At 43.6% G+C, this 144,179-nt stretch overlaps 2 protein-coding genes across 2 annotated transcripts in view; one reads left to right on the top strand and one right to left on the bottom strand.

Annotated features, from left to right (window-relative positions):
• Positions 1 to 945, top strand: part of CBY2 (chibby family member 2) — a 976-nt gene extending 31 nt beyond the window's left edge. The window contains exon 1 of the mRNA XM_048850646.2: positions 1 to 945. This exon is cut by the window's left edge and continues 31 nt beyond it. Within this exon, the coding sequence (XP_048706603.2) occupies positions 1 to 935 (935 nt within the window). The 3' untranslated portion in view covers positions 936 to 945.
• Positions 946 to 51,483: 50,538 nt separating this feature from the next.
• On the bottom strand, positions 51,484 to 131,476 carry SIAH3 (siah E3 ubiquitin protein ligase family member 3). The gene is made up of 2 exons (XM_048850680.2): positions 131,145 to 131,476; positions 51,484 to 52,260 (listed from the first exon to the last, which is right to left on the bottom strand). Exons 1-2 carry the CDS (start codon positions 131,277 to 131,279, stop codon positions 51,667 to 51,669), a joined length of 729 nt encoding a protein of 242 aa, XP_048706637.1. The 5' UTR covers positions 131,280 to 131,476; the 3' UTR covers positions 51,484 to 51,666.
• Positions 131,477 to 144,179: the final 12,703 nt, after the last annotated feature.

The raw sequence follows: 144,179 nt of genomic DNA, 5'->3' as shown, positions 1-144,179 counted from the left end.
ATATGGATTACATTCCCCCTCGGGTCAAGCTAAGTGATGAGACATTTGTCTTTATAGATGGCAAATGGGTGAGTGAGACCTATAATCAGCCACCTTTTGCTTCCCAACAGAAACATTACAACAAGAAGATGCAGAATGACTGGACTCTCTGGGAGGAGAACAAAGCACTCTGGGAAGAGATCAAGGCCCTCCGGATTGAAAACAAGGCCCTCCGGGAGGAGAACAAAACTCTCCAGTGCCTCCGGACGCAGAATAAAGCCATCCAGGTTATTTATGATGAGACCCTCCAGCAGGTTCTCCAGAAGGAGAACAAGTCCTTCCCAATCTTCCGAGAAAGGAATATAGGCTTCCAGGTCAGCCAAGAGAACAAGGCCCTTCAGGTTGTTCGGGAAAATAATATGGCTTTACAGGTACTCCGGGAGGAGACCCAGGCTGTCCCAGTCTTCCAGAAGGAGACCAAAGCCACACCAATCGAGGAAGAGAGCAAGGATGATGTCCCTGCCATCCAGGAGGACAGCAAAGCCAACCCAATCCAAAATGAGATCAAGGCTGTCTCAGCCCTCCAGAAAAAGAGTAATTCTGTCCAGGACATCTGGGAGGAAAGCAAAGCTGTCCCAGTTCAGGAGGAGAACAAGGCTGCCCCAGGTATCCAGGAGGAAAATGTGGCTCTCCAGGCTGTCAAGAAACTAAATCAAACCCTCCAGGCCCTGCTAAAAGAGAACCAGACCCTTCTGGAAGAGAAAAAGGCAATCCAGGTTCTTCAGGAAGAGAACAAAGTCTTCTGGGAAGAGAACAATAAGTTGAAGCTGCAGCTAACTGTAGTGAAAGGCACAGTGTTGGAGATTATGGCCCGGATGGAAATACTGCAAAAGGAGCTCAATACCCTTTCTCCTGTTCAGTGTAATGAGATGAGGAAGCCAGACAGGTGCTGGTAAATGAATATCAGCAAGGAGAAATGTGCTGCTTGGCACTAAAGACCTGCTAGATCACATTTGATGGAAAAAGCTCTCTCCTTGTTTCTAATAAAATCCTGGTGGAGACTCAGAAAAAAACAGATGGGGGAATATTGCTTTATTCTGAAACTTGCATGTATTGCTTTATCTTTATTTTCTTGTTTCCTCCTCTGATAACATGCATATTGGTGTGTGTCATGAAGTTGCTGTGTCGGCCATATTTCCTAGCCTCACATGAGCAAAAATGTCATCTGCTAGGGATTGATAGATTTTTACTCCTAGGGGCTCATGGGATTACCAACCAAGTGATTTTTTTAAACTGTAACTCTAAGGATAATAAGGCCTAAACGTTCAAATGCGGCTTGTGATTCTGGGTGTCTAACATGAGATACCTTAAAGGGTCTTGTTTGCCAGAGGATGACTGCTCAACATTTTCTGAAAATCAGGGCCCTTCCAAGAATTTCTATATATTATAGATGATAATTTCCTAACTCAAGTGTTTCATCCAGCACAAGGGAATTCTATCTCAGACCTCGTCTTGATCGATGAAGAATGGATCACAGAACTAAAAATTAATGGTAACATAGGTACAAGTGATCATGACTTGATCACATTTATAATGTTCTAACAGAATAAAGTTAAAAGAGACAGTAAAAAAAAAAAATATATATATATATATAATACACACAAACACACTGAGTGCTTTAAAGGGGCCATTTTCACAAAGCTGAAAACAATTATGAGCCAAATCAGCTGTGAGGAAAAAATTAATCAGGAAAATGTGAATTATAAATGAGAATTGTTTAACACTTTACTAGATACCCCAAAAGCCACAATCTCATAATCAAGGAAGTAGGTTGTACTGGTAAAAAAAAAAAAAAAGATCTGGTTTAGAGGGGAAGTAAAGACAGCTATAAAAAATGAAGAAAAAAAAAAGAAATGGAAGTTGATAGTAATGAATATATATCAGAATCTAGGAATTATAAAATAATTCTATAAAAAATAATAAGGGAAGAAAAGGGACACTAGGAGAAATCAATGGCAAGCAGATTTACGGACAATCGAAGATTTAAGGACAATCAGAAGGCATTTTTAAAGTGTATTAGGAACAAAAAGAATCCCGACAATGATATTGGTTCATTACTTAATGGAAATGACAGAATTATCAATAATAATGCAGAAAAGGCACAAGTATTCAATAAATATTTCTGTTCTGTTTTTAGGAAAAAACAGATGTTATAGTCTTAATATATGATGATGATAACACTCTTTTCCGTCCATTAGTATCTTGGGAGGATGTTAAACTGCAGCTACTAAAGTTAGACATTTTTAAATTAGCAGGTACAGATAATGGATAATTCTGTTCCTGAATGACTAACAGTGCTATATCCCAAGTATATCAGGATGTTATGATTCTTTAGAGGAAAAAGTTTTATAAGAATTGACATGGTAAATGAACCTTGTCTCTGATGCAATCTTCTGTGAGGAGCTAGAGGAGAAGGGTTCTCAAACTACCCTAACCGTTCAGGACAAGAAGTGAAGAAGATCTATATCAAAAGCTGATTGAGCTGTTCATTGTGTATAAGCTAGCCGTCACATTTAAGCAAATTATGCAACAACAATAACTATCAAAAAACTCACACATGTTTGTGGAAAAGTGAAGAAAAGGCTGGCAAATGCATAAAGTCAAAAAGTATTCAGAATTCAATTAAATGTTTGCAGAAAAGTTTCAGTCATTTTCCCTGTCTCTTCCCATATATAAATAAAGAGCCAAGAGAGATCTAGGTATTCAGAATACAATCGTCCTTCACACCTAATATTCTTTTCTTGTGAAAAGTGCCATGACAATTGTAATGACAAGGATGCCATTTCTACCTCTTATCATTAAGGCTAAGAGTTAGTCATGGGTATTTTTAGTAACAGTGGTGGACAAGTCACAAACAATAAACAAAAATTCATGGCCCTGTGACCTGCCCATGACTTATACTATATACCCCTGGACTAAATCTTTGGTGTTCTGAGGGGTTTCGGGGGTGCAGCTGCTGCTCTGGAGGGGAAGCTCTGGGGCACCTGCTGGTGCTGGGGGGAGGTGAGGAGAGGACTCTGGGACACTCGCTGGTACTGAGGGAGGCCTCCAGGGTGCCCGCTGGTGCTCAGGATGGGGGCTTCAGGATGCCCACTGGCGCTTGGGGTGGAGGCTCTGTGGCACCTGCTGGTGCTCGGGAGGGGGAGGTGCGGGGGTGGCATGAGACTGCCACCATCGCTGCTGACAGGGGATGGTCCTGCCAGCCCAGGACCGTAGCAGCCGTAGCTTCTACTGGAAGGAGAGCAGCCCCGCCAGCCTGGGGTCACAGCAGCCACTGCTGTCAGGGGGCAGCCTGGGACTGCCACGCTGCTGCTGGTGGGGGCAGCCCGGAACTCCCACCACAGCTGGGGTGTAGTGTGTGGCCCAGGTCCACCGCTGTTGTGGGAGAGGGGGTACAGCTGGCCCCAGGGCCACCCGAGCTCTTGCAGCCCTAGGGTCAGTCGCACCAGCCAGCTGCAGAAGTCCCCGAGGTCCCAGAAGGTCACGGAATCCGTGACCTCCGTGACAGACTCGCAGCCTTACTCATCGTCACCCTCCTCTACAATCCCAGGTGGAAGTATTTGTTCTAACTTGGGGATACGAGTGCTACTCACTGAATCGCCAGCACCTGGGTTTTACTTGGGAGATCTAAGTACTTACACAGTCTAAATCAGCGTATCATCTAAGATCTAATCAGATCACCGCATGAGATAGGCACTGACTAATTTTGCAACTGGAGCTGGTCAGACAATGGATTTTTTTTTCCTTGCAGGAAGTTTTCATAAACATGCAAATAAATAAATAAGTAAAATTGAAAAATAAACATAAAATCATAATTTGTCTACATTCTCCATGGAAAATGTCAATTTTTCAGCAGAAACTTTAAAACAAAAATATTTTGGCTAACCTCCCACCCCAAACGTTTCAGGTCAGGAAATGCTGCCCCCATGCCTGATAGGAGTTGTAGTTCAGCTGCCTCATGCCTCCCATTCTCTTCTACAGACCAGGGTCCCCGGTTGGTCTACATCTCCCATGGTGCACCAGAGTCTACCCCTCTTGAAGAAGAAAGATGGTGCAGCATGTGAGTTCCTGGCTATGGCACATCATGAGACATGTAGTCTAGAAAGGGCAGGGCTGTCCCTAGCTATTCTGGGGCCCCACACAGCCCTGCCATGGGGGGGTGTATGGGGGGGGCCCAGGCCTCTGCGGGTGGGGTGGGGGCAGGGGCTGGCTCCAGGCCTCTGCAGGGGGGGGGGCAGGGCTGGCTTGAGGGATAGGGGGGAAACCCCCCCCAGCACTCACTGGCGGTGTGTTTGGGGCTGGGTCGCTGCATTTCCTGCCTCCGGTGAATGCAGGCCCAGCCCTGCTGCTCTCCTCAGGGGAGTGGGAGCGGGGCTCGGGAGGTGCAGGGGTGGAAAGAGCCTGGGCTGGAGCCGGGAAGGGGTGGGAAGAGGCAAGGTGGGGGCGGAGCAGGGGCGGGGGCCCTGGGGAAGAGCCGGAGCAGGGGCTGGAGCAGCACGCAGCTGCACAGGGCCCCAGGAAATTTGGTGCCCTATGCAGCTGCGTACTTTGCATATGGGTAAGGACGGCCCTGAGCCAGGGAGCCTGAGCCAGAGAGGAGAATGGGGATGTGAGACAACCAAACTATGAGGCACCGAAGCAGAATATCTAAATCAAAGTGGTTTGGTTTTCAGTTTTTGGATGAAAACTCAAGAATTTCGGCAGCAAGTGGACACTTCACGAAAAATGACACTTTGTCGAAAACCCAGTTTTCTGCTGAAAAACAATTTAGACAGAAAATGTGCAAACAGGCTTACAGTGGCCAAGAATATGGGATCTTCCCTACTGAAAATGGAGCTGCTAGAACACCCTCTTTGCTCTCTTCTCCTCTCACATATTCCTGCCTTTTCCCATTGCCTCTAGCCCCTGCTTAAAACACTTCCTCAAAGAGGTCTATAAACCCATTTCTTCCCATAGAGCAACAGTATCGTAAAATGTTACTGAACTCGCAAAGATGTATATTACATCATGTCTCTTCCTGCCCCAATATTTATTAACATCTCTCATCATATTGCATTGGGCTTTATCCTGCACATACTACTGAGTGCAGTGTTCATTAGCATGAGAAGTCCCATTGATTCCAAGGGAGACTACTACCCTATAGTTAACTGTACATCCAATTAAATGAGTACAGGGCTGGACTCTTAGGGATTGCTCTGAAGCCCATTGGAGCCACCTAGAAAGACTCCTATTGACTTCACTGGGGTTTGGATCAGGGCCTCATCAGAACACCTTTGACACAAGTACATTATCTTTTACTTGTCTGTAAAGGACCATGCATATTTATAGAACTATATAAATATTCACAATGGGCTAGATCCTGAAGTCCGTTGGGCTATTGGTTTGGGGCTAGATTGTGGTGTATAAGATGTGACTCTCCGGGAGTAGCCTATGAGAGTCAGAGAGAGACCCACCTGAGTGCAGGGGGACACACATTGTGCTCACTCTATCCTATGTGCCTAGACATAAGGTCCAGATAGCCTCCTTAGGGCATTAAGGGAGCTTTTGCCACCTCTAGCTACCTTGCATGGGCAAGTAGTCCAAGTGACTAGCTAGCCCATAGTAAGTATACAGCATACTACAAATAAGCTTGCTGATTAATAAACTGTTTCTTTCAAAGAAGTAAACAAGTAACCAAATGTAATGGGATGTGTAATTGGGCCTGAGGGGGGAATCAGGGTACCTGGCTGCACATGGAGGGAGAGCCTAACTGAACAAGAAGCCCAGCTGGGCAGGAGTAGGCTGGATTATAAAACGAGGAAGTTTGCTGCAGAAAAGGGCTGCAGGGAGAGTGTCAGCAGTCATGCTTTGAGACCAGAGAGTAGGGGAGGAGAAAACCTAAGAGGGAGAATAAACCCTGAGATTCTAGCCCTGGAAGAAGGGTCAACCCCAGAGGAGTTGTGGGGAAAGGAAGCCTGAAAGGGCTAGGTAGGAAGAAGCCCAAGGAAACAGCAGCAAGGGGTAGGACTGTGCAGACCTTGGCTGCTTGTTATAGGGTCCCTGGGCTAGAACCTAATGTAGAGGACAGGCCTGGGTTTCCCTACCAGCCACGGGGAAACAGCACAGGAGCATTGGAGATGTCTACCAGACAGCTGGTCTGGAGAGACTTTGTAAACCCTGAAGGGGAAAACTACAGAGTGAACTGACATTAGTGTTGAGTCACAAAGAGGGAACACCCTGAATTATGAAGAAAGAGAGAGAGAGGAGTCACACCTTGAGTAACTGATGGACGAGGGTGCCAGATCTGGTGAGAGCTGATCCCTAGAACAGCCACAAGGAGTGTGAACTCCTTCACCTCAAGTCTCCAGAAGATGTTTTGCTGGATGTTCAAATCCCACATCTCATTGCTCAAACTAGCACTTAGGTGTGTAAATGCCCATTTTATGTATCCAATTGCCAATTTGAGTTATCCACATACAGAATTTGGGCAGCCTAACAAAACCTCCATGTTTGAAAACTGGACCTAGTCTCACAACTGGTATAACTAGAAAACCTGGAAATGTATTTCTCTCTCTCTCTCTCTCTCTCTGTCTTGGACTACTGTGATGCAGAGCAATTTGGCAAAATCTTTCAGACAGAACATTGAAACCTTTAGATAATCTAACAAGACAGCACCAAGAAGGTTTCTGCAATGTATTTGAAGGTAGTGTCATTATAGAGAAAAGGAAAGGTCACAGTGAGAGTTACATCTTGCAGGGTGGCCTGAGAAACATCTTGTCACTACAGTTTATAAGTCTCTAAATGATTAAGCATCAAATTACTGAAAGGATGAATTATCTTTCACCTTGTATTTCGCTCAGATAACATCTGGCCAAATACCAGTAATAACTGTTTATTTCAAAGTACTAAGGATAGAACATCAGCTTTTGCTTTTAGGACATCTAAATGTTGAGAGGAAAATTACCTCATGGTTGAAGATACAGGATTTGGCTCTGCAGAATGCAGGTATACAGTATTACGTATATAATTGCAAGGTAAAAAGTGAGGGGAGGAACTGGGAAATCATCCTACTTTAATGAGAGCACTCAGAGCCACCAGGATGCTCCTGCCTAGTGACAGTAGCATAGCTAAAGAGGGGAGCATGTAGCTAAATACCTCATTTGAATGCTGAGGATCATGTTTATGTCTATGTCTCCTCAGAGACACTCACTCTCTGCTTGCTCGTTCTTTCTCTCATTATTTATTTATTTAGTATTTATATTTTGGTGGCTCTGAGTATGAATAGTGTTTCTTAAAACTCTAGCAGGAAGCCAGGCCTCAGATGGGGCTGGGGAAGGTTGAAGGCAGAAGCTCTAGAGTGAAGCAGAGACAGAGAAGTTTTAAAGTTAGTATTGTTTTTCCTATTTTAATAAAGTTCTTTGTTCAGTGTTAGAAAAAAAATTGACTCTTTCTGTGATTCTTTACCAGTTTCTCATGACATGTGTCTCACACCAGGGTGTCAGAAGCTGCGAAGAAGGGAAGTGCTAACCTCATTTTACAGATGGGGAATTGATTAGGCCAGAGCCCTCCCCACTAGATCATCCTTCTCACTCTAGTAGATAACCTACCAGAACTTCAAACATTCAGTGTGCCTCAGACAGGCTGATGATTCTGATATCAGATATTCTAGTGCAAATTCAGAATAACCGTACTGTAGCTAATGACACCTTAGAGACTAACAAATTTATTCGAGCTTTATAAGCTTTCCTGGGCTACAGCCCACTTCATCGGATGCATAAAATGGAACATATATATATATATATATATATATATACACATACAGATAAGTAGGAAGTTACCATACAAACTGTGAGAGGCTAATTAGTTAAGATGAGCTATTATCAGCAGGAGAAAAAAACTTTTGTAGTGATAATCAAGGTGGCCCAATTAGACAGTTGACAAGAAGGTGTGAGGATACTTAACTTAAGGAAATAGATTCAATATGTGTAAGGACCCAGCCACTCCCAGTCTCTATTCAAACCCAAGTTAATGGTAACTAGTTTGCATATTAATTCAAGCTCAGCAGTGTCTCGTTGGAGTCTGTTTTTGAAGCTTTTCTGTTGCAAAATTGCCACCCTTGAATCTTTTACTGAGTGGCTAGAGAGGTTGAAGTGTTCTCCTACTGGTTTTTAAATGTTATGATTCCTGATGTCAGATTTGTGTCCATTTATTCTTTTGCGTAGAGGCTGTCCGGTTTGGCCAATGTACATGGCAGAGGGGCATTGCTGGCACATGATGGCATATAGCACATTGGTAGATGTGCAGGTGATCTATCTATCTATCTATCTGTTCCATTCTATGCATCCGATGAAGTGAGCTGTAGCCCACGAAAGCTCATGCTCTAATAAATTTGTTAGTCTCTAAGGTGCCACAGGTACTCCTGTTCTTTTTGCGGATACAGACTAACACGGCTGCTACTCTGAAACCTGTAGCTAATGAAGTTACCACACGTTTAGATCAGAATCTGATTCCAAATGTTTATAGAATTTGCACATACTCATTCCCTCCCACCCCTCCATACCTGTGGGCTTATAGATATGCCTTGTTGAAACCCATTCCATATTCAGATCTATTGGTCTGATCCTGTTCCCATTGAAAGCAATCACAAAATTCACTCTGACTTCAATGGGGACAGGATTGGGCTGCATGTTTGTATGTGCCTAAATATCGTAACCAAATCTGTCAAAATAATTGCACACATATTCATGTTAGCTCTTTTAAAGCTTCTGTGCCTCTGGGTTAATAGGGGGTGGAGGTGTTGGTGTTGGGGCAAAGGTGTTATAATGAAAACACTCAGAACTATCCATTTTTAGAAAATTATAAATGACAGAAATGTTTTCAAAATGCAAATTGAACATCTCTTTCTTTTGATCCTTGGCTATGCCAGAGCTCTAACACACATCTTTGATCCTGTGGCAGTGTCTGGAGAAATTATGGGATTCTAATATGGAATAATAGATTCTCATCAAGACTTCTAGCTTTAGGAAATTGTTTAATCTCCATTCGCAGTGGCTGTTTCTTTGATGCAGCTGCGACTGAAGGGTCCCAAGTGTTGGGGAAAACAGCTCATCAGCTCAGAACAAAGCTGATTATGTAAATTACACATTAAGATTCAGCTTTGATTTAATTTTATTCTGTAAATAAATATCCCATTAACATCCATCTGTTAAAAGTCAGGTAAGACATTTTCAAAAACTACATTGTTGTGGCAGATGTGAATGTACCACAAATAGTGAAAGGGAGGTGGTATTAGATTGTCAAAGTACAAAGCGTGGAGCAAATTCTTAAAATAGCAAGAAGGCTATAACGTTTATTTGAACAAAAAGCTTTCTGATTGTTTAAGACAGGCAGTGACTCCATTTGTGGCCTTGCTGTTTGTATAGCACAAAATGCTTTCTCTGATTGCTGTCACAGATCAATAATTATAGGTCATGAATTCACTTAAAAATAAAAAAAAAAAAAAAACTTCAGCTGATGAGGAGGTCAGGACTAAATTATCTGCAAGCTTTTTTTGTTTAATGGCATTTTATTTCAACAGCTTATTTCTGAATAGTAATCTTTTTCTGGTCTATTTGGCTTTCTGCTGCCAAAATTGTGAAGGATTACAGAGATCAGGAATAAAATGATGAAAACATGTCGTATTTCTTAAACTACTCTTGGAGAAGAAAAAAGGTTCAAGAACTCATACCCAAAGCTATTCTTGTCTTAATTTTAAATAACAAAGGAGCTCTTGGGCACCACAAATGCACATTTGACAAAGGAGCTCATCTGGGCTAGACTGTATTTCATTTATGCTGATTTAGTGGAGTTACTTCTGAATTTACATCAATTGAGATCAGAAACAGGCTCTTGAAATTTACTTGACTGTCAAGAGGGAAGATCTAGTGGTACTATTTTAGTTCCCTATACAATGTAGAAGGGATATTACCAAGAGCTACATCCCTACATTGGGACATTCCTCTCAGCCCACAGTAAGGCCTTGTCTACACTACAGAGTTTTGTGGACAAAAGTTATGTTGACACTCAAAAAGCGCTGTAATAAAAATCAGTATTGCATATTCACACTCACTCTGTCGGCAGAGCGCATCCACAGTTGGGCCACTATCATTGACTGTGAGCAATGCACTGCGGGTACCTATCCCACAGTGCAGCTTGACACCTTCTGCCGCTAGGTGTTGTGGGAAGGTGGAGCGGATTGCAGCGCATCTTGGGACCAGGCTCAATGACCCATGATGCATTGTTTTCCGTCCCAGCATTCCATGGGCTTCTGTTTTTCTTTCACAGCATTTTTCAGTGGCCCTTGTTTGCTGTGCATTCCGGCATCTGAAGGGATGGATCCCGCAGTGTTCTCCTATGCTCTGAGAATTATCATTAACACATCGCGAATGGCAGTGCAGTTAATCACAAAGTTCCTAAATGAACAAGACTCCCAGTTGCCTGACATGGTGTGTGATATGGATAGGAGCAACTTTAGATTGCTTTTGGCATTCACGGAACAGCTGCACACGGTGGATCGTCGCGTTTGGGCTCAGGAAACAAGCACTGAATGGTGGGATTGCATTGTCATGCAGGTCTGGGATGACTAGGAGTGGCTACAGAACTTTCAGATGCAGAAAGCCACCTTCCTGGAACAGTGTGCGGAGCTCACCCCAGCACTCTGGCTCAAGGACAACAGAATGAGAGCTGCTGTATCAGTAGAGAAGTGCGTGGCAATTGCAGTGTGGAAGCTTGCGACTCCAGACTGCTACTGGTCAATCGCAAATCATTTTCGAGTTGGGAAATTGACCATTGGGGCTGGATTAGTACAAGTGTGGACGGCAATTAATCACATCCTGCGACGAAGGACCGTGACTGGGAAATGTGCGTGAAATAGTGGATGGTTTTGCAGAATTGGGTTTCCTGAATTGTGGAGGGGTGATAGATGGCACACATATTCCGATTTTGGCACCAGAACACCTTGCAACTGAGTACATCAATAGGAAGGGGTACTTCTCCATTTATGTTGCAGGCGTTTATGGATTACTGTTGGTGTTTCACTGACATCAACGCGGAGTGGTCCGGGAAGGTGCAGGATGCATGTATCTTCAGGAACACCGGCCTGTATAGAAAGCTGCAAGCTGGGACTTTTTTTCCAGACAAGAAGATTACAGTGGGGGGGGATGTTGAAATGCCCATAGTGATCCTGGGAGACCCGGCATGACCCTTACAACCATGGTTCATGAAACCTTACACGGGACACCTGGACAGCAATAAGGTGTGGTTCAACATCCATGGAATGTGCCTTTGGCAGATTAAAGGGGCACTGGTGATGCCTTTATGGCAGGTTAGATCTCAATGAGGGTAATATACCCATGGCCATAGCCGCGTGTTGTACGTTGCATAATCTTTGTGAAGCTAAAGGTGAAAGGTTTGCTCAGGGGTGGAGTGCTGAGGTAGACCACCTGGCTGCTGATTTTAAGCAGCCAGATACCAGGACTATCAGAGGAGCCCAGAGGGGAGGCAGTTTGAATCAGGGAAGCTTTGAGGCAACACTTTGAAAATGAGAACCAGGAATGTAATTGGTGCTGCAATGTTATATTACATGTAGTTTTCCTAGGAAGTAATGGTGACATTTGGGGCCTTAAATTCCAGTTAGTAAATGATCAAACTGCCTGTGTGTGTCTTGGTTGTGCCTGCTATCTCAGTTTGTAGGACACAAATAAAGATTAGTTATCGTTCAAAAACTTTGCTTTTATTTCAGAAAAAACAACACACACACACACATGCTTGGTGGGAAAGGAGGTACCAGGGAAAAGCAGACTTTCTTAGCTGTGTGTAGGTCCAGCTATCATTTTGAACATTGTGTGAGGGGGGTGGAGTGAATGGGAAACTGAGAACTTCTGGAAAGTGGAAAGGACGGTGTATTTGGAGTTGGGGGGCCATGGAAAAGAGTTCTGAATGGGCTTCAGGGGAGGGCGAGCACCAATCCGCTCAGTCTGCAGCATTATTAAGGACTTCAGCATCTGTGTTTGCTCCTCCATGACTTTAATTATCCAGAAAGTAGCATCCTTAATGAACTCCTGATTTTCTTTTCTGTCCTGCCTTTCAGCTTCTCTCCACTCCCTGCGTTCCCTTTTCTCTGCATTGGAGAACTCCAGTACCTCCTGGAACATGTCTTCTTTGCTTGGGTGCTTTTTTTATCTGGCAGAGACACTCTGCTGGAGTGTGGGGGGTGTCCCTCAAGATCACATCTGCAGAAGCACAAGAAACAATGCTCAGAAGCATGATTGTTAAGTTCATGCATAGCATTGAAACATTTCAGTAAAATACACCTCTGGTAACATAACATCACTTTCTCACTGACCCTTGACAAGCGCACATCTTGGTGAACACCCAAAGCATAGTGAGTATTGGCTTGGGGTGGGAAGGCACTCTACATGGGGAAAAGAGCATGCTGCAAGGGTTGCAGTACAGCTGACTAGGGAAAAAATTCTAAATTCTCCCACACTTTTCCACAGCTGTGGGTCATTGCAGCAGATATCTCACTGCTGAGGGCAAGCAGGGAAGCAAGGGCACATCTACTACACACTTGTGCATTCTGCCCTGGTCCCTATGCTGCTCGCCTGTGTGCTGCTTTGGTCCTTGCACAAATGATTGCCTAATGGCGTGGGAAAGTTTCCTACAATGGTGGGAGGAGCAAAGCAGCTCTGCCAAGGAACCTTCGGTGGAGAATTGCCAAGTACCTCTAGGAACATTTCCTAGAGATCTCTCTGGAGGATTCCTGGGCGATCTCAGCGTGCATCAACACCTTGTTCTGCCATACTGATTAGCTGCACAGAGAAATGTCTGGCACACAGAAACACAGCCAGCCCTATACATTTCTATACCCTGAACCCACCTCCACATTACACAAGCCACAGCCACTTACCAGGCATCCCCTCTACTGCTTCTTGCTCACTGGAGAGCAACTGCTGAGACTGGCTAGACACCGCTGTAGTAGTGAACAGTTCCTGGCTGCCTGTCCCACTGGGTGACCCAGCTGTGTGCTCCGCATCGTCGTCTAACTCCACCTCTTCATCAATTACTTCATCCTCCGGGGTAGGTCCTCTTTCTGCTGCTTCCAGGACCGCCAAAGTATCCATGGGGCTCTTGGCAGTGGAAGTGGGGTTGCCGCTAAGGATAGCGTCCAGCTCCTTACCGAACCGGCAGGTCTTGGCTGCAGCACCAGAGTGACGGTTTGCCTCTCTTGCCTTATGGTACGTCTTCTTCAGCTCCTTTATCTTTGCACTGCAGTGTGTCCTGATCATAGCCCTTTCGCACAAGCCTTGAAAAGTCTGCCTGTAGATATCAAAATTCCTATGGCTCAAGCGCAGCTGGACTGCACAGCTTCCTCTCCCCAGTACTAAGCAGATCCAGCAGCTCTGCACTGGTCCAAGTGGGAGAGCATTTGCTGAAAGCCGCCATGATCACCTGGTACGATGCGATGAGACCTCTCCATGCTGAGCAAACAGGAAATGGAATTTCTAAAATTTCCAGGGCTTTAAAAGGAGAGGGGTTGATGGTTGTTTACCTGGTTACAGGGCAGTAGAATTCAAACTGCTGACAAGAGTGGTCAGGATGGGCATTGTGGGACAACTCTGGGAGGCCAATTAAAGCAATAAAATCAAGTGCGGTGTCTACACTGGTACTTTGTCAACCAAAGTTTTGCTCAAAATGCCTTATGTTTCTTGTGGGGGTGGTTTTATTTTGTCACCAAAAGTCGCATCGTAGTCTGTACACATCCATCCTTTTGTTGACAAAAGCTGCCTTTTGTGACAAAACTCTGTATTATAGACAAGGCTTGAGAGGCAATGCATAGCTGTGGTGGAGCAATCCAGGAAAGGAATTTTGACTCTTTCAGCTGTCAGCTCTATCAACTACCTTCAGATTTTCTTACAACTTTGCCATGCTCTGCTATTCAACATAAACCTCTTAAATCACAGTGAACATGCCAGAGCTACCCTTTTTGAAATCTGTGCTCTTTGTGCAAACCAGCACCACCTGAAATAGGCCAATTTCAGGACTAAAAGTGTGTGCATTATAAGGTACAATTGTTGGTCCAATAAGAGTGTATGTCATACTGTGTTTTAGATTCAGATCCCCAGTAATTATAGAGTAAATCTAGATGGTGTATTTAGCCCCTAATGTTTGTACATTGCTTTGAAAATATTAACTAACTAATCCTAACAAATATTGTCCCCATTTTGCTGATGAGGAAACTGAGGCATAAAGAGATTAAATGATTTGCCCCAGGACACACAAAATTCATTTTCATAATTGGGTTAGAATTCAGGATTAGAGCTGAGGAAATAATTGAGTTTTTGGTTCAGAGGTTGAACTGAAAAAAAAATTTTGGGGGGTCAAACCAAAACCGTTGCTTTTCAGTTTGCACACACACACTATTTAAGAAAAATAATTTTGAACAAAACAATTTATTTGATTTGAAATATATTTGTTTCTTTTATGGTTTTGGGTGGGTTTTTTTTACCCCGTTAATTTTTTTTTGGCAAACATATCTAGCTACATTTCAAAATGAAATATTGCTTTGAAATGAAAAGTCAAATAGTCTTTTTGACATTTTCTAAACAAAAAACAGTTTTGACTGCATAAAAACTCTCCACTGGCCTCTCCTGAACCCTGAGCATCACCTGGGATGTGAGACTTTGATTTCTGTCATCATCATCTCCATGTGTCCCCTTATCTTTCCCCACTTATCACTTCTCTTTTTTCTCCTTTTGCCTTTTGTCTAATCATACTCTGGTCTTGCCAGCCAAGACTATATATTTTGCAATGCTGCTGTAAGTCTGTGACCAGAAAGATAGCACAAAGCAATGCCCTAAACAGCCTGATGCTGGTACAAGTCTGACCGGCCTCGGCATGGCTGATAAGACTGTGTGCTGTGCCTGCATTTCTCCAGCGGGGAGGCTACAAGTAAGGGCTTGTCTACACCACAAAATTGAGTCAACCTAAGTTAGGTCAACCTGCAGCCACTGTTCATGTCCACACGACCCTCTTTCTGCTGGTAGTGCGTGTCCACACCAGGAGCGCTTGCACTGACTTAAGTAGGGCGGGGGTGGGGGCAGTGCTGACAGCATGAGCTGTCAGCCGCACACAGGGCTCACAGCTGAGACCCACCCCCACCCTGCGGCTGACAGCCGGAACTGTCAGCTGTGCGGGGGGGGGGGGGGCGAGGCTCACATCTGGAGCCCCCCCACCCTGAACTGTCAGCCCCACACAGGGCTCAAATCTGGAGTCCCTGCCCCAAGCTGTCAGCCACACACAGGGCTCACAGCGGGAGCCCACCCCCACCCTGAGCAGTCAGCCACACACAGCTCACAGCTGGAGCCCCTTGCCCTGAGCTGTCAGCCCCGCCATGTGCGGGGGCTGATAGCCAACAGGCAGTGTGAGTAACACAGCGTCTACACAGACACTGCATCGCTCTAACTACATCGATTTAATTGCTATGCCTCTTGCGAAGGTGGAGTTATTAGGTCGCTGTAGTGGGCGACTTACATTGGCGAGAGCAACGTTGTAATATAGACACTTACAGAGTTAGGCCAATGTAAGCTGCCTTATATCGACCAACTCTGCAGTTTAGACCAAGTCAACACCAGAGACAGGAGCTGGATTTTCTCTCTTTGCTGTTCTTTTTGTCTTCACTTTTGTGTGTGTGTTGTTCTGTCTTTAAGGAAAGCGGGCTCAGACTTTAACAACAACGGCTCCAGCACAGCTCAGCTAACTCTTTCTCTTCTGCCCCCACCACAAAAGGAGAATTATTTCCATCTTTAATACCATCTAAACGCCTGTCAAAGGGGCTTTTAGCTTCTAAAAACGCTGTACAGCTAAAGGCAAGAGATATTGTTAAAATGGAAGCCTTAGTTAATACTTTACATTTCAAATGTTTTAACTGGTTTTCCTTCTCTTTCTGTATCTTTAAGAAAAGCTTAAAAGGATTTTTAAAGGTGTTTGCTATTGTACTGAGCAGGCTGAGTCTCTGCACTTGGAACCCCAAATCTTGTTTAAAACCGTTAGTGTTGTGCAGTGACAAGGTCATGTTAATGCCTTTGATTCTCTGGGCCCATTTAGTCCATTCAAATTAATACAACACAACTGTAAAGAAGACTGTGCTCAGCAGTTGTCATCAGCTGGAGTGCCTGAGCTGACTGTCCCTAGATTTGCATGTCTGGAGCTGTGGGCAGGGTCTGTTCAATGGTGGGCCCTAGACTCCAGCACTCACTTTCTCCAGTAGACTGAAAGGACCTGAGTTTCTTGGCCTTTCTAGCAGCATGACACACCATATGTAAAATACAAGACATGAGCAAAACCCCTATCCTGGATTCCACTCACCTCATTTGCCCCATTATTGGAGTTGATGAGCCATGGTGAAACAGAGCAAAGGACTGAGCCACTCACACAATCTTGCCAGACAGCTTCTGCAATTTTAGCTTTGCCCAAGCTGTAAATACAGAATATTGCCCATTGACACAGACACTAGCTACTAAAGTCAGTAAGAAATCCAGGTTCTTCTTGGAAATAAACAAAATTTAACACCTGAAGTCAGTGGTTCACACTTACTCAGGCAAACAGCCTTGTTGAGGCAAGTAGAACTACTTGTGTGAATAAGGATTACACACTGGAGTATGTGTTGCAGGAGTTGGACCTTCTTTACACCATATCATTGAAGTTTCACAGTCAAAGATTGCTTCCAAAATGTCTCAAAAATAAAACAAAATAAAGGAATTATCAGGTTTTTTATTTTTTTGGCCTGTGCCACTTCGGTAAGTTTTCTAGACTGATAGATTATTTTCTGAGACTCCCCCCACCCCCTTTGAGTGGCTGTGAGGCCAGTGACATCCCATGTCACCTTTCAGAAGCCATAACATGATCCTAGTTGCTTAGAATGAACATCTTTCTAAAATAGACTTTCAGGAGATGCATATTATTCTAATCAGATGCTGCTGTGGTCTTTCAGCACCAAGGACAGGGATCATTGGCAAGCTTTATTGAGTATGACTTAAATGCATTAGATTAGAAAGCACTCAATTTAGCAGGTTGCTTTTCCTGATTTGGTTGGCTACTCCACTCATCTCTCCCTTCCTCTCCTTGTATTTTGATGGAGATGCCATTACATTGGAATGCAGAAAGACTACACATCAGCTCATTCAGAGATCTAAAGGGGTGAGTTATCCATGATTATATATTATAGTAATGAGCAGAGTTCCATATCTATTTTATCATAAATCTGAAATTAAATGCAAGAGAAGCTGGGAGTAATTTAGGGCCTAATATTCAGAAGGTCAGCCTCTCATTTTGCACGTACACTTTGCATCTGGAATTGAATTGCAGGTACAAATCAGAGCAATGAAGCCTCTAACTAGTTGCAAGAGTAAATCACATAGTTCGAGGTGCAAACATTGACATATATTGCCCACATTTCATTTTGCAAATGCAAATTTTGCAGGCAAAAATTACACTTGCAAAAAGAGAGGCCAGAGGTCAGCCCTTTAGAAATTTTAACCCGTGATTTTTGCTATTGTAACATGTAGTAGACTTACTTTTCCATTTAAGGAAGAATTTCATATAGGAAAACCCTTGAAATATATCACACTTAAACATAAATCCTTTATATAACATAGAGTGCCTTTCATTCTGAATGTTAAGAATGCCATAACTCTGATCCTACACCTTTTGAGTTCTATACGAGATTACCTGTTGACCTCAAGGAAAGCAAGATTGGGAACCACTGGCCTGCAGCTATCTCTCAAGTGAAAAGCAACAACCAAGTCACAGGATGCTGCAGGGAGGAAAAGTGTTGGTCAAGGACATGGCGGGAGCCCCTGTTGTTGAGATCACACATTGTGCAGACAGGCCCTTATTAAGGTCACATACAGAAGGCTCATACACAGTACCCACGTTATCTATTTCTTCAGAGGGAACTTCTGAGTTAATCCAATCATGATGAGAAGCTATGGTTGCAAGGATGTGAATGACACCATTATAGGGCTAGCTGTCTCTTTGTCCCCTCTTAAGAACATAAGAATAGCCATAATGGACCTTCCGACAGTGGCCACTGCCAGATGGTTCAGAGGGAAATAAGAGAACAGGGCAATTGTCAAGTGATCCATCCCCTATTGTCCACTCCCAGATTCTTGCAGTCAGAGTTTTAGGACACCCAGAGTATGGGGTTGTGTCCATGACCATCTTGGCTAATAGCCAGTGATGGACCTATCCTCCATGAACTTATCTAACTCTTTTTTGAACCCTGTTATACTCTTGGCCTTCACAACATCCCCTGGCAATCAGTTCCACAGGTTAACTGCACTCTGTGAAGAAGTACTTCCTTATGTTTGCTTTTAACCCTGCTGCCTATTAATTTCATTGCGTGACCTCTGGTTCATGTGTTTTGTGAAAGGGTAAATGACACTTCCTCATTCACTTTCTGCACACCATTTATGATTGACTGCTATCATATTCTGCCTTATTTGTTTCTTTTCCAAGATGAACCCAGTCTTTTTAATCTCTCCTCATACTGAAGCTGTAGTCTTTTTAATCTCTCCTCATACTGAAGCTGTTCCATACCCCCCCTAATCATTTTTTTGCCTTTCTCTGTACTTTTTCCAATTCTAATATATCTTTTTTGAGAGCAGGCAACCAGAACTGCACGCAATGTTCATGGACCAGGGCCCCACTCTAGTAGGTGCCATACAAACACAGAATAAAAAGATGGTCCCTGCCAAAAGAACTTACATTTGAAGTATATGACAAGGGACAACAGATGCTTTTAGACAGACTGGCGGTGTCTGTCTCCCTGTCAGACTGTTCTCTGCAAACAGCTCCCTGGTGACGGCTTCTCCCCACTCTCTCTAGAGAGTAGCTTTTTCACTGATTAGTATCCTTTTAAGCATCTGGCTCACAGCCGTGGTAAAATAAGTCCTGTAACTTAGGCTGGAGCCTGGAAGTATCATCCTCCCAGTTAATAGTTCAGGATCTATGTGACCCTCTCCCCTTGCCATGTTTACCAGGAGGTTGCTTATCTGGAATTGTTGTGTTGCCTTCCTCCTAGTTTCCTAACAGTCCTGCTAATAACTAAATCAACATGTGTATGCAGTAAACATTCCAATAACGCAATATAACCATACAGTAACTAGCCCAATAACCAGGTCACATACAGTATTGATACAATACAGATCAGCCACCTGATGCTTAGGCCACTAACATATCCCTTCCAAGATCACCATATGATGACGATACACATATATTTGATTAAAATCAGGGGTTGTCCCTTTCCTCCCGGCCCTGACAATGACCTTAATGCTAACTTTCTGACATCAAAATCACTTACATGGTAACAGATTGTAATTCCACAAACATGGGTTTATGACTTCACTGTTGGATCAGGGTGGAGAAATTGTACATGAAAATGTTTTTATTCAAGCACAGATATCTGAAGTAATAGGAAGGGGAAGAGAGACAATTAATACTCAAGTTAATTGCTTTTGTTTAACTTTCCCCAAATTTATTCCAGCGTGAAATTCCTTGTTTAAGGTCTCTTGGAGTGATCAATGTATGCCTTTCTAAAGAGCAATTTTCATGGAGGTTACACAGGACAGAAATATACCATGACTCATTTATGTGATTGCTTTTATCAAAGTGCAGCCATTAGGCTTCTGATGAAGAATAGTCTTTTAAAAATTGTGCTTAATAATACTGACACCGAACTTTTCATCTGCACAGCATGTTACAAACAATAATGAATCCTGTGAAATAGCCAAGTTAATATTATTATCCTCTTTTTTCAGGTGAGTACAGAAGCAACGAGGTTGCATATACAGCTGGTCAGAAAATGATTTGTTTATTTTTTTAATCTGAAGAAAATTTTGACTTTTAATTATAAAAAATGAAAACATTTTGGGTTTTGGATGAAAATTTTCAGTTTTTCAAAAACTGAAAATGTTTGAGGGGAGCAGACCCTTCCTGGGCTTTTTTGTTCAGATGAAAACCCCGATCTTCTGTTTCAAAATTGTCAGAAAATTTCCAGTCATCACTAGTTCTGTGCCTTGCAGAAGGCTGCAGAAAGAGTAATTGCCTTTACATCAGCGAAATGTGCCCTATCTTGAAAATATCTTAAAATAATGTTGAAAACTGTTACAGGTAACTTCTGATATAAATACGTACATCTTCCTGGCTCCATGTTTTCTGCTCAGCCCTTTGTACTTTTCCAAATCTAAGGATCCAATATTTGAGTGCTTTGCTGAATCGGGGCCCAAAACAAACCAGTCTAAGCACCACAGAGAACTCAGCTAGGGAAATGTAATGTAATGTAATGAGGATTTAAATGAATCCATTTCATCTGTGTTACCTAAGAGAATGATATGATTTGGCTAAAATGAAATCCTATGAGATTTAGTAAAAACCAAAACTCTAGCAGGAAAACAGCATGAACATCACTGTGTTTCAATGATATGTGTTTAATCAGCTTTTGATTCTGCATGCATTGAAAAGTAGGGGCCTGTCAGGACCCCACAATTTTAATCGACAGGCTAAAGCTGACAAGGAAAATATTTTCTTTGTGATCCATGTCTGCAGTGTTATTTCCTAATATGCTAGAAGTTCGCTGGTGAAATTCAGCTGCAAGCAACCAAGCCTGAAGCAATGCTACAAATGGCAGTAGAGGTTACTTACAATACTGTACACCTTTTGGAATAATATAGTCTAGCTTAAAGGGCAGATGCCAAACAATATGCTTGCTATGGGTTTCCCTGCTGCCCCAGCAGCTTGGCTACATTATAGCATCTCTCCCTTTCCCGTCAGAATGGAACTTTAATTTTAAATTTCACAGTATGTTGGAAAACAAACAAAAACAAGTGACTAAAGTAATCAGGGGTGGGGAAATAAAATGACAGACAGTCACTGTCCCGACTTCCACATGTCAGAGGTGTCCACTTGTTTTCGTGTGTGTTACAGTCTCAGTGTGGCCAGACCTACCTTGGTGTATTATACTCATTGCAGTTGAGGCATGAAGGCTGGCTTCCAGTTTTCACATTAACCTTTTGAAATCCCAAATGGAAAAACATAAAAAAGAAAAAGTCAAGTAATAACATATGTAAAATGTAAGCATATTGTCTGGGCTCTGGCCCGCCAAGTACACAAACAAAATATACCTAAACCTGTATCATTTCTCTGAATAAACAGTAACAATGTGGGAGAATACTGAGCATGAAATTAACACATTAAAGTTTGACAGCGCTTATGAATACTAGCAAGAATGACCTATGCCGAAAGCAGATCCCCATAGCAACACTACACCTGAGTACTTCATCACCTCGCCGGCAAAACTCTGAGTGATTGAATATCTTTCTGAAAGATATGCTCCAGCTCAGCAACGAATTTGGGGCCTGATGCAAGAATTACTGGGTGAAATTGCATGGCCCTTCCCACCTTCCTCCTCCCCCCGAAGCTCAGACTAGATGATTATTCGGTCCCTTCTGGCCTTAAACGCTACTAATCTATTAATCCAATACAGGGGTGACAGGGTGGCTGGTGCAGGAGGCTTTATGTCAGCAGAGAGTTCTCCTCTCCAGGGGGAATTCTCCACGGGCCTTCTCCAGTGGTGCAAAGTACCATTAGCAGACCAGAGAACCTGGCCCTTATTGACTTCAGTAGAAATTACATTGGTATAAGGGCTGCAGGACTGGGGCCGTGTGGGAAGATCTTCTGGGCATTGTGCTCAAAGAATATCTAGAAATCTGTCTCTTTTCAAGCTGACTCTTATAAGATTTCCATTGATTTCAGTACTGTAAACTATTGTAATGCAGTTTTTTGACCAATGCATTATCAATTAAAAAAGTAGTATAGTGGGCTAGAGGGAGGTCTGGTCTGACAGAGGACTGGCAGACTAGAACTTTTGAACTGAAATTCCACACAGTGACACTGGCTCCCTCTTTGGCCTTGGGTCAGTGAAACCTCTCTGCCTCAGTTTCCCCCAGTATAACATGGGGGTGATAATATGATAGCAAATCTTTTAGCTTTTCATTACGCTGTACGGCCTGGACACTGAGACCTTCACAGCAGCTGTAGGGATAGAACTCAGATCGTTCTATTCTAAAACCATACCCCTTTATCAGTCGAGTTAAAGGAGAGCTTGACAGCACAGGACCTCTGTCCAGTTGAGAGAAGTGATATGTACACACAGAGAGCTGGTTCATTACAATACTTGCCTACCTCACAGGGATGTTGTGAGAATTCATTAGTTAGTGTCTGTAAAGCACTTTGAAAAACTCCAGGTAAGTTTTATCATTATAGTTCAACTCCTTACTTTTTAAAAGCTATGAAAATGCCCCTTGCTTGTGTCAGCATGCCAGAGATTTAATAGAAAAGGCATAGATCATTTCATAGCAAGCGAGAAACCTTCTGAATGTGTGTACGGGTATCTGTGTGCCCATGCATGCATGCGTGTGTAATATCTTAGTCAAGAGCCCACAATTTTTGTTTCTCTTTCAGAAAAATCACCCTCCAGCCTCTAGTGTATTGTTCTCGTGCCTCTAGTTCATCCGATTAATAAACACCTGGCAAACACAAGACACTAGTGACAAAGTTATTCAGACTGGATATGGAATGAGAATAATCATTACTTGTAAGATTCCTGCAAGCTGACTTTCTCATTAAAATTTCATTCATGCCTTTTTCTGACTCTGTGAAATCTGGTATTTTTAAAAGCATCTCACTCTATTATATTTCCATTAACACTACCCATCATATTAATAGCTTTGAAATATGCACTAGTGTGTCTGTGCTCTTAATGAGGAAAAAAAAAATCCAGAAACACAGCTATGCTGTGCAAAATAAATAATCGTTATTATGCTTTGTATTCTTCCCAGGAATGTACTGTAAAGACATCAGCAGGGTTCCGGCCTGTTTTCAAAGTTCTCACTTGTTTAGAAACAAAATGGCACTGAATATTATTACTGAGCACAATCAGTATCTGGCTGACAAAAAAATGTGTTAAGTGGATGCAGTCAAGTGGCCATTTCTTTCTCTATTCTTTGTTTTCTTTTCTCTTCTTCTCTCAGTTCCACTGGGAGCTGCCCCATTGCAGTACCCTTTCATCAGCTGGTAGGACAGGCATTCATGCGAATGACTCTCTTTGGAACTTGCTTGGTAGACCTGTCGGAAGAGGTTTCTACAAGGGCAATGCAGCAAAGACCCTTTGCCCCTAGACATTGATTACATCAACTCTGTGACATGCAATCCTCTGCTTGATGAGCAGGCTCCCTCCCAAATCCCAGTTTACTCCTCTGAAACTCAGTCTCTCTCTTCATAATAACAGCCCCTTCCTCCGGCACTGCAGAGCGAATGAAACAGTTTGAAATGTTAAACAGGGGGAATGTACCCTCAGTACACGTCTGAAAGGATATGATCCAACTCCTGTTAAAGTCAATGGGAAAACTCTTTTTTTGGTTTGTTTTTTGTTAATTTAATTATTTAATTACATTGTTGGTTGCCTAAAGAAACCTAACAGACAGGCCTGATTCTGATCTCAGTCCAGTGCAAACCAGGAGTAATTTCATTAGGGGTTAATGGAGTTACACCAGTGGAAAACCACTGTAAGACTCCACTCAAGCAAAGAATTTAAGCATGTACTGAACTTTAAGCATGGCAGTACTCACTCTGAAATCAATGGAGCTTCTCACATGCTTAAGTGTCTTGCTACATCAGGGCTGGAACAGCATCAGAATCAGGCCCAACGCATTTAGCTCATGAAAGAAGCAATTCCACTTTAAAGATGCTCCCAATTATCAAAGATTGGTGGGAGGGTGGAGAAATGTTGCAAAATGCAGGGAGTTATTGTGCCAAAGTCCATTTGCACCAACACAGATGTAAATCTGGAGCTAATCTAGTGTGGTCAGTGGAATTACATGGAGACTTACATTGGTATAAATGAAAGCAGGATTTCACCCACTGCCTTAACATAATGAAAAATATAGTGACCCTGAGGACTTGAAATAGCCTCATTCATCCATCATTTCAGGATGTGTAGGTGCATCCAGTAAACTAATACAGTAATCCAGGAACACAAAGGAAGCCTGCTCTATTATTCAAATTATTATGCGATCAGTAATGTTTACTTTCCTATACCTTTCTAAATAGTGTGAGGGAAAAAGAAATATCCATGTCTTCTGTCTCCTGGGAGGAGACGGAAATTTAACATGTAACCTAAGAGGAAGACAGAGTTATCTATGCCGAGACCCCATCTAATCTTCACTTTGCACAGAGGAATTAGGGTTAGAGTTATGAATTTGCAGTTTTAATCAGAGGAGCCAAAGGAAATTTCATCATCTATTTTGGATTATTCTGGCCACTCCATGTACCCCTATCCCTCAGAATAATGATGAGCATTTGATTGAATCCCATCTCACTGATACCTCCAGGCTTTTATGACTTTATGAAAATTTGCAGTAATTTCAGCTGCTGTCTCTCAGCTCAGAAAATAATAAAGTTTCCCCTCACAATTTTCCAGAAGATTTGGGGATTTAATTAAGGAACATTTTCTGTAGACCATTGGGATGACTTGTTCCAGTCTAATCTGCTCCAAATAATAAAGATTGAACTCCTGGTTCAATTCCTGTTCTGAGTGACCAGCAAGCGGCATGGAATGGTCTTGTCCTAGACACTACAGTATCAAAGAAATTTCAGTCCATCTGGTCCAAGGATGAAAGTCTTGTTGGGATTTCCTCTGAGACCTCTTTTCATTCAGCTTTCCAAGAACTCAGTTCGACTCCAGACTTTGTCACTTAGGTATCTTTATTTGGCATATGGCAGTGCTACGCCAAGTTGATCAGACTCAAATGCAGTGGAGATGGCTGCAGGGTACATCATGGCTCCAAAGTTACACAGAAGCCCTCTCCCTTTATATACATTAAACATCTCATTGCTTTTACTGTACATTTGTAACCCCTTGGGGTTTAGAGAGTGTGGCCCCTTTAAATCTTTTTCCTAAGCGGGAAGGGGGAGAGTGAGAGAAAGGAGGGAAACTCCAGGTGGGGTGCTGGAGCGACAGAGGAGGGCTGCAGCAAGCAGGCCCTCCCAAAGTGAAGCAGCAGAGAACCTGCCTGAAGCCTGGGAAGGACAGGGTGGCCAATTGGGGACACGCCAGGACCGGAGCCAGGAGGAGCACTGTGCCGGGGGGAATTGCCCGAGAAGGACAGGCCGGAGCTGGACCCAATATCACTGCTGCCCAGAGCTGCATGGGGTTGTGAGTACTGGGGCTTGTGACTCTGCACTGGGAATAAGGAGGGAGGCTGCTAGCTAGTTAAGTGGGGAGGTGGTCGCTCTCTGTGGCTTTGCAGAGAGCGGTGGAAGAGGGCACCGGAGGGGTTTATTGGAGAAAGTTTACTGGTGGTGAAGATGACGAGGAGCATCCAAGACTCAGCACTAGACTGGAACTTTGCTCAGGCCTTCTGAACTCTGTGTGCAGACACATTGCTCAGTGTCTGCCCTTTCAGAGTGTGCTACCACTGGGCCTGCAGGGCCTTGGTTTGGATGCAGCCCTGTTCTACTGCTCCCCCTATATTTCCCCTTGTTGTTTTTCTCCTCTCATCCCTTTGTAAATAAATATTTCCCTTTCTTATATCCATTGTACTTTTCCGGTGTGTGTGTGTGTGTGTGTGTTCACTCTGGGTATTTGGAACAGGTGCCCCTGGGGTGGAAGGGATTTTTCCTGCTGTATTCCTGCACGCCCCTTCTCTTGGCCAGAGCTGCCTGCAGGAGCAGACTCCATCTTGGCCACAAGGGCGCTAAAGTTACACATTGCATCACACATTTTTGGATTGGTTTGGTTACTTTGCAGGAACCAGTCCCTATGCAGCGTGCCCTGTCCATGGTTTGACTTCCTCTTTACCTCAGCTCTACATTCCTAACATATTTTGTTCCTTGTTATCTATTTCATAGTAAATAGTTCCCTGTGTGTTCTGCCTCTTGTCTTAGTTGGCTCAGACATTCTGTCTTCTTAGCCTACTGACCTATTTACTTATCTTATTTAGCACAAACATTCTGTTCTCAACCCTGATGATTCATTTACATCCCTAATTCTATCTTCCAAAAAATGAGGCCTCCCTCCATGCGTTAATTACTCATGTCGGGCCAAGCCTCAGCTCCAAGCCTGAACAAGTTTCCGCTGAAACCAGATGTCCTCATGTAACAGCAGAAGCCAATTTCTAGCTATAAAACCCCCATAAGACTGGAGCATCATAAAATATGTGCTGCTTCAATCCTGCCTCACTCTGATTAAAGAGGAAAAGGGGGTAGATCAGAAGGTAGAAATGCATTTCTAGTAATTTTTCTTGCCCCTTTATTTTGCTTCATAACAGAGTACTCCCAGTCACCTCAGTGAGAATTGTGCATGCTCACCACTTGGCAGGATCAAACCCCAAAAGGTGGACTTGCCATTCATTTCTTAGGTCCTAATCCTGCAATTTACAATGTGTGGTCAGCCCCCATGTCGATGAGGCTCTGTGCACGTGCAGGCTGTACCCAAATGTTGTACATTTGAGAATCAGGGCCTCTGATTATAAGCTGTTTGGAACATTATCATCATCAACCATGCATGGTCTACTGGGGACTGTTGCACCAGCAAGAGTGACTATGGTTAATGGTGTTGCCACAGGCATTGTGCAGTTAAGGTCCCAGATCTGGCTCAATCCCCCAACTCCACGAATCTCTGGGGTGACCTTGTGGGAGGTAGGGGTCAAGGCTTGCACCCCTTCACGCATTGATGGAGGGTTTGAGAGCACAATGTACTGGCGTGTCTTGTCCATCCTGGCAACATGGCTGAAGAGCCTGCAATGCTGATTTTGAATACAGTGAGCAACTGAAAGAAAGCCACATCTCTCTAAGACTGTGACATATCTTACAAAGTCAAACCACTTTGTGCTCAGGATTTGGTGCTGACAGCACATATGGAATGACTCTAGCTGCTCCAAGCCTGCCTATCAGAGAGTCCAGGTTTCTGATCCTTATCGCAATGCAGGTGGTATGGAGGTTTGATAGAGCCTGAACTTTGTCTCAGCACAAAGACATTTTTGCATCCCTTAGCAAGACATGGACTTCATGCAGGAGGTGGTGAGACCTGTTCATTGAAAAGTGTCCAGTTTGCTGTGACCACTTGAACTGTGCTTGCAGCCTAGGTAGATGAACTTGTCACTGCTCTTCACGGTACATGACCCCACCTGCAGTGAGAGTTCTGGTGGCCCAGCTCTGAGGTTCTGGACCTTGGACTTCTGCCATGAGACATTCAACCCCAGTGTCTTGGAGACCTTGGAGAGGGGGGCTGAATTTCTCTGACTTCTCTGCAAACAGGGCATCATCATCAGTGTAGTCTTGTTTGGTAAACACTTGTTCACCAACCTTGATTCCAATGTGTGGAGCGACAAATCCTATTATACAGTTAATAGCTTGACAGAATAGTGCCAGGGCAAGAACGCATCCCTGCTACACACCTGAGGTTATGTAGAAATGCATTGAAAGCTGTGACCTAACCTGAAGGGACTGTGTTTTCCTGTGTGTTTGTACTGCACCTAACGCTGTGGGACATTTAGCCCGAGGATAGCCCCGGGAGCTACTGTAGTCTATGCATTGTTGCCCCTTTGCCGAGCAGTAGCAGATTTTGGAACCAGGCAGGTTCCTATTAGGATGGTTTGACATGATTTGTTCTTGACAAATCCATGTTGACTGTTCTTATCACCTTATTATCTTCTAGGTTAATGCCAACTGATTGCTTGATTATTTGCTCCATTATTTTTCCAGGGACTGAAGTTAAGCTGACTGGTCTGCAATTCCCCGGGTTGTCCTTATTTTCCTTTTTCTAGATTAGCCCTACATTTGCCATTTTCCAGTCCTCTGGAATATCTCCTATCTTCCATGACTTTTCAAAGATAATCTAGGATGCATTTCATCAGGTGACTTGATGTGCAATCCATTAGCACCTTTTGCTTAAACAATAATAAGTAATGAGATTGCAAAATCAAAAAGGGCTAAAGCTATACAGAGAAGCAAACTCTCAGCCCCCTGGATCCTGACCAGCAGCCCAGATTTCAGTCCCTCCACACTCCATACACAGAATGGACATAGGAGACTAAACTAGTCTTTCACCCCTGGTGGGCCTGCTAGTCTGTCAGTGCAATCCCTAGTTTCCATGGAAAAAATTCTTGTGCCAGATCTCTGGAAGGCGAAGGTAGGGGTGGGCACAGCATCCACATTTAGGGATTCCAAGTGAAGAGGGAGTAAAGACCTCTGGATTTGGTTGTTTATATTGATTGTACACATTGAATACTGCATAACCCCAGCCCGTGGATGTCAGGGACCCGATTCATTGGCTGCTTTGCAGCACTAGAACAATTCACAGCGGCCTGAGAGCAGTGGGTGTCTGTGGGCCCTAAGATGTTAGCATTATACTCTCTCAAGGAAAACAGAATTCACTAGACAGCCTTGCAACTGTGCAATTGCTTTTGCTTAATCTCACTCATGTTTGTGACGTGGATGAAAGGTGATAACTCACCTTTTTCCAATTTCTCTGCCATTGTTTGGTATAGGACTGAATCACATTCAGTTAAAGCTGTTTTTATAATAAATCTTGAATCAAATTCAGTTTAAATTCAGTCTCTTTGCCTGTAATTTAGTTTTCATTGATGCAGTAAGTTGGTAGAATGGATGTATTCTGAAGGCCTTTACAGTATTTGTTAATGAGAACAAGGAAATGCCACTGGAGGAGCATTTCCACCATTGTATTTTAAAGCCAGAGACATTTTAATTTCTTACTACTTTTCATTAGCCTGACAGCTTCAGAAGTCAGAGACCAAATGGACAGACACAGGGATTTATCATTCCTTTTAAAAGAAACCCACTCATTTCCTTCTGAATACATTTTATTTTTGTCTGTAGCTACGGAAAAAACACTTCTTCCCTCTTTTACAGATGTCTGAAGCCTCCCCTATTACCTTGTCACTACCAGAAAATAGGATTTCTCACCTACAGATGGCGAGGAGGGAGGAGGGTGGCCGTGAACATTAGGTTGAAATTACTTGTCAAGTTTGATCAATTTGTAGAAAGACAAAATCCCTTTTGAAAAGGCACGGTTGATTTTTGAAGATTAGCAGTGTTGTCCTTCCAGCTCCATTGTTTGGCTAAATTATACAAGGATGCAGTTTATTACATAAATGAAAAATGCATTTGCATGTAGATGGTACATAAATTATTTCATTCTGCTCAGGACAGCTCAATAAACACTTTCCCCCTCCACACATCCACTCCAATCTGGACTTATGAGATATTTGGGTTGTTTTTTTCTCTTTTCCCTTTTATTGCTTTGTATGTATTATTATTTGACAAGGCACTAGGGAAGGACTACATGAATCTATTAAAGATAACAAAGCTCCATTATGATCTGAAACTCAGGAAAGGAGGCAAATCAATCTTTCGTAATGTGGAATAGTTGGTCTCCAGTTCTTAGGGCAACAAAAAACAAAACAAAAAAAGTTGATCTCAAAGTGAACACAAATCTGATTCCTGCTACTGTTTTAGTGCTTTCTTTTTACAAGTTAGTCATGGCATGATCTGATGAATTAATTACCATTTTTGTGGCTCTGTTTATGGGAGCATTAGGAGACAATACCTGATTCATTACATCCTTGAGCAGTATTTCCAGGACACAAGTATGTGTGTGAGAACTGATTTGTTGTATACTTTAAGGTCCATAGCTAGAGGCTGCTAATAGGTAGGTTAGCTGGCTTAAAGGAGAAACGCTATTTTTTATATATGCCAAAATGTAGCCTTTTTGTTTAGAGTGGAGAGAAAAATCTTGATTGCAGACACTGACATCTATAATTTATAGCTAAGGTTGTGCCAGTCCTATTCCAGTAGAACCCACCCATTTCATCATTGTCACTGGAAAGGCCTCATCCTGTACCACTGAAGCCAATGGGAGTTTTGCCACTGACTTCTATGTAAATGGGATCCGGAGCAAACTTCTCTCCTGGCTGAAATATGCCTTACAAGACCTCAGCCAAGAAGACCATTTTTATTTTAATTTATTTTTTACATAGCTGTTAAAACAGTGGGCCAGAACCTGATCCCGGTTGCACAAGCCCCTAACTTTAGTAATCCTAGCTTGCAAATATCAGCCCGTAACATCTCAGGGCTTGTCTACACTGAAAACTTACATCGGCCTACCTACATCTCTCACGGGTGTGAAAAAACCCACATCCTTGACAGACATAGCTATACTGACCTAACCCCCAGTATAGGCAGTGCTAGGTCAAAGGGTGGATTAGCCTAAAGAAACGGGAGAACCCCCATAATGTACACATAGCCTCAGTATCCACATCTGTAAAACAGAGATAACAAAACCTACCTCACAGGTTTTTGGGGATAAGTTGGGTGGGAAAACTCATCCCATTCATTCTGAATGAGAAATGGCTGTCCAGAGCTCTAGTCTTTGGCAGTGTCGAAATCTCACCCTTAATATTTATAATGTGCTATCCCAGTATCATTAGCAAACAAACTAGGCCCAGATTCTACTAATCTCATTAAAGTAGTAATAATAAAAAACCTTCCTGTTTGTAGATACTTTCCTCCCTCCATTAACATTTTTTTTTCCTAAAAAACCCTATCAAGTTGCTGGACACGTTAAACAGTAGAAAAAATAAAATGAAACAACCTTTTAAACCATCACATTTTTTTAAAAAAGATGGTTCTAAAAGTGGCCCACACAGCGCCTTTGTAGCTACTTTCATTAGCTTCCGTGGTTATTTTTAGCCCATGGTCTCACCGTGCATGCGGAGAGACTGTATTATAGTAAGTGCATGCTGCCTTTTAGTCCCCTGGCAGCGTTTCAATCCACAAAGTACATTTTTAGTACTGCCTCAGCGTTCTATGGCACTACATTTTCATTTGCAAACTGACAATTGCTCCGCAGCCATCTGTGTATTAATTAGAGGGGGAAGTGGGGGAAAACCAGCCAACCAACCAACGAAAATCAATTCATTCCTCCCACTTGCCATTACTTGATCAATCCTGCAAGGTGCAACCTTGCTGGACTGGGCCTAAGGTTATGCTAGAAAACCTAAAGCAAGGGCCTTCATGTGAAATCCTCCACCCAGTGTTTCATGGGAGGGTTACACTAACTCCCCCCAATGCTGCACAGGGAGTTCACATGGTAACTCCTCCATCAATGTCAGCTGTTACAGGCATGAATCCCCTTGTTCACTGAGAGGTTAGTCCCCTTAGCATGAAACTTACCTGAAACTTGTAGACACAAGGAGATAGCAACTTCATGGTTGATATGTTGCGGTTCAAGTTTTATGCTCTGTTTTTCCTTGAGATTTGCATCCCTATCAGAGAAGTGAGGTTCATCACATTTCTTTACACACCCCACGTTAGCCTCCATTCCAGTTATGATGCTCCCATTCATCTACCAGGACAGCTCATGAGTTTAACTCTTAACTCCCCGCATTATGGAACAGCGACCAAAAGGTTCATGGCATCCACTAATGCAACCGACAACCATCCTCTATCATGCTGTATCTTAGATAGTATGGGCAGAAACTGTCTAGTGTGTATGTACACCACTGCCCTCTGTTGGACAGAAGCAGACCTGCTCAACTGTGCATCATATACCTTGTACTATTAATCATAGAAATCACAGAAATGTAGGGCTGGAAGGTACCTCAAGAGGTCACCAACTCCAGCCCCCTGCACTGGGTCAAGGCCAAGTAAACCTAGACCATCCCTAACAGGTGTTTGTCTGACCTGTTCTTAAAAACCTCCAATGATGGGGGTTCCACAACTAACAGAGCATCTGAAGTGACAGAAGACTGTGCTATATAAGTGGGAGGTTCTCAGTTCCCTCCCTGTTATCACTCTGAAGTCTGGGTAGCCATGCTGTGTAGCATAGTGACACCTATGAAGTTCTTGGCAGCCACTACTTAGTTAAAATATAGAGAGGGCTTTTGTCTTTCAGGGTTTATTAATGTTATGGGGGGAGGTGTTTTTAGCAATTTTTGACTTTTATGTAGATGTCGAAAAATCTTTTTTTTTCAGGGCTGTCTCTTTGTATATACTGTAATGAATTATATCTATAATATATATATATATATATATATATATATATTACTCATTACAGTAGTATATGCTGTAATGAGTAATCTCTTTTTAACATTCCCTAGTGCCTATTAATGTGGTACTGCTTGAACCAGCACTCTGTTAAAGCGCACTAGGGAACCTTTAGTGCATGCCAGCAGGAGCTACATGGAACAATTATTTTACAACACGTTAGTGAGCTTCAGAAATCACACTCACATAGTCTGCATTACTGCTCCATGTAGACAAGCCCTGAGATATAAGTAACCTTTTCTGGTGTTTTGCTGATGTTTATTGGGTAAACAACCAAAATGTTTATTGGTTACAACAAAAATCGGAAGCCCTGCATATAGAGGTATGGCCTATGAAGTCTAAGGATTCTAACCGGCCACAGCCCAAGTCAGCTAATAGTCTGTAATAGCTTTGTTTCATTTGGTTTTGTTTAATTATGGAATAATTGAACCAACAGACAATTGCTATTTGTCTACCAAAGAAGATATAAGTGCAAAGCAAACATTATGGTTGTGCATGTGTTTATTTTTGATTAAAACCTGTATGTAAATATATATATGTACAAATTAGATCTGGCCATCAAACGCTCAGCATGTTGCCTAAGTAACCCTCAGTATCTTAAAGATTGGCACCTGTTTTATTGTGTTCTATGGCAATCAATAAGTTCCATCCTCAGTTACTCACACGAGTGTGTGTGCTTCATGTAAATGTTCAAGGAGAGAATTTGGCCCTTCATGCTCTTTTAGTGCCATTTTCATGAGTATGTGTGTGAGTGAATTAAAGGTGTCTCGAGTCCAGAACAAATACATTTTCTTTCTTTGTTTTATGTAAAACAGAGCATCTCCAAGATAGGTTCTATTAGGATTAAGTAGTGATGACCTGGTAATTCATGTGGTGGATGGGACTATAGCATGGATCCTGCATTAAAGAGTAAGCCGATGCTGCGCCACTAAATCATGAATATTCACTCTGCACATCCGGTCAGTTTTGATCATTCAGGGCTACTCAAGGCAATTTTCTATCAGGCATCATGAAAGCAGGAAACAGGTTCTGGGAATAAGAAAGTAAAGAAAAAGATTGAGGTTAAAGTGAATTGACAGGCAATAGGATTAGAACTCCTGATCTTGCAAATAACTAACAGTAGCCTGGAATTAAAGAATTAAACCAAGAAGTTTTTCTTGACGACTGGTCTGATTGCTCCAGAAGGTCTGTTCTGGGGGCATTCTCCTGTCAGTCCCGGGGAGACAGAACGAACACCAAGCAAGCTGTGGTGACCAGCTCCCTTTTCTTTCCTCATAATCAAATGTGGAAAAGCTCCGTAATATTACGAAATTGTATTGCCTTGCTCTTGGTTTCCACACATGGAGCCATAATTAGCCTCTGGCTACCAAAGGGCCCAAGCTGCAAAACTGAGGTCCCTATCTGGAATTTGAAATCCCCTCCACCAAAAGTGGAGAATGTAGTGTTGGATCAGAGGCTTTGGTTCAGCCTGAGAGAGAGCGCGACAGGGATCAGCCAAAGTTCGGGGGTGTGTGGACCTGGGGTTTGGTTGTATCTATTGTGGTGGTGATGGTGACCTTTTTCTCTTAGATCCAATTGTGATCGTAAATGAGGGGAAGGTTAAAGGTGGGGGACAATGAACAATAAGTCAAGCTCTGCAGCCAGTGAGTGCACTGTTGCAATTGTTCTTTCTGTCGTAGTATTTCATTCCCACCATCTCATGATGCATGCCCTGGTCATAAAAATAACCCTCCAATGCAAGCTGGTGTTACAAGGAAAGAGTACCAAATAGGGTTTAATGCCATTTTTCATGGCAGATATTATGAAATGTTTTACAGATACAGATAGAAAGGCTTATTACTGCTCTTACATGTAATACATCATCATGAGGATTTCTAGAAAATTATATACACCAGTTCAGATTAAGCAAGTCTCTCTCTGAAATATCATAGCATCCTAAAAAAAAGTGTTTTTCACAATACAATACATTAGGATAATACAAAATATTTTAAGATGATTGTAGAAAATTTGAACAAATACAAGCATATTCCAGACATTGCTTGAGAGAAAACAGTACGTAAGAACATAAGAATGGCCATACTGGGTCAGACCAAAGGTCCATCTAGCCCAGTATCCTGTCTTCCGACAATGGCCAATGCCAGGTGTCCCAGAGGGAATGAACGGAACAGGCAATCATCAAGTGATCCATCCCCTGTCGCCCATTCCCAGGTTCTGGCAAACAGAGGCTAGGGACACCATCCCTGCCCATCCTAGCTAATAGCCATTGATGGACCTATCCTCCATGAATTTATTGAGTTCTGTTTTGAACCCTGTTATAGTTTTGGCCTTCACAACGTCCTCTAGCAAGTAGTTCCACAGGTTGACTGTGTGTTGTGTGAAAAAAGACTTCCTTTTGTTTGTTTTAAACCTGCTACCTATTAGGACTCATGTAGATACAATAAAAAGAAAAGGAGGACTTGTGGCACCTTAGAGACTAAAAAATTTATTTGCGCATAAGCTTTTGTGAGCTACAGCTCACTTCATCGGATGCATGCAGTGGAAAATACAGTGGGGCGGTTTTATATACACAGAGAACATGAAACAATGGGTGTTACCATACACACTGTAAAAAGAGTGATCAGGTAAGGTGAGCTATTACCAGCAGGAGAGGTAAAAAAAAAACCTTTTGTAGTGATAATCTAGGTGGGCCATTTCCAGCAGTTGACAAGAACATGTCAGGAACAGTAGGGCAGGGGGGAAATAAACATGGGAAAATAGTTTCACTTTGTGTAATGACACATCCACTCCCAGTCTTTATTCAAGCCTAATGTAATGGTGTCCAGTTTGCAAATTAATTCCAATTCAGCAGTCTCTCGTTGGAGTCTGTTTCTGAAGTTTTTTTGTTGAAGAATTGCCACTTTTAGGTCTGTAGTCGAGTGACCAGAGAGATTGAAGTGTTCTCCGACTGGTTTTTGAATGTTATAATTCTCGATGTCTGATTTGTGTCCATTTATTCTTTTATGTAGAGACTGTCTGGTTTGGCCAATGTACATGGCAGAGGGGCATTGCTGGTACATGCTGGCATATATCACACTGGTATATGTACAGGTGAACGAGCCTCTGATAGTGTGGCTGATGTGATTAGGCCCTATGATGGTGTCCCCTGAATAGATATGTGGACGCAGTTGGCAACGGGCTTTGTTGCAAGGATAGGTTCCTCGGTTAGTGTTTTTGTTGTGTGGTGTGTGGTTGCTGGTAAGTATTTGCTTCAGGTTGGGGGGCTGTCTGTAAGCAAGGATTGGCCTGTTTCCCAAGATCTGTGAGAGTGATGGGTTGTCCTTCAGGATTGGTTGTAGATCCTTGATAAGCATGTGCTTAAGTCTGTATCTATTTAGCAAAGTGCTTAAGCACCTGCTTAAATCCCATTAAAATGCCACTGAAATCAATAACTATTAAGCATATCTTAAGGTGCTTAAGTGCTTTGCTGTATAAGGGCCTTTGTCAACATGCCCGTTTATAGGCAGCGTAAAGGATTACGGTCCTTAACTGACTATTTTCCTATGCCATAGCAATAAAGGCATCACCTGAGTTAAGTTTAGAAGCAAGAGCTACAAGGCTAATGTCATGGTGGGCATCTGCTATAGATCACCAGACCAGGAGGATGTAGTAGATGAGGCTTTCTTTGGATATCTAACAGAAGTTTCCAGATCACAGTCCCTGGTTCTCATAGGGGACTTCAATCAAGCTGACATCTGCTGGGAGAGCAATACAGCAGTGCACAGACAATCCAGGAAGTTTTTGGACAGTATTGGGGACAACTTCCTGGTGCAAGTGGTGGAGGAACCAACTAGGGGCCATGTTCTTCTTGACCTGCTGCTCACAACCAGGGAAGAATTGGTAGGGGAAGTAATTTCATAATTTCAGTAGAAGTGGGTGGCAACCTGGGCAGCAGTGACCATGAGATGGTCGAGTTCAGGATCCTGACAAAAGGAAGAAAGAAGAACAGCATAATATGTACCCTGGACTTTAGAAAAGCAGACTTTGACTCCCTCAGGGAACTGATGGGCAGGATCCCCTCAGAGGCTAATAAGAGGGGTAAGGGAGTCCAGGAAAGCTGGCTGTATTTTAAAGAAGCCTTATTGAGGGCGCAGGAACAAACCATCCTGATGTGCAGAAAGAATAACAAATATGGCAAGCAACCAGCTTGGCTTAACAGAGAAATCTTCAGTGAGCTTAAAGACAAAAAGGAAACTTACAGGAAATGGAAACTTGGACAGATGACTAGGGAGGCATATAAAAATATTGCTCAAGCATGCAGGGGTGTAATCAGGAAGGCCAAAGCACAATTGGAGTTGCGGCTAGCAAAGGATGTGAAGGGTAACAAGAAGGGTTTCTACAGGTATGTTAGCAACAAGAAGAAGGTCAGGGAAAGTGTGGGACCCTTACTGAATGGGGGAGGCAGCCTAGTGACCGATGATGTGCAAAAAGCTGAAACACTCAATGCTTTTTTTGTCTCGGTCTTCACAGCAAGGTCAGCTCCCAGACTGCTGCACTGGGCAGAACAGTATGGGGAGGAGCTGAGCAGCCCTCAGTGGTGAAAGAACAGGTTAAGGACTATTTAGAAAAGCTGGATATGCACATGGGTCCAGATCTAATGCATCCGAGGGTGCTGAGGGAATTGGCTGATGTGATTGCAGAGCCATTGGCCATTATCTTTGAAAACTCGTGGCGATTGGGGGAAGTCCAAGATGATTGGAAAAAGGCAAATATAATGCCCATCTTTAAAAAAGGGAAGAAGGAGAATATGGGGAACTACAGACTGGTCAGCCCCACCTCAGTCCCCGGAAAAATCATGGAGCAGGTCCTCAAGGAATCCATTTTGAAGCACTTGAAGGAGAGGAAGATGATCAGGAACAGTTAACATGGGTTCACCAAGGACAAGTCATGCCTGACCAACCTGATTTCCTTCTATGATGAGATAACTGACTCTGTGGATATGGGGAAAGCAGTGGATGTGATATACATTCACTTTAGCAAAGCTTTTGATATGGTCTCCCACAGTATTCTTGCCAAAAAGTTAAAAAAGTATGGATTGGATGAATGGACCACAAGGTGGATTGAAAGTAGGCTACATCGTCTGGCTCAATGGGTAGTGATCAACAGTTCTATGTCTAGCTGGCAGCTGGTATTAAGCGGAATACGCGGGGTCAATCCTGGAGCTGGTTTTGTTCAACATCTTCATTAATGATCTGGATGATGGGATGGATTGCACCCTCAGCAAGTTCACGGATGACATTAAGCTGGAGGGAGAGGTAGATACGCTGGAAGGTAGGGATAGGGTCCAGAGTGACCTACACAAATTGGAGGATTGGGCCAAAAGATATCTGATGAGTTTCAACAAGGACAAGTGCAGAGTCCTGCACTTAGGAAGGAAGAATCCCATGCACTGCTACATGCTGGGGACTGACTGGCTAAGTGGAAGTTCTTCAGAAAAGGACCTGGGGATTACAGTGGACGAGAAGCTGGATATGAGTCAACAGTGTGCCCTTGTTGCCAACAAGGCTAACGGCATATTGGGCTGCATTAGTAGGAGCATTACCAGCAGATCGAGGGAAGTGATTATTCCCCTCTATTTGACAGTGGTGAGGCCACATCTGGAGTATTGCATCCCCCCCAGTTTTGGGCCCCCCACTACAGAAAGGATATGGTCACATTGGAGAGAGTCCAGCAGAAGACAACAAAAATGATTAGGGGGCTGGGGCACATGACTTATGAGGAGAGGCTGAAGGAACTGGGCTTATTTAGTCTGCAGAAGAGAAGAGTGAAGGGGGATTTGATACCAGCCTTCAACTACCTCAAGGAGGTTCCAAAGAGGATGGCGTTAGGCTGTTGTCAGTGGTGGCAGATGACAGAACAAGGAGCAATGGTCTCAAGTTGCAGTGAGGGAGGTCTAGGTTGGATATTAGGAATAAGTATTTCACCAGAAGGGTGGTGAAGCACTGGAATGGGTTACCTAGGGAGGTGGTGGAACCTCCATCCTTAGAGGTTTTTAAGGCCCGGCTTGACAAATCCCTGGCTGGAATGATTTAGTTGGGGTTGGTCCAGCTTTGAGCAGGGGGTTGGACTAGATGACCTCCTGAGATCTCTTCCAACCCTAATCGTCTATGATTTTATGATTCTTGGAAAGGAAAAAAAATGTGGAGTGCAGAACATATCTTCATTATGTTTAGCAATGGATAAACTTCAAAAGATCTGGAGGTCAAACGAAGCATTTGAATTATTATCTGAACCATAAGCAAATTGCAGAATCCTTTGTTCCTGTTCTACAAACCATTCCCCTTCAATCCATTACTGCCAATGCCCTTTGGAGATCCAGGCCCAAACACCCTTTGTTACTGTTATTAATACTCTTTTCTTTCTACCTTTGAAGAATTAGGAGAAGATCCTAGCATACCTCACGGCCACTTTGCAGATTTTCAGATTGCCACATGCTTTCAAATTCCCTGCACTAGTGTTTCCAGTGGGAAATGAGATTATGTTAAATATATATTAGCACTCAATGTAGACAAGGGTTGTTTCTAAATCGGAGCCTAGGGTTAACCATGACCAGCTGATTATAAATTCATCAGTCCTTGTCTACAGCAGGTGGTAACATGTGTTTAATATCATGTTAGTTACCATGTGTTACAACACAATGTCATTTCCCATGGTAGACAAAAGCCCTTTGAGGCTTCCTCATTACTGGAGACTCATTGCGCACTCACCTTGACATGAAAAGGGCTTTGGCAGCTGAGAGGACACCAGACTGTCCATTTTTTAGAGCAATTGAATCAAGTGGGTTTCAGCCACTGGGAGAAGAAAGGAGGCTGGGAGTGCTTGTCAGGGAGGACCAGTCGGGTGCTTTTCATAGAGAAATTAGAAAAGTTTGGGTTGGCAACTGGGAGAGACTTGGGCTGGGGGCCAGAGTTGCTTGTCATGAAACAATGAGGAGATTGTTGACACCTGGTAAGGGGTTGTACTAGGGCATGCTGGTATTTTAAGGATGAGATCCAAAGAGGGTCTTGACAGCTGGGGAGTGGGCCAGGGATTGGATGCTAAGGACTGGACATAGGAGTCAAGGTCACAGAGAGGCGCTAAAGAGGGAACACCTATGCTCAGATTTGAACATGAGCCAGATGTTGAGGGAAAGGGGAACATTTGGTGCTGGTTCTTCAATAGACTTAATCCATCTGTGATTATAATATAGAAAAGGAAACCTGTTCTGAGCTAGGATTGGGGACCTAATAATCAGAAGGTACTTAAAATAAAACTGCTCTGGGATAGGTTAGAACGGCTGAAGCACCAGGACACTTTTCAGATCCCAACCTGCCACAATAAAAATAGAAACAAAATTGATGCCTCAATGAAGGACTAATAACACAGTCCTAACTATATCAACACACAGTAGGGCAACAAGTAATAGACATGTTAGTGGCAATGAAAATGATCACATGCTTCGTTCACCACTATGAATTCTGTCTTTTCTGAGAGGAGTTTTGGACAAATGTTTGTGCAGTTGAGTATTTATCTACAGGCCAGCTGTGATGTAAATGGAAGCCTACAAGATGTTTTTAGGAAGCATTCCTGCTTCAGAACAATTAAATATCAGAGCTGGCTCAGTCTGTGAGTCTCTCATCAGACACTATCATGCTGTATCATTTAAAGTGAAAGGTGACACTTAAAAATGACTCTGTGGGGTTCCATGTTTATTGACGTTCTTCATTAGTCAATTTGCTCAGTTGACGAATAGTAAAAAGATAATTTGCCAGCTGCCAGCCCTGCAAACTCAAACTGGGATCTGAAAGTCAGGCTGTGTCTGTTCCTGTTTGTGCATTATCACCAGTAATGAAGAATTTGCTTGAAGATGTTGCCTTTCCTGATCCCCACTATAGGAGTCTATCGTCCTGCTGTGTGACCACAGAACACATTGAAAGTTGTAAATAGATCATGGTGTGTGTGCACGCATCTCCTTGGGATACCACATTCTGGAAATGAGGGCGTAAGGAGCCTCTTGCATCTCAATATCTTCATTTCCTCTCTTTCTGCTAGCCTGTGCAGCCACACAACCAAATCTCTCCCTGCATCAGTTAAGGTTAGGTGAGTTGGTTTTTTAGCCTTTTCTGCTAAAATATGTTGCCTTTTGCAATGTGTTGTATAGTCCTTAATGTCATTATTAAGGTGTACAGTGTTTGTGTTTTTAGAGTTTATTATTTTATTTATTTTGGAGGACGTGGAGAAGAAAACAGGGTTTATGTAGTTTTAGTTTCATAGATTTCAAGGCAAGACGGGACCATTATGTTTATCTCGTCTGACTTTGTGCATAACATAGGCCACAGAATTTCACCAAGCGATTCAAGCATCAAACCCATAACATGGTTGAGAAAGAGCATAAATTTAAGAGGTTTAATAAGTGTTCCTCTTATCCCACTCTAATGTGCATTTCAGACTAACATCCCCAGTGCTTAAAGTGCTTGGTTAAAGGGCACTTACTTCATCAGTGGTTGTGCTTTTATATCCAGGACCAAAGAAAGGAGTCTGAGACTCACACCCATTAATAAAGAAGAGGTTTGGAGAATCCAAGATGCAAATGGAGCATTCCCCTGGCATATATCCAGGATTCAAGTTACTTAGAACCAGTGCTTAAATTTTTCTATGAATATGTCTTCACTGCATCAAGTTATCCATGCTCAAGTTAATTCTTTCGAGTTAGCCTAGTTTAATCGAGATTGGCACACCCGAGCTGCTATGTTCACACTGGCACTGCACTCACTTGTGAGTTGCACTATGACATTTGGGGGCACATTCCAGGATTTTTTGCACTGCAGTAAGCTGAGCCACTCAATGAATTCTTCCTCAGTGAATTGTGAGATAATTTGTCTGTCCCTTCTGGACATACAACGGGAATGGTGAGAAGGCACTGGCTGACTAGTGGCACTAGTCTGCATCCACACTCCAGAGTGGTCACATTAGTTGACGAATTGTACTAACTAAATTGAGTTAAAAGGACCATCACACACAATTTAAGGATTTTTATGTATGAACAGGACTCAAGATAGGGGTAACATCAAAGTTATAACTCAAGTTAACTTGGCAGTGAAGAGAAGCCCTTTGTCTGTAAACAAGTAATTTGATCTGTCAGGGAAGGAAGGAAGGATCATGGAGGCATGGGTTCAAGGGCTCCTAAGTCTGAGGTTCTGAGTTTTTCAATCATTCTCCTTTGAGGTAAGCTCTAGAGTAGAGGTCCCCAAACTGTTCTCTGTGGAGTCTGGATCACTCATGGTGAGCTGGGTGCTTACTGGTGATGCTTGCAGAACTGGTCACATGGTGCTGGCTCCCTCGAGTATGTCTACTCCACAATTAGACACCTGCGGTGGGCCCGAGCCCACTGACTTGTGCTTACTGGGCTCAGGCTAGGTGCTGTTCAATAGTGGTGTAGACTTAGACCCCAGCCCAAGCTCAAATGTCTATAACGCAGTTAAACAGCCCCTTAACTGGAGCCCTACCAGCTCAAGTCCACTGGCATGGGCCACCATGGGTGTCTAATTACAGTGTAGACATACCTCTCCTTGCCTCCATCTGAGAGACACAGAACAAGAAGGAGGGGAAGATGACATGTAATACAAAAGTGAGCACTGAGATCAACTGTTTGCACTTACTACACTAAAGACAGTTAATGCATAAATGGTCAGTGTGTGTTATGCATCTTCCTCTGCATCCAACTGACAGAGGATATGAGTCTGCCTGATACAATCCTTTTATTAAGACATGGTTCCCAGTATTGTGAATGAATTGGAGAAGACCTGCTCTAGAGGGTTGGAATGTTCCTCACATCTATTTAAATGTTCCATTGAAAAGAAAAAGAATTGGCAATATGGGAATGATGATGGCTCCGCTAAGTGTCTTGCTCAAGGAAGAATTTTTCATCTGCCCCTGCCCCAAAAGGACCAGATTCACAAATACACTCCAGCCCTTTTGTGCCCCATGAGCCAGATTCCAGCTGTACATGGCCTGCTGAAAATTTCCCCTGTGGAAAGGGAGCTAAGAATTCCCCCTGTGGAGGGCAAAGTTGGCAGAAACAGCTCATGTGCCAGCCATCCTGTATGCATAGGGAGTGAGTTGGGAAGAGCATGTGAGGGATGCCTCAGCTGGCATAAGTTAGAGCAGCTATGGCTGCTCTAATTCACTCCATAGCTTCCCATTCTGTGTGAAGTGGAGCTTGGATGTAGGGTATAATTTGTCCAAATATGTCCAGAAAACTTTGGCATATTTGGGAGGAAGACATATTGCTCAATGGCTTTTACTACGAGTATGGAAGACTAACAACTTGTTCTGAGACACAATAGTTCTTTATGGACTGAGGATTCTTCTTGGCTTAGGTATAAAAAGTCAGGAAAAAAAGAGGTCAGCGGTCCCGAGGCGGAACATAGCAAGATCCTTCTTAAGGGCTTCCCATGATATACTGGACCTAGCTCCTTGGCTACAGCTGTCACCAGTTACATGTACTTTTGGCTGTGAAATTCTGGTCTTCTGGACAAGGTATACGTGAAACACATTGAGGAGACTGAGCATTTCCACTCAAACACTAATTGACCCGTAGAAGAGTTACAGGCAGCCAGATGAACAGTTTGGTCTCTGGGGCAGAGTCAGACTTCACTTAGGAAAAGACAGTCTTCTTTCTGGTATCAAAGGAGCCAGTCCCATCATCCTTTTTCATCTTTAGAAGGATCAGTCTGGGAATTCAGATCTGTCAATTACTATCTAATTGTACAGCAGCACAATGGGGCCCCAATGGGGTTGACTTCTAGATGACAAACCAATATTCCTGTTGTTAAATAATATAATTTAAAGATGGTCAGAAATCTACATAATCTTCCTCAGCCCTGAGGACATCATCCTGTACTCTAGATCCAGGAGAGAAGCAACTTTGAGGATTTGCCAAACTATGTTGGATCAGGCTCGTCAGCAGCCCCAATTCTTGTTACTCCTTTTGGAGACTATTTAGCCTAATTTTTATTGGCCTGACTAAATATCTCTGGGGACAAATAGGTTCTAGTGATGACTGAATAGTTGGTACACCCTCAAGTTTGAGGACATTCCAAAGCTTAACCCCCATTCCATGTTTTTTAAGGACATGTGTCTGAAGATACTATGGTAGAAAGCATTTATTTCAAGGTATGATCTATAGAATTTATGCCAGAGCCATAATTAGGCCATTTTAAAAAGTCCATGAATTCTTAGTCCAATGAAAAAAGGAGGTCTGTGTCCAATTTTAAGTTTTCATAAGATGAACAAGTATTTTAGAAAAAATACAGTGTGTCTGGCTTGTCAGGGGAACATCAGTGCTTCCCTATATATTCAGAATAGGTCTGAGACCCTCAATCTTCAGGATTTCTCTTCCACATCTCAAAAAGGCAAAGTCATGGGCAATAATTTGGGTTCAGAGCTGAGCAATGATCACTACCAGTGCAAGGTTCTACTTTTTGGGATGGCTGCAGCATTGAAAGTATACTTTATTATTATTATTAATTATTATTAATTATTGTTGTTATTTTATTTACTTCTGTTGCACTAGTGTCCAGAGACCTCATTCCTGGCTCAGGGCCCCATTAAGTTAAGTGCTGTACAAATAATTGGCAAGGGTGGCAGCCCACCTTCATCATCAGAGCTCACAAGCACAACCATATCTAGGCAACTGGCTCACATGAAGGGTGGCTAATGCTCTAGAACTCTTGAGTCTGTGGGGAATGGTGAATAACGATGGTAGTTTTGAGACCCTGCTGGAGACCTTGTGGTCCTACCATGCCAGAAAAGAGCAGTAAAGAAGTCCTTCAGGCTGCCTGGAGTGGCTGCGGGGGGAAGCAGCCAATCAGAGAGGCTGAAGGGAGACATATACAAGGAGCTGCAGAGCTAGAGACAGTCAGTTTCTGCCTGGAGCTGAAGGAGCGTGAATGGTGTTCCTGGCTGGCTGAGGGAGCTACAGGACCACGGACAGAGCAGGTGCTGGCAGGGACCACGGGAGCAAGAAGGAGCTCTTGGCTGGCTGCTGGGACTGAATACAAGACTTCAGCCCTACGGTAAGGATGAAGCATTTGTGAAGGTGCTAGAGCTACGGGGAAGTGACAAAGGGAACTGAAGCAGCGTAGTGAAGAGTTAAAGGGGACACAGCAGCATGTGGCTGCTATTCACAGAGTCCCTGGGCTGGGACCCAGAGTAGTGGATGGACCTGAGTCGTCCTACCCCATTAGCCACAGGGGCAGTGGCCTGACTGTTGAAATGTTACGTACCCTGGAAGGGGAACTGAACTGCTTAGTGGCTGAGCTGGGATGAGACAGGCTCAGAGACAGAGGAAGGGAGGGAGCCCTGGGGGCACAACCCCTCACCAGGGTTGGGACTGTTTAAAGACTGCAGACTGAGACTTTACCTTTGAACTATTTATCCTGGAAGGGGTTTTGTTTTGTTGAAAGCACACAGCCTGTGTGTGTGACTTGGCCGGAGCGCTGAGTCACTGAAACTGCCTGAGAAACCACCGACAGGGGTCACCACAGACTGAGAGAGGTGCAGATGCACACCTGGGCAGCGGGTGATTGCGAGAGGTGGATTTTACCCTTTTACAGTCAGCCGTTCCAGACACCTCATTCTGAAGGGAATGACCCTTTGACCCCATCTCCCCCCCCATTCCATGCATGGTGAAAGCCACAGTTGCTTTACATTTCAGGTGGATCTCTTTTGGATTAGCTGGGGGTTCTTGAGAAGACCAGGGTACTTTGACTTCACATAAAGCTCTTAGGGTACTTTGAGCTGGAGGTGTAAATTCCAGCTGAAGAAGACAGACCCATGCTAGCTCTAATCGAGCTAGCGTGCTAAAAATAGAGTATAGCCACAGCAGCATGAATGGCAGGAGACTCTAGCCTCTCCAAGTATGTACCATCTCAGACTCTAGAGTTTGCATGGGTAGGTATCCTCGAGCTGGAATTTACACCTCCATCTTGAAATGTAGTCATACCCCTAGTAGTAAGAGCAATAGGGATTGGTCAGCCAGTGCAATGCAAGTGTATTATTTGAACAGAAATCAGTGTCTCCTGCCATAACTAGAAGCATGGGAATGGTGCATAACGATGGTGGTTTTGAGACCACAGGCAAAATTTTTGACTAGGTTAGTCTTGCATTTTCATTTGAATCAATTTCTTTGTCAGTATATTTCCCCCCTGAAAGCCTTTGTATTTACCAAGCTGCATTACATGGATGTTAAAGGAGCTGTTCATTATTCCCTTGATAGGAAAAAGCAGTTTTGGAAGTCCACAAGGTTTTTTTGATAAAATAAATAAATATCTAAAAGCCAGGATACCCAAATTCTGGGGCTATCTAAATGGATTAAATTATGTATTCAGATATGCTATATTTTAGGAGGAATTCAGTACCTGAAGGACTTAAAGCTCATTCTTGGAGAGGGATAGCAGCTACTGCAACTTGTATTTCATATGTGTCTATTGCTAAGATTTGTAAGGCTGCTGTCTGGAGCCTTAAAACTTTCACATAGCACTATTCTCTCAGTATTGAGTCCTTGTTGGATGCCCAGTTGGAGAGAACAGTGAGTGGCAGGACTCAGCCCTCTTCCTGAAGATTGTCACTGTTTGTGCTAGTCTCTTAGGCCTGGTCTACACTACCATGGTAACTCGATCTAATTTTCGCATCTTCAGTTACATGAATAACATAATTGAAGTTGATGTAGTTAGATCCACTTACCGCAGTGGCTACACTGTGCTGTGTCGATGGGAGAGCGTCTCCTGTTGACTTCCCTTATGCTTCTCAGGGACGTGGAGTACGCAAATCGATGGGAGAGTGCTCTCCCATCGATTTAGTGTGTCTTCACCAGACCCACTAAATCAACACTCGCTTCATCGATTGCAGCAGTGTCGATCTACCGGTAAGTGTAGACATGCCCTTACACTGAGGTTCTGGAGAGACAATGCCATAAAGGAGAAAGAAAAGTACTTATCAGTAACTTTGTACTCTTAATGTATAAGCTTTGCAAAGACCCAAAGGGTGGACTAATGGTTAGCATGCTAACCTGGGACTTGGGAGACATGAGTTTAATTTCCTGCTCTGCCACAGACTTCCTGTGTGACCTTAGGCAAATACTTCCCTACCTCACAGGAGTATTGTGAGGCTACATATATTAAAGATAGTGAGACATTTCATATGGTAATGGACACCACATAAAAACCTTAGATAGGAATCCACTGACCATTCCTCTGCCTCAGAGAGTTAAAAGAAATGTTTGGAGTAGAGAGGAAGGGCGAGACAGGGGCAGGGCTTTCATACCCTCAGTGCAATAATATTGAATCCAAAGGATATCCATGCAGAATCTCAGTATTTGTGCCAAGACTACTCCTCTTAATACTCATATCATTAGAGGGACCCTGATAGCACATATTAAAATGCAGTCTTACTCCGAAAAGTATTTATATAAAAATTACATGTCCTTACACCAAAGATCTGCTCCCTAAAGGTTCACTACATTCAAAGCTTTCAATGACTTGTATTGCAAGGTGCTGTTGTAGTAACTGAACCTAAAAATTTACCCTACTTGTAAGCTCTCAAGCAGGACAAGTCAGTGAAAGTTATAAAATGTTACAATAACCTTTAACAATAAATGTTGATGGGAAAATGTGCAAAAGGGAGACAGACTGAATTAGTTCATATTCTCTCCTCGTTTTGTTGGTTTATTTATTGCTCTGTGTGTGTTTATATTGGAGGGGATGTAATGTTATGAAGTAATGTTCCAACACGAAGAAAACTACCCTCCATCTTGCCACCCAGAGCAGGCTTCCCCATTATTCTGAAAGCAAGATGAGTGGCTGATGAGATCTAATTGACTTATAAACAGTCATACATATATATATATGGTGTGGGTTTAATTCTGGATAGGGGGTGGGCTAAAAGGACTAGTGTTCTCTTACTGAAGACCCTAAGGTAGAATTCTGTTGGTTAGAGCAGGGAAAGAAAGTCAGATTTTCTAATCTGACTGTGGGCAATTCACATGGCCCAGCATTACAGGAGTTTTATGAAAATTTATTAGCCTAGGTCCAAAATCTACTCATGTACCCTTCGAATCATAGAATCATAGCATATCAGGGTTGGAAGGGACCTCAGGAGATCATCTAGTCCAACCCCCTGCTCAAAGCAGGACCAATCCCCAATTTTTGCCCCCAATCCCTAAATGGCCCCCTCACTATGAAGGCTGATGATAATGGGGAAAAAACTAATGCTGTTTTTCTCATCTGTCAGAAAAATATTCTCACCCTAGGCAACTGGGGAAATATAATTTTATAAGGCTGATTTAGCTCAGCCTCAATAGTTATCTACCTTGCAGATATGTAAGGCTTAATTCATCAATGCTTCCAAAGGGCTTTGAGATCCTTGGATGGAATGTATGCTAGGAGCACTGAGTGTTCTAGTCGAACATTAGTTCCAGGAGTGAAAAATCCAGGTTCTCATTTGTTAATCCAAGGCCTGCTTGCCTTTCAGCCGTGACAGGAGAGGTATAAAAACCTACAGTAAGGCCATTTCAAGGATGCATGCAAACCAAATTTCACTGATTCTATTTGCCAACATTTTCTGAATTCTGTAGCATTGTTTCCCCACTGAAATAGTCCACTTCACCTTCATTTTATGGCAGCAAAGAGTTGGCCATGCATTTTGAACAAGGAATCAATTATAATGCCTTCTATGTCAGGAGATACACATTGGGGTGCTTAGAGGGGTTGCTGAGCTATCCCTGCAAGAGCAGCAGAATATTTTCTATTTTGCAGGATACTCCAAAAGAAGCCACGTGAAGGGAGCCACTTAGCTTGACCATGATTCATTTGGGGAGCAGCCTGCGTTCTGTCATCTCCAGAGTAGAAAATTATTTCACTATCAGTTTCATATGCTTTTACCTTAGCATACAAAGGCCTGGGCTGCTTTAAGCTAGTGGAGCTGTATTTTTTTTTTTAAGTTCAGTAAAAGAACATTTGCCTGAGGAGCTGAGAGACTCCGGTTTAAGTCCACAATATGCCAGTGATTTATTTATTACTGCTATGTAAGAAAATGTGCAGCAGTTTCCAGTTCTGAATATTTAACTGTGCATAGGAAAAATTAGCTGCCCTGAAATCCCTTTCATTTTAGTGCATTAATATAACCAGCACATTCCAACCAGAATTCACTTAGAGCAGAGAACCACGCTACAGCTTACACGGTAGCACTGTGATCCCATTATTGAGACTGACACTTCCTTTTTAGAAGTCATACTTCATTTCTGTCCACTTATGAATGGCAGGCCCGAGCTTGTTGAGGAAATCTTGGCTTCTCTTTGATTTTCAGTGCCACCAGCTGGGATGAAATGCTAGGTAAAGAGTCAATGAATGTCTGGAGCTCAGTATTATCTTCCTGGTATTCACCTCAGAATCAGGAAAATATTAAAGGCAGGGTTCCACCACCGATTTTTACTGATGAGTAGAGTGGAGCCTGAGCCACAGTGTTCAGATCCAGACTTTTCCATTGGTAGAGGGGCACTTGGACCTGGAGATTGTTTTTACTAGGAAACAAGGTGTGTTCTTAACTTGAGTTAGCTGACACAGGGTAATTAACATGGGTAAACAGCTAGTGATGACAAGGCAGTTTGTAGTTTTCATGTGACTTAGTAGGTCAAAGTGAACCCTAGGTTCTCCCACTCAACCTGCTAATACATGTGAAAATTACAAACTACCATATATACTCGATCATAAGCCAGTTTGTTTATAAGCCGATCCCCCCCAAGATTGATAAGTAAAAATGGAAAATTTTTATGACCCATTCATAAGCCGACCCTATAATTCAGGGGTTGGCAAACTTTGGCTCCGGGGCCATCAGGATAAGCCGCTGGTGGGCCAAGACTGTTTCTTTACCTTGAGGGTCCGCAGGCACGGAGGTAAACCTAAGTAAACAAAGTGTCCCGGCGTGCCAGCTGCTTACCCTGATGGGCCGGGACAGCAACTGGTGGGGAAATTTTGGGGGGAGGGGGAGAAGCTGGGGGTCAGGAGAGTAACCTATGTGCCCATCCCCCCATGTGACCCCACCCCTAGCCCAGGACCCCCACACTCTCCCCATCCCATCCCTTCCCACCTTAGCTGGGGAGAGCCAGGGGAGGATGTCTCTGGCCTGGCCGGAGCTGCTCCAGCAGGCTAGGCGGCGCAGCTGCAGCCTGCTCCAGTGGGCCAGACGGAGCAGCATGGCCACAGTGTGGTCCAGCGGGCCAGGCGGCGCGGCCACAGCCTGCCAGCCCTGGAGCTGCAGCTGCTTTGGAGGCTGGGGGGAGAGGAGCGTGGCCAGAAATGGAGAGACTCTGGCCCCACCTCTTCCCTTCGGGCTCTGCTGGCTGTGCTGCCTCTCCTTGCCCCCTCTGTTGGGGGAGAGGCTGTGTCCCACCTCTCCCTCTATACCCGTTCATAAGCCGACCCCCTTCTCTGGTGCTTCCCTTTTTTACTAAAAAAATTCGGCTTATGAACGAGTATATACGGTACCTTGTCTTAACTAACATGAGGTAAAATCTTAGTGAACTCAAGCTAAGAACACACCTTTTTTCCAAGTGAAGCTGCACCTTTAGTTTATCCTTCTATAAACAGTGGTCAGACACAAAGTTCAACTCCACATCTGGATCTGAACTTACCTTAAATTTGGGGATATTCAGATCCAGGGTATTGGAGCTGATTCAATACCAGAAATCGGTTAGAATCAAAAGCTATCACAGAAGAATAGCTCGTATGAAAAACCCACAAATTTTCATGACACTACTCTCACTTGGTGTCCTGTGAACACTTTTGAGCAGGGGGATGTATAGAAAAAGAGGGGGAAATGTAAAGTTGGAGGAAAAAAGAGTCATATTGCAGGTAGATATTCCAGCTGTCACTTTAAAATCTGTATTAATGAGTGAAAGCTAAGAGGCTGAGGGCCAGGAATACAACAGCACAATCAAGCTGCAACACTTATCCTGGAAACCTTTGCGGGCTTTAGATTTCTTTTCTGAAAAATGCCCTTTGAATATTTGAGAAAATAAATGTTAAACAATGAAAACCCTCATGATAGATTATGGATACCTTGATTTTAGAGACAGATTGGTTTTCCCCTAGCAAGCCAGTCCCTCTCAAGAGCGATACGAGAATATAACTTAATTTGGTTCAAAATGACGTCAGCTGGGTGGTGGGATCTGATTTAAAGCGTTAGGATTTCCAGGCCCTAGATCAGTGAGGAGTGAATACTCTTTAGAGGTAGTGGGTTCTTCTTCCGTGGACGGAGTAATCTAAGGGATGAATGGATCATCTGTGCCTGTTCTATATAATGAGAGGCCAAAGCGTGTCCTCTAGGGTATGTCTAGAAATAGCAGTGTGGAGCTGCCCTAGTCTAAGCCCACCCAACCCACTGGGTCTGTACTCAGGTGGCTAACACACATCACCACCTTTGCCACAATGTCCACACTGCTATTTTTAGTGTGCTAGCTTGAGCTATCATAGCGTGTGTCTGTTTATCCAGGCTGGGGGGCAACCTCCCAACTGCAGTGTCGACATGCCTTAGACTATGGGCTTTTGGGGGAAAGGGCTACCATTTATTATATGTCTGTATAGTGCCTAGCACAATGTGGCCCAGCTTGTTTGTGGGCTTTAGTCTCCACCTCATTATCCGTGGTAAATGATAATGGCTGGTATTGTTGTTAATAAACAGTAACTGTGGGATAGATATGATCTGCCATGTGATATTGGGTCTATGATTTCCCCTTGCCTTTAAATAGTGATAGTGGCTCCTAGAGGTGGTGGGTCATATGATGCAATGTTCTATGCAGACCGTCTGCTGAGGTCTGATGGAGTATTGCCATCTTCTTGCATAGTGCCTTAAAGCTTTGGACAGCTGCAACTTGCTCCATTTTAAGCAAACTAATTGCAGTCCCCCCAGTTCCTACGGAGTTGCTAATGAGTGACACGCACAAATGGGCCAAGCAGGAGCCTCTGTCCCATAGGAAATATTTCACCTTACTACCAGGAACAGAGAGCTTCATTCGTACTTGGTTTTTAGGCAGACACTGAAGGAAAAGTATCTGTATAGTGTATCCAAACCAAGGATTCTACAAGTCACCCTGCTGGTTCTTTCCATGCTGGCAGTCTCTGCTCAAGAGATTCAGTGGCTATTTTGATGGAGACAACAACTTGATTATCACCGTTGAAATGTGTCGTAAAATTGTATTAACAAAACAGCGAATACATTACACAAAGGCCTTAATCACTGGATGTTTACATAATGCCCACTGTGGACAAGTACGAAAGACCACAAAAGACCTGAGACCCCCCAAAAAGTCCATGAGTTCTGGCTTTCTCAAGCTGCTGAAGCACAGTGTCTTCTTCTTTACATTTCTGCTTCAGCAGCGTGAACTTTGCTCGCAGTTATTGCAATTCCTATAGCCAGGCTTCCATTATCAGAGAAGAGCTGGGCCAGTGAGGTGTTAAGGACAAGGCAATCGCCGTCTGATATGACAGAGTCCACGCACTCCAGTACCGATCTCGGGGTAGCTTCCCACTTCAGGCGCCTCTGATTCCTGTTGAGCTCAAGCCTGTAGGTGAAGTTATCGGCTTGTGTGGGGGTGCCAATCAGCATCATGGTGGCAAAGAACTGGGGATGGCCTTCGTATTTCTCCTGCTTCCTGAGCACAAGCAAAAAATGGTGGCCCAGGCAAGAATGCATTATTATCCAATCTGTTGGTGCAGGGAGGTGCATGTCTGTGGCCAGGAAAACAATCTCTGCCCCATGAAGGATGTTGATCCGGTGCGTCTGTCTCAGATGTGATACCACCACTTCTACATGGCCTTCCCATTGACAAGAAAACAGAGGGCACATGCAAGGAATCAGTTGTGGGTCGTGCACTGTCTCGAGGGGATGGTGGGAATGAAGGCTGCCTTGCTCCGTGGAGGTCTGACCGACTGCATGCCTGTTTGATACATACTGCAAGAAGAAGAGAAAAAAACAAGATGAAAGCTGAGGATACCATACCAGGCACTGACTTGGAACATACTTATAGGTCCTGGTCCTGAGAGGTGCTGAGCACCTGCAAATCCTGTTGACATCAATGGAAGCTGAAGGAACTCAGCACCTTTGAGATCAGACAGACCCACTGTGAGCAAGATGTGGACTTGTACAGACAGCAAAAGGTGCCAATAGCTGTCTCGTTCTGCAGGGGAAAAGATAAACCAGCAGGACTGCAATAAATCGTCTTAAATGAAAGTGATGCATGTGTTTTAAAAAGCAATTGCATTAGTTCAAGGGAAACAAATCTGTATTTTGTAAAAAACAAGGAGAGCATGGGGCATTTTATGCACTTATGGCTCTTAGAGCTCCTAACAGGGAAATGCAATATTTATAGCTTTATTACCCTTTAAGGAGACACTCTGGCAAACTTTTTTTTATCTGAAATAACATGTTGTATAACACATCATTTGTGAACCAAAATCAATTTTTATTGTGTAGGGTGGCCTCAGTATTTTTCTTTATGAATAAAAATACTTTGTGCCTAAATCTTGCTTTTTTAATCCATGTATATTAAAGGTGGACACATGACAGATTAAGGCAGTGGCACAATAGCCCATGCACAGAGACACCAGGTCTTGGAGTCCTGTGATTGTGTCAACATTTCAGCTTGCATTACAAAAAAATACAAATTTCTATCCTCATGGTTGTGAAGAAACACTCAGTTTATGTTTTTGAGTTTAATTGATGCAGTGACCTCTGCCTCAGTCTGTGGGCGTCCTGAAACAATAGCTCTGAGTGATGGGAACTGTCTCATACATCTCAATGGGGAGCTAATTCCAAGCTCCACTGCTCTGAGGGGCCCTGCCAACACCTCCTCAGCACAGGATTTTGTGAGTGACAGAGGGAGAAGAATGCAGGGGATATTCAACCCTTCAAAGTTCACTCGACACTAGTGGCAGTTTACTACTAGAAACCCAAGTCTCTTTCCCCCATTTTCAGCCATGGGAGGTGCTCATGCACCAGCAAAAGCAATGAGAGACAATGAACATGCTGCTGCAGAACAAGCCATGTGCTGAAATGAATGTGTTGATATAATGTTTTGACACTTTGTCCAGCAATCCTATTCATTTTAACACATTTCACCTGAAGTAGGAAACAACAGTATGTATCAGAACATCTATCATCCGTTCTTCTCCTGATTATGTCTCTAGTAGAACTGGGAATTTATCAGGTCATTTGGCGTTCGCTTGTGAATGTCAAGTTGCTGAGGCCTAACTATCCCACCCTGTCCCACGTTCTGGACTGAAGTCTCCTTCCATTATTATTTCCACAGCACTTGGACTTTGTCACCCCAGACATCCTGGGGGGTATCCACTCGTAAATTGCCCCACTATGTAAATGGTCAATATTCACTCGAAAGGCATGATTGTAGACTCCAGGCTTTTCAGGCAGTTGAATTTTGATATGTAACCTCTAAAGCTACAGTGGCCAGAGGGCAATGTTAAATGTGCTGCTGCATAATAGGTGGTTCTCACTGAGACCCTGTACATCTACTTTCTTCGATATTTGATGCAAAGAGTAATGGATCATTTAAACATGTACTGAACCATCTAGTACTTGCTTTGGAGAATTATTACTCCAAATTATTATGCTGTGTTCTTTTTTCATTCTTTTTTTATGTACTTTGTTGTGTTAAAATCCAAGAATTTAAAATTTCCAACAAGATTCTGGACTAAAGACTGATAAATAACCAGCATTGCCTGGAAAATAAAGTAGGTCATTATAAACTAATCGAGGTGTCTGCCTTTAGTGGCTTGCTTATCATAGAGGGACCGTCGGAGATGACAGGTTCACACTTTATCCTGCATTTCTTCCTTCTTCCTGTTTGGATGAAAGTTATAGTTAATTTAAATCATCTCTTGGTGAAGGAGGTTATTGCGACAGCAGATCATAAAAGGCCCTTTTTTAAATTGCTGAAATGCTAATTGCTTCATAAAATGAATTCTGATCTCCCCATCTAATACAATGGGTGTGAGCAATTACTTTCACTCAGCAAACTGTTAATGCAACATTAGTGATTATACTAATTAAAACTAATGAACTCTTACTCACATGCTGATAAACCTCTCAACCACTCAACAAACTCCAACCGTCTATCAGTTTTATTTAACTTCCCTTTTGGAAGAGGGATCTTAAATTAACCTTTGGAATAACATTCAAAATTAGGTTTTGAAATGTAAAGCTTTATTAACTGTGTATAATTCCTCTCCAAAGATTACCAGAGTCAGAGAAACCATTTCCATTGAGGGTGTAATTGAATTTAAAAATGTATTCTCCTAATTTGATAAGTTACACTAGCATGGTGTATAATGGTAGCTCAGCCATCTGAATCGTAGTAAAAAAAAGACATGTCTCTGCAAATATCATGCTATGACAATCATTCTTTAGTGGCTCAGGAGCTGGGTAAATAATTTGTAATGAATAATTTTATTCACTGAATTTTACCTCTTCCTAGCTTTGTGAAGTTTCCACAAACAAATTGTGAATTTCTCATATGTATTCAGTATTGGAAAGGATTTGTTGAATCATTTCAGTGAAGAATGCCAGGTTGGTATCTTGTTTCAGGTCAGATTAGTATGAAATACTGGAACTTCAAGATAGGTTGATTACATGAAGGTCACGTGGTTTTCTTCTATTGTCTGACTGGATAACAGCAACCTTTGGCTTTGAGTTTCTGGTATGAATATTTACACGTATTTATTCAAAATTCACTTCATATTTTGCAAGATTTGTTTAAAATCCGTAGTCTCAATGAACATTCCTGCCAGAAAACTCATTTGCTAGAATATCTCCTAAAACCCTTGAGATTTAAGTGGTATATAGGCCTTTTGCTGGTTTTCTGCACAGGCATGAGTTGCACCCATAAACACACACAAAAAGGGGCATGAATATAACAATAGTGAATTAGTTTAAGTGTTCAAATGAATACTTATGAACTTTTTTCCATGTTTGACCCACTCAAACAGCTTCCTCCTGTCATGGTTTTTTGAAGGTATGGCTTATTGGACTGTGGTTCTCTTTAAAAACAAACAATCAAGTGTAATGCCTAACTGATCCATTTGCCAAAAGGCATATTTATAAATACATGGCAAACTCAGCTGAATCACAAGACGAGAGAGAGGAAGTTTGGGCTTGTTGTTAGGATGAAGAAGATCCAGGTTCAGTTACTGGCTCTTCCACACATTTTCTGTTTGAACTGTAATCTCTCTATGACTCCGTTCTCCAGCTGTAAAACAGGGATAATAATCTTTCCTTTCTTCCACCGTTTGTCTGTCTGGACTATATAGACTGTAAGTTCTTTGAAGCAGACAGTGTCACCAAAGCGCACATCCAGCACCTAGAACAATGGGGCGGCCATCTTCATTAGGGCCTGTTAGCACTACTGAGATATAAATAATTGGACTATTTTAGATTTACACTACTGCATGTGAGAGAAGAATTTGGCCTCTGGTTTAGTAATGACTGAGAACTGTAGTGTTATTCGTTTCTGTTAGCTGACAGGAAAATGAGAACATCACGCTCAGTGAACAGGGATGACTCTCTCTGAACCTGGCCAATAAGGATTTGCTGACTGACAAGCAACTGTTGTTAATAGTCAGCTCTCTCTGGATACTTGTATAACTGGGTTTTATCCAGTGATCACAGAGTGCTTTAGAAACATTAATTAATTCTCTCAAAATCCTTGCTTATTTGCTCAGACCGGTCATGGGCCTGATCCAAAGTCAAAGTCAATGGGAGTCTTTGCACAGGGTCACTCAGCAAATCAGTGGCAGAGCGGAAGATAAAACACAGGAGTCCCAACACCTTGCTCTTCCCAGAAGACTGCACTCTCTCTATACTGCCATTTTGGCAGTAGATGTGATTTTTCTTAAGTTTTAGTAATGCTTTTGACATAGTCCCATATGACATTCTAGAGAAATGTGGTCTAGATTAAATTACTATAAGGTGGGTGCTCAACTGGTTGAAGGACTGTACTCAAAGAGTAGTTATCATGGTACACTGCCAGACTGGGAGGATGTATCTAGTGGGGTCCCACAGGGGTCTTTCCTAGCTCTGGTACTATTCAATAATAACTTGTATAATGAAGTGGAAAAAATATGCAAATGACACCAAGCTGGGAGAGGTTGCAAGCACTTGGGAGGACAGGACTAGAATTCAAAATGACTTTGACAAATTGGAGAATTTGTCCAAAACTAACAAGATGAAATTCAGTAAAGACAAGTGCAATATACACAAATTTAAAATGGGAAATAATTGGCCAGGCAGAAGTACCACTGAAAAGGATCTGGAGTCATAGTTGATCACAAACTGAACAAGAGCCAAAATGTGATGCGGTTGCCAAAAAGGGTAATATCAATCTGGGGCCCATTAACAAGAGAGATGTATGTAAGACATGGGAAGTAACTGTCCCACTCTCCTCAGCATTGGTGAGGTATTGTGTCCAGTTTGGGACACTGCACTTTAAGAAAGATGTGGACAAATTGGAGAGTGTCTAGAGGAGAGCAACAAAAATGATAAATTGTTTAGAAAACCTCACCTATGAGGAAATGTTAAACAAAACCTGAGCATGTTTAGTTTTGAGAAGAGTAGACTGAGGGGGGACCTTATATGTTTAAATATGGGCTGGGCTGTTATAAAGAGGACGGTGATCAATTGCTCACCATGTCACTAACGATAGGACAAGAAATAATAGGCTTAATCTGCAGCAAGGCAGATTTAGGTTAGATATTAGGAAGATCTTGCTAACTACAAGGATAGTTAAGTACTGGAATAGGTTACCAAGGAAGGTTGTGGAATCACTGTCACTAGAGGCTTTTAAGAACAGGTTAGGCAAACACCTGCCAGGGACATGTAAGTTTATTTGCTCCAACCCCAGTGCAGGAAGCTGGACTTGATGACTTCTCGAAGTCACTTGCAGCCCTACATTTCTTATTTTTTGTGAAAATTCGGATTGAGTGACAGCCCAGTGCACCTTGGTAAGATGGAATTTTACAAATAGTGCAGGTGAGAAACAGACACTGTTCCTTTTATGGACACAAATGACTTGCTTCCTCTGATGCTTGAACTTTTGTGCTGAATTACAACAGGCTTGGTAGACCCTCACTCCCATATTTCTACCTGTCAGTTAAGGCAGACAGAGTTCTCTTTGAATTAGACTTCCATGCCCTCCCCAGCTCCTGCACACCTCATCTATGACACAAATCACATATTACTGATATATTTCTTCACACTTAATGAATGAATTCTAGTTCTAAAGTCCACAATGTCTGAATTGTCTCCCTCATGGAGTTTTGATGTTCATTCATATAATCTGAGAGCCACACTTTAAATGAAGTATCTCAGATAAGGAATTGATTAAATGTAACCAATTTGCTGCTTGTCCTCCTCTCTATTCGCTGTGCTGTAGAATCCTATTGATGTTCCATTTAAAATCAATGAAACATCAGGTGGTTCTTGGTACATCCCAGCAGAGCTCAGAATGTGCATTCTGCATCAAATATGGAACTTGGGACATTCAGCAGCAGTCAAAGAATTAAAAAATCACTTATAGTGTTTAATTAAATGCCATTTAATTATTAAAACCATATTTATTGAGGTTCAATAGTTACAATATAAAAAGGACAGACCTCTAACAGTTCTTAAACTTCAACAAATATTTGTCACAAAGTTATTAAACTTCCATAATAAATATACTTTCCACAAATGTTTTAAAGTGAATGTAGCTCTGGTAAAAGGTATAAGCCTATTTAAATCTTGAGATGGTGGGTGGAGCCCACCAGAACAACATAATGTCCACCCCTCTCCTTGTTTTGGAGCAGGAACTTGAAATTTGGTAGGGGAGCAGCCTTTGCATTGGAGATGTGCCTTTTGCTGTTCCTGTGACATTCCGACCAAGTTTTACTAAGTTATAAGCATCTGAAAATCAAATTTGCATATCCTCAGAAGAGACTTGAATAGATAAATTTCCCCAGAGATTCCATCACACTGAGCGTGCACCAGCCCAAAGCATAATAGGACTTTCTCTATGCTGCTGTGGGCTGGATTGAGGCTAGGCACCAGTACTAAGAACAGGGAGCCTGTCCCTTGTATGCTCCCATCCCCTCCACCACCAGTTGAGACCAGACAGTTTAAGGAGCAAGCTGCCTGATTTGAGTGCAGAGTGGACAAGATCCTGACTTGAGGGGGGAGGCGGGGAGTGTAGAATGGAACAAGGAGCCATGGGAAAGGATTGGACTGGAATTTGGGGGAAACTGGGACTGAATAGGTGTCATGACTGGGATGAGAACAATCTGACTTAGTGGTCAGAGTGCGTGTTGAGCGTCAGGTTGGGTCCAGTACCAGAAGGTCAGAGTCTGAAAGAGGCCAGAGGGCATATGAGGAGTCAGGTGTCATGAGGCAGGCAGGATCAGGTTACCAGGAGATCAGAGTCATGCAGCAGGAGCAGGTAGTGTAAAGAAAGCAGTTCTAAACAGGGAAAATCCAGTGCATGGACAAATTCCTGTTCCTCCACTCAGTTTAAATACAAGCAGGGAGCCAATCGGGACCCCCTAGAGTTCTGCCAATCAGATCCCAGAGTCCTCGGACAGAGTTCAGCTTCTAGTTCTAGCAACCAAGGGGGTCACTAGGTGACCAGTCAGAAGTTACTAGCGCCTAAGAGCTCTGTGGGCTAGTATTCAAGGCCCTCCAGCCCCTAATGCTAAGAGGAATACTGGGAGTGGAACCTTAGAAAACTGAGGATCCCTGGCATAGGGGTATGGGACAAGAAGGGAAGGAAACAGAGTGAGCTCTGGCTTGGTGTATGATATGGCACCAGTGTGTTCTGCACTGAGTCCTCCCAGTTTGTTGGGCTGATGCCTCCCTTTTTAAGGTTTCAGAGGGGTAGCCATGTTAGCCTGTAGCAGCAAAAACAATGAGGAGTCCTTGTGGCACCTTAGAGACTAACACATTTATCTGGGCATAAGCTTTTTTGGGCTAAAACTCACTTCATCAGATGCATGGAGTGAAAAATACAGTAGGCAGGTATAAATACACAGCACATGAAAAGATTGGAGTTGCCTTACCAAGTGTGGTAAGGGGGGAAAGGGGGTCAGTGCTAATGAGGCCAATTCAATTAGGGTGGATGTGGCCCATTCCCAACAGTTGACAAGAAGGGGTGAATATCAACAGAGGCAAAATTACTTTTTGTAGTGACCCAGTCACTCCCAGTCTTTATTCAGACCTAATTTGATGGTGTCAAGTTTGAAAATTAATTCCAGTTCTGCAGTTTCTCGTTGAAGTCTGTTTTTGAAGGTTTTTTTGTTGAAGAAAGGCGACTTTTAAGTCTGTTATTGAGTGTCCAGGGAGATTGAAGTGTTCTACTGGTTTGAATGTTACAATTCTTGATGTCTGATTTGTGTCTACTTATTCTTTTGCGTAGAGACTGTCCAGTTTGGCCAATGTACATGGGTCCAGATGATGAAGATGTCATCAATGTAGCGCAAGTAGAGTAGGGGCATTAGGAGAGGAGAGCTGAGGAAGTGTTGTTCTAAATCAGCCATAAAAATGTTGGCATACTGTGGGGCCATGTGGGTACCCATAGCAGTGCCACTGACTTGAAGGTATAAATTGTCCCCTCACCCACAACTATTTCAGATTTGGGGATGATTTATACCTTCAAGTCAGCGGCACTGTTATGGGTACCCGCATGGCCCCACAGTATGCCAACATTCTTCCCTGACTTAACTGAGAATAGAGTACTTGCTTCAGGAGGCAAGTGTCAGGCCTACGTACAGGCCTACATACACAGTGGCCAGCCCAGAGGAGTTGGTGTTTCATGACCTGCCCTTCTATACTGCTGATATTGACTGCAGAGAGAATGCTAATGTTAGTGCATCGGTCTTCCCAGCTGATCCTAAGAATCCTCCTGAAGCAGCGCTGCTGGAACCATTCCATCCACTTGAGATGCCGTCTATAGTTTACCCAGGTCTCACCCATAGAGAAAGATGAGGATGACAACTGCATTGTAAACCAAGATTTTGGTGCCTGTTCGCAGATCCCTATCATTGAAGACTCATTTGAGTAGTCTTTCAAAGGATGTGCTGGCACAATGGATCCTGTCTTCAATTTCTGTGTCAATGCTCGCTGTTTGGGAGAGGTGGCTATCAAGGAATGGAAAATGGCCCACATTTTGCAGGGGTTCTCCACTGATGGTGATTTGTGGAATACGAAGAATAGTTTATGCAGGTGAGGGCTGGTAGAGTACCTTGATTTTCACGATGTTGAGAGAGAGACCCAGGCTGTGATAGGTATCTGCAAAAAGGTTTAGGGTACTTTGCAGGTCAGCCTCTGTGTGTGTGAGAATGATGCAGCCATCTGCATACTGAATCAGTGATGCCAGTTCTCGTGATCTTAGATTTTGTTTGGAGACGTCGGAGATTGAGGAGTTGACCATCCATACTATACTCAATCCTGATTCCATCAAGAACGCAGTCATGAATGAGAATCAGGGTCATGGCAAGGTAAATGGAGAAGGTTGGCACAATGACACAGTCCTGCTTGACAACAGTGCAAATGATGAATGGTTCGGTCTCTGAGCCATTGCACAGAATGGTGGCAGTCAACCCATCATGGAGTAGTCTGATGATGGAAATGAATTTCTGTGGACAGCCAAAACTACACAGCACTTTCCATAGGGCATCACGATTGATAGAGTCAGAGACCTGGGTTAGGTCAATGAATGCCATGAACAGTTCCTGGTGTTGCTTTCTGAACTTCTCCTGAATCTGTTGTGCCACAAAGATCATTTCAGTTGTGCCTTGGGATGGTCTGAAGCCACACTGTGATTCGGGGAGGAGTTCCTCAGCTGAGCATTCCCCATGCAACCTTTATTTGAACTCCCTGTGCATATGCAATATGAGATAACAGCCTTCAGTTACAGGATCACATTTTTCCAGAGGACTCCCACATCATTCAGTGCACAGATTGGTTGGTGCTCACTTAATTCTGTTTTCTTCTTGTTTTTTGTGTGGCTTTATGCCTTATTTGCTGTATTCTATTCAAAACCTGCTCTGAAGACAGAATTATTAATTTCCTCATGGACTTTTCTGTGGTGCTCATCACTATAGTAGCTGAAAGCTTCACAAATATTCATGAATTTACCTTCACCCCTGTGAGACGAGTGTATATTTTCCCCATTTTACAGATATGGAACTGAGACAGCGATCAGTTAAGATCAAAGTATCCTGATTTTTCATATGTTCAACATACAGCTCCCATTGACTTCAGTTGCAGCTGTAAGCACTCAGCGCTTCTGCAAATCTGACTCCAAGGTCTCCAGTCAGGCACTCAGAAAATAAATTAAACTTTTCCCACTTGTGCATTCAAGTAACTTGCCCAGCATCACATAGACTCTGTGGCAGAGGCAAGGACAGAATCCAGTCCTCCAGGTCAACATTCAACTGACTTAACCATGAGATTACTCATTCTCTTTCTGCAGTCCCCTGCCTCATTCACCACCTCCTATAACAAATGAAGCAGCGATCCTACAAAGAAAACAGCCTTCTTCAGTACACACACATGATTCTTCCCCCCAAGGCATGTCCCTCCTGTGCACTGAATGAGTTAGGGGTCCTGCACAAAAAATATTATAACACGTAATTCTAGGCCAGGGGTAGGGAACCTATGCCAAAGGCGGCACGCGAGTTGATTTTCAGTGGCGCTCACACTGCCCGGGTCCTGGCCACCAGTCCGGGGGGCTCTGCATTTTCATTTAATTTTAAATGAAGCTTCTTAAACATTTTAAAAACCTTATTTACTTTACATCCAACAATAGTTTAGTTACATATTATAGACTTATAGAAAGAGACCTTCTAAAAACGTTAAAATGTATTACTGGCACGCCAAACCTTAAATTAGAGTGAATTAATGAAGACTCGGCACACCACTTCTGAAAGGTTGCCAACCCCTGATCTAGGCTGTATATATGATGCATACGGTGGGGTTTACGCTCATCAACTGTTAGACAAGAGGATTAAGAGACAATTAGTGCACCTGTGATTGATTGATTTTCTCCTAGCCAGAGGGGGCAGAGCTAGGTAAGGATCTTTAAGTACCTGGGCCTTATATGGAACCAAAGGGAACTCAGTGAGGAGGAGATAGGGTTTCTTTCTACAAGAGAAATCCTACAGGAAACAGGATAGGCCCTCGGATGGGGGGAAGCCCTGAGATAGACTTTAAATAGGGAAGTAGTCAGGTAGGGTCCACAGGGAGCAGGTTAGGATCCTGTGGGGGAGGCCCGGAGCTGCGGAGCTGGTGTTCAGGGTGGGGGCAGTGTGCAGAGACCCTGTGGCCGCACCTCCACCTAGGAGCCAGAGGGAAATGCTGGCTGCTTCTGTGACCTGCCTGAGGTAAATGCTGCCTGGAGTTTGCACCCTGAACCCCCTCCTGCACCCCATTCCCCCTCCCATACCCAAACTCACTCTCAGAGCCCGAACCTCATTTACCCTCCAACCCTGAGCCCCCTCCTGCACCCCAGACCCCTCATCCCCAGAGCCACACCAGAGTCTGCACCCCCTGCAAGAGCCCTCACCTCCTCCTACATCTCAACCCCCTGCTGCAGCCTGGAGCCCCCCCATACCCTGAACCCCTCATTTCTGGCCCCAGCCCAGAGCCTGTACCCCCTTCCACACTCTATCACCCTGCTCCAGCCCAGAGCCCCCTCTCATACTCTGAACCCCTCATTTATTGACCCACACAAGAGCCCTCACCCCCTCCCATACCCAACTCCCTGCCCAGCCTGGTGAAAATGAGGAAGGGTGGGGGAGAGTGAGCAATGGAGGGTGGGGGGATGGAGTGAGTGGGGGCGGGGCCTTGGAGAAGGGTCAGGGTGGGGCCTCAGGAAAGGGGCGGGGCAGGGGAGCAGAGCAGGGATATTCAGTTTTCTGCAGTCAGAAAGTTGGCAACCCTAAACAAAAGGGTGGAACAAGGCCTGGTGCCCAGGAAGCCCCCGGGTGCAGTGGGGAGAAGGGTAGGGTTGGAATGTCCCAAATGAGCCCTTCTTTCCTTAGCTGATGCAGGCTGCTTAAGGGACAGAGCTCCGCATCTTCTACAGAGAGATTATGATTTTCTATCAAAAATTGTATAAACGTTCCTTAAAGGGACCGGATCTATTAACTTGTGCCATAGTTTGTGAAATGTGCTACTTGTCCTAAGTTCTTCCTGACATCCTCGTTTTCTCTGCTTATATGGGCCCCACCCTATCTCCCCAGCTATATAGAAACTATCTCCACTAGTTCTCTAATTCTTAGCTCCCATTTGACCCATTTGCCACCCACTGTTACACACCCACATGTTATTTACACCTACCACGTAGGGAGTAAAGTTCTAAAGATAACATGAAGAAACTAGCAAGCCTTTTAATTCTGGGCTTCAATTAATTTCTTTTCTGCTCTTTTTAGTATGCTAATGAGATTTTATAAACCTGTTGGATGAAAGAAAAGGGGTGGAGGGGAACCCATGATGTCAAAAGCCAAATTTCCGTAGCTGAAATTAAAAAATCCAAAACCAGAGCCCATGTTAGAGATGTATTTAAAATTTTAATTACATGAAATCCTATTAATTTATGAATGCATCAGCAGACTATCTTAAGTACTGTATATTAGTCAGGGGTTTGGTAGTGGAAGGCGTTATATTCACCACTATCAAATGGTGCTGAGAGGACAATTTCAAGCTCATTTTACTCATCTCAGTTTGCAACGTAATCAGGCATGAGATGGTGACACTGTGCTGCTGGAATGTGTTAACGTTTCTAATGAGGCACCACTGTATAAGGAGAGGTTTCAGAGGAACAGCCGTGTTAGTCTGTATTCGCAAAAAGAAAAGGAGTACTTGTGGCACCTTAGAGACTAACCAATTTATTTGAGCATGAGCTTGAGCTGTAGCTCACGAAAGCTCATGCTCAAATAAATTGGTTAGTCTCTAAGGTGCCACAAGTACTCCTTTTCTTTTTGTATAAGGAGAGAAATTGCTGTTTTAAGCCTTGTCGACACTAGAGTTTTGCACCATTAATAACTGAACCAGTAGGATCACACAGCGGTATTCCCCAACTGTGCTGTATGTCCTCACTACTCATGCTGGTTTTGATGCAGGTTGGCAGTAATTTTGTTCTGTGTCCATGCTAGCACTGTACCATATTGCCTTCCAGGTACCTATCCCTCAGTTCCTAGCCCACTTTGCTGAAGTGGGGGCTTCTGGGAAATTTCAGCATGTCTTCTGGGAGCTATGGGGAGCTGTGGTGGAAGAGGTTAAACTCTCATTGTTCCTCAGTGACAATCATGTAAGTCCCCTGATGACTTTTACCATTTCCTCATCCTTTTCTCAAAATGGACGCCAGAGTGAATGTTCAGCTCTGTCCTTCCCCAGCAAGAAGGATGTTTGCTGGAGCTTTTGAAAAGCATTAGTGAGGCAGCTGAAGAGGCAGGGGGAATGCAGATGAAGGATTTTCTGTCGGCACCCATCTGACTCATGATAGAGCAATGTTCATGCACCTACCACTGCCTGAGTAGACAGCTCCGTGCTGTACCGGCAGTTGCTCTTCAGTGGGCAAAGTGTGGCTTTTGGGTGTGCACTATAACCACAGGCAGTCCTTCTCAAGACCTGGGATGAGCTGCAGTGACTGTGTGACATCAGGATATGGAAAGAGACTATTCTGTGCCTCTGTGGTGAGCTAGCCCTGACTCTACAGTGCCAGACCGTGAGGAGGAGCTCCCCTAAATGTAGACAACTAATGAAAATTAAGAGAGATGACCACCCCTGTAGAATCTGGTTGCCCCAGATAGCAATAGATCAGTTGGGTACCAGTTTGTGGCTGTGGCCAAAACAGTACCTGCTGTGGAAAATTTGCATTTTGTTTTGCAGGAGTTATGTGATCCGTGTGGCCATTGTGTCAGAGATCAAAGGGATGTAAATAGCGGAGGTTCCTGACCTGAAGGAGGCACTGATGCATCCACACGAACAGAAAAGGGTACCATTCAGTGATCAGGCATGCCTTCACGGATCACTGTGGAAGGTTCATGGGCATGTACATAGGGCTGCAATATTGCCAACTCCAAAAAATCATGAAGGTGGGTTTTTTTATATAAAAATGATGGTCAGCAGAGGACTTAAGTAATGGTGCTATAAGGAGGATTTGGGATGTTTCCCGTGAATGTCTCCCAGTGGTCAGAGGACAGTTCTCATGAGATGCACTCCATCTGAGAGGGGTGGGGAAGAGATTTCTGGGATACAGATTGACACAACTGATTAAAAGAGCTTTAAACTAGGAATTAGGGGGAAGACTGTTAGGAGATGCTCATGTGATCTCCACGCCTGTTTCCAGTATTTCCAGTATTCCACGCTGGAGGAAAATCCAGTGAACGAGAATACAGCAATGGAGACAGGAACAATATACAGTAGGAGAACAGACAACAAAAGGAAAGATAGTGCCAAGACCAATAACAATAACAGTCAGCGAGATGATACTGGCAGAAAATGACTATCCCTAGAGGCCAATTGGAAACAACTAAGATGTCTGTACACCAGTGCAAGGAGCCTGTGTAACAAAATGGAGGAACTAGAACTACTGATCCTGAAAATGAAACCAGATATTACAGGGATAATAGAAATATGGTGGAATAGTAGTCATGGCTGGAGTTGAAGGGTATGTGCTGGTCAGGAAAGACAAAGTAAAGGTGGTGGAGTAGCATTGTATTTTAATGAGTAGACTGTAAAGAAATGAAAAGAGATGGAACGGATAAACCAGAATCTGTTTTGGGTCAATTTCACTTTGGGGAAGAATGGTAACAGAGGCTCCACTGGTATAGTGCTTGGGGTCTGCTACAGACCCCCAAGATCCAGTTTGGATGTGAATAGAATCCTCTTCATTAATATTTCTAATGAAATAAATACTACTGAAAATTGTGTGATTATGGGAGATTTTAATTCCCATATATCGATTAGAGGACAAAAGCTACTAATAATGGTACAGCCCAAATAGTTTTCAAAGTGATTGCTGACAGGGAAGCAGGTGGGGAAGCAGTGGGGGCAAAAGGAAAGCACTGGGGGCAGAAAACCTAACTAAGTTCAAGACTGAACTTAATAAATGTATGGAGTAAATGGTATGATGGCCCATCTGGATATGGCACAACAGTGTATGGCCCCTCTGCATCTGCTTTCAGAGTAACAGCCGTGTTAGTCTGTATTCGCAAAAAGAAAAGGAGTACTTGTGGCACCTTAGAGACTAACCAATTTATTTGAGCATAAGCTTTCGTGAGCTACAGCTCACTTCATCGGATGCATACTGTGGAAAGTGTAGAAGATCTTTTTATACACACAAAGCATGAAAAAATACCTCCCCCCACCCCACTCTCCTGCTGGTAATAGCTTATCTAAAGTGATCACTCTCCTTACAATGTGTATGATAATTCAGGTGGGCCATTTCCAGCACAAATCCAGGGTTTAACAAGAACGTCTGGGGGGGGGGTAGGAAAAAACAAGGGGAAATAGGTTACCTTGCATAATGACTTAGCCCACTCCCAGTCTCTATTCAAGCCTAAGTTAATTGTATCCAATTTGCAAATGAATTCCAATTCAGCAGTCTCTCGCTGGAGTCCAGATTTGAAGTTTTGTTGTTGTAATATTGCAACTTTCATGTCTGTAATCGCGTGACCAGAGAGATTGAAGTGTTCTCCGACTGGTTTATGAACGTTATAATTCTTGACATCTGATTTGTGTCCATTTATTCTTTTACGTAGAGATTGTCCAGTTTGACCAATGTACATGGCAGAGGGGCATTGCTGGCACATGATGGCATATATCACATTGGTGGATGTCCAGGTGAACGAGCCTCTGATAGTGTGGCTGATGTTATTAGGCCCTGTGATGGTGTCCCCTGAATAGATATGTGGGCACAGTTGGCAACGGGCTTTGTTGCAAGGATAGGTTCCTGGGTTAGTGGTTCTGTTGTGTGGTATGTGGTTGCTGGTGAGTATTTGCTTCAGGTTGGGGGGCTGTCTGTAGGCAAGGACTGGCTTGTCTCCCAAGATTTGTGAGAGTGTTGGGTCATCCTTCGGGATAGGTTGTAGATCCTTAGTAATGCGTTGGAGGAGTTTTAGTTGGGGGCTGAAGGTGACGGCTAGTGGCGTTCTGTTATTTTCTTTGTTAGGCCTGTCCTGTAGTAGGTGACTTCTGGGAACTCTTCTGGCTCTATCAATCTGTTTCTTCACTTCCGCAGGTGGGTATTGTAGTTGTAAGAATGCTTGATAGAGATCTTGTAGGTGTTTGTCTCTGTCTGAGGGGTTGGAGCAAATGCGGTTGTATCGCAGAGCTTGGCTGTAGACAATGGATTGTGTGGTGTGGTCAGGGTGAAAGCTGGAGGCATGTAGGTAGGAATAGCAGTCAGTAGGTTTCCGGTATAGGGTGGTGTTTATGTGACCATCGTTTATTAGCACTGTAGTGTCCAGGAAGTGGATCTCTTGTGTGGACTGGACCAGGCTGAGGTTGATGGTGGGATGGAAATTGTTGAAATCATGGTGGAATTCCTCAAGGGCTTCTTTTCCATGGGTCCAGATGATGAAGATGTCATCAATGTAGCGCAAGTAGAGTAGGGGCGTTAGGGGACGAGAGCTGAGGAAGAGTTGTTCTAAGTCAGCCATAAAAATGTTGGCATACTGTGGGGCCATGCGGGTACCCATAGCAGTGCCGCTGATTTGAAGGTATACATTGTCCCCAAATGTAAAATAGTTATGGGTAAGGACAAAGTCACAAAGTTCAGCCACCAGGTTAGCCGTGACATTATTGGGGATAGTGTTCTTGATGGCTTGTAGTCCATCTTTGTGTGGAATGTTGGTGTAGAGGGCTTCTACATCCATAGTGGCCAGGATGGTGTTATCAGGAAGATCACCGATGGATTGTAGTTTCCTCAGGAAGTCAGTGGTGTCTCGAAGATAGCTGGGAGTGCTGGTAGCGTAGGGCCTGAGGAGGGAGTCTACATAGCCAGACAATCCTGCTGTCAGGGTGCCAATGCCTGAGATGATAGGGCACCCAGGATTTCCAGGTTTATGGATCTTGGGTAGTAGATAGAATATCCCAGATCAGGGTTCCAGGGGTGTGTCTGTGTGGATTTGATCTTGAGCTTTTTCAGGGAGTTTCTTGAGCAAATGCTGTAGTTTCTTTTGGTAACTCTCAGTGGGATCAGAGGGTAATGGCCTGTAGAATCTGGTGTTGGAGAGCTGCCTAGCAGCCTCTTGCTCATATTCCGACCTATTCATGATGACAACAGCACCTCCTTTGTCAGCCTTTTTGATTACGATGTCGGAGTTGTTTCTGAAGCTGTGGATGGCGTTGTGTTCCGCACGGCTGAGGTTATGGGGCAAGTGATGCTGCTTTTCCACAATTTCAGCCCATGCACATCGGCGGAAGCACTCTATGTAGAAGTCCAGTCTGCTGTCTCGACCTTCAGGAGGAGTCCACCTAGAATCCTTCTTTTTGTAGTGTTGGTAGAGAGGTCTCTGTGGATTAGTATGTTGTTCAGAGGTATGTTGGAAATATTCCTTGAGTCGGAGACGTCGAAAATAGGATTCTAGGTCACCACAGAACTGTATCATGTTCATGGGGGTGGAGGGGCAGAAGGAGAGGCCCCGAGATAGGACAGCTGCTTCTGCTGGGCTAAGAGTATAGTTGGATTAGGTTAACAATATTGCTGGGTGGGTTGAGGGAACCATTGCTGTGGCCCCTTGTGGCATGTAGTAGTTTAGAAAGTTTAGTGTCCTTTTTCTTTTGTAGAGAAGCAAAGTGTGTGTTGTAAATGGCTTGTCTGCATCTGCTATTAGCAAATATCTCCAACAGCTGAAGATGGAACACTAGCAGTGGAGGACTCTGAGTTACTACACAGAATTATTTCCCAGATGTGTGATTGATGGGGTTCGACCACATGTTTGGTGTCTAAATGATCACCATGTTTGGGGTCAGGAAGGAATTGCCCCAAAGTCAGAGTGGTATAGACCCTGGGTTTTTTTTGCCTTCCTCTGCAGCATGGGACACGGGTCACTTGCTAGTTTAAACTGGAATAAATGGTGGATTCTCCTTAACTGGAAGTCTTTTTAAATCAAGATTTGAGGCCAGAGGTTATGGGCCTATTGCAGGAGTGGGTTAGCAAGGTTCTATGGCCTATGATGTGCAGGAGGTCAGACTAGATTATGACAATGGCCTTCTGGCCTTATCGTCTTTGAGTCTATGAATCTACCAACCATATATACTGCTTTATTTCCACGAGTCAATTATATTGTGGGGTTTGGGCCAGTCTTTTGATTTTTGAATTCTCCCTTGCCCATCCCTAGTGTGTGTGTGTGTGTGTGTGACAGTGTGTTGCCAATGATCCCAAATTTATTACGGTGACTTTTTTTGGCCCCCACTGCAGCTGTTCTCATCCCCACATCTGCCCATCCCCTTCACAGCAATTAATTCTGCTCCCCAAACCTTAGTTCAATCTTGTCCCCCAGCTCTCCATCCATTCTTCCCCCACATCACCTCTTCCAGCCCCACCTCTGCCCCTCCTGCAGTTCCTGGAACTCTTCACCTACCCCCCTCCCAGGCCCAAGATGGGGGAGTGGAGTTGCAGAGGGCTCCCCTTCTTTCCCTTCTAGGCTGGAGGGGGCACTGGTGTTGTTTTCATCCCCATGGTAATTCTGGTTGACTGTGCATACCTTCCTTTCCCCCGGCCAATGACGTCTTTTCGTAACTGACTACACAAATGTGCAGAGATGCAGGTTCAGCTATGCACTCAGTAGGTGCAGGATGGTGTTAGAATGTGCATTCAGGAGCTTGAAAGCAAGATAGTGAAGGCAACAGGCATCACTGACTGCATAACATGTATGAAAGCAAAGTAGAAATGTTCCATGGAGTGCCAAGGCAGCCTGGCTGACATCAACCTAGGCACAGCTGGACAGTGGTTTCACCTGAAATGATTAGTGCAGTCTGCAGTCAATGTACTGCACAAATTAGAAGTATTCTATGCACGTTTTCATAATGATGATGGATTGGGCATAGGACAGTGGAGTGAATATAACCTTTAGTCTGGTTTATTTTACGCATTAAGATATCCTTTATTTATCCTCTTCCCTTTGGACTCGATTGAGATTTTATGTCTCGTCCCGGGTAAGAGGTGACGTATAGCTAGCCTGTCCCAGCAGCAGTGCAAGGAAAGAATTGTGACTCAGAGTCACAATTCCTGCTCTGATTTCCCTTTTTGCTCCAGAAGGGAAATAATTTGCTGGTGCCCTTAACCAGCAGCCGATAACTTCTGAGTCACAATATGGCCCTTGCTCTGCTTCTTGGTGGTGCAGCCACGTGCTGCCTCTGACGTGGGCTACACATCAGAAGACTGCCAGTACAAAAATTAGGATGTAGCAGACAATTTGTTTCACCCTTTATTCGGTCTGCATTTCATACAAACCTTGTTACAAAGTGCAAAGCTATTAGGGCTTTAAAAATTGAAAGCAAAGAGATAAAGTAGTTCTGGGCTGCATATGCTCGGTTTGAAAGGGACGTGAACGGCTCAGGGGGGCCCTGGATCTGATCTGATGGCTTTCTGGGTTACAGTCACACAGGGAAAACATTAATATGGAAAGGAAAAGAAAAGGAGGAACTGGTTTCCTGCTGTGCTTTTAAACTTACCAGTTCAGACTGGCTCTAATAACTCATCATCCAATATTCATTTACAAGTTACTACAGTAACAGCATGTCTGAGAGGAGAGCAGATTTATTGGTGTCAGCTGAGCTTATCAGACCAAATCCACTCAGAGACAATAGAAATTCTTTCCTTAAATGAGACAATTTCCAGCTTTCCCAATAAGGCAATTTAAGTGTAATATAAAACTCTTTCAATAACATGTCCTGAAAGTGCAGGGCTGTGACATAAAACATTCATTTTTACTAGGAGAAAAGAAACCCCAAACCATGGGTTTCCAAACCCCCTCACTGGTAGAGATTTTATTGAATGTCAGGCTTCTTTAACTGGTGCCCTAGGTTCCCCTTCTGAATCACAGAAACATGCTGGATTTGAATGTGCCACAGCGCAGCATGGGCTGCTCCAAACTCCAGTTTTGCAACTGTCCTGCAGTCATGAGCAGCTGAGCCCCTGCCATGAAGTGCACATCTGAACTGGGATTTAATTCCTAATCCACTAAAGTCTAGATTCGGTATTCCAGTTCAGCACATTAAATTCAGGCTGGTAAAGCTAAGCTGTTGTGTTCGGATCCAGATCTGGGCCCAAACGTTCTCAGTGTTTGGGAGGAGAAGCTTGGGGGAGGGGGGTGGGGGTTAGTATTGTTTCAGTTCATTGTAATGACAGGCCTGAGCTGTGAATTCCATATTGAAATCTGCACTTCTCCAACATTCAGGGAGGAGGGGGTGTGTTTGTTTGGTTTTTTAAAATGAGGTTCAGGTCCATCTCCAGTCACAATTTGAAGTCATAAGGCCAAAACCTGGTCCCTGCTCCAGCCCCTTTGTCCTGTTCTACCAGTGCAAAGGGGGCAGAAATCTAGCCTAATGGGGCAGCTGAGGATGCCTCCATCAAGAGGAAATCCCTGAGGGAGTAGAGGTGTTGCCACTAGCTCCCTACCTAGTCACCCACAGTGAGGGACCTTGGCTAGCTGTCAGTGTCCCCTAGTTGGAGCATACTGCTCTCTGGTGAGCCTAGTGTAACCAGCTTTGAGGTTGCTCCATCTATGCCGGGGCTGTAGCCTGGGGATTTGAGAGTGAAGAGTGGCTTAAACCATCTCCGCTCACAATCTTCTCAACTGCAGCAAGCAAAGCTCTAGCACAGCTGTGAATCTGGCCCGTGGTTTGGAGAAACATAGGTTAGAGTGTGCACAACCAGTTGGTAAAGCTGAGGTATTAGTCTGCTAATCTGGTCCAGCTGTCCCACATGGGCAGAAACCACGGTGTTAAAGATCATTAGAAAAAGAACAGAGGAAAAACCTTCAGAGTCCTAAATAATTGCACAGAATCTTACGTCTACTCCCTGAACTGCCTGTACTCCACTAATGACACCAGCCTGAACTTCCTGTTTGTACAACTAGTCCAACAAGGAGCTGTTTTTTTTTTCCTGTCCAACCTCTTGTACATGGAAAGAACCTCTCAATTCTGGTCTCTTGATTCAAATCCCATGTTAAGACTCACCTTTTTCAGGATGACCATAAGAAGTGAATCAAACATAATTATCTTTAAAAAAAAATCTTGATTGAGTTATCAAGATGTACATATACCTGAACCGAATAAGTGTGTGTGTGAAATCTTATTGCTGGAAGCCTTTCTTTGCTCGAACCAATGCCCTCCTTCTTTGCTGCCCTCACTAGTTGTATCATGCTTGAAGTGTAAAATGTAAGCTCTTAGGGGAATACAATTTTCTATTTGTTCTATTAGAGCCTGATCAAAATCCCACTGATGACATTAGAAAAACTTCCATGATGTCCATGGGAACTGGAGCAAGCCCTAAGCCCCAGATCCTCAAAGGTATTTAGGCACCCAACTCCCATTCGGGATCTGGGCCTAAGTTCCTAGTATGCTAACATGATTTTGAGCACTATAAAAATAAATAACAATTGTAAAAGAAAGGGTGGTCTTATGGTTAAAACCATCGTCTGGGACTCAGGAGAGCTGATGTCAATTCCTAGATTTGCCACAAACCTTGTGTGAGTTAGTCTTTCTCAATTCCCTGTCTGTAAATTGAGGGATAATATTTCTTCCCCTCACCCTTTGTCTAGGGTATCTATTTAGATGTTTTTCAGGGGACAGACTGTCCCTTGTTATGTGTATGTATAACACCTCACACAATAGGCTTCATGCTCAGTTGAGGTCCGTAGAAGCACAAATAATAATGAAATCACCTCCTATTCAGCTATTTGGGTGTTTTTTTCTTTACGTGATATTTACATTTTTTAGCGAGGGGTCAGTTTTGAGTCTCTATAGTACTAGATTGACCATAGTCAGTCTCTATAATACAAGAATGACCATAATTTATCATTACTTTGTTGTCTTCTGAAAGTGTGACTTGAATTTAAGTATTCAAGGTTTTAAGAGAAAAAAACACTCCTCCCTATAAATATCTTTAGGTTCTAGAAACAAAAAACAAGAGTTCATGGAAATTTCACTCACTCCATGTAAATTATGTTGCTGCATCATTAGTAAATCCTTTGTAGTGGGGAAGAGTGACTTAAGCCACTAATATTTTTGTTAGATTCAAAATATTAATCTGCTCCTCTTTCCACCTCCCCCTTGAATTCTGTGTATTTATCTTCCAGAAGTCGGCTTGTTCCCAGGCGGAGAAGAGCAAGTAGAGGGGAAAAAAGGAGGCTGAATTTAGTCAGAGAAGACAATGTTCCACCTACACCAAGCAAATTATGTCTATGAATAGAGGGAAGGTTTAAGAGCTTTTATTAAAAAAAAAAACTTTTTACATTAAGCAATACAATTATGAAAGGTACCAGATTGACAGCTCTGCAGACTGAGGAGCTCTGTCTGCAGAAGTACAGCACAAGCAGCCTTGATGTTTGTTTTTTCCACACTGCCCAGCCAAGTTGCCTCAAGCCTAAACTGGGGGAACCCGGGCCAGCTTGTCAGCAAATGTGCCAACTGACAAGGGCATTTTTGTGATGAGGATTTTCCACCAGGAACTGGAATTTGGCATTTCATATTGGAATACGGGGTGTGTCCTCTGGGCTCAGCTTACTGCTCTCCCATGTCTAGTTATTTACATCTGGCAGTGGGCAATCTGTCCTCAAATGGTGGCAATGTTTGATCATTGCCAGCCCAGGCTGGATTTCAACTGGTAACCCAAAGGTGAAAGGCTCCATCCATATCCCATTACCCTTATCCTGAGAGCCTTTCACATCAGTAGGTTTCTATGGTGTTAGTTTTTTATATTCAGATATATAAACTTCTCTTGCTGAAAGCAAAGTGCAAGTAATCAGTGTACAGGATCCGCTGCTTCAGACTTATGAGAATAATGGAGTCTTGGAACCTCTCTGTTTGAATGAAATTTTCCTACTACTGTGCTTAATTTCTTGTGAAGATCCGACAGTATGTCAGACACACAAAGGAAGCACAGCTTCTACCCAGAGGAGTTTACCACCTAAATAGATGGACAACATAGGATGCACTAGGAGACGCAGAGGAAAGTTCTATAAAGGAGAATTTATGTTTGAAGGGTGAGATTTTCAAAAGAGCCTAAGAGAACTGAGCTCCTAACTCCCACTGCCTTTCACTGGGAGTTAGGCACTCAGCCCCCTGAGCTATTTTTGAAAATCTGACACACGTTCATAGAATCATAGAATATCAGGGTTGGAAGGGACCCCAGAAGGTCATCTAGTCCAACCCCCTGCTCGAAGCAGGACCAATTCCCAGTTAAATCATCCCAGCCAGGGCTTTGTCAAGCCTGACCTTAAAAACCTCTAAGGAAGGAGATTCTACCACCTCCCTAGGTAACGCATTCCAGTGTTTCACCACCCTCAGAGTGAAAAAGTTTTTCCTAATATCCAACCTAAACCTCCCCCACTGCAACTTGAGACCATTACTCCTCGTTCTGTCATCTGCTACCATTGAGAACAGTCTAGAGCCATCCTCTTTGGAACCCCCTTTCAGGTAGTTGAAAGCAGCTATCAAATCCCCCCTCATTCTTCTCTTCTGCAGACTAAACAATCCCAGCTCCCTCAGCATCTCCTCATAAGTCATGTGTTCTAGACCCCTAATCATTTTTGTTGCCCTTCGCTGGACTCTCTCCAATTTATCCACATCCTTCTTGTAGTGTGGGGCTCAAAACTGGACACAGTACTCCAGATGAGGCCTCACCAATGTCGAATAGAGGGGAACGATCACGTCCCTCGATCTGCTCGCTATGCCCCTACTTATACATCCCAAAATGCCATTGGCCTTCTTGGCAACAAGGGCACACTGCTGACTCATATCCAGCTTCTCATCCACTGTCATCCCTAGGTCCTTTTCCGCAGAACTGCTGCCTAGCCATTCGGCCCCTAGACTGTAGCGGTGCATTGGATTCTTCCGTCCTAAGTGCAGGACCCTGCACTTTTCCTTATTGAACCTCATCAGATTTCTTTTGGCCCAATCCTCCAATTTGTCTAGGTCCTTCTGTATCCTATCCCTCCCCTCCAGCGTATCTACCACTCCTCCCAGTTTAGTATCATCCGCAAATTTGCTGAGAGTGCAATCTACACCATCCTCCAGATCATTTATGAAGATATTGAACAAAACCGGCCCCAGGACCGAACCCTGGGGCACTCCACTTGACACCGGCTGCCAACTAGACATGGAGCCATTGATCACTACCCGTTGAGCCCGACAATCTAGCCAGCTTTCTACCCACCTTGTAGTGCATTCATCCAGCCCATACTTCCTTAACTTGCTGACAAGAATACTGTGGGAGACCGTGTCAAAAGCTTTGCTAAAGTCAAGAAACAATACATCCACTGCTTTCCCTTCATCCACAGAACCAGTAATCTCATCATAAAAGGCGATTAGATTAGTCAGGCATGACCTTCCCTTGGTGAATCCATGCTGGCTGTTCCTGATCACTTTCCTCTTATGCAAGTGCTTCAGGATTGATTCTTTGAGGACCTGCTCCATGATTTTTCCAGGGACTGAGGTGAGGCTGACTGGCCTGTAGTTCCCATGATCCTCCTTCTTCCCTTTTTTAAAGATTGGCACTACATTAGCCTTTTTCCAGTCATCCGGGACTTCCCCCGTTCACCACGAGTTTTCAAAGATATCCAAAGTTATCCAACTCCGTCTCTAATGGGTGGGTGACCGCATTTTGCCGGGGATTAGCATTTGTGGAAAAAGGGAGAACTCTTCCTGTTTCCTGTTAAGCAGCTTCTGTCTCTTATAAAAGCCTTCCAAGGCTCTCCTGTTTCTCATGTGCAAGAGTGGCTTAGCCTGCAGCTTCTGAAGTCACAGGAATGGCACGTGGCCACATCCAGACACACCAAGCTTCAGCCGCCGGAGTCCTGATGTCCCAGAGACAGTTCTGCTAACCAAGCAGAAGAACTGGCCAACAAACAATGAGGTACATTATAGAAATAGTTTTGATACCCCTACCCAGGCTGAGTAGTACCTTACTCCTTGAGTAGTCCCACTGAATACAGTGGAGCTGCCTGTGGACTAAGGCACAACTCAGTATAACTATAGGAAGCAGAATTGAGCCCTTAATAACTGTTTCGTGTGAGACTATGGGTTGGAAAAGGCAGCTATTGCCAATATGCCTATGGCACAAAATTTCATGAGCTGGCACTGGGGTAGGACACTGTGTAACCAGCTTAGGCATTGGGCCGGTCATACCAATTCTCAAACCTCCAGATTTAATTGTGGAATAAAACTAATTTGCCGCTCTTGCCATTATCAGGACAAATTCTCATCTCAGTCCTTCATGTGAAAAGCACTAGAACAAATGAATGATTACTGACCCATGATACCTATTAGAGATTACACTTGGGTCATCTCATTTGTTGGTTTAACACAAGAAATTAAGGGCCCTAGCATGGCTGTCACAAGACTTGAATTGATAATGAGAGAACATTGTTTTTATGAGAGACTTATTCTAGCACAACACACAGGAAAACGAACTAAGAACAAGACCTTGAACCTTAGGCCTTAGTTACATAAACCTGGCAGGACTTACCTCTCACTCTGGTGTCCTTGCATTACTACCTGGAAGTGTAATATAGCAGTGATGCATTTCAGTACTAAAATTAGTCTTCATATATACAGATAAGTGCTCTTGTCTTTTGCTTCAGCCTTCGCCTACATCACTACACACAGCTAAATTGCACATTGAGGTGTTTTTGAATCAAAAGAAGTTAAACTGATAGGCCAATTCATTTCCAACAACAGCAGTCTAGTGGGACTCCTGTGCACATTGCCTGAGTCTGATTGCAAACCAGGTCTCTGCTGCCAAGTGACAAAATTGCTCTTTAAAAAGCATCCTTGGTGCTAAAAAGAAACATTTCTTACAACTTTAAAATGATTGAAGCACTCTATGGCTAATCCACCCATGGACCACAGATCACTAAGAGCTAGATTCTGCTGCTCTTTGCTTAGGTTGAGTAGTACTTTACTCTGCCAGCAGCTCTGGGACCACTCACAAACTAAGGTACAACACACATCTAAGATGGCAGAATCTGGCCCTTATATTTTAAGACAGAATTGACTGCAAAAAGTTAGTATCTTTCTTTCAAGTGACGGGGAGGGGTCCAGAAGCCCACCACACCACCAGCAGTTCCTTGAGACAGTCAGCCTGCCTGCATGTGCCGCACATATGTGGGCAGAATGCCCTGGCTACACTCAGTTGGCTTCTACACCGCCTTCTTGGAGCTGTATTGTATCCCCCTCCATGTACCCTGATGGTGTGGAAGGATGGTAGAGCCATGGCTTTGTCTCTTCTGCAGTGTATTCCACCACTAGCAGCATTACCTCTCCTTTGTGCTCAGAGAAGCCCAAAGACCAGCATGATGGCCCCTGCCCAAGTACGGTTATGCAAGGTGGGAATTTACATCCCTACAAGGCTAGCTACAGTGTCGGCACCAGTATGTAATCTGCTTTGGATTTAGAGCCTTCAGGCCAAGAGGTATCTATGAACACAGGGACCTACGTTTGCCTTGCCCCTTGTGTGGCCATTTACACCTATGCAAAGGGAGTGCAACGGGGGTATAAAATGGTACCAAATCAGAATGGTAGGGCCAGATCCTTAGCCAGTGTAAATTGGTGTATCTCCATTGACACCTATTTACTCCAGTTTAGGATCTGGCCCAGGAGAGTTTTACACCTGCTTTGCACCCCTTTTGCAGGAGGGAAGGGAAGGGCACAGTCAGGTCCTGGTGCTTTTGTAGCTGTTGTTAATGCAGTTGTGGAGATGACACCTCTCCCCTCCCCCCATTTCCCATCTTATCCCTTCATCACACAGGCTGTCTTTCAGTTCTTTAAAGGTTTCCTCTCTTTGTTTCTTTTATGGGATTTGACCTCTCCTGACCCGAGGCTGTGAAAGCAGCTTTGCAAAGCCGGACATGCAGGTCACAAAAGACTTGTATTTCCATTTTGCATCTTTTGTGAGCCTACTTGTCATTTGTTTCAGGTTCCTAGTTACATGGAGGCCTGCAAAGGGGAGCCACACTGAAGCCTTTGGTCTTACTCCAATTTGCTGAGATTTTTCCCAGTATTGATCAGTAACAGATATTACATAGGCACTGATACTGAGAATACATTAAGTAATTGGAAAAACCAGGCCCGCATCTCCCCCTTCCTTTCACTTCAGGGCCATTTATCATAACAACATCTGTCAGCAGCAGAAAAAGATGTGCAGGAGCTGAATCAGCCATGGTTTACAGTGGCCAGAGATAATTCAAAGTAATAGCTTTCAGTGGAGCTCTGGTGTTACATTAAATACTTATGGGTGTGATAACGACCTCAGTTACGCTGGGGCAAGTCAGGAATAACAGGCCTCAGTAAAATTTCGGGTCTCTGCATTTTGAAGATGCAGGTCATATCACACTGCATCTTTCTCCAGGTATTGGTTTCTTCTATGCTCACAGGGATGCAATGTCAAACACCAAGCAGGAGAAATATGTTTTTATCTCTAATATAAACACCCATTACTGCGATAGCCGGGTGCCAGGCAAAATCATCATCATCATCATCATAATAATAATTAATAAATATAATGTAACTAGGATGATAAAATAGAAAGGCCAGTAAAGGGGTTGGGGGGAAATTAGTATTTTAGAATCCTCCCATTCCTGGAAACTGAAATGGCATTGGCAGAAGACTAAGGGAGAGTGAATGCTTCAGGCTGAAAAATCAAAGCCCAAAAGGCATGATAGGACTTTCAAGAAACAATGTTACAGTAATATTAAATGTTACAGTAATATTAAAGTCACCTCATGGGTGACTTTAATTTTCCTGATATCTGCTGGGTGAGCAGTACAGCGGTGTATAGACAATCCAGGAAGTTTTTGGAAAGCGTAGGGGACAATTTCCTGGTGCAAGTGCTAGAGGAGCCAACTGGGGGGGAGCTTTTCTTGACCTGCTGCTCACAAACTGGGAAGAATTAGTAGGGGAAGCAAAAGTGGATGGGAATCTGGGAGGCAGTGACCATGAGTTGGTTGAGTTCAGGATCCTGACACAGGGAAGAAAGGTAAGCAGCAGGATACGGACCCTGGACTTCAGGAAAGCAGACTTCGACTCCCTCAGGGAACGGATGGGTAGGATCCCCTGGGGGACTAACATGAAGGGGAAAGGAGTCCAGGAGAGCTGGCTGTATTTCAAGGAATCCCTGTTGAGGTTACAGGGACAAACCATCCTGATGTGTCGAAAGAATAGTAAGTATGGCAGGCGACCAGCTTGGCTTAACGGTGAAATCCTAGCAGATCTTAAACATAAAAAAGAAGCTTACAAGAAGTGGAAGGTTGGACATATGACCAGGGAAGAGTATAAAAATATTGCTCGGGCATGTAGGAATGAAATTAGGAGGGCCAAATCGCACCTGGAGCTGCAGCTAGCGAGAGATGTTAAAAGTAACAAGAAGGATTTCTTCAGGTATGTTGACAACAAGAAGAAAGCCAAGGAAAGTGTGGGCCCCTTAATGAATGAGGGAGGCAACCTAGTGACGGAGGATGTGGAAAAAGCTAATGTACTCAATGCTTTTTTTGCCTCTGTCTTCAGGAACAAGGTCAGCTCCCAGACTGCTGTGCTGGGCATCACAACATGGGGAATAGATGGCCAGCCCTCTGTGGAGATAGAGGTGGTTAGGGACTATTTAGAAAAACTGGACGTGCACAAGTCCATGGGGCCGGATGAGTTGCATCCGAGAGTGCTAAAGGAACTGGCGGCTGTGATTGCAGAGCCATTGGCCATTCTCTTTGAAAACTCGTGGCGAACAGGGGAAGTCCCGGATGACTGGAAAAAGGCTAATGTAGTGCCAATCTTTAAAAAAGGGAAGAAGGAGGATCCTGGGAACTACAGGCCAGTAAGCCTCACTTCAGTCCCTGGAAAAATCATGGAGCAGGTCTTCAAAGAATCAATCCTGAAGCACTTACATGAGAGGAAAGTGATCAGGAACAGCCAGCATGGATTCACCAAGGGAAGGTCATGCCTGACTAATCTAATCGCCTTTTATGATGAGATTACTGGTTCTGTGGATGAAGGGAAAGCAGTGGATGTATTGTATCTTGACTTTAGCAAAGCTTTTGACACGGTCTCCCACAGTATTCTTGTCAGCAAGTTACGGAAGTATGGGCTGGATGAATGCACTATAAGGTGTGTAGAAAGCTGGCTAGATTGTCGGGCTCAACGGGTAGTGATCAATGGCTCCATGTCTAGTTGGCAGCCGGTGTCAAGTGGAGTGCCCCAGGGTTCGGTCCTGGGGCCAGTTTTGTTCAATATCTTCATAAATGATCTGGAGGATGGTGTGGATTGCACTCTCAGCAAATTTGCGGATGATACTAAACTGGGAGGAGTGGTAGATACGCTGGAGGGGAGGGATAGGATACAGAAGGACCTAGACAAATTGGAGGATTGGGCCAAAAGAAATCTGATGAGGTTCAACAAGGATAAGTGCAGGGTCCTGCACTTAGGACGGAAGAACCCAATGCACAGCTACAGACTAGGGACCGAATGGCTAGGCAGCAGTTCTGCGGAAAAGGACCTAGGGGTGACAGTGGACAAGAAGCTGGATATGAGCCAGCAGTGTGCCCTTGTTGCCAAGAAGGCCAATGGCATTTTGGGATGTATAAGTAGGGGCATAGCGAGCAGATCGAGGGATGTGATCGTCCCCCTCTATTCGACATTGGTGAGGCCTCATCTGGAGTACTGTGTCCAGTTTTGGGCCCCACACTACAAGAAGGATGTGGATAAATTGGAGAGAGTCCAGCGAAGGGCAACAAAAATGATTAGGGGTCTGGAACACATGACTTATGAGGAGAGGCTGAGGGAACTGGGATTGTTTAGTCTGCAGAAGAGAAGAATGAGGGGGGATTTGATAGCTGCTTTCAACTACCTGAGAGGTAGTTCCAGAGAGGATGGTTCTAGACTATTCTCAGTGGTGGAAGAGGACAGAACGAGGAGTAATGGTCTCAAGTTGCAGTGGGGGAGGTTTAGGTTGGATATTAGGAAAAACTTTTTCACTAGGAGGGTGGTGAAACACTGGAATGCGTTGCCTAGGGAGGTGGTGGAATCTCCTTCCTTAAAAGTTTTTAAGGTCAGGCTTAACAAAGCCCTGGCTGGGATGATTTAATTGGGTATGGGTCCTGCTTTTGAGCAGGGGGTTGGACTAGATGACCTCGTGAGGTCCCTTCCAATCCTGATATTCTATGATTCTATGATTCTATGATATATAAGACGGAGTATTGGGTAGTGTGAGTACAAGGACCACAACTTCCCCCTAATATTAGGACATGAAAAAGTATCCGTACACACCAATATCTCTTAAAGTAGTGTTATTTGCTATACACGTTTTGACTTACAGAGACCTTTCTGCTTGAGATCATGGGTGTTGGCATTAGACAGGTGAGGTTAGTTACAGGAATATGGGATGCAAAGATTTGGGGCTGTACATCAGAATATTATGGCAGAACAACATCCGGGGCAACTTAAATGATCTAGAGCTAAAGATAAAGCCATAGCAACTTCCTTCGTAAACCATTCTGTCATTCTCATGCTTCTGGCATTATTGTAGTGGTCTCTCAGCAACAGATGGTTGTTACATATTACACATTAGGGTACTGAAACACCATGGGGTGAATTACAAATAAGCCTTGCGTGGGGGACCTGGAGGTATCAGGGGTTGGTAACAGCAGACATGCAGCCTTTCACCTCTAGGTTACCAGTGCAAATCCACCCGGGGCCAGTAGTGGCCACAGGTTGTTCCCATCTGACTGGCCTATGTGTCATAAATCTGGTAGTCCCACATCCATTGCCAGTGCAGGGGAGTTTACATGACAAAAACAACCATCCCAATTCATACTCTTGCTGATAGTCTCGAGAGGACCAAGTCTGCATGGACACTACACTACCTTCTCACATTTTGTGTGGTTCCATACAGGTCAGGACTGAGACACATGGGTGAAACAGTGTAGCTTGACTTTTGCTGTCCATATCATACATGTTCAGTGGGTAAATTCCTTCAGACTCTAGGGCTGCCATTCTGGCACTTTTCCTAAACATTAAGTTAATGTGGGAGGGAAAATAATAAGCCTTACCTATGAAAGCCTTTTCTTCTGGTGGGTTACGTTCAGATATATTGTTTTATTTGTCTTCTTTATTAAAAAAAACCTTTCTTCTGTCGATTGTGCATTGTGTTGGCAGCTTTTCTGGAACCATTTCAATTCACAAATTGTATTGTAGCCCTTCTGTTGACATAAAAGGCCATTGGGGATTTGACTTCACTATCAATGGAACAGTTATAATACTGTGCAAAGCACCCTTGAAATCAATGTGATTCTCCTATTAGAAATACTATGCACATAAATTGTAGAAAGAAGAGTCAATGTGTCTCATAAAGCATGTTAAGTGGATGCTAAACCTGCAGTGCAACCACATTTCAAACCTCAACACGAACCTCTCCCTCTCTCTCATAGATAGTTCAGAATTTTTAGCAATTGTAGTATTTGTGAGAGCTCTCAGTTGACAATTCTAGGGACTGAAATCCAAACCAGGGCCTAGTGCTGCACTACATTATATAGTTTGCTGATGTACTTCCAGTTGAGATCCAGTGGCAGAGTAAGCTTCCCCTCCCAACCTAGGTGCCCCAACTCCAGCCGTAAGAGCCCACCACTGTAGGCAGTGGTTAAAGATCAAAACAGGAGTGGAGGAGCTCACCAGTCACAAGTCTTGATCTTAAGTGGTGACGCACCACAGCAAGGAAAAGAGAATGGTAATTATGTGCGGTTTTATATTGCTTTCATCTCCATGTTGTCTGAGGGCCAAGAGGGCCATAAGAGGGATGGATCTGAAAGGAGTTCATGTCCAAAAGCAAGCTCACAGCCCATCTCACAAAACTATGTGATGTTGGCCCCACATATGGGCACCTTCCTGCTGCTCTCCAGCCTCTTTCCGTACATGCCTCCATTTGAAATTGGTGAGGAGAGTCTGCACCAATGTCACACAGAAACTGGGCAGAGTCCTACCACTGCATACTTTGATATAGTGATGCAATTTCTTGCATTTGGGGAGATAAAGCAAGTGAACTCAGCGTAGCCTGGCACCTGTCTGGAAGAGAGAATTCCTAAAACATTACAGCTACTGGCACCAAAACTTAAAAAAAAAAAAAGAAAAAAAAATGACAGAGAGATATGATTGGCCAGGTCAAGAGTTAAAAAAAAAAAAAAAAAGCTCATGTACTAAAACAAAAAAATTCCATTGTGAAAAACCTAGAGGGTCTTTATATGTGCCAAATTGATTTCTTTGTCTTTACTTCAAGCACGAAATATCAATTACTTTGACGTTATGTCCTATCTTAAAAGCAGGGTGAGATTTATGTGAACAATCAGTTTTAGTTACAGGGAATTAATCTGGTGTTGGACTGAATTACTTTTCTTTTATGTCATTTGTCCCCTGATACCAAGTGGCACTATTGAGCAGGGGTATCTCTAGTAAATGTGGCTTCTAGTTATATGTCCAAATCTGAACAGCACAAATACAGATGCATGAAGGTTCAGATTCAGCAGAAGTAAATACACCCATCTGGGCTTATGTGACATAATATTTTAATAGAGTCTTATCTCCAATTTCTTATACAAACAAACAAACGAACGAACGAAAAACCACTGGTTCTATGAAAAAGATCTGAAGCTAGAAGGCAAGAACCACAATGATTTGTATATTTGTATATTCCCTCTGTGACCATGTCATTGTAAAAAAAAATATAAAAAAATCCAATTATAGACATAGCAGATAGCTTGAAAATGGACTGAAATATGAACGAATGCAGAGCCAGAGTCTCAGCTGATGAAAGTTAGCATAACTCCACTGAAGTGAATACAACCAGTTTACAGCAGGAAAGGGTCTAGCCTGTAACCTTTTTGTTTCATATGATTGTAACTGAATCCTACCACCTTCAAAGTTCTCAGCCTGACCACAGTCAGCACCGTCACAGCATTTCTTAGGGAGGAGACCCTTTTGCACCTCACTTTTGACATGGTGTGATAGAGTGTTCACTCCATACTTGCCCTGATAGGATTAATGCAGACTAAGAAGAGGGCTAATTAACCCAACAGGCCACAGCTGAGAGGAATCAGGTGGCTAAGCAACCCCCTAATTGAATGAGGAAGCCCAGCTGCAGCGGAAGGAGCTGGGCAGGGACTATAAAGGCAGGAAATTGGCAATAGAAGGGGGTTCTAGGAAAAGTCTGTAGTCATTCCATAGGAGAAGGGTGGTGTGTTTTGACTGGCAAACTCACAGGTGGGGGAAGCCAGGGAGGTAGGACAGGGCTCAGGGAAAAGCAGTAAGGTCTAGAAGGGAACAGACCTTGACTGCTGGTTATAGGGTCCCTGAGCTGGAACCTGGAGTAGAGGGTGGTCCTGGGTTCCCTTGCCAGCTACTGAAGGAGTGGCACTGCAAGGCAGTCAATGGGAAGACTGCCTAGGACTGCTGAAGGAAAACTTGGGTACCCTAGAAGGGGAAAACATGTATTGTGACCTGGCTGGAGGTCCAAGTCACAAGGAAGTGGTGGCAGCAGCAGCTTGTGGTGCCAGAGAGGTGCTGCAGACCCACTGAGAGACATGGAGAGAGAGTGTGCTATCATAGGAAGGGGTGTTTTGACCTTGTGAGCTGTTCCCTCAGAATGACCAGGAGGAGGTACCATACCTGTGGTGAATAGAGCCCCATCACACACGGTGTTTAAGATTTTACCTCCTAGCCTCTTCTATGGTGCCCACGAGTGAAAAGCCAGAAACACGACAGTCAATAATTCCAAATTTGGGGCACCTTAAATAAAAGCGAACTTGTTAAGGAAAACAATAGAAAAATCATTAAACATGACTCAGATTAAATGTCACTGGGTGGGCCACAGCCTCATGCTGCGAAGTTCTGCACTCTGAGTCCTTTGTTCACCTCCGTGTGACGAGTGGATGTCCCCTACATCCTGTCTATTACACTGTATTTGCATATAACCCAAGACTAGTATCTGTATATCCAGCAAGATGTGGGGTTTTAGTCCTCCCACCCTTACCTGGTTGAAATAGGGTAATTTTATTAAGGGGACATTCAGAGGTGCCTGTTCCTGCTGGGCTGTGTGCCTGTGGCTGAACAGAAATCTTCCCCACTGTTAGCCACGTGGTGGGGGGAGGGGTTAAGCAATCATCCCAGAGAATTGGGTGTGTGTGGGGGGGTTTAGTTGGGTTTGTGCTGCACGTTAACCCAAAAACCGCAGCCCCTCCTTTTAAATTGCCAACCCATTTTTAATGGCCAACCCAAAGGCTGCTTGGTATGGGAATGAGGGCGCTGTTGTTTGAAACCATTCCCAGATGTTATGAAGGTTAAAGAAGCCAAAAGACTGTGGCTTATCATGGCTGCCTGCAAGCCGAATTCTGTTGCCTTGCCCTGTGTGTGTGATCTCTCACACCAAACCAGCAGACCCTCCATATAAGAGACAAAATGCAACCTTGTACTGAAAGCACACGTGCTATGTAATGTTAACAGCAAGGTTCACCTTGAAAGAGTCTACCCATTGTTCTCTAAAATGTGTCTTTTTAACTACCACTCTCCCTTTTTTCCCACTCCCGCAGAAGCAAATGTTTCAACGCTCCCCCTATCATCTCCGTCCCAGAGGCTAGCGAAGATTAGAAGGCGAAAAAAACCTCACTCCTGATTAAATGTTCTCTGAGCTCATGCAGTCCTCCCACACTGAAAGATCCCAGCAGAATGCATGGAGGCAAGCAATGTCAGAGTCCAGGAAAGCACAATATGAACATGAGGACAGGTGGCGGGTTGAAGATGATAGGTGGCATCAGCTTGCTGACAGAAGGCAGGAGGCAATGCTGAGGCTACTGGAGGATCAAACTGATATGCTCCAGTGTATGGTTGAGCTGCAGGAAAGGCAGGAGCACAGATCACCGCTACAGCCCCTGTGTAACCAACCGCCCTCCTCCCCAAGTTCCATAGCCTCCTCACCCAGATGCCCAAGAATGCGGTGGGGGGGCCTCTAGGCACCCAGCCACTCCACCCCAGAGGACTGCCCAAGCAACAGAAAGCTGGCGTTCAATAAGTTTTAAAGTGCAGTGTGGCCTTGTTCTTCCCTCCTCCCCCCCCCCACCCAGTGCTTCCCTACTCCCCCACCCCTCCCGGGCTACCTTGGCAGTTATCCCCCTATTTGTGTGAAGAATTAATAAAGAATGCATGAATTTGAAACAACAATGACTTTATTACCTCTGCAAGTGGTGATCGAAGGGGAGAGGGGAGGCTGGTTGGCTTACAGGGAAGTAGAGTGAACCAACGGGGTGGGTTTTCATCAAGGAGAAACAAACAGAACTTTCAAACCATAGCCTGGCCAGTCATGCAACTGGTTTTCAAAGCTTCTCTGAATCGCACTGTGCCCTTCTGTACTTTTCTAACCGCCCTGGTGTCCGGCTGTGCGTAATCAGCGGCCAGGCGATTTGCCTCAACCTCCCACCCCGCCATAAACGTCTCCCCCTTACTCTCACAGATATTGTGGAGCGCACAGCAAGCAGTAATAACAGTGGGAATATTGGTTTCGCTGAGATCTAACAGAGTCAGTAAACTGTGCTAGCGTGCTTTTAAACGTCCAAATGCACATTCTACCACCATTCTACACTTGCTCAGCCTGTAGTGAACAGCTCGTGACTCCTGTGCAGGCTGCCTGTGTACAGCTTCATGAGCCATGGCATTAAGGGGTAGGCTGGGTCCCCAAGGATACATATAGGCATTTCAACGTCCCCAACAGTTATTTTCTGGTCTGGGAATAAAGTCCCTTCCTGCAGCTTTTGAAACAGACCAGAGTTCCTGAAGATGCGAGCGTCATGTACCTTTCCCGGCCATCCCATGTTGATGTTGGTGAAACGTCCCTTGTGATCCACCAGTGGATGCAGCACCATTGAAAAGTACCCCTTGCGGTTTATGTACTCGCCGGCTTGGTGCTCTGGTGCCAAGATAGGGATATGGGTTCCGTCTATGGCCCCACCACAGTTAGGGAATCCCATTGCAGCAAAGCCATCCACTATGACCTGCACATTTCCCAGAGTCACTACCCTTGATATCAGCAGATCTTTGATTGAGTTGGCTACTGCATCACAGCAGCTCCCACAGTAGATTTGCTCACTCCAAATTGATTCCCGACTGACCGGTAGCTGTCTGGCATTGCAAGCTTCCACAGGGCTATCGCCACTCGCTTGTGAACTGTGAGGGCTGCTCTCATCTTGGTATTCTTACACTTCAGGGCAGGGGAAAGCAAGTCACAAAGTTCCATGAAAGTGCCCTTATGCATGACAACATATACTCAGAACCACCCGCGACAATGTTTTTGCCCCATGAGACTTTGGGATCTCAACCCAGAATTCCAGTGGGCAGCAGAGAGTGCAGGAACTGTGGGATAGCTACCCACAGTGCAACGTTCCGGAAGTCAATGCTAGCCTCGGTACTGTGGATGCACTCTGCCTACTTAATGGTCTTAAGTGGGGACACACACAATCGACTGTATAAAATCGATTGAAACACTGGAATGCGTTACCTAGGGAGGTGCTGAAATCTCCTTCCTTAGAAGTTTTTAAGGTCAGGCTTGACGGAGCCCTGGCTGGGATGATTTAGTTGGGGATTGGTCCTGCTTTGAGCAGGGGATTGGACTAGATGACCTCCTGAGGTCCCTTCCAACCCTGATATTCTATGATTCTATGATTTCTAAAAAATCGACTTCTATAAATTCGACCTAATTTCGTAGTGTACAGAGGCTTAGACAATAGTGATTGTGTTGCCAGAGGCTGGTGGTTTCAGGGAACTGATCCACAGCAGAGGCACAAGATTTCCCCAAGCTCAGGCAGGTGGAGTGGTGCCTCATAACACTGTGTGCCCTTGGCAAGTGTCAGACACCACGAGAATGGGTAGTGTTGTAAGAAGATAAACAGATAGAAAGCCAGGGTTTTTTTGTGACCAATCTTTCTGCTGCATTCTCCACTAACCAATCCCTTGGTGAATGTCCCTTCTGATCTTACGTAACTCTTCCACTCTAGTTTTAAGGGATGTACTGACTTTAGAGTAATAACAAAAGCTTCATTTTTGAAGTATCTGATTTTGGAAGTCCTCTTCCACACTAGGGCAAATGGAAACTGTGGATTTGATAGACACACTGGACCAAATTTTAAAAGGACCTCAGGCATCTGAAGATACAGATAGGTGCTTTTGATAATCCCTCTTAGGCATCTAAGTGCCTGATTCACATTGAAATCAATGGAAGCTAGGTACCCAGGCACTTTTGAAAATCCTACTAGGCGGCTATCAGCATCTTCAGGTGCCCATATACCTTTAAAAACCTGTCCTTCACTCTCCACTAGGTCAGATACCTAGAAATGTAAAGGAGTCCACACCATCACCCCATAAACTGAGCACAGCACCATCTGTCACATTTTGGAATGCAGCTATCTGTCTCCTACGAAGTCTGAGACCACTCAGAACATTCTTATACAATCCTCTCCCTCTATAAATCATAGAACAGGTACTGTCCTCTTGACACTGAACTGAAGTGTGAAATGATTAACGCTCGGAGGGACAAATGGGAAATCATCCACAGGTCAAGTAAAGAGACTAGAAACATTGATTCAAAAGGTGGGATGGAATCCACAGCTTGCGGTAATTAGTGTGCAGCCAGGCTATGGCTGCTCTTACAGATCATGAGCGGTGTGGGAGTGGAGAACTAGACATGGCCTCTATCTTCTCCTGTCTTTTAGTCTAAGGCATCATACCCACTCCGACTGCTCCCTGCATTATGGAAGGCCAGCATAGCCCTCGAGTCCCCTTGTTCCAGTTCTCCATTACCTGTCCCTGTCCCAGGCAGTGAAGATGAGGCACTATCACTGTGTTTTGGCCATGCAGGGTCACAGAACATTTGCCACGAAATAAAAAGTACAACAAATATGGCTTTGGAAACACCGGACTGAACTGGTACACACTTTTCATCCTATTAATACACACCTAGTTTCTGCTACCCTTACTCAGGCTGTGCAGCACCTTACTCCGTGATAGTCCCACTGAAATCAACTGAGTTCATTGGGATTACTCACTGAGAAAGGTACTACTCCATGTGAGTTGCAGAATCGGGCCCACTGTTAGGTTGTTACTCAAATATTGCTGTAATATCTTACTTCTAAAATATGTATTAGAAGTAAAACTCTAAGTGATCCTTGGAATTTTCTGTAGTGTTCCAACTGTTCTGGCTGGGAAACAAAGTTAATAACCCAATTAAGTGTTGAGAGGGAAATGTCTCTAGCGTGTACTCTACCAAACTCCAAGTATCTTAGCCCAGAGTCTAATCTCAGTCATGCAGGTGCAAAAATACAGAGAGTGCATTAGTCAATGGGCTGCAATTCATCAGACGTTTGCATCCATTTTGCACAGAGGTGAGTGGCTGCATAGCAGGTGTAACAAGCTGCTAGACCAAAAGAGCTGTGTTTTATACCCATTTTTCCCAGGTGCAAATGCCCACAACAGACGCAGGCCAATGCGTTTCCATCAGAGCAAGCTTGTTGTGAGTTCAGATTCAGATGAGCTGATTTTTTTTCTTTACACTTAGAGAACACCCTTTAGCTAGGGGTCTCAAAGCTCTTTACAACCATTAGGTGGGCTCAGCTTTTGCTGCCCTTACTCATGCTGAGCCCTGGTCTACACTAGGACTTTAGGTCGAATTTAGCAGCGTTAAATCGATGTAAACCTGCACCCGTCCACATGATGAAGCCCTTTATTTCGACTTAAAGGGCTCTTAAAATCGATTTCCTTACTCCACCCCTGACAAGTGGATTAGCGTTTAAGTCGGCCTTTCCGGGTCGAATTTGGGGTACTGTGGACACAATTCGACGGCATTGGCCTCCGGGAGCTATCCCAGAGTGCTCCATTGTGACCGCTCTGGACAGCACTCTCAACTCAGATGCACTGGCCAGGTAGACAGGAAAAGAACTGCGAACTTTTGAATCTCATTTCCTGTTTGGCCAGCGTGGCAAGCTGCAGGTGACCATGCAGAGCTCATCAGCAGAGGTGACCATGATGGAGTCCCAGAATCGCAAAAGAGCTCCAGCATGGACTGAACGGGAGGTACGGGATCTGATTGCTGTATGGGAAGAGGAATCCGTGCTATCAGAACTCCGTTCCAGTTTTCGAAATGCCAAAACCTTTGTCAAAATCTCCCAGGGCATGAAGGACAGAGGCCACAACAGGGACCCGAAGCAGTGCCATGTGAAACTTAAGGAGCTGAGGCAAGCCTACCAGAAAACCAGAGAGGCGAACGGCCGCTCTGGGTCAGAGCCCCAAACATGCCGCTTCTATGATGAGCTGCATGCCATTTTAGGGCGTTCAGCCACCACTATCCCAGCCGTGTTGTTTGACTCCTTCAATGGAGATGGAGGCAACACGGAAGCAGGTTTTGGGGACGAAGAAGATGATGATGATGATGAGGTTGTAGATAGCTCACAGCAAGCAAGCGGAGAAACCGGTTTTCCCGACAGCCAGGAACTGTTTCTCACCCTGGACCTGGAGCCAGTACCCCCCTGAACCCACCCAAGGCTGCTTCCTGGACCCAGCAGGTGGAGAAGGGACCTCCGGTGAGTGTACCTTTTAAAATACTATACATGGTTTAAAAGCAAGCATGTGAAAGGATTACTTTGCCCTGGTATTCGCGGCTCTCCTGGATGTACTCCCAAAGCCTTTGCAAAAGGTTTCTGGGGAGGGCAGCCTTATTGCATCCTCCATGGTAGGACACTTTACCACTCCAGGCCAGTAACACATACTCGGGAATCATTGTACAACAAAGCATTGCAGTGTATGTTTGCTGGCGTTCAAACAACATCCGTTCTTTATCTCTCTGTGTTATCCTCAGGAGAGTGAGATATCATTCATGGTCACCTGGTTGAAATAGGGTGCTTTTCTTCAGAGGACACTCAGAGGTGCCTGTTCCTGCTGGGCTGTTTACCTGTGGCTGAACAGAAATGTTCCCTGCAGTTAGCCACGGGGAAGGGGGAGGGTTGAGGGGGTAGCCACGCGGTAGGGGGAGGCAAAATGCGACTTTGTAACGAAAGCACATGTGCTATGTATGTAATGTTAACAGCAAGGTTTACCCTGAAAGAGTGTAGCCACTGTTTTATAAAATGTGTCTTTTTAAATACCGCTGTCTCTTTTTTTTTCTCCACCAGCTGCATGTGTTTCAATGATCACAGGATCTTCTCCTTCCCAGAGGCTAGTGAAGATTAGAAAGAAAAAAAAACGCACTCGTGATGAAATGTTCTCTCAGCTCATGCTGTCCTCCCACACTGACAGAGCACAGACGAATGCGTGGAGGCAAATAATGTCAGAGTGCAGGAAAGCACAAAATGACCGGGAGGAGAGGTGGCGGGCTGAAGAGAGTAAGTGGCGGGCTGAAGACAGGTCTGAAGCTCAAATGTGGCAGCAGCGTGATGAGAGGAGGCAGGATTCAATGCTGAGGCTGCTGGAGGACCAAACCAGTATGCTCCAGTGTATGGTTGAGCTGCAGCAAAGGCAGCTGGAGCACAGACTGCCACTACAGCCCCTGTCTCAGCAACCGCCCTCCTCCCCAAGTTCCAGAGCCTCCACACCCAGACGCCCAAGAACGTGGTGCGGGGGCCTCCGGCCAACCAGCCACTCCGCCACAGAGGATTGCCCAAAAAAAAGAAGGCTGTCATTCAATAAATTTTAAAGTTGTAAACTTTTAAAGTGCTGTGTGGCATTTTCCTTCCCTCCTCCACCACCCCTCCTGGGCTACCTTGGTAGTCATCCCCCTATTTGTGTGATGAATGAATAAAAAATGCATGAATGTGAAGCAACAATGACTTTATTGCCTCTGCAAGCAATGATTAAAAGGAGGAGGGGAGGGTGGTTAGCTTACAGGGAAATAGAGTGAACCAAGGGGCGGGGGGTTTCATCAAGGAGAAACAAAGAGAACTTTCACACCGTAGCCTGGCCAGTCATGAAACTGGTTTTCAAAGCTTCTCTGATGCGTACCGTGCCTTCCTGTGCTCTTCTAACCGCCCTGGTGTCTGGCTGCGCGTAACCAGCAGCCAGGCGATTTGCCTCAACCTCTCACCCCGCCATAAACGTCTCCCCCTTACTCTCACAGATATTGTGGAGCACACAGCAAGCAGTAATAACAGTGGGAATATTGGTTTCGCTGAGGTCTAAGCGAGTCAGTAAACTGCGCCAGCGCGCCTTTAAACGTCCAAATGCACATTCTACCACCATTCAACACTTGCTCAGCCTGTAGTTGAACAGCTCCTGACTACTGTCCAGGCTGCCTGTGTACGGCTTCATGAGCCATGGCATTAAGGGGTAGGCTGGGTCCCCAAGGATACATATAGGCATTTCAACGTCCCCAACAGTTATTTTCTGGTCTGGGAATAAAGTCCCTTCCTGCAGCTTTTGAAACAGACCAGAGTTCCTGAAGATGCGAGCGTCATGTACCTTTCCCGGCCATCCCATGTTGATGTTGGTGAAACGTCCCTTGTACTCCACCAGAGCTTGCAGCACTATTGAAAAGTACCCCTTGCAGTTTATGTACTCGCCAGCTTGGTGCTCCGGTGCCAAGATAGGGATATGGGTTCCGTCTATGGCCCCACCACAGTTAGGGAATCCCATTGCAGCAAAGCCATCCACTATGACCTGCACATTTCCCAGGGTCACTACCCTTGATATCAGCAGATCTTTGATTGCATGGGCTACTTGCATCACAGCAGCCCCCACAGTAGATTTGCCCACTCCAAATTGATTCCCAACTGACCAGTAGCTGTCTGGCATTGCAAGCTTCCACAGGGCTATCGCCACTCACTTCTCAACTGTGAGGGCTGCTCTCATCTTGGTATTCATGCGCTTCAGGGCAGGGGAAAGCAAGTCACAAAGTTCCATGAAAGTGCCCCTACGCATGTGAAAGTTTCGCAGCCACTGGGAATCGTCCCAGACCTGCAACACTATGCGGTCCCACCAGTCTGTGCTTGTTTCCCAAGCCCAGAATCGGCGTTCCACAGCATGAACCTGCCCCATTAGCACCATGATGCATGCATTGGCAGGGCCCATGCTTTCAGAGAAATCTGTGTCCATGTCCTGATCACTCACGTGACCGCGCTGACGTCGCCTCCTCATCTGGTATCGCTCTGCCAGGTTCTGGTGCTGCATATACTGCTGGATAATGCGTGTGGTGTTTAATGTGCTCTTAATTGCCAAAGTGAGCTGAGCGGCCTCCATGCTTGCCTTGGTATGGCGTCTGCACAGAAAAAAGGCGCGGAACGATTGTCTGCCGTTGCTCTGACGGAGGGAGGGGCGAGTGACGACATGGCTTACAGGGTTGGCTTCAGGGAGCTAAAATCAACAAAGGGGGTGGCTTTACATCAAGGAGTATTTCAGGCAGGACTTCACAGAGGGTTCCAATAAGAAATGGTGCACCTAAGTTATTGTTCTTATTGGAACAATGAGGTTAGTCTGGCCTCTGATTGATACATGGCTAGATTTACCTTTCTGCACCTTCTCTGTGAGTGACTGCAGTGTGACCTAGAGGAATGAGTCCCCTAGACGTGGGGGGGGGGAAAAGGGGGGGTGAAGCAAATGAGTACAAAACAAATCTGGTCTATTTCTTGTTTTGATCCACTCCATCTATCTTTTACATTTTTGGCTGGCAGCAGACGGTGCAGAAGGACTGCATGCCATCCACATCTCATGGCTGCCCGGCAGAAGATGATGCAATAGGACTGCTAGCAATCCGTATCGCCTGCCTGCTCACCATAAGACGGTTCAATAGGACTGACTGCAGGACTAAAGAGAATGACCTGGTCGAGTCACTCCAAATTTAGTCCCTGCGCCCATGTCTGCGCAGGTGCTCCTGGCAGATGTGGCCAGGAGCACCTCGGACATGACGAGGACGGCTACCAGTCCTACTGTACCGTCTGCTGCCACAAGGCAAGGGGTTGATGCTGCTGTGTAGCAATGCAGTACCACATCTGCCAGCACACAGGAGACATAGGGTGACGGTTACCTGAGCGGGCTCCATGCTTGCCGTGGTATGGCGTCTGCACAGGTAACTCAGGAAAAAAGGCGCGAAACGATTGTCTGCCCTTGCTTTCACGGAGGGAGGGAGGGAACGGGGGGCTGACGATATGTACCCAGAACCACCCGCGACAATGTTTTAGCCCCATCAGGCATTGGGATCTCAACCCAGAATTCCAATGGGCAGCGGATACTGCGGGAACTGTGGGATAGCTACCCACAGTGCAACACTCCGGAAGTCGACGCTTGCCTCGGTACTGTGGAAGCACTCCGCCGAGTTAATGCACTTAATGCACTTAGAGCATTTTCTGTGGGGACACACACAATCGAATATATAAAACCGATTTCTAAAAAACCGACTTCTATAAATTCGACCTGATTTCGTAGTGTAGACATACCCTGAGTATACCCTCACCATGCAAGTAGTGCCCTGAAATCAACAAATACTTCTGGAGTAAGGTATTACTCAGTGTAGGTTGGCAGAATCTAGCCCTTAAGCATTATTCCTTTTTCATAGAATCATAGAATATCAGGGTTGGAAGGGACCCCAGAAGGTCATCTAGTCCAACCCCCTGCTCAAAGCAGGACCAATTCCCAGTTAAATCATCCCAGCCAGGGCTTTGTCAAGCCTGACCTTAAAAACCTCTAAGGAAGGAGATTCTACCACCTCCCTAGGTAACGCATTCCAGTGTTTCACTACCCTCTTAGTGAAAAAGTTTTTCCTAATATCCAATCTAAACCTCCCCCACTGCAACTTGAGACCATTACTCCTCGTTCTGTCATCTGCTACCATTGAGAACAGTCTAGAGCCATCCTCTTTGGAACCCCCTTTCAGGTAGTTGAAAGCAGCTATCAAATCCCCCCTCATTCTTCTCTTCTGCAGGCTAAACAATCCCAGTTCCCTCAGCCTCTCCTCATAACTCATGTGTTCCAGTCCCCTAATCATTTTTGTTGCCCTTCGCTGGACTCTCTCCAATTTATCCACATCCTTCTTGAAGTGTGGGGCCCAAAACTGGACACAGTACTCCAGATGAGGCCTCACCAATGTCGAATAGAGGGGAACGATCACGTTCCTCGATCTGCTCGCTATGCCCCTACTTATACATCCCAAATGCCATTGGCCTTCTTGGCAACAAGGGCACACTGCTGACTCATATCCAGCTTCTCGTCCACTGTCACCCCTAGGTCCTTTTCCGCAGAACTGCTGCCTAGCCATTCGGTCCCTAGTCTGTAGCTGTGCATTGGGTTCTTCCGCCCTAAGTGCAGAACCCTGCACTTATCTTTATTGAACCTCATCAGATTTCTTTTGGCCCAATCCTCCAATTTGTCTAGGTCTTTCTGTATCCTATCCCTCCCCTCCAGCGTATCTACCACTCCTCCCAGTTTAGTATCATCCGCAAATTTGCTGAGAGTGCAATCCACACCATCCTCCAGATCATTTATGAAGATATTGAACAAAACCGGCCCCAGGACCGACCCTTGGGGTACTCCACTTGATACCGGCTGCCAACTAGATATGGAGCCATTGATCACTACCCGTTGAGCCCGACAATCTAGCCAGCTTTCTACCCACCTTGTAGTACATTCATCCAGCCCATACTTCCTTAACTTGCTGACAAGAATACTGTGGGAGACCGTGTCAAAAGCTTTGCTAAAGTCAAGAAACAATACATCCACTGCTTTCCCTTCATCCACAGAACCAGTAATCTCATCATAAAAGGCGATTAGATTAGTCAGGCATGACCTTCCCTTGGTGAATCCATGCTGGCTGTTCCTGATCACTCTCCTCTCATGCAAGTGCTTCAGGATTGATTCTTGGAGGACCTGCTCCATGATTTTTCCAGGGACTGATGTGAGGCTGACTGGCCTGTAGTTCCCAGGATCGTCCTTCTTCCCTTTTTTAAAGATTGGCACTACATTAGCCTTTTTCCAGTCATCCGGGACTTCCCCGGTTTGCCACGAGTTTTCAAAGATAATGGCCAATGGCTCTGCAATCACAGCCGCCAATTCCTTCAGCACTCTCGGATGCAACTCGTCCGGCCCCATGGACTTGTGCACGTCCAGCTTTTCTAAATAGTCCCTAACCACCTCTATCTCCACAGAGGGCTTGCCATCTCTTCCCCATTTTGTGATGCCCAGCGTAGCAGTCTGGGAGCTGACCTTGTTCGTGAAAACAGAGGCAAAAAAAGCATTGAGTACATTAGCTTTTTCCACATCCTCTGTCACTAGTTTGCCTCCCTCATTCAGTAAGGGGCCCACACATTCCTTGGCTTTCTTCTTGTTGCCAACATACCTGAAGAAACCCTTCTTGTTACTCTTGACATCTCTGGCTAGCTGCAGCTCCAGGTGCGATTTGGCCCTCCTGATAACATTCCTACATGCCCGAGCAATATTTTTATACTCTTCCCTGGTCATATGTCCAACCTTCCACTTCTTGTAAGCTTCTTTTTTATGTTTAAGATCCGCTAAGATTTCACCATTAAGCCAAGCTGGTCGCCTGCCATATTTACTATTCTTTCGACTCATCGGGATGGTTTGTGCCTGTAACCTCAACAGGGATTCTTTGAAATACAGCCAGCTCTCCTGGACTCCTTTCCCCTTCAAGTTAGTCCTTTAGGGGACTTTCCTCCCCTCCACTCCCCCTTCTTCTCCTACCACTCATTTTTTACATTTGTCTCACCATGTCCCTGTCCAGTGTGGGTTCCAGCCACCCTGAATCCACCTCAGGCATGACCAAATGCATCTTTAATTAAACAAGTATTCTGCCAATGTCATCTCTCCTCTGGCTCCAGAACACAAGGCAGCTTCATGTTTCTCCCTCCTGATTTTTCCTCCTCCTTCAATAAGAGATAGCTTAGAAGAACAATCTTTCCATGCACGGCATACTGTGATCAGTTCAATCTGCCACTCACCACAGTTGCAGTTCCCTGTTGGTGGTGTCAGTAATTAAATCACAGCCTTTTTGCTAAACCTTCTTTGAGGATTCTTTTTTGTCTAAATTATTATTTTACAGCAGCTCCCTGGAACTCTGCAAAGTCTTAGAGCTTGTTTGTTTCAAGACTGTGAAGCTGAAGTGTCAGGCTCTTTGTTAATCACCTTAAGCACTTAGCTATAGTGGGGGGAGGAGGAGCTGTGATCATGGGGCACTTCAATTTGAGTGACATGCTGGAGATCTCATGTGGCCAGTACTAAAACACCAGAATTTCCTATTATAGATGACAATTTCCTAACTCAGAGTATTGCTTCCAACATGGGGGAATTCTATATTAGAGCTCATCTTGACAGGGAAAGAGGAATTGATCACTACTGTCAAAACTGTGCCTACAAATCTAGCTTATGAATTTACAGTTAGGGTATCACAATAACCTAAAATCACAAACATGGATGAGAAAAGGTAAAAAAGGAAGACAGACTGAATTAGTCCAAACAAAAAATCCTCTTGATATAACTACAGGACTGTTAAAATCATGGTTGGTAAGCATGGACCCAGAAATCAGTGAACCAAAATTGGTGTGTTAGAAACCAGGCCTAGTTGGTGAACAAAATGATGAGAGATAGGCTATTCTACTGTGAGAGTCTGTATCCCTATGTTCACCCTTTTTATAAAACTATAACTGATTTTGTACAAAATCCATGCCTTGTGAGGGATCATTTGAAAACTCATAATGTGCTGATCTTTATTATCCTGGTAAAACGTGTGGCAACATTGTATGTAAAGTTGTCATACTGTAGACTTTTACATTGGTGAGACAGATTCCAAATTTAAAAAAGCAAGCACAAACCAGTTCCTAGGCAAAAGGCAAACTGATGCCTCAGGCAAGTGTCAACAAAAATCAAATGGACTAGCATCTGGTTAAGCTGCCATTCTTTGGCAGGAAAAAGGGTGTGAGAGATGTACATGTTGGCAAAAACAGCTGGAAGTTCCCATCCCATAGACTTTCCAGCCTGAACCCCAGCTGGAGATGATTCTCAAAGAAGAGAATTGCTATAAGAAACTGAGCAAACTCCCCAGATTCTCTCTCCTTTCATCTCTATTCATGGCATCAACAACACCTGAAAGAGAAAGGAAGCATCATTGGACTGGGGAAGGAAGCATCATTGTGACTAGAACATGAGGTGATAGAGATCCTTTTGTTTTGAGTTCACTAAGCTTGTTAAGTTAGGTGTTTTGGTTTTACCTTTTATTTCTTTGTTACAAATTCTGACTTTTATGCCTCATTACTTGTAATTGCTTACAATCTTTCTGTAGTTAATAAACTTGTTTTATTGCTTGAGCTGGGCAGTACAGTGTGTTAGGATACAAGTGCTTGGGAAACTCCATTTGAGATAACAGGGTTTGTGCACATCATTTTCTGTTAGTGAAATGACAGACTAACGCCAGCTTCTGGAAGGTTTTGGATGGAACATCTGACCGCAAGAGGGCCATGGGAATGAATTTATATATGTGATAATGGGATGAAATATAAATATACTAACCTATAGAAGGACACCTTAACATTGGTAAGGGGAGGAAATACAAATAAGGAAGAGGGAGAAACCCCTACTGAATATGCATTAGACATGGCAACATCAGTGTAACACTTTATAAAGGTGGCATCCCAGGGCAGTAGGAGAGAGATGTAGTCCTTGGGAGGGGCCAGAATGATGGCCACTGGTGAAGATGAGGAAGGTGATTGGCTCACATTTTCAGGTGGTTCTGCAAGCAATGGTGTGAGTATGGATGTTCAGATGTACTTTCTGTATTATCTCTATCTACCTTACTGAGTTAGTCTGTGTGACTGTGCTAAATGTATTAATACATTATTTGTAAATATAAGATGTTAATGTTAATTTTGCACCTGTGCACATCGGGGTTCCCAGCACCGTAATTTTAATAATACGGGGCCTGCTCTTGGGATAAGAACCTGTCTACCCTTAAAGTGATAAATGGGAATTCTTATTCATAATCTCTAGATCAGGTTACAGAATTTGTTGGTGTTACTCTTAAATGAATTATATAGCAGAGCAATTTATATGCTAGAGGCTGTGTGTGAGCAGGCCAGGAGTGGCAGCTCTCACAGCAAAGCACTGTAAAAGACACCCCAGGTTAGAAAACTGAGGGGGTACAGCTGGTCAACAGTCCAGATTGTACCTTGGGTAATGTCACATCTGCCCATCACTCCTTTTTCAGGTCCTTAAAGACTTGGGGAGAAAAACTGGCTACTGGAGTGATCTTCACAATCATGACTGCCATTGCCAACATCTACTGGGACCCTGGGCCTTTGTCATCCTTATCCTGAGAGATGTCCTGAGTGGGCCAGAGAGAGGGACCCAACTAGCATCCCCACCTGTACTGGCTTCACCTGAACCTCAAACACCACCTGGAATGAAACAGGATCAGATTTTAACAGCTCCAGATTATTTCAACATTTTCTCTTTTCCCCCTAATATCTTATTTTACCATGTAAGACTGTCAAGCAAGGGGGTCCTTCTAAAACCTCTCTCAAGCAAAAGGGAGCAAGGGCTGATAAATTGAAGCCTTATTTAATACTTCATATTTCAAATGCTTTAATTGCGTTTCCCTTTCTGTATCTTTAATAAAAGTCAACAGGATTTTTAATGGTGTATTTGTCATGGTACTAAGCAGACTGAGGTCTCTGTATACCAAACACCAAATCTTGTTCAGCAGTGTTTAATATTGGACAGTGACTGGGTTATGTCCATACCTTTAGCCCATTTATTCTATCTAAATTAATACAACCTCACAGAACTAAAAATTAATGGTAGATTAGGCAGTTGTGATCATGAGTTGATCACATTTATAATGTGCAACCAGAACAAAGTCAAAACTACTAATGTTTTAATATATACGTACATAGTACCTTAAAAGGACCAAAATTCACAAACCTGTAAACAATTACAAGTCAAATCAGCTGGAAAGAAAAATGTGAACTAGTTGCCCCAAAAGCCACACTCGAGAGGGTTGTACTGGTTAAACTGACCAGGTATACAGGGGAAGCATAAGCAGCTATAAAAAAAAGGTAAGAAAGGAAGTTGCTAGTAATTAATATTAATCAAAGCTAGGAAGTATAGAAAATTAATAAGAATCAAAGGGACACAAAGGGAAACCTATGGCCATCAGAGTGAAGGACAATAAGGAGTTCAAGTACATTAAGAATAAAAGAATCCCAAAAACACGATTGGTCTATTACTAGATTGAAATGTTAGAATTATCAGTAATATTTCTGTTCTGTGTTTAAGAAAAATGATGTGATCCTATCACATGATGATAGCAACGCTCTTTCCATTCCATTAATATGTCAGGAGAATGTTAAACAGCAGCAACTAAAGATAGACATTTTCTAAATCAGCAGGTCCAGATAACTTTACTCCAAGAGTTTTGAGCGCTGGCTGAGGAGCTTGCTGGACCATTAATATTGATTCCCCCCCCCCCCCCCCCGCGCAATGTATTGAAACACTAGGGCAGCTCCAGAAGCCTGGAAGAAAGCTAATCTTGTACCAGTATTTTAAAAAGAGCAAACAGGATGACCCACGTAATTATAGACCTGTCAATCTGACATCAATCCCAGGCGAGATAATGGAATGGCTGATAAAGGACTTGATAGAGAATTACAGGAGGGTAATAAGTAATACCAATCAGCATAGGTTTGTGGAAAATAGATCCTGTCTAACTTGATATATTTTTGAGATTACAAGTTTGAGAAAGGTAATAGTGTTGATGAAATACTTAGATTTCTGTAAGTCATTTGATTTGGTACTGCACAACATTTTGATTTAAAAAAAATTAGAATGAGATAAAGCTAACATGGTACACTTTAAATGGATTAAAAGTTGGCTAACTGATAAAATTCCAAATATGACTGTAAATGGGGAAATCATAACTGAGCAGGTATGTTTCTAGGAGGGTCCTGCAGGGATTTGTTTGCTGCCCTATGCTAGTGAACATTGTTTTCTTCCAGGTTATTGATCAAAATAATCACTGAAAGTTTACAGATGACCCAAAAATTGGGGGACTGGCGAATAATGAAGAGGATTGCTCTGTACTGTGACCAATCTGGATCACTTGCTAACATGAGCACTAGCAAACAATAAGCATTTTAATATAGCTAAATGTATACATATATGGCCTACAAACAGTGAATCTCAAGTAGGAATAGAGTTTATTTTACATTTGCTTTTGGCATGGTGCAATCACTGCTGGAATAAACAATTCAAGAAGGACGTTGACAAACTGAAAAGGGTTCAGAGAAGAGCCACAAGAATGATTAACTAATCAGGATACATGCTTTATAGTGATAGACTCAAGGAGTTCCATCTATAACTTAACAGAGCAGGTTAAAGGGTGATTACATTGGGAACAAATATTTAATAATGGGATCTTCAATTTAGCAGAGGAAAGTAAATACAATCCAATGGCTGGAAGTTGAAGCAAAATATATTCCAATTGGAAATGTGTAATTTTTTTAACAGTGAAATAATTGACTATTGGAACAATTCAGGGTGAATTCTCCATTGCAGGCAACTTTTAAATCAAGACTGGATGTTTTCTAAAATATATTTTCTAGGAAGTATTTTGTGGAAGTTTACTCCTGGGGGACTTCTGCACCACGGCTCAATACAGAATTTGTGCACAATTAATGTTCTGTGCAGAAATTCCTTTCCCCCCTAGCAGAAATGGGCTGCAGAGCTGCTGGCCTCCACTGGGAGCCACTGGACCCAGCAGAGCCCAGTTCCCTAGCTTGCAAATAGACACTGCTGCTGGGAGGGAGAGGAGCTGGAGGGTTCCAGGCAGCTACAGTTCCTAGAATGCCATGAAGGAAGGAGGCAGCATGCTGGAAACTCCATGCAAGCCCAAGACCCAGAATCAGGCTGTTTTTCCCTCTGGATCTCCGGGGGGAGAGGAGCTGTGACTGTCTGGGCTGGGGGGCGGTGGGGCATGCTGCAGCTGGGCTCCAAGGGAGAGAGGGCAGAGAAACCGGAACTGGGCTGTCGTAGAGGTTTCTTTAACTCTCCATTCCTGGGGGAATTTTTTTGTCAGTATTGTTACAGACATAGTTGCTGACAGATATTTTTGAAATAAATTACCAAAATTTGAAACTAGGGTATGTTTATATAGTGTTGTGTTGACAAAATATGCAGAGTTTTAAAATATTGTGCATGGGATTTTTAATTTTTGGTGCCAAATTCCCCCAGGAGTAGAAGTGCTGTGGCCTGTGTTTCACAGGATGTCCGACTAGATCACAGTGGTCCTTTCTGGCCTTGGAATCTATGAAACAACATAAGCATCTAATCACTCAGTTGTATCGGGACACATCGGGCGTTGTGTGGTTCTGCTATCACCCGACAGAGAAGTGTGCCATGTTACCATGTAACTTGCCTAATGCTCTCCACAGCACCAACATTAGGGTGCCTTTTCTTCCCCATAACCCTATCCAGTCTGGAGCAATCTCAGTTTCAACCTCCAGCCATGGGAGTGCCCTCTTATATAAGGCACATTGCAAAGGATCTTAGCAGTCCCACTCATGATAAATATAAAGAAGGCAGGAATAAATAAGATAGGTAGTTGTAAAACAGATTTTTGACATGGTGAGGAGCGTTGCGTTAACAGGTCTCTACTCTAAGTGCTAAACATCAAGGCCAATGCTTCCTACCACTCCCTCTCCCCAAGATAAATTGACCCTGTGTAAGTAAGAAAGTCTTTCCCAAATCACATTACAATCAGCTTAGATCACAGAGAGGCTTCAGGCCATAACAAAATTAGAGCTTTTAAATCATTATCCCTTCTCCACAAACATCTGCATGATACAGGGGAAACTAGACTGCAAAGGAGAGAGAAGGGTTTCTCCTGATCTCGTTACAGCTTTAAGTAACAAAATAAATAAAGGAAAGCTGACCCGTGGCTGAGGGAAAGCCATCAGGGGTTACACAGACACAAAGAATTACTCCAGGATGATTATCTTGTGATTCATTTTTTGTCCATGAAAATTATTTTCAATCCCTTGTATCTTTTCCTGGACTCATAAACCACGTAACACACGTACATATAGTTAGTCAGGTAGACATGTCTGTAATTTCACATTGTGTATGTGTGTAATGGCAGTGTTTTTAAATTCAGATGTCGGCATCTTATTTGTTGCAAGAATTTATTCTAATATTTTACATCACTACAGCTGATAAGTTGTGTACAGGAGCCAGGGAGCGTGTCTGATCCCCTTACTATGCCAGGCAATAACTAAACTGATATGGTCATTGTACTCCAAGAGACGTGTAAACACTATAAAAACTGGAATGAATCCATCAGAACACAGGAATATATTCAGGCTACTGCAAAACAGGCTTATACATAGCATTATGCTGGGAATTGGGCGAAACCTCACTGAAGCTGGTGGGCATAACAGCCATCCTTCATTCAGGAGAAATCTAAAAAACAAGTCAAATATGGAATAGATAGCTGAATCAATAGAAGCCACCATCCAAAACACAGGTTACATATAAGGCTGGTCAGAAATCTGAGCTATGTAGGTGGAGGGTTTGACTGGGGGCTGAATGCAAATACATGAAGGGGGGATATTGGTTGAGGGAACTCTGTGTTTGTGTGTGTATGTGTATATACTCATGGGGGGCTTGTCTATACTTGAAACGCTGCTGTTAGCTCTTGAAGTGTCCCGATTTTATAGGGACAGTCCTGATATTTGGGGCTTTTTCTTATATAGGCGCCTATTAGCCCCTACCCCAGTCCCGATTTTTCACACTTTCTGTCTGGTCACCCTAAATGTAGATGCTAACTACACCAACGGGAGGGGTTCTCCTGTTGACATAGTTAATCCACCTCTCCCTGAGGCAGTAGCTAGGCTGACGGGAAAAGTCTTCCATTGACTTCTCATTGTCTACATGAACACTTAGGTTGGCTTAACTATGCTGCTTGGGGGTGTGGATTTTTCACATCCCTGAGTAACATCATTGGGGTGATCTAATTTTCTAATGTAGACCAGCTCTGTATGTGTGTGTGTGTGTGTGTGTGTGTGTGTGTGTGTGTAAGTGAGAGAAGCAGCAGCAGAAGCAGACAGAGAAAGCAGCAGGGAAGTACCAGAGAAAAGCACTTGTAGCATGTTCCTGAGAAAAAACTGAGAGCACTTTGGGGCAGAGTGTTGGCTGGAAAGAGGCTTAGAACTGAGAGCAAAGAAACTGTTTCCAGCTGTTTGATTCATACTGTGTTCAGGGAAACAGGACTCTGTGTACATTCTTTGTAAATAAACAGGATTGCATCTAAGAAATACCGGACTCATATAATTAATTCCTCCTCCTAATGGAAAGAGCCAGGCAAGACCCCAAATATTGGCTAAACGTTTGGGACAAAAGGAGTAACAGTAGCAAGGTCCATGACTACAATAGTTTTCCTCAAATGAAATCTCCTGAAATCTGCCCATATCAAATCAGGATTTTCTTCAACAACCTATTTTTACTCTGTGTTCCAAACACTTTGTTTAGGTTTGGATCTAAAAAGTATTTTTATTTTCCTTCTCTTCACAGTTGAGAACAAAGAAGAAGTGAAGAAGAATGAAACGGGGGGTGGGGGGGAAGAGAGGAGGATGATTAGGTAAGAGCAAAACAAACATGTCTTAGCACACTGAGTATTAACCGTGATTTGCCATTTGCCTAGCCCTTTCCAGATGATGACCCAAATGTTTGGGTGGTTATAGTGCACACATTAAAACCACCTGAGTCTGTAAAACCCAGCTAGAAATTTTGCATTTCCAACAGGCTCTTTCAAGAAATTTCCTGCATTAGTTGCTTCCAGGCATACAACGCATCTAATATGGGCCCCCAACATCACGGTGTCTGAGCACCCCACCAGTATTGATGGAAGTATCCTCACAGCACCCCTGTGAGGTAGGGAAATCTTATCCCCTGTTAGATATGCATCAGATCTCACACAAATTCTGTGGCCGAGCCAGGAACTGATCTCATATGTCCCAAATCCCCTTGCAGTGGCTTCATCACAAGCTCTTCTTTATTCTTTCAATGCAGAAAATGGTCTTCCTCATGGTTTTTGGCACTTTTGCTTCTGGCTGGATTTCACAAGTGCTGTGGCAGGCCGAGGTGAAAAAATTATGGAGGTTGGAGGGGGAGGAGTTGAATTGAACATTTCAGAATCTTCACAAAGGTTTGGTCAGCTGTGGTGATGGGCAATAGGTCTTGAGGAATAGCAGGCAAGTGGGATTGGGCAGGAAGAGAAGGTTTCTATTTTTCCAAACCAATTTGCCCACCTTGGGTTTTAAGTAGAGGTGGTCCCAAAAAATAGGTTAAGATCCAGATGTAGATGTTTTCTAGCATCCAGGAATGTTTGAGTCTGAAGTTTCTTTTCTGGTCCATGTCTGTTTTAAGCTGTATCACAGTTATACAAACATCCCTTTCTTGCACAATGATGGATTTCCTGAAGAGAAAAAAGAAGTAACCTCTACTCCTTACTTTTACACACACACACACACACACACACACAGAGCTTGTAGTGTGCTCATTAGCAATCAGAACATAAACATTTTGCCATAGCATGAGAACAAAATGGAAGATTATAGACAATGGATGCAGACAGAAGTGTACCCCCTGAGCAGTCATTGGCTTCACTGTAGGTTTAGGCTGCCCAAGAAATGCAGATTTGACCCCTTGTTGTGGCAAAGTTATTGCATAATTTTTCAGAATGAACAGTTTACAAAGTAACTGAGGGACACTAATGATCTTTGGACCTGTGGCCATCACGTTGGTATCAAATATACTTCTCTGAGGATGTATCCTGCCATGCAGGGAAGGACCAGAGGGGCCAAATTCATCCCAGGTATAATCTCATTCACTTCAGTGGAATTACATCAGGCCCAAAATTATATGTTTTTTCTGTCCATGATCCTATCATCCCAATTTACTATTGTAATGCCAGCAGCTGCCGGTCCGATACCTGGGATCAAACCTGGGACCTCTGAATCTTAGTGTAGAAGCCTCTACTATGTGAGCAAAAAGCCATATGGCTCTTAGCTAAGGCTGCAACAGACTCATCGATCTCTAACTGGGCTAGGTGCCACTAGACGGGGGACAAAGCACCACACCAAGCAGGCCTGGATTATACTACCTAGTATGTCAGTGCCACTCACGGTCACTACATACGCAAAGTCATTACTTCTGGAAGGATGTTAGCTGGAGCCCTATGTGTAATGAGCTGGTGGTCTCATTTTTATGGAGTGGGGAGAGAATCTTGCTCTCTCTCTAACCATTCTGTGCATGTTCAGTTGATAGAGGAATTCATTTGTAAACCAACTTTGAAGGTTAGGAGGAAAATGTATTTAAAAAGGGCATAATTTGCTCTGTGAAAACCCAGGAAGTTCTCCTATAATCAAAAGAGGTGGGCCATAAACAAGTCTTCGAACCAACCCATTGAAGCCAGATCCCAGATCCCCCCTTTGTCTTTGATTTTTGGTTTGGATCCAAAACCAGAAAGAGCCTGGTTCTCCAGTTTTGTTTCAGCTGTGGCTGAAATCTCATGAAAACAAACTCGTGAGTATATCCCCACTATCAAATCTAAACTCAAACTGCTTTGGCCTCAAGCCAAATTCCAGATTAATATTTAACCTAATCTAGAACTGAACAAAACTTCTCTAGTCCACCTCAAATAATCACCAGAGGTCTTTCTTCTTAATTCTTCCCCCGGTGATGGTCATCAGTGGAGGCATAATTGAAAAGTAGCCTTCCACAGGCAAATACTCGGGTGGCTATAGGGAAATATAATATCCCTATTGCAGGAGATGTGCACACTGCCTCTGGAGAGTCAATAAAATCTCAGGCTCTTGCTTAATTTGGACAGTAAATCAAATGTAATCTTGAGGCCATACAATATACAGTTCAAACTAGCCTTCTAATCATATTCTGGACTCTGGGATTAAAGCTGCAGAGAGTTAAGGCCCCATCTGAAACAAACATCTTCTCAAAGGGGATTACTATTTTACTCTAGGGGGTGGGGAGGGGGATGTTGCCAGTGTTGTATAAACTCTGTTTGTCCACACTCCTATGTGTAGCTTTTGAGTCATTGTCTATCATCACAATTCACATTGACTTGTCATTTCCTCTTGTCCTGATTTCATTACCCATAACAGGAGTATAGACTGATTAACCCCCCCCCCCCCCAAAAAAAAAAAACCAGCATACTTAGTGTATTTCCCTGCTTCAGTATCAAAGGTAGTTTCATCAGTACACTTTGTCATTTTAATTTTTCCTTGTAAAAAGCACAGCCAGCAGCAACAGTAACTAGGCTCACTTGGGGCTCCATCCTGCAAGGTGCTGAACACTCTCAACTTCTACTTAGCTCAAAAGGGGTTTAATCTAATCTTCTACGATACTGTTTAGGCTTCCTCAATAATAGATAGATTGTTTTAAGAGTAGAGCGTAGGACTAGGAGTCAGGAGATTGGGATTCTATTACTGTTTGCATCACAGATTTAGGGCATGTCTTCACTAGCAACGTTAAAGCGCTGCCCCGGCAGCCCCAGTGCTGGGAGACAGCTCTTCCAGCGCTATAAAAAAACCCACCTCCACAAGGTGAGAAGCTCCCAGCACTGGTGCACTCTCTATACTGCCACTTTACAATGCTGAAACTTGTAGCGCTCAGTGGGGTGTTTTTTCACACCCGTGAACGAGCAAGTTGCAGCACTGTAAAGTGGCAATGTAGACAAGGCCTTACTGTGTGAACTTCAACATGCCATTTGATCTCTCTGGGCTCAGCTTCTCGATCTCTAAAATGGAGACAAGAGTAAGTGCAAGTAGCCTGGGGGATTTCCTTTCTAGGAACCTTCTTCTAAAAACCTGGCTATTTGGCAAAGGCAAAAATTTAAGTTCTTCAGAGCAATTCTTCTGAGTCATGGATACAATATCAAAGGGAAGGGTAAAATCATCATCAAAGAAAGGTAAGAGATTACTTGATTACAGTCTTTTAGGCCCAGATCCTCAAAGGTATTTATGCTCTTAACTCCCTATGATTTCAAAGGACATTAGGTATCTAAATACCTTTGAGGATCTGGGCCTAAATACCTAAACTGATCATACAAGATGCTGAAATCTAGCATAATAAAGCATAACAGATCCCGTCACTGGACATTGAAACTAGATATTAAATTAAGCATTTGTGCCTTTATTTCCAGTTTTAACAGTGAGGATAATAAATCGTTGAAAAAATACCAAAGACTGTTGTGGATTTGCCATCACTTGAAGTCTTTAAATTGAGGTCATCTGTCTTTTTAAAAGAGATTCTATAGCTGAAGCAGAAGTTATGGGCTTGGTGCAGGAGTTACTAGGTGAGAGTCTGCGACCAATGTGATGCAGTAGGTCAGACAAGATGATCTGAAGGTTGCCTTCTGGCCTTAAAATCCATGTAGCCATTTTTGCATTCATGGCTGGGATTGTTTAACCATACTCAGGGAGGCAAGTAAATCATCCCACATTCCTGCCCAAACTCCACACTGCTGTTACCTCTTCTAGCCTGAGCAAGGAAGCAGGACCCATTACCAACCCCGCACCGCCATCAGCAGCTTTGTTCATTCTTTAAGATGTATATTTTCAGCAACGGACATGATGAATTGACAGGATAAAGTCAATGGAAAACAATAGAGTGTGGGTCCCCTCACCCCTTCGCTGTTTTCCCTTGACTGTTATAGACATTATAGAAGTCTTTGGATCTGTACGGTATCTAACAATAGATTGATTTATGGTTCATTTAGTGCACCTTGGTCTATTATATATTCATATGGTTAATAGTCGAACTTAAAATATGCGAAGGCAGTAGCCCATGTGAACTGTAAAAACAGACAGTAATAAAGCAAGAGATTTTGGCTGATCTGCAGCTGATTTGTCTTTATTTGAGGATCTACTTCAGTGTCATACTTCTGAACTGCTTTTTTCAGCAGCAAACCCATAAGCAAGCTAATTAAATGTCAATTGGTTTTTGTAGACATATTTACTGAGCACAAAGAAGAGATCCATCTCTGTGGCTTTTCCTCTGTAAATATTTTTAAATAAGCAACTGGTATTTAATTACTACACTGTAAAATAATGGCAAATAGATCTGTTTCTAGCTACAACAGGACCATTGTTTTACGGTAATTAAATAACATCAATTGATTATATTTAGACTCAAACCTTGGAAGATCAGGAGCCTCACTTCTCAGGATGGAATTTATTGGCTCTACAGACCTTGCTTCTGGGCTGGCTCAAGCTCATACAGTTATTAAGACTTCTCAGGGTTGACAGTATTGAGAAATAGCAGGCAAGGGAAGGTGGAAGCAAGGTCTCTACTACTGTCTTGTAGGGTTTTCTTTTCACGGGAGAGAGGTGTCTCTTCAAATTTCTATTCTTGCTTGCAATCTTGAAAGGGCAGAGACTGATTACACCATAAATCCCATGTTTAATAAAATATTGTTTTGAATCATAGTCTGTGTTTTGCAAATGCAAAAATAAAATTGTGCCTTTCACTTTTCACTGGCATTGAGAGGAAATGCATCATGTTATTAAGAACAGGATCAGGCCGATAATGGGTTTTTTAATTAAAGCATTTTTATTAATTTTTGCTTTTCAGTGCAAACATCACCATACAAAAAGATAATTATAAGTTTATAGTGTTTTTTATTTATCAGTAATATACTGCAAAGTGTGATGATTCATATGCAAAAACCATTTCATTAAACTCTAAAATTAACTCAGTCAGTACTTTACAACCAATAGGGGGACAATGCTGACAAGGTAAGGAGGGAAAGTATGCCGGCAGGGAAACAGAAGGAGGGGAGAGGTGAAGGAGTTTATGGACCAGTCAATGGGCCCTTGGGCATTCCCTAGTTGAATGTGGAGCCCTGATCTCTTCAAAATTATTGAACATATATGGAGCCAATATGGATGAGCCTGAGACCTTTAACACAGTCTCTGCTGAGTTGCACAAAGATACACACATCCCCACCATAACTGATAATAGATAGATCCTCCCCTACTAATTGTAAGCCAACCTGGTCCAGACGAGCACTGAAATCCATGATTAAAGATATAAGATTATGTGGAGGATCATGCACCCAACAGAAAAAGACTACATATTTTTCTCCCCTGTCCATTATACATATTCAGGAAAGAATTTTTTCTTAATTTCAAGGCACCTAGCCCAAGCCATATCCAATCCCTCAATTGGTACAATGGTGATCTTTGACTGTGCACCATTATCCTACAATTTACTCCTGACACAGTTGGCAAGAAACAAAAATAGACAGAGGTTTAATACTTCGCTGCTTTTAGGCCCCAATTTTGAAATGCTTTTAAAGAAAGAAATTGACCTCTTCCTGGGTACCTGTGAGCCATCAACTCCCTCTGGCAAGATTCTTTGAGAAACTTGAAAAGCTTGTCTTAGAGACAAAATTATTAGCTTTGCTGAAGCTAAAAGAAAAACAGGGGGAGAAAAAGGAAAGCATAGTGCTCCTTGAACTGAAAGTCAGAGCTGGACCAAGAATACACTAAAAATCCTTCTCCAGGATACCTATGCACTCTGCCAAAAACAGGTACAAACTCAATAATCCGTATGTAGTTCAAGCTGAGTTTGTACATTTTCTGTTAAGACAAAACTTCTGCCCCTTCACACGAGATCCTGGAAATTTTCCTTGCTAAAATACAAATACTCCAACTCACTGTGGGCTAGCAGCGGAACTACTATCAACATGAACGTTTATCAAGACCCTGAAATCCATGAAATTGGGTAAGGCTCCTGGCCCAAACAGCTTGCCTGTTTTTATAAACATTTTTCCAGATCCTTTGAAGGGAAAGTGACTACCTTGTTCAACACATCTCTGTAAGAAGGTAGTTCCCTCCTCCCCCACAATCTGGCCAGAAGCCTTGATTTCAGTTATTCCCAAAGTAGGGCGGGAGCTCATGTTATGCTCAGACTATAGACCAATTTTTTTCATTAATGGTGATGTGACTATACTGGCCAAAATTTTGGCAGCCAGTCTGGAGGGAGTTGTGCCCAGCATCATGTATTGAAACCAGGTGGGATTTATTAAAGGTCGGCATGACTTAGATAATTTAAGACAGTTAGTAGATGTAATAGTGGCATAGCATGATGACCCTGACACTCAAGCGCTTCTGACCTTGAACGCAAAAAAGCCTTTGATCAAGTGAATTGCGAATATATGCTACATGCCCTCCAAAGATTTGGTTTTGGACTTGTTCTTACAACATGGGTTAACCTTCTATATTAATGGCCCTGCATTTTATGTATTAACCAATGCGATAATATCAGAGTCACCAGATAGGGTTGTTCTTTGTCATGCCTCTTGTTTGATCTGGTTCCAGAGCCTGTGGCAATCATCCTACGCTTTCACCCAAACATTCAGGGTCTAAGATTGGCTCATGGGAGTACATATTGATGCTATATGCCAACAATAACTTTTTGTTTATACTAATCCTGATACCACAACCCACACCCTTCAAGCATTAATCCAGGATTTTGGCTAACTTTTAGGGCTATAGAATTAATTGGGAAAAAAGTCAGAACTGCTTGAGATTTCTCAGCTGCCTTCTAGCAGGGTTTTCTCCCAGTAGCCATTTCATAGGCAATCAGAGGTGCTTAAATACTTGGGGATAAAAATACCAAGGGATCTAGAAAATGAAGTAAAAATGAATTTAGAACCCACCCTTTTACAGCTAGTGGAGAATACCAGTTGGTGGGAGGGCACTGTCTCTCTGAGACTCTGGGGGGAAATTAATGCAGTTAAGATGTATATCTTACCTAGATTTTTGTACATTGATAAGAGTGGTTTCAGACTCACAGATCTGCAGAACTATTATGTTGCCTCTGTCATGTCTCAGGCTTCTCATTGGTTCCAACCCATGAGTAACAACATCTGCATATAGGTGGGGATTGAAACAGAACTAATGAAACCAATCCCCTATTGGTAGTCTTTGAATCCTCAATGTACCATACAGAGCAAACAGGGTACCCTCCTTAGTGGCCACCCAGAGAGCAAGGGCCATTTGGGTAAGTAGGTCAGCCCTGAGACCGTACAAAAGTCACTGTCTGGGTTAATTCTGACTTACAGATTGGCAACCAACCAATCATACAGTGAGAATAGACTTGGTTGACAGCAAGAAGATAGTCCCTTTGCAGGTCCAGCAACATCAGTATAACCTCACTACCACAGTAATATAGCAATATATACAGCAGAAACATTTTTTGACGTATCACTTTGGTCCAGGAGCCAGAGGGCTGCCTGACACCTGTGAAGTACCAGTGAATAAGGCTAAAGATTTTGTCATGGTTATTTTTAGTAAAAGTCAGAGACAGGTCATGGGCAACAAACAAAAATCCACGGAAGCCGTGACCTGTCCCTGGCTTTTACAAAAAATAACTGTGACAAAATAGGGAGGTGGAGGGGATCTGGCACCCACCGATGCTGCAGCTCCGGGGTCCCCCTGAATTGCCCACAGTGGCTGGGATCTGGAGGGTCCCTCCTCCACCTGTGGCCGCTGGGAGCTGCAAGGGCCCCCCATGAGCTGGGAGTTGCTGTGGGCCCCTGACATCCACAGTGGCTGAAGTGGAAAATGTCATGGAGGTCTCTGGAAGTCACAGATTCCATGACCTCCGTGATATAATCTTAGCCTTGCTCATGAACATTAGGTGCCACCCTCGGGCAGACTGTTACAAACCAAGGCACAAACCCCAAATTGGTTGTTTTCTATAATTAGCTTCACCAATCATGTATCAAGTGTGAACTCCTCTAGCACTATAACAGCCATAACAGGGCATCACAGACAGTCCCCTTGGGCACTCCGGTCTATCCTGTCACCCAGGCAAGTCTGCCTTTGTTATGGATGGTCCCTTACACCACAAGTTACAAGAACATTCAGGTTACTCCACCACAGGACCAGTCTCACTTACCCCAGGCCAATTGCACCTCAGATCACACACCAAAGACAACACTTCTTGTCAGTCCAATAATAAACTAACTAAAGATTTATTAACCAAGGAAAGGAAACAAGAGTTATTTACAAGGGTAAAGCAGGTAAACATACACACACACACGAGTGACAGTCTTAGCTTCCAAAAAGTAATAGAAGGTGCTGTAATAGGCAAACTCTATATGTCCTTTAGGCCTATCCCAATCCAAGCAGCTTGGGGATCCCATGTTTAAACTTAGAAATATTCCCCTCCCCAAACTCCAAGCAGCATAGTAATAACTGTTTCTTCTTGACAGGGATTTTTATTCCCTTGCCCAAGAGCTCGAGCTCATGGGAGGAGCTTTTGCGCATGTCCCCTCTTCATGGACATGGGGGAAGCAATGAACAAAGTCTTATGTCCTCTGATGTTCCACAATGGCTTGTCTGGTGTCTCTAGCCTTTCTTTTGTTGGAGAGGAGATAACACCTCCTGTGGTGAACTGGTATTTCACAGTTGGTAATGCTTCTCTCCTGGCGGTGGGAGTTTACAGTTTCAGAGCAAACACTTTAATAGTTACAGAGCAAACACTTAACTATTATCTTATAGCATGGGATACAGACATTATAAGTAAGATTAATACATGCAGCATCCTACAATAATTTCATAAAGAGTAAACACATTCATATACCTCTAAAACCCATTTTAACAATGCTAACACACAGGTGAGCCAGACTGGTTTCCAGCTATGCCTTAATTGGTGTTCAGGGAGGCCTGGGCCTTGGCATGAGCTGGCACAGGTCTGCCAGCGTCACAACAGGGTGTAGTAAAGATTCTCCACAAACTCTTCAGACCCATACCATCCATATATGATGAAAAAGGACCCTTTGCACCTCAAAGTTATTACTAAATATGGGGATAAAGAGCTGGAGCATCCCTCACAGTGGTCACTTGTGTTATACAATGCAAAACATGCTTCCATAGGGTTAGGCCCATAATGTCTGACTTTTTTCTTGGTGTTTGGAAGAAAGACGGATCTAGTAGTTCTGAGGCCTCCAGATGCAGAGGAATAGCTCCAATGTGCAGTGCAGCCTTTGATGACCCTCTGCAAGGGATGCATACCCCTGATTGCTGAGGAGCTATGTAGGAGCTATCAGAGGCAGTATAAAATATGACTGGAGGAGAGACAAGGCAAGGACAAGAGATCCGCTGCTAAATGAATCCGCCAGCCATTGCTCTCAGTGGAGCAGGAGCTCCTCTTCCGTGGCTCAGCAACCGGGGGAGATTTCCTTCTGTCTCACCCCTATGGAATTCTCTAACCCACAGCCCAGTGGTTCAGGCCACTGCCTGGGGAAGGATTTATCCCATTATGCACACACATTTCTTTCTCTTTGCAATTTTGAGTGTAAGAAATACGTCTCACATTTCTGGGGTGTACTAACTGGAATGTTGTACGTAGGACATGGGAGGTAACTGTTCTGCTCTGCTTGGAACTGGGGCCGCCTCAGCTGGAGTATTGTGTCCACTGTTGGGTTCTGCATTTTAAGAAAGATGTGGACAAACTGGAGAGAGTCTGGAGAAGAGCAAAAGAAAAGAAAAAATTATGAAGTCTAGAAAAAGTGACCAATGAGGAAAGGGCGAAAGATTTGGGCATGTTTAGTCTAGAGGAGATAAGGCTGAGGAGACAACATGATAATCATCTTCAGATATCCAGGAGGTTGTTATAAAAAGGATGGTGGCCGATTTTCTCTATATCCACTGAGGATGGGGTGACCCTAAGAGCCCCTTAATGCCCACTGACAAAGGGTTAATTGCCATGTAACAACTACCCATATCAAGCTTGATAAACTCACGACAGTATTTATCTGCCAAGATTGTTGTGTGAAGCGTCAAATGAAAGCTGGTGACACTAATATCATTGTGTGATGTATGTACAGATGGTGGGTAAAGAATTATGCATGTGTGCTGGAAATATGTTCCTAAGATACGTCTTGGTGGTAGAGCTGTTAAACAAGTTTTCCTAGACAAAGGAATATGGATTTACTTGTCAGCCTTGGAATCTATTGTGAACCAAGTATTCTGAAACCAGCACAAAGGAGGCTTCATTTGCATTTTAAGTCAACAGAAGAGCAGGTTATTAGGAGCATGAGGAAATAACATGGTGTAAGCTTCCTGAAGCATCAACAGCAGGGGAGAAAAACTTTATCTGAGGATACACTTCAAAAGTACACATTTCAAAGGTTGACTGGACTATTAATAGAAGGGGAGTGAACCCCTTAGTTATCCATTACTTAGGGAAAAAGAGGAAGCACTCTTTGTGTGAACTGTGGATCTCCTGCCATGTGTGTGGGTGATGCTAGAAGGTTGCTTTAGGTAAGAAAAGTATTTTAGACAGGGAATGCAATCCACTACGTTTTAGTCACTGGAAAGGATGATCATACTTTTGTTACCATTTTCTGTCTCTATTATCTCTGCTTAGTATCACTTAAATCTCTGTTCTTTGTTAATAAACTTGCTGTTTTATTATAAATCCATCGCAGTGCTGTTATATTAAAGTGAAGCGTGCATCCTCTACTGAACCAGCAGACGGGTGTGTACTCTTTCTCTTTGGAGACAGCGCACCTGGTAATTTCTGCGAGTGTCCAGTGATAGGGGCTGGATGCTGCAGAGGAACTGGGGGCAACCAGAGTTCCCTGCCAGGAAAGGAAAGGACTGGCAGAATCCTGAGGAGTTTGCTGGGCTAGTTAACAAGCTGGAGTGTCAGGAAGCTGACGTACAGTTTAGCAACAGCAAATCTCACTTTCACTGAGGCAGAGGGTAACAGGGTGACTTAGAGTTCTGGACACCCCAAGAGAGCATCACAGTAGGACAGGAGGTGATTGGCTTAATCTGTAGCAGGGTAGCTTTAGGTGAGATATTAGAGAAAACTTCCTAATGACAAGGGTAGTTAAATACTGGAATAGGTTACCTAGGGAGGTTGTGGAATCCCCACCAGTGGAGGTTTTAAGAACAGACTAAACAAACATCTGTCAGGGATGACCTATGTTTACTTAATCCTGCCTCAGGGTGGAGGGAAGGATTAGATTACCTCCAGAGGTCCCTTCCAGCCCTACGTTTCTAGGATTCTCACAAGACAGAGGAAAGGCTCAATTTCCACTTGAATTTCTGCTCCCAGTAATGTTTTTGTTTTACAGCAAAGCAAGGCAGTGGTTTGGATGGAATTTGCTGTATGATCTGTACCTCTCTCACTAATGGAGATGTATGTCTCTTTGGGTAATTGAGACCTTTATCTTTTTTCAAAATCTCCCCATTTTTATTTTAATTTTTTTTTAAAGGCACAATGAGAAAACAGTTGATTGTAGTGAAATAACATGAATACAAATTTCATACATCATTTCAAACACTTTGGAAGATGTTTGCAGACAAAACTGAAAAACAAGACACATTGACAGGACAAAATAAGAGCTCTCCTTGAACCACGTTGCACCTGTATAGAGACCATTCCCTGTCATAAGCACTAAGAATGGCCACACTGGATCAGACCAATGGTTCATCTAGCCCAGTATCCTGTCTTCTGAAAGTGGCTGATGCCAGGTGCTTCAGAAGGAATGATCGGAACAGGCAATCGTCAAGTAATCTATCCTCTGTTGTCCCCTCCCAGCTTCTGGCAGTCTGAGGCTGGGGACACCCAGAGCATGGAGTTGCATCCCTAACCATCTTGGCTAATAGCCATTGATGGACCTATACTCCTCCATGAATTTATCTAATTCTTATTTGAACCCCATCATAGTTTTGGCTGTCACAGCATCCTCTGGCAATGAGTTCCCCAGGCTGACTGTGTGAAGGTTGTGTTTCAAACTTGCTGCCTATTCATTTCATTGGGTGATGCCTGGCTCTTCTGATATGCATTTCTGTTCCTGTTCTACCCCAACCCGTAAGGATTTTGGGTTATCCCTTGTGTTATCTACCAGTCAAGACCCCCGTAAGGGCATTGAATTGATAGGTTTTGAGTTTACCATGTAACATTAGGGTATTGGGTGGGTGTAAGTGAGATTTATGTGTCCCCTGCCTTAAAGGTCAGAAGCTAAATTGCTTGTGTTGAGAATAACTCATTTTATTCAGAATTCTGCCTGCAGCTATACCCCCTCAGGCTGCGAGCTTGTCATGCTCCAAACTCAGCAAGGCCTGGTCAGAATGTGGATGAGAGACCGCCAAGGAAAACTAAGGTTGGTACAGCAGAGTTCTGATTCAGTAGGCTCCACTCTGTCCATTTAAGTTAGTACAATGCTGACAAATGCCCCAGAATGCTTTGCTGTGGTGGGTCTTTCTTATAGAGGAGACATGACTAATCATTAAAGGGGTTGTCTTCACTTGGAAAATACATTGAGGTTGGCAACTTGCATGACCCCTTGACCTTGTTTCTAGTGAGGACCTTCTACCTCAATGTAGCATGTCGAAGTCTACCCCACGTGGAAGTCTACATCCAGGTAGAAGGTGTTAAATTGTGTCTTCACTAGGGAAAAAATAAAGGTGTAATTCAAGGTGAGCTACACTGAATGTGAATGCTCCCAAAGAGACAAGGGCACTTTTCACAAGCGGAAGGTTGTTAGTACCCTCATCCTGGCCAGCCATAGTATCCCAGCTAACTTCTTCTACCTCGGATTATAATTTTCTGTTACCTAAGCAACCTCACAACCCCATATAGTTTCAGGTGGGGAAAACTTTCTTCACTTTCCCTCCTAAAAGCAAACAGATAAACGGTGCTGAGTAATGCTGGCGCGGAATGATTGCTTCGTTCTTTTCCATTGGTGGCTGCATATGAATAGTGGAAGAATGGTGCCTACGCACATTATTTAACACTTTTTAAATGTTTTATATTTTCAACGTACAGGTTAATCATGAAGTAATTAGGGCCACAAATATGAAATATGGGTACCTACAATTAACTTCCAAATTCCATATTCCAACTCCGAAGTACATGTAGCCAGACTGTGAACTGAGCTGAGCACCCACCAACCTCACTGAAGTCAATGTGATCAGCAGGTTTCTCAGCACTTCTGAAAAATCATATGGACCTTATCTACAGGTCCTTCATTTAGATTTAGGAGCTTAACTTTAGGCACCCACGTCTGAAAATTTTGGCTCAAGTCTCAAAACACCCACATGAGGTCAGAAATGATTATTAACCAAATTTTACAGAGAGCAGGCAAGACACAGAGAGGTTATGGGACTTTCCCAAGACCAGGCAGTGAGTTACTTGCAAAACTGGGATCAGCTTTAGGATCTCCTGGCTCCCAGTATCATACTCAAGCCACTATATCGTGTTGCTTCTTCTATTTTCTGCTCTCAGTTATATGCAAGCATCAAAGTGCTCAGAAATGATACAGTGATACATGAATTATAAATAAGTAAATCAGTTAGGCTTTAGGTGAGCTGTAGCTGAGGGCAGAATTTGGCTCACGGTATATGAAGTGTATTGGCATCCTTCTGAAGGAAAAGAGCTACGTGCATTATGTTATTTCATCTGCAACTTTCATGTAAGCTGTAAAAGTCAAGAACAAAAAGGGTTGCTTTTATAAAGAGCTGAGAGGCAGGTTTCAGCATGAATTATTCTTCCCTGCTAGTGAGTCAAGAAAAGGTCTTTCCTTCCTTACTAACATCTGCTTCTTTAGTCAGAGTTCTCTTGCTAAAGGAGGTTGGTTGGCTTCTGGCAAATCAAAGTGACTTTAGCTTAAGCACTAATCAGGCATAGTGCCTTGACACCGCCATTGGTGACATACTGTTGCTGCTGGATTTATCTGTGAATCAAGGAAGACTCTTTCTAATCATTGGCTCACTATTAAAAATACATTAAAGGGTGGAAAAATTATTGAGGGATACCTTGCAAGTTAAACTAACGTTTCCAGTATGACTGAAATGTTAAATTATCAACAATTGCCCTGCCAGGCCACTGGAGAGATTCAGCTAGTTTCAGATCTGTTTTCTGATAGTGCCGTCATCTTGTCCCAACAGCCTGAAAGAAAAATTCAGGCTTGGTAATCAGGACTTTCCATTATTTACAAGCCTGTGGCTGTGTTTATACAACCTCGCATAACCTTAGCTTTGAGTCTCCTTCTGAAATATTTTCTGTTACACTAAGAAATCCAGTAAAAGTTTCATTTGTTTTAAAGCTATATTATTTCCTGGCTGATTTACACTCTTCTGAGGTTCCAGGCACAAGTTACAATTGGAAGGAAGATTCCAGTAAGGCTGCAAGGGGGAATTGGGTGAAATGATTTAGAACTATCACAAGTGCTTATATCTGTTTTCACAAGATACCTTAAATCTTGAGCTGGGTGAAGCCTATAAAAAAAACTGCCTGCAAGTAGTCGTTCCAGTTTAAAATTAATTTGATTCAGCCACCTGGCTGCCTTATTTGTGTTCACAGTCTACAAACATTGAAAAGTGTGTGTGAACAGTTCACTGTCAAGAGTTCACTGCCAAGCATTCATGCACAAGTGGTGTATTTTACAGGGGATAGGACCCTGACAGCAGTTCCTCAAAGCCCTCACTAGAGCCCTGGCACAGAGGAAATTAAAGTCAAACATGGATCTGACCACCCCATTTGCAAGTAGGACCGTGACCCACCAATTATACACAATTACTCTGTGGGAATGAGAGGACATTTAAACGCTGCATCCCAGCCAATAAGTATTATAAACAGCATAATTATTTTTAGGAATGACACCTCAGACAAGTCTGTGTGGCCTTTAACGTGATTGCTAGAGAACTGCTTGTGAGCAAGCCATAGAGTTAAAAAAATAATTATAACATTAATTTAATAAAAGCTAGGAATCCTCGATCCACTTGCAGACATTCCACAAGGAGAAAGAGGCTAAATTCATTGAGCAAATTATTCACTCAACTCTACTTAAAACAGGGCTTGCTGTAGGCATCTGGATATAGATCACTCTGTCTTCTCCATTTAGTAATGTATTTCACATTGCCTGTATGTATCAATGAGTGACTGACATACCGCTAAGCATATTTTGGAATAATTCTCCTCATCTCTGGTCTCCCCTACACAAAGCCCCCCTTTACAATACATATTAAACATAGTTGTTAAAATGATATTCCTGGCCTGTTGATCTGCCCACATCACACCTACTGCCTTCAAATTACTCCACTGGCTCCCCTTCTCCACTGCAGTTTAAACTTCCTGTACTTGGACTAAAGGCCCTGCATAGCTCTGCCCCTGCCTGCTTATCCATCCTAGCCACCCACTGTGTCCGTCTCCTAATCAGCTTCAATGCCCTGTTTATCTGCTTCAACTCCCTTCCTTACATATTTCCTGAGCTAGTCTAAAAAAGCCATTCTCCACTTCTCCTGAAGAGCGCCATCTTCCATGACTCCTACAAGAAAGGAGTCAATGACATGTATTTATTTTTGTATAGACCCGTTTTTTTAAGTAAATATCTGTTTCACATTGCCAGGTATCTTCCACTTCTTCGCTGAGTATCCACACGATCTTAAGTCCATACCTTTCTCCTCTGCCTTCACCCTTTTGTTTTGTGGCACCCCTCTTTTTGAAATAATCTGAAATTAAATCGTATGCCCTTTGGGACAGGAAGCATGTTGCCTTATCTGTACCTTGAGGTAACTTGCACACACTTGTAAAATAATATTGCAAATGATGTTTGGATGCGGTGCTCATATCCATATCACCTGTGTTTATCTTAAAGAGGCATGACAATCTTGGCTGGATTTTCTTTTGGACAAAAAAGGAACCATTTTCTGTTAGCTGTGGTCTCAGACCTGGAAGTGGCCTGGCCAGATTTATTACTTGTTAGATGATAGCTACCTATAATCAGAGACATCTTCTCTCGAGCTCTTAGTACCTCTCGGAAGAAGAAACTTACATGCAGCCCACAAGCCAAACCTGGCTCACACGGCTCTAAAATGTAGTTTACAATTGTCCTTATCGTTATCAGAGGGATGCAGCTAGTAGAGACAACAGGACCCAATATGCAACCCTGCATCTTTATTGGAGCGGATGATGCATTGCAGTATGGGAACCAGTAGTTTTTCTAGCATGTACCTCCCTATTAAAAGGAGAGGAAGGCTGAATTCTACTCTGTTCTATGCAAATTAAGTGTGGCTCTCAGGCTCCTGGCAAGTTCCTACTACAGTCTCCATCTGAATGAAATTTGGATACCTTTGGCATGAAGACAGATGACTAAGGCCCCAACCTCACAAAAAAATCTACACATACACTAAATTCTAAGTTCATGGTACTACTCCTGTGCTTAAAGTCCAGTACAAATCTGTTTGCAGGATGTGGGTCTGCAATGCTAAATATTCTGACACTGTCAATAATGTCATCCTGCAGTTACCGTCTCAAACTCTCATTTCAGCAAAGCCTGAAGGTGACCGTAACCTTTCGCCTACCCCAGCCAGGACACAGAACCCCCTTTGTGTTTATTTACTAGGTTTTCACACTTATTACTTTGCTTATTTTCCACATGGCAGTCTCTAATATTGTAAGCAAGTTTTCATTTTCTGGGGGGGTGATGCTCTTCTCTGATCTGTTGAAGCCCACCTCATTGTTTATCTGTAGCCTTTATTTGTTTTCTACACAATAAGAGGAAAAAAATCTGATCAAATCAGTAACCTATCTCATTTGTGCTCCATTTTTCTGTGCTTTGCTTTTCATTTCAATGGACAGATGGTGCCAGAGAAAGAACAATCTTGGTAAGCTCCAGGCTTGGGAGTCAGGGGATTTGAATTCTATTCCAATCTGTGCCACAGATTTCCTGTGGGATTTTGGCAAGTCACCTAACTTCTCTGGAGCTTGGTTTCACCATCAGTAAAATAAGGATAACAACACACTCCTTCTTCACAGGAATGATGTGCGGATAAATCCATTGTTTGCCAGACACTCAGAAATGCCTCTAAACATTGATCAGCTGCCAGAATCTTAACAACAGGTTCCCTTCTCACCCCACGAGGGGGTCGTTGCCCAACCCCGACCCCCGGGACTCCTGCCCCATCCCACCCCCCCACGTTCCTTGACTCCCCCTCCAGGATGCCTGCCCCATCCACCCCCTCCCCTGTCCCCTGACTGCCCCCAGAACCGGGCAGGAGGGTCTCGTGGGCCACTGTAGTGGGTGCCCACCCCACCCCTAAGAGCCAGAGGCACCTGCCGGGGGGCGAGGTGGGGAGTCCCAGGGGTGCTTACCTGGGGCAGCTCCCACGAAACATCCGGCAGGTCCCTCTGGCTCCTAGAGGTGGGGTAGCATAGCTAGCGGGGGAGCAGGGGAAGCTGCCAGTACCCCACTGATCACATCAAAAGTGGCGCCTTAGGCGCCAACTCCCTGGGTGCTCTGGGGCTGGAACATCCATGAGGAAAATTTGGTGGGTGCAGAGCACCCACCAGCAGCTCCCCGCCCCGTGCCCGGCCCCAGCTCACCTCCGCTCTGCCTCCGCCTCGTCCCCTGAACGCACCACCCCGCTCTGCTTCTCCGCACCCCTGCCCCGGCTTCCCGTGACTCAGCTGTTCGGCGGGAAGCCGGGGAGGGCAGAGAAGCAGGCCGCGGCTTCCCGCTCAGGCAGAGGGTGGCGGAGGTGAGCTGGGGCGGGGAGCGGTTCCCCTGTGCACCCCCTCTCCGGGTTACCTGCTGCGGCGCGGGTGGCCCTCCTCACACCCCCCGCCCCAGCTCACTTCCGCCTCCCTGGGCCTGAGCGGGAAGCCGCGGCCTGCTTCTCAGCCTGTCCCGGCTTCCTGCGCGAACATGGTTTGTGTGTATAAAAAGATCTTCTGTACTTTCCACAGTATGCATCCGATGAAGTGAGCTGTAGCTCAGGAAAGCTTATACTCAAATAAATTGGTTAGTCTCTAAGGTGCCACAAGTACTCCTTTTCTTTTTGCGAATACACACTAACACGGTTGTTACTCTGAAACCTGTCATGTATCTCTAGAAACTAATTCCAGTAAACAGGGATATTGACAAACGTCTGAAAGTACATGATGCATTCAGATTTAGCCACACGTTTCCATTCAGATCAATGAGGGGAAAGGGGCTAAATCTCTCTGCTTTTACAGTTCCTGAATATCTTCTGACTTGACTGGTGATTGTTTTGCTGGTGTAGTCTAGCAATAGCTGAATTGATTGCATAGAACAATTAGTTGATTGAATGATTGCAATTTTGTTTCAATTACTTAAATTGCAAATAAGGAACCCAATCCTGCACTGAAGTCTGTGGAGTGGGGACAGGAGCAGGCCAAAATCAGATTATTAAAAAGAAGCAGGAAAACCTTTTGCTTCAGATTGTCTAACAGCAGGCAAGTACCAGTGTGAGGAACAACAGAAAGGAGAGGAAGGTACTTGACAGAAAGAGACAGGCTATGAAAAGAAATAAAAATGAAACATTCAGATAAGGTGCTTAATGCCTTGACAGTCAGGCTTTCAGTTTCCAAATAAAAACACCTATCAGGACAAAAAGGCATGCTAGGAAATTGCTCACATTTACAGCTGTGTCCAGACAAAAACCTCAGCTCCGAACACTCTCAGACTGGCAAAGTTTGGATCTGGAGCAACTGAATTTGGCAGCTTATCTCTCCTCGCATTACAGCATCGATTATAAAAATTGAGCCTAATGGAGGCAAAATATTTCCTAGATCCCTTTTGATTTTCTAAAGAAAGCTTCAAACGGAAACTGCATTCCTTCCCTTCCCACCTCCCAGTCACAGGCCTGAGGGCAACATCTCTCAAGGCAAATGAAGGGGTCTTTTATTTTCCTTTGTGTGTGTAAATGTTGTGCACGTGAGAGGTGCCAGATTGACAGTTCTGGAATACTCTGTGTAAACTGACTCCCCGGGTTATTGATCCCTCTCATATGGCAGGAGTATTAACCTTTGTCACCCTGACCCAGGTCAGATGAGTAGAACCAGGAAATAAAGTCCAGTCTCTTATCAGTATGCCTGTGTGTCATACATTTATCACAGCTTCTGTTTCGTCCCAGAACAGGTTCAGAATAGGCAGTGTCAATGTAAAGCTTCCCCACCCTCTACCTGGAACATGTCTTAACCCTGACTTGTAAGGAGGGTGAGAAGGTAATTCAGTCTCCATGAACATTACAATGTTGCCAGCTTGGACAATTTTATTGCGAGTCTAGCCATTTTGAAGGTGTGTTATAAGCCCCCACCCCACAGGCCGGAACCGAAGCATCTCAGCTTTCATTTAAGAAAGAAAAGTACATTTTTAGCCCTCGTGGGTGCAGAGAAAAGCTTGAAAACATAGACCCTAAAGTTTCCAACACCAAAAGACAAATGATTTTTGAGCCAAACTCATGATTTAGGGGTGTCTAAACCCCTGATTTTGAATGCATGGGGTTGGCAATACTGCATTTAATCTGTGGCTTCTCTGCTGAGTAACCTACAAAGCATGCCAATTAGTGCCAGTTGCGATTATTTTTTGTGTGACACATGTCCACTGGGAACCGGATTGAGACCTATCAACTCATTTCACATTGTCAGGCCTTTCATTCACACATCTCTTTCGTTTGCACCCAGTGTGTTAGCAATAGTCACCCTATGGGGCTACATTCCTCCTGAGACGTATTAGCCCATTATGTGCAACAGAATTTAAGGACTACATTGAAAGACGATGGGTATTGTGTGTTGTGGGTGGGGCTGATGGATCAGCATGTGGGACCCTATTAGATAGTTAGTTATAAACACCTGCTGTCAAATCCCCTGCTGAGAAGATGGGTATTTCTCTAATATTATAAAAACTGCACTGTCTTCTGTTGAAAATGCCTGACTTGAAACTTCTTGTGAGGAAATTTTTCTCATTAATAAAAACTTTTTTTAAATCACATTCCTCTCAACACCAAAAAAAATTTATCATGACGGACAATAGCAATAGTTAATCTCCCTCAAGGGGGGGGGGGCACTTTAAAACGATTAAGTCAGAAACTATTTTTCCCTCCATTTCTTTTGCTTTATTTTCTCTTAGGAGAGATCGCAACTGCTGTTCTATGTGATTACATTTAAACTCTGAGCTGTCCTAATTTTAAACTGTAATGTCTGTGTTAGACATTTAAAATGGAGCCCTTGTTGCCCTGTGCTAAGCCTCTGTGGGGTGTGTGTTTGTGCATGTGTCTATAAACTCAGGGTTAATGGGTTACAAAAGAGAAGAACTCCAGGGATTAGCTAGATAGAGGCATTAATAGATGGTCTCCCCCAAGGGAGAGTCAGTGAAGCATGCTCCCACATGCCTTTGATGCAGGAAAAGGGTCGTGCATGAATCACGATGTTTGCGTTTGCACAGAGAGGTAGCAAACTGCGGAGGTTTCTTGGCTATTTGTCATTACGCTGATTTCCAGGTTTACGCTTTGACGCCTGCTCAGCTGAGGCAGTGGTTAAGGGATGCAGCAAGTCAGCTACGGTTGGCGCCTTCTCTAGGGACACTATGCTCACACCGAAGGCTTTAGCTAAAGCTTTTACCTCTTCTTCAAATTACACTGTGTCAAATATTAATTGAGGAATAACCTGAAGCTAATAAGGACTCATTTGCACTATCCCACTAACCATGTTTATAATGTAGTATGTGTGTACATATTGTATTCTGAATGCCCTCTAGTGGTTATTGTTACAAAATACTACTTAAATATGGGAAATTGCCTGATGAACTAAACTAGTCAGAATCCTGAACCAGAAAGGAAGGGCTTCTGGCTGGGGAGAGTGGGAAAGTATAGCAGAGTGGGTTGTTAGCAGCACATTTCAAGCTGTCTCTCTCTTTCCTTACACTAAATAAATAATTAAATCCCACGTGTGTGTACAATACACCACGGCACTTAATCCTGGTTCAAAGTCTGTTGGGGATAAAGTGGATTACAACGCAGCCTGGCTGACCAGTGTGCGTGGAGACAAAGTATTATAACAGGATTAAAAACCCTTCTCTCCTTCAGTTAAAGCAGATTTGTTTGGGTTTTTTAAAGATCTGGTTATAACAGTTTGGCCCTGTGAGCCATGCAATACTCTGAGCGGCTACAAGATTAAGCAGTGCTTAGTCACCTCTTTAAATATCGTCCGTTATGATAATGTCATGAGAGCCTAAAGGTCCTATAGAAAGGAGGAAGGATGGTCTTATAAGCACAACACATTCGAGAAAAGAATGACCTTATGTAATAAACAAAGGAAGGTGGCATTAATCACAACAAGATAGATTTCAGCGTAACAGCCGTGTTAGTCTGTATTCGCAAAAAGAAAAGGAGTACTTGTGGATAGAGTTACATAAAGTCACCAGGGCATAAATTGTAAACTTTTGGGGGCTTTTTATTATGTGTGTGTACAGTGTCTAGCGCAAAACAGCCTCAATCTTGATTAGGGCCCGTAGGCACAACATTAATAAAAATATTATATTATTGTTACTGTTATTGTTATTATTATTAATAATATTAATAATAATAATTAAGGAGGACATACTCCATTGTAAGGTTGAACTGCTGCAGCAAAAGGAAAGAAGCAGAGACTTTTGAGTTCACTGATCTTCTGCCATCCCCGTAATTTCCTGCCTTCCTATGTTCTGTTTGGGAACTGAAATATAGGACATGAAAGAGCTGATAGCTTCACCACCTCTCTTGTGGTCAGATTAGCAGGATCTGGAAGGAAGAGGAACCTGTACAGTGGAGTTATCATTAATGGGAAAAAGAAAAGAAAAGAAACACACTGACCCTTCTTTACACATGAACCAGTGTACATTCCTGTTCTTTCCATGCAGAGAAAGTACTTAAAACTTTCACAGTAAGCTAAATGGCCTTTATCCAGGCGAAATGAGCATTGCTTCTTTAAGCAACCCCCTTTAATTATCTTGGTCTTAAAGAGCGTAACCATTTAGCTAGTGTCTAGCTACATAATAATGCTTTTGCCTTTTATTTCAAAAGGGAGGCATCACATTGTCTGTATGCTTGAAGGAATCCCAGGTTGCTAAGTAATGGATATAATATGATTGAGAATGAAGGTGACCTATAGAAGCATAGTAAATACATGATTTTCTCTGCTCAGCAAGTGAATTTTGATTACAGCTCAGCACATGCCTCTGGTTTTAAGATGCTTGTGGCATTCTTGTGAAAGCTCATGAAAGGAGAAAGTACAAAAAGCTGCAAGAAAGAGAAATAGGCTTCAAAAAACCTATTTATACCCACATCAAATAAAGAAAATTGAGGGCAATGGTTGTAATCTTGTCTGTCCTTGTTTACAGCTGCCTGTGTTAGTCTGTCATACGAAGAGAAAACAACAGCAGATCAATACAGCTATCTGCATTGATATTTTAACTTTTTTTTTAAATACCACTAAATGGAGCATAAGCCACCCTAGTTAAGTCTTTTCTGCCTGAGGAAGAATACATGTTGTAAGTGTGTATTTTACTGCCAACATACAGACCAGCACTAAAGGAATTGGTAAAGTGGCACTCTCTTTACAGTCATGGGGCTGAATTCTGATCGCAGTTACAGTACACTGGAATGAATCTGGAGCACTGGAATTCCTCTGGATTTACCACAGTGTTAGGAAGACTGGAACTTCGCACAATCTTGCGCTGCAGAATATTAGCATTTCCCTGCATTGCACTGGTCAGTAAACATCTTGGTAAATACAGGATCACGTAATCATGTAAAATGTACATGATGTGTAACCACAGAGCCTCAGATTGGGCTTGATCCTACATGCATTGAAAGCCCCCATTGACTTTAATGGTGCAGGATGAGGGCCCTGGTGCAAACTGACTTCAGTGGAGCTATGCCAGTGTACACCAATTGAAGATCTGCCCATAAGGGGTGTGTCAAGATAATTGATCATATAAAGAAATGCGAAAAGCCTTTCATTTATTATTCGTAATACAGTAGCAATCACATCAGTGCTCCATTGTGCTAGGCGTAGCACAGATCTGGTTGCTACCGTAAGAGCAATCCCTGCCCAAAGAGATGATAATTTTAGTGTGAGTACAAATGCTCATCATTTTGGGTGAGGAAAGTACTTGCGCTCATGGCCCTTGTTCTCGGTCAGATTTGTTACATCTTGGAGAGTTAATCGCTGTTTTTACTTGTTTTACATTTTAGGATTGTCCAAAAATAAATAAATAAATAAAAAAATTATGGTTAAAATGACCAAATCATGGATAGTAAAATATGGGACATCAAAGTTTGTCATAATACTATAAGTCACCGGAGGAGTATATTTGCCTTTTTATTTTAAAGTAATACATCACTTGTATTTTATTTCTAAAGTTCATAATGTATGTAATTTATTGCATATTTGTACAGTGCCTAGCACTATGAGGCCCAACCTGTTTGTAGTCTTTAGATGCTAATGCTATGACAGTTAAATAACAGTTATCATTTTTCTAATGACCAAATATAGAAATCTTTGAAACTATTTCACTATTATAGTGTTCTATGACAAGTTTCAAGTAATAGATCATTTATACATTAATAACTTTGCAGCACACGTCACTTTAGAAGTCATTGTTTTTTTTCATATTGAAATGATTTCTTCACCACACTCATGTCCCCTAGTGTTATAACGTATGCAGTGCAACATGCTCGCTGGACCTGATCCTGCAAACCCACCGCATGAGCCACTCCCATTGAAGGAAAGGGGCGTTTTTGTTATGGGTTCAATCCTGCCATTCCACCACATTTGAAACTCCCATTTGCTTCAGTGGGACTTCTGCATGTAATGCCTGAGGCAAAGCCCAGTGAAGTCAATGGAAAGACTCCTGACGGCAGTGGGCTCTGGATCAGGCCCCTGAAGGGCTCAGCCATTATGAACTCAGATAGTGAGACACTATTTATTTCTGGGGATAAAGAAGAGAAGCACCAAATTGTTTCAAAGCATTGGAATGTACAGACTGCAGCTCCAACCTGAGAGAAATTAAGAATGCTCTGATTAACTGCAAGCCCAATCTGCCGAAGTGCTGAGCACCCTAAACTTCCACTGCCTTCCATGGGCACTCTACATCCGGCTGGACTGGCACCTGTCTCGGCTCCACTGTATCTCAACTGGCAATAACCTAGGACACTCGTTTCCTGCTTGTTGTTGTTGTTTTAAGCAGAATGATTTGATGGTCTCCTATCAAAGGGGTTAAAATAGAATTATCCATTTTGTTAAAATATCTTCCCTCCACATACAGAGTCTGTATATTTCTTTCTACATAGTTCCTACCTATTCTGAACAGACACATTATACCTTAAGATAACAGGTTTTTTAAATAGGTTGTATTGGTGGGGGAGGGAGGGAACCACTTTGGAAGAGATGAGACGAGAAGTGAGCTAGTCTCTATATGTTCCCTTTGCAGCCCTGCAATGCCTGCCCTACCTCATCCACACTGCTGGGGGCTCCCAACGTGCTCTTAGCATGCTTAGAAACATACCCTCCAGGAGTGGCTGTACTTCTAGAAATGACCTCATCTCAACAGTGTGACTCCCCAAGTTAGTGTTGTCCGATACTGTAAATAGCATTCCTAGCAGCCTGCATTTTGTGAGAGCTACTTTCTGGAATAATGAAAAACAAGATTGTGGTGGCAATAACCAATGGCATTTTAAAGACATTTAGGTGCCTACCTGCCATTGGCCCCGAGTTCTGAGGCGAGACCTGTTCTCTCAAAGGATCCCTTAACACCCTATGCTGGGAAGAGGTTCCCTTTGAGGTCCTGACAAGGACTTTGGGACAGCCAAAGAAGAGTCTGCCTAAAGAATCCATCTGTGGTTTTAGATGAGGCTAGTGAATGGCAGGACAGGACTTTCTGTTCAAGAGAGGTCAGTGAGGACCTCCAGCAAGCCAAGATGGGCATTGATAAAACTGCTAATTTGTTACCATAATAAACCCATTAAAGACTCCCAGTAGTCTGTTTGCCTCACTAGTTGCTTGGTTCCTCTCTAGATGAGATCACAATCATTGGGTTTGGGCATAGGCTCAGCTATGTCAATGGAAATCTAGAAACTTACTAAGAGCATATAGCAAGAGGGTTATTGTATGGGGACTATAAATGGTTTTGCTTTATTAAGGCTAATTTAAACTCATGACTAAAATATGTTCACCTTGCAAACGACTAGGGGCACTTTATATGCCAGTTGAAATTGTTCAAATTCCCTTTAGAAGAAACAGACAAACACTCAAAGAAAACCTTTCTCTCCCCCTCTCCAGCTTGCTAGTCAGCAGCACTTTACCCTTTGGTATCAGACAGTTCGGAAGGATTTCCAGGATCTGTGTTCGCAATGTTTCACAAAAGGAAACACATTTTCAATAAACTAACTTTTCCAATAATTTTTTCCAAACATTTGCCTCTTGAATATTTGATACACAGACGAAGGGGGAGGAGGGATGGGCTACTAGCGGGAGAAGCACCAACTTCACAGTATTCCCTGTAGCCACTGATTGCTTGCCTTTAGCTCTAAAGTAAACCAAACAGAAAGACCATATGAAACAGTCTCTTTGCTAGTAATGTGTTCACAACAATCTGCCTATTGTGCTAGAACATCATTTCACTCCCTATGGAGAAACAAATGAGTAGCAAAAAACACTGGAATAGAAACATATTTTTAACTCACCTTTAGGCTGTGTGTTGGGTTTACAACACAGACAAGTTGCCCAGCCGCTGAAAAAACCCTCTTAGCCTTGTAATGTTGAAACCTAAGGTGAATAAGATCTAATACAGCCCCAAAGCACTGGGTGAAGAAAAGCATCACAACTTTTGTTGTTGTTGTTTGGTGAGGAAAGCAATGAAGGAGACTGTCAGTCCTTGAGACTGGGGAAGGAGTGCAGCCTGTGAGAACTACACTCCTGCATAGCTTAGTGTGCCTTCATATTCATCGTCAAAATAAGACGGTTAGAATCTTGCAGCAGTGGGTCAGCCAATCAAAAGGACCGGAATGTTATCCTTGAGGTCCAGAGACAGCCAATAACAAATGCTGCACCCCCCTACAAAAACTCCCTGATGAATTGAGCCTGGTGGAGAATGCATTATTGAACATTACCATACATCAGCACATTGCATTTATCTTGTGATTACAGCCAGCCATACATAATGCTGTGGAGATATGCAGACAAAATTGATTGTTTAATGTCTCCATTTATTAATTGACTTAATTTAACATAAGAGCTCTCTAATACCAAGGCTAAATATAAAACATTAAAAAAAACCCACCAGTAAAACTGTGAGAAAGTAGCCAAATGGATTAAGTATACTCTGTTTTACTTACAAAAGCAGCTCGGGAGAAAAATCAAATACTAGGAGAGTATTACAATTTCTTCTAGGGATTAAGCAGAAGCAGATCTGTATATATAAATAAATCTATATGTGTGTGTATGTGTGTTTGCAAGCTGCAATTAGGATTTATAGCACTCTGATGTTTTCTTATTCTCAATTATTTTTCAGCAAAGAAATTCCAAGTGCCCTAATACAGCTTTCTTAACAAGAAAAGACCAGCTCTTCAGCTGGCGTAAATTGGCATTGTTCCATTAAAGTCAGTGGAGCTATTCTGATTTACACTAGCTGAGGATCAGGTCCATGGTATCCAAAAAGTAGTAATTGCTGGATGCTGGAACTAGGAGAGCACAAAAATGCACAGAGCATGCTTCTAAAAATAATGAAATACATGATGCATGAATGCACCCACACAGAGAAACTAACACTGAAGGAAAAGTGGCTTGTAAATCAATGGAATAATGACAGATGCAGAAGGCTTTTACTTGTCATTCATTTGCATAGAGGTGGGCAGCAAATTGCTAATTAACCACTAGATTGTCCTAGACATTAAAAATGGGATTAAGATCATGCATGCAAAATAATATGCTTTGCTATATTATTACTAATATATCTCTGCTTTGGTGAGTAAGGGACATTGCCCTAAACCATCAAGACTTGTGAAACTTGAGTCCCATGACAGGGCTTTACTGGGGTGGAAGTTCCATAGCAAACGTGTGGCTCAAAATGCTTATTCATTTTGTGGGAGAATTCTGTGTGATCTGTTGCTCTGCTTGTTAATAAATCAAAGAGGGCTAATTTAATTAGCTCTCTGCCTGTACTTCCTATCAGGGTGCTATTTAGGATTGCTAGCTAAGTACTCAGATGGCTTATTCAGCCTCTGTAATCCTTTTCCCTTCAGAGCATAACAGATAAAAGTAGCTCTTTGTTGTTGTTTTTTTAAACATGAGACCAGCTTGGATCAGAATTCTGCTCATGACAGACAAGCCCACATACCGAGCCAGCTCCAATCTGTGACTGAATTGTCACAACTGCTAGTTCCTAAATCAATACTGTCTCTGCCAGACTGCCGAGTATCTTTGCAAAAACCTTGAATAGATAAATGTGTGGGATATTGTGAAATTCTGGTACAGTAGGTGATAAATAGAGAAAAAATGGGGAACAGAAAATTTGCTTCAAAATTAGAACATAAGATATTCCTTGCAGTTCTGGGAGTATGTACTGAGAATATTTGAAGAAGAACTGAGCAAACATTATAATGAATTTATTTGATTAAATTTAGCCTTTTTCTCTTCATGAATTATCTACAGACTATCAGTTTTTAAAATTTATTTGTTATTTGAAATTGTTCACACACTTTATGTGAACATATTTCAACCTAGAAGTTGTCGAAGCAGATATTTTGCAAATAATGTCTTGCACTAATGAATGTTGTTCATTACTTATGATGTGTGATTTATCACTTAAATGACATGGAATTATTTCTGTTTCCGTGATTGGATGGCTGAAGCGTTTATAAACGGTAAGGACCAGATTTTTAAATGTATTTAGGTGCCTAAAGTTGCAGATAGGTGCATAGTGGGATTTTCAAAAGTGCCTTGGTGACTAACTTTGGCTCTAAATGGTCTATCAAAGATACTGTATTTCAAAAGGGCAATATACTGACATTTTCATGAGTCTTTCACATTCCACAAGTAATCTTCCAAATAGCTATTCGCTGCTATGGTATGTTTGCAGAAAATGACTTGCAAGAGTGTGAATACAACTGAATGTATCTTGTGGTCATTATTTGTATTTATGTTCATCAATAGTCTTTTTCAGAATTAGACCTAGATACTCTCTATTTCTATTTTAATAATATAGGGCCTAATTCTCCTCTCACTGACATGAGTTTTACACTGGTGTAACTCCATTCATTCAATTCACACCAGTGTGAGTGAGAGGAGAATCCAGCCCAGACACTGGATTTACTTGATGAATACAATTTAATTAAGAATCCCTCATTTCTATAGCTCACTACTACTATATCCAAAGGTAATTTAATTCCACATAATCTGACAGTGGGCTAGATCCTCAGTAGAATCTGGATCTGATAAACGAGCACAGCTCCAGTGACATCAGACATTATAATTGCATAATACTTCACATGATGCTGTTACTGCTTGGTCCTAATGTGATTATAGGGTCAACCGTACAAAAAGAGCACAGCGGATCTGTAATGTAAGGGTTAAAATGTTTCTGGTGCGTTCATAGGACCTTTATTTCCCCCCGTGATTTGCTCCTTCTAAAATTCACATGCAAGCTGAAAACACTTGTTAATTTGTCAACATTCCCTACCCATTGTCTGAAGAAGAAAACAAGTGGCTACACTGTAGAACTTGACCGGGATGGTTCAGATGCTGCAGCTGCAGGGGTCCCCCAAGTCTCGAAGTCTGATGCCGTCGAAGACAGATGGAAACGCTATTGTGAGGTTTTGCTGCTCGTGTTCCAGTGTTGAGTAGTGTGGGGTACATGCTGACTGAGAGCTCTGTGGAGAGATTGAGCCTCCTGGGGAGTTAGGAGACCTGTTTCTCCACTGCTGTAGTCCATGCTGTAGTCACTTACACCTGTGCACAGTGAATGCGGGTGGTGCCAAATGCTATCACTGTGCACGTTTAACTGTGCAAGGTGCAAGGCAGAGGTGAGTCAAGTCCAAGACTTGTTTCCCCAGGGAATTCCACACCATCCCCAATTCGTATGGCATAGAAGTTTCAGGATATTTGTGAGGTCACACTCCGAACGTTGGACCTTCCAGCAGGGAACCACAGTCATATAACTTCCTAGACTTGCTTGTACCAGCATGAGACCTAAGTTCCTAGAGAGACTATTGCTGCATTAATATTTTTAAACTCTCCCCCAGGTACCACATTTTTGCGGAGGCAAAGTGTCCATATAAATTATGTATAAACAAGGCAAAGAACAAAGTGGGTGAGAAGTCAGAGCTTTTGCCAACCATGAGGTGAGGCTGCAAGGAGACTAGGACCCTGGAACTATCTAGTTACTACTGACACACTCCTCACTGTGGTGGCTGAGCTCCTGAGGCTAGATATCCATTTTGCCTGCTTTGTTTTTAGCGGGAGTTGCTGAAGTGAAATTGAGACTCTAGTTAGGAACTGCAGGTGTCCAGGCATGAGGAAAAAAGATTGCAAAATGCTAAATTGAAAGGTTTCAGTCTGATTTTTTTTTTACTAGACACCTTTTGGGGTGATCTTTTAAAATTCTGACTTCTCTTCCTCCTTTCAGCATCCTTACTCTCTCTGGGTCACTTCTGACAAGTGACAGGCTGTCAGTATATTGGACTAAATTCTGTTCTCACTTACACCTGTGTAAATCTGCATTAACTCCATTGAAATCAAATCAACTACTCTAGATTTACTCCTGTATAACTGACATTGGAATCTGTCCCATTATGCTCCAGCAGAAGGAAATGTAACGTTTTTCAGACAGCATTTGTGAGAGCCTGGATTCCGAGGAAGGATGAGGCAGACACTGCCTGCAGGATGCAGTGCTTTATGAGTATCTACTCAGGCAGGTTATTAGCTTGTTTGCATGACCCCATTTCTGACTCCCTGTAAGACTTCAGGCAAGGCTGTCTGACATAGGACATCCCCATATACATATGGCCCAGGTATTATAGATTTATATTGCCTTGGACCACACAGGTCAAGCAGCTATACTGATGCCCTCTTGCAAGTACAGCCTAGATTAGAGTATACTGCCTTCTGCTTTGGTGAATGACCCCTTGTACATATTCTATATCAGGGGTCGGCAACCTTTCAGAAGTGGTGTGCCAAGTCTTCATTTATCCACTCTAATTTAAGGTTTTGCGTGCCAGTAATACATGTTCACGTTTTTAGAAGGTCTCTTTCTGTAAGTCCATAATATACAACTAAACTATTGTTGGATGTAAAGTAAACAAAGTTTTCAAAATGTTTAAGAAGCTTCATTTAAAATTAAATTAAAATGCAGAGCCCCCCCGGACCGGTGTCCAGGGCCCGGGCAGTGTGAGTGCTGCTGAAAATCAGCTCGCCTGCCGCCTTTGGCACGCATGCCATAGGTTGCCTACCTCTGTTCTATACTGATCTTTAGAGCTACTAACTTGTTCTCTAACCTGACACTAGTTCTAATGCATTGCAACATCACTACCTGAGCAACCTGCACATCCATTTTGTACCTGGCAAGAGACTTCATGTGTCCATTCACTAGGTCATTTGGAAGATACCTGCTACAGGAATGGTCACTTTTCAAGCAGTACAGCCTGCAAAAAGTAACAATAAACTAGAAAGGGAGGAGAAGGCAGGTTTCAAATGCCTAAACCTAGCAGGTTTTACTCAGCCCTAGCTCTTCCCAAGGATGGATTTCATTCCTGTGTCTTTGGAATGCAATCTTAAAAACTGTAGCCCTGTCTGTTGTCTCTGGAGTTTAAAGATTTCCTGGCAGTTTTTATGAGTAGGCGGGTTTGTACCTATGCCCTTAGTCAAAAATTTCCCTCTCCCCATTTATGGTGCATCAGACTGTACACCTGGAACCTGTTTCTGTTCTCATTGATGTCCGAGCAAAGCATCCACAAGGCCGGATCTTTCCGCTCACTTTCAGCAGTAAATCAGAAGTAATGCCACTGAAGTCAATGAAGTGTAAAAGTAGCGTAAGGAAGAGGAGAATCAGGCCCATAGATATAAAATCCAGATGGACTATTATGGCCATATATTCTGATCTCCTGCATAACATAGTAATTTATTAGCACTCAGTAATTACTGCCTCAGTCCCAATAATTTATGGCCCAATTAGAGCAGTGGCTCTCAACCTTTCCAGATGACTGTACCCCTTGCAGGAGTCTGATTTCTCTTGTGTACCCCCAAGTGTCACCTCACTTAAAAACTATTTGCTTATAAAATCAGACATAAAAATACAAAGGTGTCACAGCCCACTATTACTGAAAATTGCTGACTTTCATCTTTACTACATCATTATAAAATACATCAATTGGAATATGAATATTGTACTTACATTTCAGTGTCTAGTATACAGAGCAAAATAAACAAGTCATTGTCTTATGAAATGTAGTTTATACTGACTTCGCTAGTGCTTTTTATGTAGCCTATTGTAAAACTAGGCAAATACCTAGGTAAATTGATGTACCCCCTGAAAGACTTCGTGTACCTCTAGGGGTACACATACCTCTGGTTGAGAACCACTGAATTAGAGCATATATTTTTAGAAAATCTTGGCTTAAAGACTTGAAATGATAGACCATCTACCACATCTCTTGCTAAATTGTCCCAATGGTTATTTACTCTCACTGGTAAAAATGTGCACCTTATTTCTAGTTTCCAGGTACTTGCCTAGCTTCAGCTTCCAGCCAGTAGATCTCATTATGCTTTTGTCAACTAGATTAAAGAACCCTGTAGTATCAGATAGTTTCTTCTCATGTAGGTAGTTATAGACCGTGGTTGAGTCATATACTAACATTCTGTTCAATGAACTAAATACACTGATCTCCTTTAGAAACTCATTGTGAAGCATATTTTCAGACCTTGAAAAGATACTAGTAGCTCCTCTGTGTACCCTCTTCAGTTCTCCAACATTTTTTTTAAAATGTGGACACCAGAAAGGGATACAAGACTGCAGTAGTGGTCTCACCAGTGCTGCATGCAGAGATAATATCATCTGCCTACTAGCTGACATTTCCCCGATTATGTATGTATACACAGCATGTTACCTGTTTTGGCCATAACATCACACTGGGAGATCATATTCATTTGACTGTCTATCATAACAAGAGCTAGTCAACATTTTTCCACACAGAACCTATTTTTCTCCAAAAATGGGGTTTTCAAAAAATTATACTTATTGTGAAAAATTAATGTTTTCAAAATGTTCCATTATTTCATTAAATTCTCCACATTTCAACCCATATTTTATTGAACATTTACTGAAATGTTTATCCAAATTTTGTTAAATAACTCAGGATTTTTCATTTCCAAAATACCCAGTTTTCAGCAAACAAAAAAAATGTCAGTAAAAATTTGGAAAATGATCTAGCTAAAAAGGTCAGTAAAAGTATCAAGTGAAAATGTCATGGAAAATTTTAGAAACATGGGAAAAATTTTAACTCTGAAATGGGGAAAAATTCTGAAATTTTCCATGCAGTTGTTTATCCATTTTTCAGCTGGGTGCAGCCTTGACCCAAGCTCTTTTCAGAGTCACTGCTTTCCACGATATAGTCCCCCAGCCTTTAAATATGATCTAAATGCTTTGTTCCCATCTGTATGCGCTTGTTGGTTGTATTCAAATATGTGTTGTTTGATTGACCCAGTTTACCAAGTAATTCAGATCGCTCTGTATCAGTGACCTGTCCGCACCATTATTTACCATTCCAATATTTATCTCTTCAAACTTTACCAGCAGTGGTTTTATATTTTCTTTCGGCTCATTGATGATGATACTGAAAAGCATTGTGCTGAGAGCCAGTTGCTGAGAACCATCTCCACTTGATTATTCCCCATTAATAATTACATTTGGAGAGCTTTCAGTATGTGCCCTATTAAATTTCTATCATGCTAATGTTGCAATTAGAATATTGTGCAGTTGCTAAGTCAAACACCTGACAGTTTAACTATGTACCTGTGAAAGGGAGAGAAGAATGAGTCCCCTGACTTCATGGAAACAGAAGTAAACCCCTGGGGTCTGCCCGAGTGCCCGAGGTGGCTGCATTTCAGTGATGCTGCATTGGAGAGTTTGAAGAGCGCTTTGGAAGGAACAATATTGTACCAGAGTACGATCTGCTGTTAAAATCGGCTTTCGCTGTCGATCTCTGAAAATATGGGGCCTGGTTCCCCACTCTCTTACTCCAGTTTTATGCCCAGGTAACTCCGCTGATGTCACTGTTTCTACTGTATGAAGTGGGTTCTTAGAGAATTGGAGTCGTGGGCTGCCAATGGGAGACTGCAATGTTGCTGGCTGACAGGCTTCGAACTAGCTGTGCTTGTGTCGATCGGAATTCAAAACTGCTGTGGCTGTGTGATAGTCCATATTCTGTGTGCGTCTCTGTGCGCCTGTCTTCTTGTCATTCATCTTGTGGGGTAACAGCTTAGCTGGGCCTCTGGACATCTCCTTCCTGGCTTTCTATGGTATGGTATGGCCATACCAGACTCAGCAAATATTTTCTTGGTCCCTGGCTCCTGTTTCTCAGGGATTGTGTAATCAAATGAGCATTCATAGTGACCATCCCTGAGCCCCCCCACAACAAACATGAATTAAGCTACCATGGTGATGTCATTTTAATGAAATATTCCATTCTCTTCTTGGATCTACCTATTGTCTTTGCCAACTGCGCTCTGTTTGCTCCTGTCTTGATGAGGCTTCTGGTTGCAACCTAGAGCAGTCTAGTGGCCAATTCCTGTAACAGCACCTACACAGGACTGGACCAGTCTACCTGCCACTAGATGTCATATTCTACTCAGTTGTTTCTCCTCACGTCAAGGCTATGTCTAAGTCTTGCTAATTCTTTCTGCATAACAACTGTAAGATATGTCCTTTCCTATCCCTCCACACAGCTAAAACTCTCATCCAGGTTCTCATCTTGCATCTCAATTATTGTATCATCCTTTTCTCTGGCCTTGACAAATGCAGTCTTGTCCCACTCACATCCGTTCAGAATGCTGCCGCAAAGATCTTTTTCCTAGCCTGTGACTTTAACCATGTCACTCCTCTCTTTAAAAAGAAAAGGAGTACTTGTGGCACCTTAGAGACTAACCAATTTATTTGAGCATGAGCTTTCGTGAGCTACAGCTCACTTCATCAGATGCATACCGTGGAAACTGCAGCAGACTTTATATATACACAGAGAATATGAAACAATACCTCCTCCCACCCCACTGTCCTCCAGCGAGAAACTGCTGAATTGGAATTCATTTGCAAATTGGATACTATTAATTTAGGCTTAAATAGAGACTGGGAGTGGCTAAGTCATTATGCAAGGTAGCCTGTTTCCTCTTGTTTTTTCCTACCCCCCCCCCCCGATGCTCTGGTTTAACTTGAATTTAAACTTGGAGAGTGGTCAGTTTAGATGAGCTATTACCAGCAGGAGAGTGAGTTTGTGTGTGTATGGGGGTGGGGGGGATGTGAGAAAACCTGGATCTATGCAGGAAATAGCCCGACTTGATTATGTAAAGAGTTGTCACTTTGGATGGGCTAGCACCAGCAGGAGAATGAATTTGTGTGGGGGGGTGGAGGGTGAGAAAACCTGGATTTGTGCTGGAAATGGCCCACCTGTTGATCACTTTAGATAAGCTATTACCAGCAGGACAGTGGGGTGGGAGGAGGTATTGTTTCATATTCTCTGTGTATATATAAAGTCTGCTGCAGTTTCCACGGTATGCATCTGATGAAGTGAGCTGTAGCTCACGAAAGCTCATGCTCAAATAAATTGGTTAGTCTCTAAGGTGCCACAAGTACTCCTTTTCTTTTTGCGAATACAGACTAACACGGCTGTTCCTCTGAAACTCCTCTCTTTGCATCCCTCCACTGGGTCTCTCTTCTTTAGCATATCAAATATAAGCTACTTGTTTTCATTTTCAAGGCTCTTCACAGCCTCTCTCTCATTCGCTATCAAAAGGTTGACTCCTACCTCCAGTCAACCCATCATGCCAGCCTCCATCACCCACTTATTAAATTTTCAAACAAGACCTTCATGCTTTCTCCCGTGCTGCCTCTTGTGTTGGTAGAAAGCTCCCTGTAAACATCTGCAAAACTAGCTCATTCTCCTCTGTGATGGGGTGTACAAACCCCATACTGGACAACCAGGGGTTAAGCTGGGCTCAGCCAGCCCTGCCTTGCTACCACCTGCAGTAAATGCACCAACTGGAGGAGGCGTTAAAAGGCAGGGGAGCAGCTGACTTGCTGGCAGACCAGGGAAGAGAGCAGACCTGAATCCTGCAGCTCCAGCGAAGAAGAACTGAAGGAAAGGCAGAATCTTTCCCTAAAACATTGCCCAAAGGTCCCTCCCTGGGGGAAGGGAGGACCTGCCACAGAGATAGCCTGAGAGGGAAGCATTCCTCTCTCCCTCTCATATGAACATTGGGTTTTGTTAATCCCCTTTGTTTTGTTTCAACTACCCCAGCAGGGAAAAGTCTTAGTACCATACGTGATGACTTCATGGGTGCTCCAGCCCCGGAGCACCCATGGAAAAAATAGTGGATGCTCAGCACCCACCAGCTACCCACCAATCAGCTCGGTGGGCCCTGCCAATCAGCTTTTTAGCAGCCTGCAGGAGGTGCTGAGAGTTAGGAGTGGAGCAGGGTTGGGAAGAGGTGGAGTGAGGGTGGGGCCTTGGAGAAAGGGGTGGAGTGAGGGTATAGCCTCGGGGCAGAGCGGGGGTGGAGCACCCACTTGGAAAGAAGAAAGTTGGCACCTGTGCTTAGCACTGACCTAGTCTGGGGCAGGGCCATGCCACAGCAGGGGGAAGTTGCTACCCCAAGAGAAAGGGAGCAACCACACTATCCACCACCACCAGGAGGTGCCTTGTGGTGAATGGACACCCTTCACGCTGACTTAACCCAGATGGTAACTTTGGGACAATTGCAGGGAGGTGGCAGGAAGTGGCCAAGGGAGGACAGCCTTAAGCGCCCCTGGTTGTCAGATCACTGATATCCCTCAACAGGATTGGAGCCCAGTAGAGTGGGAGGGCCCAGGCTCCTGTACCAACAATCTGCCTGCCATTCACAGGGCCAAAGCCCCTGACCACTAGGCGATGCTCCCCAACCACCCCCACTGTCATCTACTCCTTCAAAACCCTCTTTAGAACTTTCCTTTGCTCAGACACCGAAACAAACATTGACAACGGCCAGGCTGCCAGTGTGCTAAGACCACAGTCTACCGTGCTGACCATATTGTACAGTTGTTTCCTTGTACTCCTCAATCGGTCTATCTGTATCCGTTGTGTCTTGTCTTGTACTTAGATTGTGAGCTCTTTGGGGTGAGGGTGATGGTTTGGGCCAAATACCCAGTGTATTTGGACAGCACTTAGCATAATGGGGTCCTGGTGCAGGCGTGGGTTCCTAGGCACTATGATCAGACAAATAATAAAGAATGCCTCCTTCCCTGATTGGCTATGTAAGTCTGCTTAGTTACCTTCATTGTAGGCAGTTTGTACCAGTGCAGGCTTTCATCACTGTCCTCTAAACCATTCAGGAATAAGGGCCCTCTTATCAACGTGTGACTAACCCCTCCTTATATACCATCTATTAACTTGGCCCATGGCTTTCTCCTCAGCCACATGGGGAAAGTCAAAGGGGCTGCCTGCACAACTGACTCAGTACAGACCTGCTGAGCAGGACTTTTCTTGTTAACCTTCATTCAGCCTTACATCTCCCTCTGGCACAGAAGGACATTAATGCTATGAGGGATTAAAAAAGACACCTCTCCAATGTGATTATTATTAGTAAGAAGTATTCTAGCCACTAGGTCAAGAGGGGAATTCTGCATTTCTCCTTGAGGGATGTCTGGTGCCCAGGGAAAGAGGTTGCCTCCATCTTCTTAATTTGTTCCCATCAAACTGCTACATTTTTATGACCCTCTGCTGGTTTATTAACAGGACAGTTTATGGCAATATCTCATGCCACCTCTATCTGTGAATGTTACACCAGAGAGAGTGAGAGTCTCCTTTAATGCACAGGAGCAACACGACAGCTTAATAAAGACACATCACACTTTTGTGCTGTTATTAGGTAAAGTAACTGCCATGATTTCCTCTTTGTGGTAACTGCCTGGTTAAATTGTCAGTATAATATAGTGCCCACATGCGAGTCATGCTGCATTGGGCTACATCAGCTCAGAAAGCTAAAGTAACCTAATAGCACATATCACCTGGTGTCAGAGGAAAAGAAAGTGCCCAGAAACAGGTAGTTTCTGCATGAGCTGTAGCTCGTGCAACGAGGCGTCCCTCTAATTTTTAACAGGTTTTAGGGGCTGAGTTATTTCAATTGACAGCATGCCTCATTTTGAAAGACTGCCTCTCCTTTTGTTCATGCTCTGGCATTTGGTACTGAGTGCTATACTTAACCTGAGCAAACAGCAGCCAGCATCGCAGATTGGAGACAGCACTGGTGTCACCATATCATTTTGTTACTATGCTCTTATCCCCAGAGCTGACTTGTAGTCAGAATTTTGGTTCTCTGACAGAGCATTAAGACCATCCCAAATTGACTGTAGGGTTTTTGTTACCAAGTTTATGCAGGGGCGGGGAACCATAACCCCTTGAGGGTCAATGCATGATGTTAAGAAGAAAGAGAGTCCTAGAAAGGGAAAATGTTCACAATGATAGCAAAGCATAAGCAGCTTCAGAAAATCAGCACTATTCCCAGTGCTTAATTTATGCCAGGGCTGAGCCCCGGCACCTCTGGGCTTGCTGCATCAGTTATGAATGTAAAAAAATTGCTTGAGCCCCAGCACCTCTTTCATTACAAATTAAGCACGGACTATACCCGACCATGTCATTCCTTTCTCCAGCACAAAGACGAGACACCCAGTTAGGGCTTGTCTACAGGGAGCCGCAGTGCACATTCCGGGGGTGTGATTTCTAAAGCACACTGATGTGCTGAGCATTAATTGGTCTGTGTCTATCCCACTGGTGCGAACTATAAATTCCCTAGTGTGCGAGGGGCCTGAACCTCTCTGAGAAAAATTAAAGCAAACATGAGGACAGTAGTTAGAAGGTCATTATATGTCCCCAGTCACTGTAGGAAGGGAGTACCCATCGGACAGGAATACCTCCCAGGAGCTTTATGCTGTATAGGGTGCACGCAATGACATTGCTGAGCAAAGATGGCACGGTTCTGCAGCTGCATTCCTCCTTGTTCTTAGCTTACTTGGGTCAAAACCCCTGACCCACCCTAACCCCTGAGTTACACCTGTTTCTGTGGGTGAATCCCAGTGCATGGCAGAAATTCCAGGTTGTTGGGGGATTCCAGCACTGTGAGGTGCCTGCAACCCCTGTTCTGCCAATGAGCCCGCAACCAGCTAGCACAGCTGCCGAATGCACTGCTGTGGCCATGGATAGCTAGAGTGGCCCTTGCACGGATGCAACACAAACCCCAGGGAACCTCTGCCAGAAAGGCTTCTTGGGAGCTATTCTCCCCTGGCTGAATCCCTGGGAAAGGGCACTGATGCAAACACTGCCTGACCTGTCCTGGTGGTGAATCCCCCATGTGACTCCAGCTGCCCCACTAGTGCTGGAGGGTGAAATTTGCACCCCTCTGCATTTATTCTGCATATGAAGAACTCTCCAGGTTATATTACAATCAGGACTCCTAGGTTCTAATCTCTGCCACTGACCTTGACT

Source organism: Caretta caretta, chromosome 1, assembly GCF_965140235.1.
Source record: "Caretta caretta isolate rCarCar2 chromosome 1, rCarCar1.hap1, whole genome shotgun sequence".
In the NCBI taxonomy this organism is placed as follows: Eukaryota; Metazoa; Chordata; order Testudines; family Cheloniidae; genus Caretta; species Caretta caretta.
The sequence above is the reverse complement of the archived record's forward strand: the minus strand, read 5'-3'. Positions and strand labels throughout refer to the sequence as shown.

Coding starts and splice junctions, on each gene's coding strand:
- SIAH3 (XM_048850680.2), bottom strand. CDS start 131,279: ATGCTTTTCTTCACCCAGTGCTTTGGGGCTGTATTAGATCTTATTCAC. Junction 52,261..131,144: donor ACCCAACACACAGCCTAAAG/GTGAGTTAAAAA, acceptor TTCTTCTTGCAG/TATGTATCAAACAGGCATGC.